The following is a 144179-nucleotide window of genomic DNA, read 5'->3' as shown; positions in this document are numbered from 1 at the left end:
TGTTCACCACAATAACACAGCACAATACCTGGAATGTAGTAGGCATTCTGTACATATTTGTTTAATTCAACATGTTAAGACAGCCCTTGTACGTCCTCATAAGTTTTTACAGTCTATAAGTATGATAAAAAAAAGGTAGACCCAATGCAGAATCAGTTTATACATGTACACAGCAATACAGCTGACATTACTTTTAGTTCAACTTACTTGTCTCATTATACGGTTTTTTTCCAGTGACAAAAAACACAACTATTTTTTAGGTTACTACTTTCTATTCCCTTTTCCCTCCCCTGCCACCAATGCCAAGTATAGTTAATTATAGGGACTACTTTCGATGTGACGATATTATTCCCAGGAAAATTTGCAAATATCAAGGAACCCAGAAGTAAAGCAGCATAGGGTAATGATAAACTTAGTTCCGCCAGCAAATCACTATAGGAACATAATTATTTAATACATGTTCACTGTAGAAAACTGGAGGTGAAGGCGGGACGGGGGGAGGAGGAAGCATATATAAAATAATGACCCTTGATTTCTTCCAGTCTTTTTTCTAGGTATAGTTTTATTTTTTTTAAACTATGTTACTTTATATTATACATACTATTTCCTGCCTCTTAAATTTAACAACCTATGTGATTTTTGTCATTAAATTTTCTACTAAAATGCAAATATTTATATGACTGCCAAATGTCCTATGGATATACCAAAATCTCTATTATTCACCCCTTATTGTTGGATGTAAGAATTTTTACTCTTAGAAAATAATATGTTAAAAAACCTGCTTTTTCAAATTTCTGTGCTCTGCTCCTGATCTAATGCAATGATCCCACTCCACCACCCCCCCTTTCTTATTTTCTTTTTAAACAAATACTAATCCCAGTTCATCTTACAAAATTTGGTACATTAGTAAACTTTCTAGGAGATCCCACTGGGCACAAATCCCACATTCTCAAGCAAATGGCTGTACTCATCAACAATGTATGCAACTGATACTCAATAATGTAGTTTTGACTACCGATTTTATTTTTTAACTCATATTTTTACTAATGATTGTATTCTGTCTAAAATGCAAAATAAGTCTAAGAGGCTTATAATAACTCTACTGTCCCCTGCCCTTCCTCTCTCTATAGACAACCAGTTTCAATTCTCTCAAGAGTGTCTTCCAAAATTTATCTTCATAGTTCACTATAGCACGCTTACATTGATACTTTCGGTTTTATTATTCTCTGACATCTTTCCTCTTTGAGATATTGGTCCTACAGCCCTCTGTTCTGCTCCAATCTGTGGATACTCTCTCGTCCTACTTACAGATTAAATTCAATTCATGAAGACAAGCGGACCCATCTTCCTAGACACTAATACTCCCCACTTCTCTCCGCACCACCCCCACCCCAGAGATCAGTGCCTGCCAGAATCTAGCCAAGCGTCCTCCACAGCTTTAGGAATTTATCCAACGTGTAGAAAGACGATCCTCTCCTTACTCACATCCCCACTAGTAAAAGACGTTTATTTACCCTTAGAGAGGTACATAAAATGCATTTTCTTCGACAGGCCAACATCTAAAACCTCTGTGAGGGGCGTTGTTTCCACCCAACCGCAGCGCACAGAGAAGCACCTGACTTGACTTTGAGGCCGGTCGGAGCCTAGAGCTGCAGGAAGAGGTGATAGCCAGAGTCCCGCAGATATGACTGTGGGGTAAACTCCCAGGCAGAAGGTCCGAAACCACAAATACCTGAAGTGGAGGTCGAGGCCGACAGCTAGGGGAGCCCAGTCCCCAGCCAGCGTGCCAAAGACTCGGTCAGGCCGGGGGCCTAGGAAGCCGTTCCCCGAGGACCAACCCTGGTGCACTCGAAGCGCTTGCGCCTGTCCTTGCCCCGCCCCCAACCCGGGGCGGCAAGGGGCGGGGCATCTAGGGAGCGAATCCAGGATCCCGGACTGCCGCCTCCGGAGAGACAGGAACTTTCAGGCACCTGGGCTGCGAGGAGTGGTGGCCGGGAACGGTGGGACCGAAAGTGTGCGGGGACTAAAGGCGCGGGCGCACATAGGCTTCTGTGCCAGTCACTAACTCCTTGGCAGCGCGCTCTGGGAGCAGCGCGAAGCTTATGCAGGCTCCTCCGTCCGCATTTCATCCAGGCGCGCTCGTCTCCGGCGCACGTTCTTCGGCATTCTGGCTGCCCAGGCCGTGGTCGTCCGAGTGGTGGCCTGGCTGCTCCTCTGGGAGTCGGCCTGGCTCACCTGCACAGCAGCTACTGCCGACCCGGGTAAATGGGGGGGCGTGGCTGCGGGTATGGGGGCGGGACTTGAGAGCAAAGCGGGTGGGCAGCAGCCGGACTTCCGGGTCCTCTTCCCTTAAGTGCTTTGCGGAGGTACTTCACTATAACTCGGCGGGCGACCCTAGAACTGTGTGGTGAGCTGTAAGAGGTTAAAAACAAAGTCCAAGTACTTCCATTTTCCTCTTTCTCCACCTGTCCTCCGCACAGCTATGTGGACTCTGGAGAGTCGGGCTCTGTTGTTCCGAGGCAGGACTGGCCACTCTTACTGAAATATTCTAAAGGAAGTGCTCGAAGCGTCTTGGGATGCTGGAAGCTTCTTATCAACAAGGGGCCAGCAAGGCCCCCGTGCCCTGTGAGGTGTGAGGATACCAATCCAGAATACAGACTCTAGGGACGTGGGAAGAAGAGGACGACTAGTTTTGTTTTACAAACATTTAAAAATATTTTTTTCTTCACTCATCCCAGGTGTTTATTATTTATTTTTAAAAATATTTCATTGATTATAGTATAACACGTCCCAATTTTTCCCCTTTTGTCCCCCTCCACCAAGAACCCCTCACTCCCTCAGGCAGTCCCCACGCCATTGTCCGTTTCCACAGGTTGGCTACTCCATTTCCTGTACTGTACTTTTGGGCTGGAGTTTCTGTATCAGTTTGGTCTAGGCATGTGAGTTAATTGATTTCTTTGGGCCCCAGTCCGTGGGCTGGAGTGCTGTACTAGTTGTGAATTCGAGCCCTGAACTAAAAACACAGCCCCAACCCTCGTTGAGATTTCGTTGTGGTGGGCGAGACGAATGCCTGCAAGTGGTAATTAGATAAATTACCACTTTGATAGGGAAAGGAAAGTCCAAAAAAAAAAAAAAAAAAACCACGTGAGTTTCTCCATCTGGAAAATAATAGACTAGTGTCTGTCGATCAATGCAGTTCTGCTTTTGTGTGTTTACATATTATGTTTCCAAATTTATGTGAAGAAAAGATTATGAGGCCAAAAAGATACTTTAAACCGTTGGACTTGGTAATATCTTTCTAGACTCTTCCCACACTGGCATTTTATGTTTAAAAAGGGGTCAGTTTCCAGAGTGAGTACAGACCAACCACAATAACCAAATAAAGTAATAACTTAAGAAAAAAAATATTGAAGGTCAGTTCAGATGCAAAAAAATTGTTTTTAAAATGGTGCTTTTGCATTAAAAATCACAAACTGTCTAGTATTTACTATACTGTTTATAAATAGCCTTTCTACCATCCCCAGATGAATGTGATTTTGTACTCTCTGGTGTATATTCCAACAGAATTTAAACCTTTAATCTGACCTTTTTTTCTAATTTAATATATTGGTATTTAAAAATTCTTATTCCCCATCACACCCCCATTAAAATTAAGCATGATGAAAAAAACATCTGGATATGTACAAGAGTTATTTGTAGCAAAGAAGGGTTTAAAAAGCTCGGAGAGTGGAAATATCTGAGGCTTTAAAAGTCAGGCAAATCTGGCTTTTAATCTGTTACTTATTTGTAAGACCCAGAGCCAGTTAGTAACTGTTTATAAGCCTCCTTTGTACAAATGGCAATAATTTTGCCTGCCTGTTTTTCTAGATTGTGAAAGTTAAAACTGATGTGAAAGCCCCAAGTAGAGGATCTGTCATATAAGTATTATTTAATAAATGTTATTTTTCCATACTTTTTCCCTTCCGTCCCTTGTATATTTCAGATTTTTTTCATCTCCATGTTATTTTTTTCCATGTGTATTTTCAGGAGTATATCTAATGGACCTAGCAACATAAAATACAATATGGTTTTTAGTGTGTTTGTTTTAATGTTCTTCCTGTACACTGCCAGCTTTTGAAAATGGAGTAAAATTATCTAGTACGATGCCACGCTGAGTTGGTGATCTGATCATCAGTAATTGAATTTTTAATTGTATGATGCTGACATTAAGTAATAGTTTTAATGTTTGAGTTCTGCATGAAGTCTGTATAGTGAGATTTCTGGTTACTCTAAGTTTATAGAGGAACTCTTTGAAAAGACTCCAGTTTTTGTTTTTTGAAATCCTCTCAACATCTTCACAAGGCATAATGTACTGTCTTTTCAGTTTTATAGGTGTAGATGGTAGAATACGGAAGTTGCTATTACGAATCTGAAACACAGTTTCAGTGAGCCGGGATTAAAACTGAGATTTTCTGGCTCCTTTTTAGCCATTCTGTTCTTTTTGGTGTCCTGGGATCACCTGAACAAAGTAATATTAATAACAAATACTTACACATAGCACTATGTGGTCAGACCTGTTCTAAGTTCTTCTTCATATATTAAGTTCTCATGACAACTAGCAGAGCAATAAACCATCTTGCCCAAAGTCACACAGCTATTAAATGACAGACTGGGACTTGAAGATAGGCAATAACTCCAAAGTCAGTCTTCTTAACCCCCATGCTATATCAGAAATAAATTAAATATAACTCAATTTAAGTTTTAAAGGTTTTTGTTTTATTTTGAGATTGGTTTTATTTTTCCAGTGTAGTAAGGCTTATTAAAACAATTATTGTCTAATTATTTAAGTATTCTTTCATTGAGTGCTTGTTTTATTTTTTAAAAACTTTTTTTTTTTGTTTCTTATAGGCGTAAAGGCCACTTGCTCTGACATCATTTTGCGGCAAGAAGTTTTGAAAGATGGTTTCCACAGGTAAATTGCCTGCTGACTTCTACTTGCATCATAGTACTGTTTCATATAATTTAGAGCAAAACCAAATGAGTAGTTGAAAAATGGATGAACTGAAAAAATCGCGTTCTTCCAGTTATGTGACAGATTTATTATACATGGTTACAGTTTGAAATAATGATTAAAATAACAGTGGAAAAGAAAACATGTTTATTATTTACCATATACTTAGAAGTTATATATATGATATCCTATTTAATCTTCACAATGGTTGTGAGGCAGATGATATTTTTCTTGTTTTTCAGATGAAGTAACTAGGGCTCAGAGAATTTAAATAACTTGGTAGTGGGTAGGGTGGTATAGCCAGTTCTGGCTCCAGTTTAGGTCTACCATGCTCCAAAGCTATGTTCTCAAGTAGTTCTAAGATATTATACCACCTTAAATCACTATTTGTGATTTTCAAGACTTGGTCCCAAATGACCGAGCTGTTTCCAAAATATAAATTATCCTCAAAAATGGATATCTGCCAGTATTGAAGATATTTTTAAAAAGACTGGTAAAAAGTTGTAGGAACTGCTCCGTAAGAAAATTTCCCAAACTTTAAAGCTTCTCAAGGTAATTACTTTGAAATGATTCTCAGGTATTTGATTTAAAAATTCTGATACATTTATTTACTTATTTGCTTGCTTATTAATCCTCACCCAAGGATATGTTTATTGATTTTAGAGAGAGAGGATGGGAAAGAGAGAGGGAAGCATCAGCGTGAGAGAGGAACATCAATTGGTTGCCTCCTGTTTCCAGGACTGAACCTGCAACCTCCATGTGCCCTGACCAGGGATTGAACCTGCAACCTTTTGGTATAGGGGACGATGCTCTAACCAACTGAGCCACCCAGTCAGGGCCTGATAATATGTATTTTTAAAATCATTTCATTTTATGTCAATTTAAAATCTCTCTCTCTTCTCTTCAAAGCTGGCCTACATGTGAATGAGTAGGTAGGCAGTATCGTAGAAAGAACTTGGGTGGTTTTGTTTTTTGTTGTTGTTTTTTTTTTAAAACTCAGATTTGGGCTCAAAATGTAGCTCTATTATTTAGTATCTGTGTGGTGTTAATCAAGTTACTTAAATCTTTACTACCTCATCAGTATCACTGGATTATGATAATAGTTCCTCATTAGGTTTATAAGAACTAAAACAGAATATATGGAAAGCCCTTTAATGTAGTGCTTGTCACATAGTATATACCTTGGAAATGTTAGCTATTGTTAATACTGAGATAGGTGATCAAGCAGGGCAATACAGTTTCAGTCAAAGAGATGTGACTAAAAAGTAATAAAACTAACTTTGGGAGGGAAGTTGCTTCTGAAAGGAGTTTTTTACAGGATTCCTGGTATATTTTTGCAATGCCAAGGTAATTGTGCCAAGTATATAGATTTTCTCTTTAAAGTAATTGGGATATATTCTCAAGGAGGATTGGGAGATAATAAGTAATGTAAAGATGACAGTGTAATCATAAATGATTTCTAACAAGGAAGAAAGAAGTGCCTGGAGAGGCTATTGTAAGGGCAAAAGTAGCTGCCCGGTAATAAGTATTGCAGATGAAAAACAGGACAGAAAACCAAATATGAAGAGAGATAGAACCCACAAGAATAGCTTCAGAAAATAGAAATCTGTTATTTGAGACTTTCAGAATATACCAGTAATCATTGTTTTAAAAAAGGCTTTTTAGTTACGGGAAGAACAGGTGTGGTTTTGCTGCTAGGATGGTTGAGGAAACATTAACAGATTAAAGAAAGTAAAATTTGATACCTCTTCTTATTTCTGTCTTCTTGGTCAAGAAGAATTACTTCCACTTTGGAAATGGTCAAGCAGGTGTTGGTAGTAGGAAACTGAAGTGCAGAATGTGTAAGGGAAGTATACAAAAGGGCCTTACTACTCTAAATGAGTGTAGAGTCTCCCCTCTCTGATGAACTCTATCTCATTGCAATAGGAGAATTTGCTTAAATGATTGCCGAACTTCTATTTGTAATCTCTGGATAATCTGAGCGCTAGCTGATGAAGATTCTGGGCAAAATTCTAGACCAGATTATTAAAAGGATGGTTTGTGCAGTGGAGGTCTCTGGGAATTAGCACAATTTATTACAAATTTATTTTCTTTATAGAGCTATTAGATAGGTAGATCAGAGAAATGCTGTAGCATTTCCATATAACTTTTGGAATCAACTTGTAGATTTCATAAAAAAAGTTTCATGGTATTTCATTTGGGATTCTGTTGAAACTCTAGATCAATTTGTAGAGAACTGATATGTGAACATTGAATGTTCTAATGCATGAATATGTGCATTTTCATTTATTTAGGTTTTATCGGTTTAATCTTAACAATATGTAACTTTATATTTTGTTAAATTTATCCCTAAATATTCCATGTTTTTTGATGTAAAATTTTCATTTCTACTTATTGATGGCTAATAATAGAAATACAGTTGATTTTGGGGGGAAGGCAGAGACAAATGTATTTGAAAAAATAATTAATAAAGAAGCTAAAAGTTAAAAAAAAAAAGAAATACAATTGATTTTTATATGGTGTTATGGTACCCTGATTCTTTGTGAAATCACTTATCAATGCCTACAGCTTTTTTGTAGACTCCTTATCTGTTCAACATAGATGATCATGGGTTTGCAAATAAAGACAATCTGTACAGTTTTTATATCTTTTTATTCCCTGTTTGACCTGGCTAGGATCCCTAATGTAACATTGAATTAGAATGTTATTTTATCCAGTCTATCAATCTCTACATTCTAATTGGAATGATTAGACCATTTACTTTTAGTAAATACTGGTTTGGTTGGGTTGGCTTAAATTTATCCATCTAGCTACTTTTTTTTTTTCCTATTTGGCCCATCTAGCCTTTTCTCTGTTTTTTTTGCCTTATTTTGGATAAAATGAGTATTTTTTAAGCATCTCATCTTATCTCCATTTTTGGCCTAGTAACTATATTTTCTTTTTAATTGGTTGTTTTAGGGCTTACAGTGTGCAATTTTAAGTTATCATAGTCTACTTTCAAATGGTATTATTTTACACCATGAATGAGGCTCATGACTCTTATATCAGAATAGTTCATTTCCTTCTCCTTTCCTTTATGCTATTGTTGTCATACATTTATTAATTTTACATTTTACTTATGTTGTAAACCCCACAATATATTGTTATTATTTTTGTTTTGAAAAGTCTTATTACATTATTATTTATTTTAATTTTGGTAAATACCCATTATATAAAGTATACCATCTTAAACTTTTTAAATTGTATACTTTAGTGGAATTAAAAACATTTACAACTGTTGTGTTACCATCACCACCATCCATCTGCAGAGCTCTTCACCTTGCAAAACTGAAACCCTGTACCTCTTAAAACATCAACTCTCTATTCTCCCCTTCTCCCAGCCTCTGGCAACCACCATTCTACTTTCTATCTCTATGAATTTGACTATTCTAGGTACCTCATATAAGTGGAATTATACACTACTTCTGACTGAATTATTTCACGTAACATAATGTCTTCAAGTTTCACTTATATTTTTTGTGGAACTGTCATATTGTTTTCAGTAGTGACAGCACCATTTCACATTCCCATCAACAATGCACAGGGGTTCCAGTTTCTCTATCAGTCGTATTTTAAAGCAATTAAAAAATGAGAAAAATGCTTTATTTTTGTTTTTTTCCTAGGGGTGGGGCAGGTGGGTGCCAAGAAAAATATTTTTATATTCACCCACACATTACCATTTGCTCTTCTGTCTTTCTTGTAGGTTCAAGTTTCCATCTGATTTTCTTTTTTCTGCCTGAAGAACTTCCTTTACTATTTATTGCAGTAACAAATTCTGTTAGTTTGTGTTTGTTTTAATCTTTATTTTTGAAGGATTCCTCCTGGATATATAATTCTAAATTGATAGCTTTTTTTCTTTTAATACTTTACATACATTATTCCATTGTCCTCTGGTGTGTTCTTATCTTTGTTACTCTCTACGTAATTTTCCTTTTTCCTCCGATTGCTTAAAAAAATTTTTTTTTCCTTTGACTAGATGGTAATATGTCTTGGTATGGGGTAGTGTGTATGTGTGTGTGTGTGTGTGTGTGTGTGTGTGTGTGTGATTTCTGCTTGGTATTTGTTGAGCTTCTTGGATTTACTACCTTACAGTTTTCATGAAAATCAGAAAATTTTCAGCCATTATATCATCCTCAAATTTTCTTTCTGTTACATTCTCTCTCTCTCTCTCAATATTCTCCACTTGAGTTGAAACGTCTCTGAAACTGTTTCTCCTCCCACCCCAATTCTTATTTCCTTAGCATGCTTCAGTTTGTAGTTCCTGTTGCTGTATCTCCAAGACACTTAATCTTTTCTTCTGCAGTGTCTAATTGCTTTTAATTATATCTGGATAGTTTTTACTTCAGAAAGCGTCTTTTTCATTTCTTGAAGTTGCATTCAGCTCTCTCTATATTTCTTCACTTTCCTTCATAATGTTCATGTTTTTCTTCAAATCCTTGAACGTGTTAGGTATATTTATAATGATATAATGTCCTTTGCTAATTTTGTCACCTTGTCATCTCTACTTGTTTTTTTGAATGATTTTTTTCTTCATTATTAGTCACATTTCCCTGCTTCTTCGTACATTTAGTAACTTTTGATTGGATACTGAATATTGTGAATGTTGCGAATATAAATGTTTTTGAGTGGTCAATTTTTTCTTCTTTTAAAGGAGTTAGCAGTTTCATTAGCAGTTTTTCTTTTAAAGCTTCTATTCACTTTTCTCCAGAGCATTTTATCTTGCTGACTTTTTAGGAGTTGTTTTAAATTTTTTATTTATTTATTTTTAGAGGGGGGAAGGGAGGGAGAAAGAGAGGGAGAGAAACATCGATGTGAGAGAGAAACATAGATCAGTTGCTTCTCGTACACATCCTGACTGGGGACTGAATCCACAACACAGGCATGTGCCCCAACCAGGAATCAAACGAGCAACCCTTTGCTTTGTGGGACAATGCCCAACCAATTCAGCCACACCTGTCAGGGCTGTTAGCAGGTTTTGGTTACTTGTTTATACACTTCATCTTTTCAACTTTTTTTTGTATAGGTTGAAAATTACAAGTGTCTATTAATTACTTCAGGGCTTTACTGTATGGGATTTGAAGTGAAAGCTTTGGTTGGGGTTCCCGTTGGGATTTCTATGCTTTGGTTGGTTGGAAAGGAAATGTCTCCCTACCTTGTATGAAATTTTAGAATTTCTCATATTTTGGTTCCCTGGTCATATTTTGCCCATCTTGTGGAGTTACACCTTGCTCATGCATATCTTAATATTCAACAAAAACTCAGGGGGACTCCCCAGTTCAGATTTCTAGAGCTTTTCCTACATAGTTCCTCCTCTCTGGAACTTAGCATTGTGACTTCCAGCCACTTCAGATTTCCTTAACTGTCATATCTGTTTTCTTACCTAAGCAAAACTGTCATGGTGTGTTTTGGATCTCATTTCCTGCATTTGGTCCAAAACATGCCTCCAGACAGAAAGATAGGACAATTATATGTCTAGGTTTATAGTTTATTTCAAATTGATTTTTGTATGTGGTATGAGGTGGAGGTCAAGGTTTATTTTTTTCTGTATAGATATCCAGTTGTTTCCATGTTGTTTTTTGAAAAGACTATCCATTCTCCATCAAATTATATTGGACCTTTATTGAAAATGTGTGTGTCTAGCCCTGACTGGTGTGGCTCAGTTGATTGGACATCATCCCATGAAGCAAAATGTCGCTGGTTCGATTCCCAGTCAGAACACATGCGTGGGTTGCCGGTTTGGTCCCCCATCAGGGCACATTTGAGAGGCAGCCAACCAGTGTTCCTCCCTCACATCAATGTTTCTCTCCCTCTCTTTCTCCTTTCCCTCCTCTCTCTCCAAAAATACATAAATAAAATATTTTTTTTAAACAAGAAAGAAAATATGTGTGTGACTGTTTTTGGACTCTGTCACTTTCTGTTGACCTGATTTCACACTGATACAGTGATTTTCAACCTTTTTCATCTCGTGGCACATATAAACTAATTACTAAAATTCTGCGGCACACCAAAAAATAGGTATAATTTTGATTTATTCAAACTGGATAGCTACTGTTGTGTTGGCCATTTTTTAATTTGAATTGTCAAGGGAAAAGAGGTCAGTGTTCCTGACTAAAAAAATGTCAGGTATTGCATGTTTTAAAAATTCTTTCAGCACAGCAGGGTGACTCTTGTGACATACCGGTTAAAAATCATTGCAATAATATAAAACTGTAGCTTATGACATGAATATATGAAAGATCTAATGGGTGGTTCTGACATAATATAAATATTTCATTTGACTTTATAATCTTATTTATAATATTTGAAATATAGTGTTTGTACTCATTTGAATGTAGTGTTATGCTATCTCATTAACAGTTGAAGAGATTTACTGTAAACATATTTGCCTTACAGAGACCTTTTAATAAAAGTGAAATTTGGAGAAAGCCTTGAGGACTTACAGACCTGCCGACTCTTAATTAAACAGTACATCCCGACAGGACTTTTTGTGGATCCATATGAGTTGGCTTCATTACGAGAGAGAAACATAACAGAGGTACAACTATTAGAGGATTTTTTTTTAGAGGGTTTTTTTGTTTTGTTTTGTTTTTTTAAGAAAGCTATAATTTAGGTTAAGGCAAACTAGTGTGCAAGAAAACATTGTAGTTTTTTTTATTCATTTTGTAAAAGTGTAAAAAGTAACATCTTTTAGTTGGTATAGGAGTTTCTTTAACAAGCGAGTGATACTTGTACTTGTCAATAGTAAACCTACTAAACTGAGCTAGTAAATGCTTTTTGGCAGGATGGTTCCTAGTTTAGTGATTAGAAAAAGTATATATGTGTTTAAGAAGATTAACAATTAATCCTGCTTCAACAGCAACTTTGCTAAATTAGAGACACACTCAAATATCTGTGTAATTTGAGTATGAAGAGAAAGGAGATTCATATTTATTGGATTTCTATATGCCAGATATCTTCTTTTTAAAGAAGAAAGGTGAAATTAAGCATTAAAGAAAAATTATTCCATACCCTTTACATAATTAGTCTTTATAACACCCCTGGAAGTATTATCTCCATTTTATAGGTAAGAATAATGAAACATTAAGAGACCAAGCTTATTCCGGATCACATAGGTAAATGAAAGAAGAGCCATGGAATGAATCCAGGTTAATCTAATTGCACTGTTGTTGCTCTTTCCAGAAACAAACCTTACTCCTTTGTTAAGGGGTTTCTCTAATAAGAATCACCTGGGGGTACTTTTTCTTCAGTTTATTGTTTTCCTGGGAAATCTTAATTCAGTAGGTCTAGATTAGACACCAAAATCTACTTTTAATGACTCAGGTCATTCCTGTTAAGAAAGTTTGGGAAACATTGTCTTAGTTCATAAGATTATAATTTATATATGAATTAGTTATTTATTTATTTTAGATTTTATTTATTTATTTTTAGAGAGAGGGGAAGGGAGGGAGAAAGAGAGGGAAAGAAACATCAATATGTGGTTGCCTCTAGCACGCCCCCACTGGGGGCCCAGGCTGCAACCCAGGCACGTGCCCCAGACCAGGAATCGAACTGGTGACCCTTTGGTTCACAGGTCGGTGCTCAATCCACTGAGTCACACCAGCCAGGGCATATATATGAATTTTTAAAAAACAAAATATGAATACACTTGGAGTCATTCATGATAGCAACTTATTTCTAGTTCTGCTTTAGGCCAATTTCTTCACCCACTTGCTTGCTTGCTTGCTTTCTTCCTTCCTTCCTTCCTTCCTTTATTTCAATTTCTTTTTGAATAGGTAATTACATTCTCATGGGTCAAAATTCAGGAGGTATAAAAAGGTACACAATGATAAGCTTCCACCTCTCTTAATTCCCACTCATCAAGGTTTTTCCTGTGTTCTGTTTTGTGTATATATGGCAGTGTTGATATACATGTTCACATATATACCAGTTTAGATACATATGTGCATGTGGAAAGACTCCATGGCTTTTTTTCTCATTTGTTTCTTCACTGAGTCATGAATTCTGAATGAGACTTCTGAAATTTCAAATAATAGACTTTAAATTTAAATGCAGCTTTTGACTTGTAATGACATGTGTTGGAATTATATTTAAATGTACCTAATAAAATTGTCTACCATGGTTTAAGAAAATGGATTTTTTTTTTTTTTTTTTTTTGGCATAGAAGTACCCAGAAAGAAGTCACCTGCCCACACCTTTGGTTGGGATGAGATTGGGGTGTGTGCTGGCTGACTATAACAAGATAATGGAGTGGGTAAAGGGTGCCACCATAGATTGATAACTCTTTTTCTTAATTGTTTTTTTTTTTTGCTTCCTAATCTTCTAATCCCAAATTTTAAGGCATTTAAGTGAATTTACTTTTTATTTTTGCAATTTTTATAAAAATAGGTGTCTTATTTATGACATATAGATCATTAGAAATTGATTTCTTGATCTTTTAGATGCTATTTCCTTCTGCCTAGTTGAGTTAAGACTGTGGCTCAATTCTTTGTGTAGAGAAACTTTGTCGTGAGAGGTAGTATTATATGATGACTTAACTGGAAAGAAGAGAATTTATATGTAGATTGGTGCTTATATATTTAGCTTGGGATCTTGACTCTATTCCATGATATAAAATTTTGGTTGCAGCAAATAGAACAGTGGGTCTAAATCAAGTGGGTGATGTGACAACAAAATGTTTTATGAAGAACTTGTGATGGTTTGTGAGCAACCTCATTTCATTTTTAGGTAGATCTATTAGACAGATATAATTAGTCAAAATCTCTCCTGTTCTTTGAAAACAGTATTATTTTAGATTGAAACATATGAAATTGCTGTTTTGTGGTCAAAATGGAAATGTGTGTTTTTGAATTTGTAAGTTTTACTCAATCAAAACATGTAGTATTAGGATTTCTGCTATGCCAACTTGGAGAACAGGGACCAGATATACTCTCCCACTTGAAATTAACATCCAAGAATTAATATACCAGTCTCAAAAAATATTATATATTTTATTTTTATAAAGTTTTACATTTTTAGATGATATATATAAGTTGTTCAAAGGCATCAGCTACTATGCTTTAATTGGGGTTTTTTTTTAGAGCTCTAGTCCATGAGAGAAAGATTTCGCAAATATTGTAAATGTAGCAACTTTGTAGCTTAATTCATTTAACTTTGCTATGGTCAGTTTGTGACACATATAGTTGAATGTTGTCATGAAAATGTATAGGTCCATGTCTGTTAACCAATGCGTGTGCTTTAGGATTAATTTTTAATGCATAATTTCAATTTCTTGGTAACATGTTATTGCTGTTGTTTTATCTGTGGTGAAAGTGGAATAAGGAATTATAATTTTTATAGATCAGCCTATAGTCACTGTACTTTTGGGAATTGCATTGATGGTTTCTCACATGTTTGGGAGATATTCCAGCATCCAGTGATTGTCCAAATCACTTTTGATTGTCAGGTTATGATTTCCAAAAATGTTTTTCTGTTGTTTTAAATCTAAAGTGATATCTATACCTCCACTGTCTGAATTTTTTATCACACTTGAATTTTTTTGTGTACCAATTTCTATAATTTTTTCTTTTTCACTGTTTTAACTAGGTTTCAAAGAAAGTCATATGTGAAATGCCTAAGTCTGCTCCAAGACTTCAAATTGTTGTCTGTGGATTAGCTCCTAATTGATCTTGGTTTAAAATGGATTTGAGTCTCTATTAAAGTTCATTTAAAAAAATTAACCTTATTTAAAAAATTTAGACATAATTCACAGAACATAAAACTCACTCTTCTGAAATGTACAATTTAGTAGTTTTTAATATATTCATAAAGTTGTGCAGCTGTTAACATTATCTAATTCTAGAATATTTTCATCACCTGAAAAGAAACACCTTATAAGGATGATTTTTTAAAGTAAGATACCTGGAATAAATTTTGTTTTGAACCATCACCAAATAATCCTTGAGCACCAGAGCCCTCTCTCAAGGCCAGATTGCTATTTCTACCTGCCTCATTTTTTTTATATCTCAGCTTAAATTCATATTTTAAAAAATTCTCAATTTGGGGGTAGTTACCGTATTTTTATTTCTATGAAAAAAATAAAAAAATTAAAACCAAGTATTAGAGAAATTAAAGATCATAGTACCATCATAAATTCTAAATAGCACAATCATAATAATAACTTTATATCAGTTCTTATTATGCTTAATTTTCAACTAGTCAAGCATTGCCTATTTTATGTTGTTTAACCTAATTGAATAGGGGGGTCCTTTTGACCTGATTTTGAATTTTGGTTCTTCTACTTACTAGCAATATTGTTTATCCACTCTGATAACTTTGTCCATTTATATAATGGGCTAAATCAGGTCTGCATTTGAACATCGAGAAGATAGAAGTCATGAATACAGAAGAAATATACAACTTTAAAATAAACAGTGAAGCCATTGCAATTGTTAAAGTTTCACTTACGTTGATTCCGTCATGAATTCAAATACAATCTGCACTCAAGAAATGAAAAGAAATTCAGACCCAAAATGACAGAGGAAGTGGAAGCTACATTAACCTCCTCCCAGGACCAGTCTGGAATTACAACTAAATTGTAGAGAAATCATCCAGAATAACCAACTGAACACTAGCTGGAGAGAAGCTTTATAACCAAGGACAGAAAGAAGAAACCACTTCACACAACCAGATAGGTAGGCAGTGCAGAGGAGGCATGAAAGGGCTGGCTGTGCTCTCACAGGCAGCAGCTAAAGTTCCAGAAGGATGTTTCAGCAACCAGGGGGTTCCCCTGAGAAATTTAGGATCTGAACCCCGAGCTGGGCTCCCTAGCCTACAGCACCAGAGCTGGAAAGGAACCTAGATAACATCCAGCTGTGAAAAGCAGCAGGGTTTATGTCTGTCAGGGAGAGATGGCTGGAGACGCAGATAGCCTCTTTAAAGGGCCAATGCACAAAATTTCTTTTGCAGCCACTTACCCTGGGCTCTGGCAGAAGGAAGGTAGATTGGAACTAGAGATGCTTGAGGAGAGTCTGGGGTTGGTGGCTCTCGGGAGAGAACTAAAGAAACAGCCATCAGGCTCCCTATGCTGAGTCATTCCCCATACTACAGAAACCATCTTTCTCAGGCAGAGCGCTGTTTTCCAAGTGGTATAAGCCTCAGGGGAAGTAATAGTGCTGTCCACAGGAATTACTTTGCCCTGCCCTGTGGTGCTTAAGTTAGGCTGCTGATTTCAGCTTGATTAGATCAACAACTGATTGGTTTAATAGCTGATTAGTCTAGCAGCTAAGGCAGAAAATACAAAGAAGAAGCCAAAATGGGAAGGCAAACAAACAGACCCCAAATGAAAGAATGAGAGAATTCTTCAGAAGAACTAGGTGAAATGGAGGCAAGGAATTGATCAGATATAAAGTTTACAGTAATGAGTATAATACTCAACAGCATGAGAAGAGACATAGAAACTATAAAAAAGGACCAGTAAGAAATAAAGAATGCAATATTTGAAGTAAATAATGCACAGGAAGGATTAAATAGTAGGCTAGGTGAAGCAAAGGGCCAAATCAATGTTTTGGAAGACAAGGTAGGAAAAAAAAACAAAACACCCAGGCAGAGCAGCAAAAAGAAAAAATAATTTAAAAAAATGGGGAGAGCTTAAAAAACATTTTGGACAACGTGGAGCATAACATCATCTGCATCATTGCAATACCAGAAAGAGAAGAGTGTGAGCAAGGGATAAAGAACCTATTTGAAGAAATAAGGACTGAACTCTTCCTTAATCTGGTGAAGGAAAAAGTCACATATGTCTAGGAAGTCCAGAGAGTCCCAAGCAAGTTGGACCCAAAGAAACCTATACAGAGACACATTGTGATTAAAATGACAAGGCTTAAAGACAAGGAGAGAATTATAAAAGCCACATGAAGAAACCAGGTAGTTACATGCAGAGGAGCAGCAAGTAGACTGTCATCTGATTTCTCAACAGAAACATTTCAGCCAGAAGGGAGTGGTGTGAAATATTCGAGGTGATGAAAAGCAAGGACCTACAATCATGGCTACTTTACCCAGCAAGGCTATATTTAAAATTGAAGGAGTAATAAGGAGTTTCCTAGGCAAGAAAAGGCTAAAGGAGTGTGTTAACACCAAACCAGTACTGCAGCAAATGTTAAAGGGCTTTCTCTGAGAAGAAGGAGGAGGAGAAGGGGGAGGGGGCAGAGCAGGAGAAGGAGATTAAGGGGGGGAAAAAAAAGAGGAAAACAGTCTAACAATAAAATGGCACTAAATATGTATCTATCAATAATCATCTTAAATGTAAATGGCTTAAGTGCTCCAACCAAAAGATAGAGGGGAGCTGAATGGATAAGAAAACAAGACCCATATTTATGCAGCCTCCAAGAGACCCATCTCAGATTGAAAGATACACACAGACTATAAGCAAAGGGATGGAAAAAGATATTTCATGCAAATGGAAAAAAAACTCCGCTGGTGTAGCAGTACTTATACCTGACAAAATAGACTTTAAAACCAAGGCTATAGTAAGCGACAAAGAAGGACACTACCTAATGATAATGGGAAGAATCCAACAAGAAGATATAACCCTAGAAAATATTTACACATCCAACATTGGAGCACCTAAATATGTAGAGCAAATCTTGATGGACATAAAGGGAGAGAGCGACAGAAATACAGTCATAGTTGGGGATTTTAACACCCCATTGATTTCAGTGGATAGATCTTCCAGTCAGAAAATCAACAAGGAGACAGTGGTCTTAAACAATACACTAAATCAAATGGATTTAATCAGTATCTTCAGAACATTTCAGTCCAAAGCAGTAAAATATACATACTTTTCAAGGGCACATGGAATATTTTCTAGGAGAGGCCACATGTTAGGACACAAAACAAGTCTCAATAAATTTAAGAAGATTGAAATCAAGAGAGGGTTAAGATGGCGGAGGAGTGAATGGGAGTCACGCTGACCTCCTCCCAAGACCAAACTGGAATTGCGAATAAATAGTGGAGTAATCACCTGGAAAACAATGGAACGATAGTGGGAGAGGAGCCTTGGAGCCGCGGACAGTGGATTCAACTCTCACACATCCCAACGGGTGAGAAGTGCGGTGAAGGCTCGAGAGGGTAGGCTGGGTGCCCACGGGCACTAGCACCAGAGGGACATTGAAATTACCAGTTAGCTTCCCCCGAGAAGAATGGGGTCTGAATCATAAACAGGGACCCCTAAACTACAGCAGCTAAAACCAAGAAAATACAGACAAAATGCAACCCCGAAAAGCTTAGGGGCGCTCTCTACCAGAGACAGGTGGCTGGGGATGCAAAGAGACATTTAAAGGGCCAACGCAAAAATTGCAGTGGCAGCCACCCTCCTTGATCTCTGGGTAGAGGCGGCATCAGGGTGGGCTGGTGCCTGGGAAAAGACTGGTGAGGAAAACTTTGTGAAGAAAACTGACACGGCGGCCAGTGGAGCCCTGGTGATAACGCACCTCCCACTGTGCAGCTAGCATCTCGCTCAGGCATAAGGGAATCAATTAACCTGCCTTTTGTGCGCTCCACACACAGCTTGTGCATGTGAGCCGGGGGCCTGAGTGCAGACTGGCTGGGAGAGCCTTGAGGAGAGACTGGAGACAGAGGCATTGCGGAAAGAACGGGAGGAGGAACGGGAGAGTCCCGACTCCCTCCCCGTTCTATAGTCTCCATTGTGGGCTGGAAAGGCGTGCCCCCAAAGAGGCAGAAGAGGGGCGCGCATGAACCAGACTGCCGGCGGTTGAAACGCAGTCCGCACAGGTAGTGGGTCCTTGGCCGAAGGAGTCACAAAACTGCCCAGAGACCCCTGAGGAGAGACTGGAAACTGAGGTGTTGGGGAAAGAACGGGAGGCGGAACTGGGAGTCCCGACTCCTTCTCCTTGCCGTAGTCTCCATTGTGTGGGAAGAGGCCACACTCCCAAAGAGCCAAAAGCCAAAAAGCACACATAGATAGCCCAAAACTACCCACTGCAGGCGCGCACACTTGTGCCGAGTCGCCGACAAGGGTTGGCGAGCGTGTGTGTGACCCGCGCGAGCTGGTGAATGCTTGCACCGACCGGCAAGGCCTCCTACAGATTGGCACTGATACGGCCTGCGAGGGAGAGCACAGAGCGGCAAGGGCAGGTGTAAATTGACCTGCACGGCCCGCGATTGTGGAGCGGCTCACAGGATTACTAGATCCCGAGCGGAAGGGGTCACAGAGCTGCCCAGAGTCCTTGGAGGAGAGACCGGAGACAGGATTAACCGGAGAGTCCTGGAGCTGACTTCCTCCCATTTCCGTAGTCTCCATTTGGCGAGGGCAAGCAATGCACCCAAAGAGCCAAAAGCGGGGAAAACACACAATAGAAGACCCTAAACTGACCAGTGCCAGGGAGCTCGCCGGCCAGGGGGGCTAGAAGAGTACACGAGGTTGCGAATAAGCCCCCAGGTCTGGGGCACGCATGAGCCCAGGCAGGCAGGGGATCCTGCCCCGCCGGGAAGCGAGCTCAAGGAGCCGGTGTGAGAGTGTAGAGCGATCCCAAAAAAGAGTCCATCCTTGACCTAAGGGGTCACAGAGCTGCCCCAAGCAGGAGTCAGACACAGACAGTAGACTCCTGGAAGGCTCAAACAACCCAAGGTCATATAGGGTCAACAACTGACATCATCAGAGGCAGGCCAAGAAAGAAAAGTAAAGGGAAAAATAAATAAATAAAAAGACCCACCTACAACCATAGAAGTTTAATCCACAAAGTCAGGAAATCTAGACAGCCCAATTGAAGCAGAAGCAAAAATAAATAAATAAGTAAATTACTTAAAAGACTCTCACAAAAATGGGAAGAAAAAGAAGTTGGCCCCAAAAGAGTGGAAAAGGGTACTCCCCACAGAGAGAGCTAAATGAAATAGAGGCAAGGGAACTATCAGATATTCAAAACAATGGTTCTAAGGAAACTCAATGAGCTCAGCCACCTCAAAGATAACAATGAGAAACTGCAGAGAAACTATCAGAATCTTACAACAAATTATATCAACCTGGAAAAGGACATAGAAACTATTAAGAAGACACAAGAGGATTTGAAGAATACAACTTCTGATTGAAGAACACAGTAGAAGGAATCCAAAGCAGGCTGGATGAAGCCGAGGATCGAATCAGTGAGATGGAGGATAAGGTAGAAAAAAGCTCCCAGAAAGAACAAGAAATGCAAAAAAGACTCAAAAAGAATGAAGAGGCATTTAGGGAAATGCAGGACAACCTGAAACACAATAATATCCATATAATAGGGATACCAGAAGGAGAAGAAGAGGAGCAAGGGATAGAGAACCTCCTCGAAAAAGTAATGATGGAAAATTTCCCTAATTTGAGGAGAGAAAGGCTCTCATGGATCCAGGAGGCACAGAGGACCCCACTCAAGAGGGACTCAAAGAGGTCCACTCCAAGACACATCATCATTAAAATGGCAAATGTCAAAGACAAAGAGAGAATCCTCAAGGCAGCAAGGGAGAAGGAGAAAGTAACATACAAGGGGGCCCCGATACGCCTAGGAGCTGACTTCTCAACAGAAACACTACAAGCCAGAAGGGACTGGCAACAAATATTCCAAGCCATGAAAAGCAAGGGCCTACAGCCAAGGCTGCTCTACCCAGCTAGGCTCTCCATTAAAATAGAAGGGGAAATACGGAGTTTCCCAGACAAGAGAAGGCTAAAAGAATACATCTCCACCAGACCAGCACTCCAAGATATGCTAAGGGGACTGTTTTAAGAAGATGAAGGAAACGAATGAGCGAGAGAGGAACACAGGTACAAAGAGAAAAGATGAGTTTCTATCAGTAATATCTCTCAATGTGAATGGACTAAATGCCCCAATCAAAAGACACAGGGTAGCTGACTGGATAAGAAAACATGACCCACACATATGCTGCCTACAAGAGACCCACCTCAGAGCAAAAGACCTACACAGATTGAAAGTAAAGGGATGGAAAAAAATATTCCAAGCAAATGGGCAAGAGAAAAAGGCCGGGGTTGCCATAGTTGTATCAGACAAAGTAGATTTCAAAACAAAGGCCATAAAAAGAGACCCAGAGAGGCACTTTGTAATACTTAAAGGAAGAATCTATCAAGAAGACATAAACTTATATGCTCCCAATATAGGAGCCCCCAAGTTTATAAGGAAATTGTTGGATGACTTCAAAAAAGATATAGACAGGAGCACACTGATAGTAGGGGATTTCAACATCCCACTGTCAAAAATGGACAGATCTTCCAAACAAAACATTAATAAACATATTGTGGCGCTGAATGACACACTGAATCAAAGAGACTTAACTGACATATATAGAACCTTACATCCCAAAGAAGAAAAATACACATTCTTTTCAAATGCTTATGGCAGTTTTTCAAAGCTAGACCACATGATAGGACACAAAGCAAACCTCAGCAAATTCAGGAAAATTGAAATAATAGCAAACTTTTTCTCGGACCACAAGGGCTTGAAACTGGAAATCAACCTCAAAGAGAAACCTCAAAAACTTGCAAACTCGTGGAGACTGAACAGTAGACTATTAAACAATGAATGGGTCAATAATGAGATAAGAGAAGAAATCAAAAAAATTTCTGGAAACAAATGAAAATGAACAGACAACATTCCAAAACCTATGGGACACAGCAAAGGCGGTCCTGAGAGGGAAGTTCATAGCAATACAGGCTTACCTAAAAAAGAGAGAAACATTTTAAATAAAAGACCTAACACTACAACTTCAAGAACTGGAGAAACAACAACAAATAAGCCCCAGAGAAAGTAGAAGGAAGTAAATAGTCAAGATGAGAGCAGAACTGAATGACATAGAGACGAAAAGAACAATTCAGAGGATCAACCAATCTAGAAGCTGGTTCTTTGAAAAGATAAATAAAATTGACAAGCCTTTAAGCAGACTCATCAAGAAAAAAAAGGGAGAGGACCCAAATTAATAATATCAGAAATGAAAGAGGAGAAATAACAACGGATACCACAGAAATACAAAGGATCGTCAGAAACTACTATGAACAATTATATGCCAAGAAATTTGAAAATCTTGATGAAATGGACAAATTTTTAGAAAAGTATAATCTTCCAAAACTGAAGGAGGAAGAAACAGAAAGCTTGAACAGACCGATAACAGCTGGGGAAATTGAAGCAGTAATCAAGAAGCTCCCTGCACACAAAAGCCCAGGGCCAGATGGTTTCACAGGAGAATTTTACAAAACATTTAAGGAAGAGCTAACCCCTGTCCTCAGACTATTCCAGAAAATCCAAGAGGAGGGAAGACTCCCAGACTCTTTCTATGAGGCCAGCATCACCCTGATCCCAAAACCAGATAAAGACCCTACAAAGAAAGAAAACTACAGGCCAATTTCGTTGATGAACATAGATGCTAAAATCCTCAACAAAATATTGGCAAACTGCATCCAGCAATACATTAAAAAGACTATCCACCACGATCAAGTGGGATTCATCCCAAGGATGCAGGGATGGTTCAATATACGCAAATCAGTAAACGTGCTACATCACATAAATAAAAGAAAAGACAAAAACCACATGATCATCTCGATAGATGCAGAAAAAGCATTTGATAAGGTACAGCACCCATTTATGATCAAAACACTTAGCAAAATGGGAATAAATGGGGCATTCCTCAACGTAATAAAGGCCATATATGAAAAACTACAGCCAATATGATACTCAACGGGCAAAAACTGAAAGCTTTCCCACTAAGATCGGGAACATGACAAGGATGTCTGCTCTCACTGCTTCTTTTCAACATCGTATTGGAAGTCCTAGGCACAGCGGTCAGACAAGAGAAAGAGATAAAAGTCATCCAAATAGGAAAGGAGGAAGTAAAGCTATCATTGTTTGCAGATGACATGATAGTGTACATAGAGAACCCTGTAGACTCTACCAAAAAACTCTTCAACCTAATAAGTGAATTTGGCAAAACAGCAGGATACAAAGTCAACATTCAGAAATCAAAGGTATTTTTGTACACCAGCAATGAAATAGAAGAAGAAGAAATCAGAAAAAAAATACCATTCGATATAGCAAGAAGAAGAATAAAGTACCTAGGCATAAATTTAACCAAAGAGGTAAAAGACCTGTACTCAGAAAACTATACAACATTGAAGAAAGAAATTAAGGAAGACACAAATAAATGGAAGTGTATACCATGCTCATGGATTGGAAGAATTAATATCATCAAAATGTCCATACTACCCAAAGCAATTTATAGATTCAATGCAATCCCTATTAAGATACCAATGACGTATTTCACAGAAATAGAACAGACATTTCAAAAATTTATATGGAACCATAAATGACCCTGAATAGCTGCAGCAATTTTGAGAAAGAAAAACAAAGTAGGAGGGATCACAATACCGGACATCAAACTATATTACAAAGCCACTATACTCAAAACAATCTGGTACTGGCACAAGAACAGATCCATAGACCAGTGGAACAGAATAGAAAGCCCAGAAATAAGCCCAGGTCTCTATGGGCATCTAATATTTGACAAAGGGGGCAGAAGCATAAAATGGAGCTATAATAGCCTCTTCAACAAATGGTGTTGGGGGAGCTGGACGGTTACATGCAAAAAATTGAAATTGGATCATCAGCTGACACCATACACAAAAATAAACTCAAGATGGATAAAAGACTTAAATATAAGTCGCAACACCATCAAAGTCCTAGAGGAGAACATTGGCAGGAAACTCTCAGATATCCCACACAGCAATTTTTTCACTGATATGTCTCCTAAAGCAAGGGACATAAAGGAAAGAATAAACAAGTGGGACCTCATCAAAATAAGAAGCTTCTGCACGGCAAAAGAAAACATCAGCAAAATGAAAAGGGAGCCAACCGTATGGGAGAATATATTCGCTAATGATACATCAGATAGAGGTTTGATCTCCAAGATATATAAAGAACTCACTCGACTCCACTTCAAGAAGACAAACGATCCAATCAAAAAATGGGCAAAGGACCTGGGCAGATGCTTTTCCAGGGAGGAGATACAGAGGGCCCAGACACATTTGAAAGGATGCTCAGCATCACTATCCATCAGAGAAATGCAGATCAAAACCACCATGAGGTACCACCTCACTCCGGTCAGAATGGCCATCATAAACAGATCCACAAACAACAGGTGCTGGCGAGGCTGTGTAGAAAAGGGAACCCTAGTACACTGTTGGTGGGAATGCAGACTGGTGCAGCCAGTGTGGAAAGCAGTGTGGAATTTCCTCAAAAAGCTGAAAATGGAACTGCCTTTTGATCCAGTGATTCCCTGCTGGGACTGTACCCTAAGAATCCCAAAATGCCAATACAAAAGAACCTATGCACCCCAATGTTCATAGCAGCACAATTTACAATAGCCAAGTGTTGGAAGCAGCCTAAATTCCCATCAGTAGATGATTGGATCAAAAAATAATGGTACATATACACAATGGAATACTACGCAGCAGAAAGAAGAAAAGAACTACTAAACTTCGCGACAGCATGGATGGAACTGGAGAGCATTATGCTAAGCGAAATAAGCCAGGGGGCGAAAGACAAATACCATATGATCTCACCTATAAGTGGAACCTAACCAACAATACAAAGATGCAAGGAAAATAAGACCAGCAACACTAAAAGGAAAAGAAAGCAACAGAGACAAGAGGGAAGGAGCGGGGGGGCAGGGAAAAGGAAAGGAAGGGGAAAGTCAAGGAACATATAGCAAGGACTCATGGACAAAACCAAAGGGGAAGAGCTGAGGGAGGGAAGGAGGGAAGGGGCAAGGGAAAGTGGTGGGGCGTAGGCAGAGACAAATGTATTTGAAAAAATAAATAAAAAAATTATATTAAACTTTAAAAAATAAAACGAAATGCCACCTATTTCTGAATGTTAATTTTGTATCCTTCTGCTTTGGCCAAATTCATGTATAGCTCTAGTAGTTTTTTGGTAGTCTTTAGAGTTTTTTATGTACAATATCATGTCATCTCCAAATAATAACAGTTTTATTTCCTCATTTCCAATTTGGATGCCTTTATCTCTTCTTCTTGTCTGATTACTGTGGCTAGGACCTCCAGTACTATTTTGAATAAAAGTGGTGAAAATGGAAAAAAAAAATTGAAATCATATCAAGCATCCTCTCTGACCACAATGCTATAAAACTAAAATCAATCACTGAAAAACAGATAAAGACATGGAAGGTATAACATGTTAATGGGTCAACAACAAGATCAGGGAAGAAATCCAAAGATACCTTGAAAGAAATGAAAATGAGGACACAACAATCCAAAATCTGTGGACACTGGGAAAGCATCCCTAAGAGGGAAATTCATAGCACTACAGGCCTGTCTCAAAAAAATCAAGAAAAGGCTTAAATAAACAATATAACTTCACACTTAAAGGAATTTGAAAAAGAACAACAAAGCCCAAAGCGAGTAGAGGGAAGAAAATAATAAAGATCAGAACAGAAATAAATGAAATAGAGCCTAAAAAAATGATACAAAAGAATCCAAGAGCTGGTTCTTTGAAAAGATAAATAAGATTGACAAACCTTTAACCAGACTCTTCAAAAAAAAAAGAGAAGGATCCAAATACATAAAATCAGAAATGGAAAAGGAGAAATAACAACTGACACCAAAGAAATACAAAGGATTGTAAGAAAATATTATGAACAATTATATGCCAGCAAATGGGACAAACTGGACAAAATGGATAAATTCCTAGAAACATACAATCTTCCAAAAATAAATCAGGAAGAATCAGAGAATCTGAATAGATAGATTACCTAATGCAATTGAAGCAGTAATCAAAAAACTCCTGACAAACAAAAGCCCTGGACCAGATGGCTTCACAGGTGAATTTTACCAAACATTCTGAGGATTAACACCTCTCCCTCTCAAACTATTTCATGAAATTCAAGAGGAGGGAAGGGTCCCAAACTCATTTTATGAAGCCAGCCTTATCGTAATTCCAAAACAAGAAAAAGACACTACAAAGAAAGAAAATTATAGGCCAAGACCGTGGAGGAATGTAGATGTGAAAATCCTCAAAAAAATATTAGCAAACAACCAAATACATCAATACATCAAAAAGATCATACACCATGAGCAAGTGGGATTTATTCTGGGACTGCAAAGTTGGTACAAAATTCGCAAGTCAATAAATGTGATTCACCACATAAACAGAATGAAGGATAAAAGTCACATGATCATGTTCATAGATGCAGAAAAATCTTTTGATAAAATCCAGCACCCATTAACAATAAAAACTCTCAGCAAAATGTGATTTAAGGGAACATACCTAAACATAATAAAGGACATATGTGAAAGCTGACTGCCAGCATCATACTCAATGGGCAAAATGGCCTTCCTCTTAAGATCGGGAACAAGACAGGGATCCCTGCTTTCACCCCTCTTATTCACATAGTACTGGAAATCCTAGCCACAGCAATCAGACAAGAAGAAGAAATAAAAGACATCCAAATTGGAAGGGGAAACTGTCTTTATTTGAAGATGATATCATACTGTACACAGAGAACCCCAAAGATTCCATGAGGAAATTACTAGAATTTATAAATGAATTCAGCAAAGTAGCGGGATATAAAATTAACATCCAGAAATCAGTCACATTTTTATATGCCAATAACAAACTAACAGAAAAGGAAATTAAGAAAAATAATCCCATTCACAATTGCTTCAAAAAGAATAAAACAGCTAGGAATAAACCTAACCAAGGATGTAAAAGACCTGTACTCAGAAAATTAGAAGACACTGAAGAAAGAAATTGAACAAGATACAAATAAGTGGGAGCACATACTGTGTTCATGGATAGGAAGAATTAACGTCATTAAAATGCCCATACTATCCAAAGTAATCTATAGATTCAACCCAATTCCTATCAATATTGCAACGCTGTATTTCACAGAACTAGAACAAATACTTCAAAAATTTATATGGAACCACAAAAGTTCCCTCATCACAACACTAATTCTGAGAAAGAAGAACAAAATTGAGGAAATCGCACTACCTAATATCAAACTATACAACAAGGCTATAGTAATCAAAACAGCATGGTAATGGCATAAAAACAGGCATATAGATCAATGGAACAGAATAGAGAGCCCAGAAATAAATCCATACCTTTATAGTCAATTGATATTCAACAGAGGAAGCAAGCACATACAATGGGCTAAAGACAGTTTATTCAATATGTGGTGTTGGAAAAATTGGACAGATACATGCAGAAAAATAAAACTAGACCACCTTCTTACACCACACACAAGAATAAATTCAAAATGAATCAAAAGCTTAATTGTTAGACCTGAAAACATAAAAATTGTAGAAGAAAACATAGCCAGCAAAATCTTGGACATTGCTCTTGACAATTTTTTTTTTAATTGGCTATATCTCCCTATGCAAGAAAAAACAAGAAAAAAAAAATGGGACCACATCAAACTAAAAAATTTTAGCACAGCAAAGGAAATCATCAACAAAAAGACATCCCACAGAATGGGAGAACATATTTTCTGATACCTCTTGTAAGGAGTTAGTATCCAAAATTTACAAAGTATATACAAAACTCAACACCCAGAAAACAACCCAGTTAAAAAATGGGCAAAGGACCCAAATAGACATTTCTCGAAAGAGGACATACAGATGGCCAACAGACATATGAGAAGATGCTCAACATCACTATCCATCAGAGAAATGCAAATTGAAACCACAGTGAGATGCCATCTCACACCTGCCAGAATGGTTATCAATAAATCAACAAACAACAAGTGCAGGCGAGGATATGGAGAAAAGGGAACCTTTTTGTACTGTTGTTTGGAATTCAGACTGGTGCAGCCACTGTGGAAGGCAGTATGACAGTAACTCAAAAAATTAAAGTTGGATCTGCCTTTTTGACCCAGAGATTCCATTCCTGGGAATATATCTGAAGGAACCCAAAACACTATTTTGAAAGAACATAAGTACCCCTATGTTCATTGCAGCATTATCCACAATCGCCAAGATATGGAAGCAGTCCAAGTGTCCATCCATAGAGGAGTGGACAAAACAACTATGGGACATTTACACAATGGAATACTACGCGACCATTTAAAAAAATAAAGCTTTACCTTTTGCTACAGCTTGGGTGAACCTGGCTAAGTGAAATAAGCCGGTAAGAGAAAGACAAATACCATATGATTTCACTCATGTGAAATCTAATGAACAAACTGCACTAACAAGCAAAACAGGGACAGACTCATAGATGGAGATTAGATGAGTTGGGGAGGGGGGCAGTGTTGAGATTAGGGGGTAGAGGAATTGAACAAAAAGGACTCATGGACGTGGACAACAGTGTAGTGATTACCAGGGGGAGGGAAGTATAAGGGACTAAATGGTAATGGAAAACATATAATAAAGATTAAATCAAGAAAATAAAGAGAAATCAAAAGAAGCCCTGGATGGTGTGGCTCAGTTGGTTGGAGCATCATCCAGTTAACCCAAAGGTTGTGAAATCGATTCCTGTTCGGGGCACATTATCTAGGTTGCGAGTTCCGTCCCCTGTCAGGTTGAATACAAGAAGCAACTAATTGATGTCTCTCTGTCACATTGATGTTCCTCTCCTTTCTTCTTCTCTCTAAAATCAGTAAGCCTGTCTCCTGTGAGATTAAACAAAAAAAAAAAGAGAGAAAGAAATCAAGAAAAGTCTTGGTGGCAATGGAAGAATTAGGAAAGATCACCAAGAGCAAAGATACATTATTAGAGACCATGGCTAAGATCATCCATACCCTTGTATTCCCAATTACTATGTACAGATGCAAAAAATTGGACAATGACAAAGACTGATAGGAAAAAAAGTGATTTATTTGAGATATATAGCGTTGGAGGAGAACTCTACAGATACCCTGGACTGCCAGAAAGATAAAACAAGTGGGTCTATTGCAAATTAAGCCTGAATCATTGCTGGAGGCAAAAATGACAAAACTGAGACTGCCCTACTTTGGGCACATTATGAGAAGAGAAGACAGAGTTCTTTGGTAAAGGCAGTAATACTGGGGAGAGTAGAAGGCAGCAGGAAAAGAGAAAGGGTAAATATCAAATGGATTGACTCCATAACAGAAGCCATATGCATGACTGTACAGGAGCTGAGCAGGGCTGTTGAGGACAGGACATTGTGAAAATCACTCACTTAGACGGTCAGCAGGAGTTGAAGCCAATTCAACAGCATGTAACACACAAAAAATGGAGTTAATCATTTCTACCTGATAAAATTCTTGTGAAAGTTAAAGGAAATAATGTATTTAAACCACTTTGTGAAATACTGGGCAATAGTAAGTACTCAAAGAAAGGGACCTTTATTAATATCAGCTCATATATATGTCTTTGTTGACAAGATAGAAAAATTTGGGTTGTGTTATTTTGATTTGTGTCTTGTCGTACCCAAAAGAGTTCATTAAAAAATTTCTAGCAGAGGGTCTCTAGTAATACTCCTTAAGAATTTGCTCTTGGCCTTCCTTGGTCAACATTTTTATCCTTAAGTAAAAATACAGAAGACATAGTTACCAAATTCATAAATGTTAGATAAATGTTGATTAACATATTGGGATTTCAGTTAAGTCTCAACAGTCTAGAAAAAAATGGACTGTCGTCAAAAAGAAAATTTAATAGAGATAAATATAAAGCCCTGCATTTAGTTAATTAAAAGTTAATTACTTGAAAAAGCAGGGTAGAACTTAACTAATGTTTCCTGCAAAAAGTTCAAATAAAAAATATAGGGATGATTAGGTGGAGCATAGGGTCACTGAAACTATTTTGTATGATACTGTAATGGTGGATATGTGTCATTTTATATTTGTCAAAATCCATAGACTATACAAAATAAAGAGTGAACCCTAACTTTAAAACTATGGACTTTAGTTAGTTAATAATTATATATCAATATTGGCTTATCAGTTGTAACAAGTGTACTACACCACCAGTGGCACTCAAAAACTAATTAGTAAAGTTCTGCGGCACACCAAAGAATATATTAAATTTTTTGCCAGTCTGACAAAAAATAGGTATAATTTTGATTCATTGACACAGGACAGCTCTTGTTGTGTTGGCTGTTGTGTTTTTTTTTATTTGACAATCTAAGGGAAAAGAGGCCAGTGCCCCTGACTAAATAGTCAGGTATTGCATGTTTTAGGAATTCTTCTGGCACATGAGTTGCAAATTGCTATCCTACACTCATTGTGTGAAAATTGCATGACTGTGTGTGGAGGGTGAGTAGGATATATGTGGATTCTGTATTTTCTGCTCATTTTTTCTGTAAGCCTAAAACTGCTCTTAAAATATAAGGATAAATAAAATAAAGTCTACTTTTTAAGAATATCTATAGCTAGCTAGCTAGATACCACACTGAAATAGGGCTGCTACAAAGCTAATGTGATTTTTGGCTGCAGAAGGTAATACTGTATTGTCCCTGAGTATTTCCAAAGTCAACCAATATGATGAATGGTTTGGAAGCCTTGTCATTAGAAGTAGAGAGAACTGAGTATGTCTTTGAGTAGGAAAAAACATAGTGGAAGCAGCGTGATTGAGGACTTTTGATGTTTGAGGACCCTTAGTGAAATGAGGAATAGATTTATTGCAGCTATTATAAGCAATGACAATTGGTGAATGTTACAGGCCAGAGCATCAAGTTTCTACTCATCAGAAAAAGAATAACATTTTAACAATAGATAAGATGAAATGACTCATCATTAAAAGTAATCAAGCAGTGGCTGGATACTTGAAAAATGTCCTTATTGGGACAGAGGTTTAATTTAATCACCTCTGAGTTTCCTTATGACTCATCAGATTATATAATCCCTTGACCTTTTCCACTGAGTTCAATGTGCGAAAAAAATATAGCAGTTGGTGTCATTGTCAACCAGGAGAATTAGCATTCTTGCTGTGATAGGAAGAAGTTAATGCTGCTTTTTTTCTCTGAGATATGTTAGGGCTTTGCATAGAGAACCTATAGAGAAGTTGTATGTGTGAATACATCCAAACACAAACACACACACAGATATTGTGTATATAATGCCTATATACTTGTATATATGTGTTTTTAATATATCAATATGTGTGCACATATGGATACATACAAATACACAAACATGTGCATATTATAATATAGGACTAATTTCTGCCACATGTGCATTTTTACTTTTGCTGTAGAATACTTATTTTAAAATGGTTTTTACCTTTTTTTAGAAATTATTACCATTTTTTTCCATTACCTTTTTATACCCAGTATAGAAAGAGTGCTGACCTTTGCTTTGACTTCTGACCACAGTGCTTTATCTCACTACGATCTTACCTGCTTCCCTGAAGAACTGGAAATTATTAGAATGATACCAATCATTTTAACCTAATACTGGGTTAACTTTTTTTTATAATAGTCTTCATACTTATCCAATTATGCTATATTTAGTCACAAAAATTTTCTTAGTAGCTACTTTATTGCCTAAACAAAGATTGAATAGGAAATTACATAGAAATAATTTTTTTTAGGGAAAAATTTTGCATCTCAGTATAATTTCCTCAGTTTACTTTTAGTGAGCAAACTTTTATTAAACACAGATCATTATGTCTTGTGTTTTCTTAAAGTTGAAGATGGAAAGGCAATGGAATTGTTTATAAGGGGGATGAAGTTGACATTTCTGTTCACCTGTATAGCAGTCTTCTGGTTTTAATTTTTGTTTTTTAAATCTTCCTTATTCATTTTTTTCCCTTGGATTAATATTTATATTCTTTTCGACAGGCAGTGATGGTTTCAGAAAATTTTAATATAGAAGCTCCCAACTATTTATCTGAAGAATCTGAAGTTCTCATTTATGCCAGACAAGATTCACAGTGCATTGATTGTTTCCAAGCTCTTTTGCCTGTGCACTACCGCTATCATCGGCCACATACTAAAGATGGAGAAACCTTTATTGTAGTCAATAACCCTGATTTATTGATGTATTGTGACCAAGGTGAGGGTTGCACATCTATTCTGAGAGTTGAAAATAAAAATAAAGTTATGTTGGCAAGTCTGAAGTCAAGGGATAACAAAGCATGTTTTTAACTTTTTGATTATAAAATAAAGCACAGTATAAAAAAACTTCACAAATATATAGTTTAGTGAATTATAATAAGACAAATATCCTTTAATTACCACCCAGGTCAAGAAACAGAACTTTGCAAGCCCCCTTAGCAACAGCTCCATGTATCCTGTCTCCATCGCAGCCTCTTCCTTTCTTTTAAGACTAAACCCACTATCCTGACATTTAATCACTTCCTTATATTCTTTTTACTTTTATCACCCAAAAGGGCATTGTTAGACACTAATTAAGTCTTGCCCATTTAAAAAGCTTTCTCTGGGGGGAAGGCAGAGACAAATGTATTTGAAAAAATAAATAAATTTTAAAAAAATAAAAAGTTTTCTCAGAGTTTGGGTTTTGGTGACAGTACTCATGTAGTTCATGTAACCTCTATTTCCTGGAAATTAGCATCTGGTTCCAGAAGTGTGATCAGATTCAGGTTTACTTCTTTTGGCAAGACTATGGGTAGTGCTGTGTTCTTTTATGAGTCGATATATAATGTCTGGTGTGTTTCTGTTTTCAGACATTGATCTTCATTGCCCCTTGGCTGCTTTCTGTTTATTTGTACTGGTATTACTGGACTTGTAGCTGTTGTTGGTGTTTGAGAGGGTATTTTATCACTTAGTTTTGCTATAAATGTAGTCCAGGAGTTTTTGGTTCTGTGTATAATTGTTTTGTGTGTGTCTAGATTTGAGTAAATTAAAAAAACAACAACTATGCTTTCACCATTTTTAGTTTTCTTAGAATTAAGACTTTAAGAAACTCCTTTTAGATTTTGGTTCTTTGTGTCTTCAAATCTCGGCTGATTAGAATGTTTGCATAAGTCACTAGCATGATTAATAAAGACTGGCAGATAGGAAGTTTTTAATCCATACATTTGCTGCCATCATATATTTCATGATGAGAAAATAAAAAAGTGTTCAACTATGTTAGCTTTGTTCCTTCTACCTAGTATTCTGTTTTTATAAGTGGTACCTTTATAAAAAAAATTATTGATTGATTTTAGAGAGAGAGAGAAGAAGGCTGAGAGAGAGAGAGAGAAAAACTTCGATTTGTTGTTCCACTTATTTATGTGTTTATTGGCTGCTGTTTGTATGCACCCTGACCGGAGATCAAACCCACAACCATAGTTTATCAGGAAGATGCTCTAACCAACTGAGCTACCTGGCCAGGATAAGTACCTTTGACTTATCCTAAGTAAAGTTTGAAAAAATGTCCCCTCCTGAGAGAGCATTTGGGGTTCTGGTATTGTTTTGTTTTTTTGGCCTGAGTGCTTTTTATATGGGTATGTTTACTCTTGGAAATTTATTGGCTCGTATGCTTAGGTTCTGTGCACTGTTCTAAATATATGCTATACTTACTTCAAAAAATAGTTTAAATTAAAAAGATTTAAAGTGGCCCCTAGTTTCATGGGCCATGTTAAGAAGTCAGGCACTGCCTTTGTAATTTTATAATTTCTTAGGCATTCACTTAGAACAGGCTATTAAAATAAAACAGCATGTAATAGATGGATCCAAATTGTGTACACTGTGTAGTAAAATATTTGAATACTAATTTACCAGCATGACAGATTGGCTTGGCCTAGCCTCTAGTCTAGATACAGGTTTTCTGATATCATCTTCTACCACTTTTCTCAGAGTTTCCAATTTTGAAATGCTGGTCTCAGTCAAAAGTGACAGCTCCTTGTGCTTTGAAGAATAAGGATATTTGCCAATGGGACAATATGAAATATAAATCAGTAAGTTAATATTTTATGTTTTTAGATCATGTTGCCTCATCTAAAATTCTTTCTATAATCTGCCACATTTAAGGGATTAGAATTTTATGTTCTACCACAGAAAGCTGGAGTTTTTTTTTTTGTTTGTTGTTAATGTTGTTTCTTTGCTACTGATGGCAACAGTGGTTTATCCTTTATATAGAGTCATTGGATCATTTACTTTGAGGGCTGGTAATTTAGTGTTAATCCCATGCCTCATTGGTCCAGATCTTAAGTAGAGCTGATAGGCTTTTTAAAGGTGTGGAATGGCTAAGAAAAATAGTGGTATTCCTCTGGTTAAAACTTCAGTTTATTTATAACTTTTTATTAATTTTTTGAACAGCAAAATAAATTAGTTAATTTCATTGTATTACACAGACCAAGTGAAAAAAGGAGAATAAAACTTAAAGTATAATAATTTCAACCATGATAATTTTTAGACGGCTGTATTACTATTATATATCTATTTTATTTTATTTTTTTCAGAGAGGGGAAGGGAGGGAGATAGAGAGGGAGAGAAACACTGATTGGTTGCCCTCCTTACATTCCCCAACTGGGGACTGAACTGGAAACCTAGGCATGTGCCCTAACCAGTGACTCTTCTGTTTGCGGGATGATGGGCAACCAACTGAGCCACACTGGCTAGGGTGCTATTCTATATGTATATCTAGGCTGTCTCAGGCCATTTTTATATTTTTGACCTCCCAACTTGTTTTTGGTTATTAAATTATGTAAGTATTAATACTTCATTGACACTGGTTTTGTCTAAGAAGTCTATAGTTTTCTTTTTACCTTCTTTAGTTAATGTAGTCTACTTCTTTCCTCTCTTCAAAGTGATTGTCTTCACAACACCTACAGCCCCTCTCCTTTTCCTGGTGGTCAGGGGGTGGGACTGGGAGTTCCAACTCCCTTATCACACGGTTGGCCCCATTGGCAACCAGCCCTCATCCTTAGGTGTTTTCCAAAAGTTACATCATCATCACAAAAGACACCATGGTCGCTCTCAGCACTTAGAAAATTCCAACAGTGTGGGGAGCTTTGAGCAAGAAAGGGGAATGGAAACCAAATGTGTATATCTTCTATAAATCACAATATCAAGTTACCTGAATTTTTTCAAATTCTAAAATACATCTGGAGAATTGCATTAGATTTTCTTATGTGAATGAAGAGTATGTTAGTGTTTATTTATGATTTATTGATTTTAAAAATTGGTGATGGGCATTGCTATAAAATAAGTAATTACCCTGTTAAAACATTTTAAATTCAATTCCCTTTAAAACCATGTAACTTGAAATAAGAAGTCATAATCAAGCAGTTTGATTTTTTTAGCCCTGACCTGTGTGGCTTGGTGGGCATCGTCCTGCAAAGTGAAAGGTCACTGGTTCAATCCCTAGGTAGGGCGCATGCCTGGATTGCAGGTTTGGTTCACATCTGAGAAGCAACCGATTGATATTTCTCTCCCTCTTTTTCTCCCTCCCTTACCCTCTCTCTAAAAACAAATAAAGTCATTTTTAAAAAGCAGTTTGGTTTTTTAAATTTACTTTGTGTTACATTTCTTGTTTATATATCGCAGAAAATAGGCGACCATTACTAAGGTGGTAATCTAGATCAAGGCTTGTTTAAGATGCCACCTTTTGAAAGATAATTTTGAAATAGCACTTTGTTACCAATCGTGTTGGTAACATAATCTTTTTTGGATGTGAAATTATAATCCAGGTATTTATAAAAAGAAGCCAAAAATAAAAATATTTCCAAATTACCTAATTTTGATGTTTTTAAAATGCCTTTTTAAACCATAAAATTTCCCAAAGTTTCCAACTGAACCTTTTATATTTGAAACCAAATAGAAATTAAATTTGACATAGGAGCACTTTTGCATTGCTAGTCGTTATCACAGCTAATTTGATACTGTGTTAACAGTAAAGGACACATTCAATTGTATAATTTTTAAACAGCAAACTTTTATAAGCTATTTAGGGAGAGAAACAGCAAAACAAAAATGAATGAATATTTAGTTTTATTGTTTTAATATTTTTCCTTTAAGGCTTCAACTTAGAATTCTGTAATTTAATATAAAACAAATTACATAGATCACAGAGGTGACCTTGGGATGTAGCTTGCATTTTTAAAAAAAGGATATACTCAATTCTATGTAAAAGATAGAAAAAGTCAAAACTAATGAGAGTTTAAGAATTATTGTGGGAAATGAGTCTGTTTTTATTACATTAAATAAAATGTTCAAAAAAATCATTCAAACAATAATGTTACATATAGTGTAGCATTGGCTGATATTTTTTAAAAATATTAAAAACAAAGAAATAGTGATCTCACTTATAGCATGCATTTTAAATGCCTCTAACTTCTCTCTTCATCTCTCTCTATAGGTATATAAGAATATGACTCTACAGGTTCCAGTGGGACTGACTATACATACCCCTTTGGTATGTTCTGTGACTCTGCTTATTACCATCCTTTGTTCTACTTTGATCCTTGTGGCTGTTTTCAAATATGGCCATTTTCCCCTATAAGTTTTATGCAATTAAATGCTTTCCATAAATGTAAATAAGACCTAGTCATTTGTGAGTAGAAGTGTTCCAAAATTGTCATTACTTTTGTCTTCATTTTTGGCTAAAATTATATTTACTACTAGAAATTTTGGATCATTCTCAATTAATTACAAAATTTAGTGCTCTATTGTGTAGATCTTTGATAATCAAGCATCTAGTGCCAATAGAGGAAAGTTAATTCTGTTAAGTTATTATTTATTTTGTGAGAAGTGACTTTATCTTCATTTGAGTTACAAAAATGAGTACTTTATGTATTAGAGACAAATTATTCTCATTTTGTGAACAGAAACATTTCAATTTAAGCTAATAATTGAGAAAGTCATTACAAATAAGCATAAAATAATCTGGCTGAATGAGTTTATTTAAATGTTAATTTCATGAGAATATTGAAGTCAGGAGAGATCTGGCCATGATGGAGGTGTAGGCAGAGACCCTTTAGCTCCTTGCACAACCAAAAGTAGGATAACAACCAATTTAAAAACAAAAATCAACCAGAACTGCCCAAAATCAAACTGCATGGAAGTCCAACAACCGAGGAGTTAGAGAAACAGTCACCCAGACTGGGTAGGTAAAATGGAGACAGGGGCAGAAAAGGATGCCAGACAAGGCAGCGGCTGGAGAACTGGGGCGGGCAATCCCACATTTGCTTATGGATAAACGGGGAAGAACAATGGGGGAGCGAGAGGGACCTCAAAACCCGGGGTTTCAGTGCAGAAAACTAAAGACAAAATCCCTGGCTGTAAAAATCTGTGGCAGTTGTGTCAGCGGGAGAAACTCCCAGTCTCACAGGAGAGTCCATTGGAGAGTCCCATGAGGTCCTAGAAAGTACACAAACACACCTACCTGGGAATCAGCACCTGAAAGGGCACAATACACTGGTGGGAAGTGACAGAAAGTGGGCAAAAGCCAAGCAAGAGGCATTGTTCCATCTGACTCCTCCCCCACAGAGAGCACAACAACACAGCCAAGAGGGTTGCCCAGCCCTGGGGAATACCTAAGGCTATGCCCCTTACAATGTAACAGCTGCCCAGAGGCAAAGAAATACAGCCCAAATGAAAGAACAGATCAAAACTCTAGAAAAAGAACTGAGCAAGGGGAGATAGCCAACCTATCAGATGTAGGTAAGGTTCAAAACACTGGTAATCAGGGTGCTCACAGAATTGATTGAGCTCAGTCACAGAATGAAGGAAGAAATGAAGGCTGTACAAAGTTAAATAAAGGAAAATACATAGGAAACCAACAGTGAAGGGAAGAAAACCAGGGCTCAAATCAACGATTTGGAAGAAAGGGAAGAAATGAACATTCAACTAGAAGAGAATAAAGAAACAAGAATTCAGAAAAAATGAAGGGAGGTTTAGGAACCTCTGGAACAACTTTAAACGTACCAATATCTGAATGATAGGGGTGCCAGAAGGAGAAGGGGAAGAGCAAGAAATTGAAAATTCATTTGAAAAAATAATGAAGGAAAATTTCTCCAATCTGGCAAAGGAAAAAGACTTCCAGGAAGTCCAGGAAGCTCAGAAAGTCCCTAAGAAATTGGACCCAGGGAGGAACACACCAAGACACATCATAATTAAGTTACCCAAAATTAAAGATGAGAGAATCTTAAAAGCAGCCAGAGAAAAGGAGACAGTTACCTACAAAGGAGTTCCAATAAGACTCTCAGGTGATTTCTCTAAAGAAACCTTGCAGACAAGAAGGGGCTGGAAGAAGTATTCAAAGTCTTGAAAGGCAAGGACCTACATCCAAGATTACTCTATACAGCAAAGCTATCATTTAGGATGGAAGGGCAGATAAAGTGCTTCACAGGTAAGGAAAAGTTAAAGGAGTTCATCATCACCAAGCCCTTATTATATGAAATGTTAAAGAGACTTATCTAAGAAATAGGAGAAGATCAAAACTATAAACAGTAAAATGACAACAAACTCACAACTATCAACAATTGAACCTAAAAATCAAAAACAAAAAGTAAGCACACAACTAGAACAGGAATAGAATCATAAAAATGGAGATCACATGGAGGGTTATCAGTGGAGAAAGTGAGAGGGAGAATGGGGATACAAAATAGACAGGGGGAGGTTAAGAGTAGTATAGGAAATGGAGTAGCCAAGAAACTTATATGTACAACCCATGGACGTGAACTAAGGGTCAGGGGGGATACAGGGAGGAGGGGTATAAAGGGGAGAAAAAAATTGGGACAACTGTAATAGCATAATCAATAAAATACACAAAAAATATTGAAGTCATTTATCTACAGTTTCAAAGAAAATTATTAAAGTGCAATAGAACAGCCAAGAAAATATTAATATCAAAACTGGTTATTCCTTAAAGCATTTCCATTCTCCTTTTATATTTTATATTACTTTTCAATATATGAATTGTCAAAGGGCTTGGTGAATCTAAGTACTAAGATTTAGTTGTGATTTAGTGCTGAGTTTGTCAGGAAGACAATTCACAAAGTAAATTTACAAAAAGTCTTTTTTGTATCTTTAGGTGTCTTTTTTTAAAAAAAGAAAGTCTTGATTTAGAACCAAAGACATGTATTAATAAACACAACTATACTAAAAAGTTTATAAAGTATTACTGTATATTGTTAGGTACATAAAGTTTGTTGATACAATCTTGGCATTCTGTACATACATGTGTTACATTTCTACATTTTCAATATTCCTCATATCAGCCTCTTAAGTTTAATTGTGACAAATTTGTGCTGTTCTTAGTATATACAGGACGCTTGACTTTACTGTTTTGTACATAAAAAAGTGCAATATGGAGATGCTGGATTGGCTAAAAAGTTCACTTGGTTTTTTTCCATAAAATGGCTCTAGTAGCGCTTAGTTATCTTTAACTTCATTCATAACAATTTTGTTACATTGTATTATGACAGCTGTCATGTAAGCATGCATTCTAAAAAAACATCAAAATTGGGGAATTTTTGTGTAGCCATTTTTATATTGAAGATGGAAGAAAATACGCAACATTTTCAACATGTTATGTTTTATTATTTCAAGAAAGGTAAAAATACAACTGAAACACAAAAAAAGGATTTGTGCAGTGTATGGAGAAGGTGCTGTGACTAATTGAATGTGTCAAAACTGTTTTGCAAAGTTTCATGTTAGAGATTTCTCACTGGATGGTACTGTGTGGTCAGGTACACTAGTTGAAGTTGATAGCAATTAAACTGAGACATTGAGAACAATCAGTGTTCTACCACATGAGAGGTAGCTGACATACTTAAAATATCCAAATCAATAAAGTTATTGGTGAAATGAAAAATGTGTCTTTTATTATACGGAAAAAACTAAGTGGACTTTATGGCAAACCCAATATACACAGTCTTTGCTATGTTAAGTTTATGATTTGTTATAAAAGGTTCATCCTTTTGCCAAAGTGATGGAGTATGTAATTGATAAATCATAAATCCTGTGGTGAATAATGGTGTGGTTTAAAACTTTCACAATGTTATATTTTCTTTTGAGACATTAATTTAGTGATTTTATATGGGGAAAATAAAGGTTTTTAATTTTATTTAACTAGAATTTCTGCCCTGCTGTAATTAAATAGTACATACCACATCTGTATTAAAAATAATACTGCTGATTTTTTTAAAAACGTCTTGACTTATTGTTTTTCTTTGGAAAAAGATTAGAAAATAAAGTAAGTGCCTTAAGCTAATTAAAACATAAAAATTTGGGGCAAGCACTTTCCAAAATAGAGGCCAATGAACCAGGGTATGTTGCCATTGTTTGTTTTAAATAGTGTAATAGGAAGTGATATATGTTTTTATATGCTATAACAGCTTAATTTCTTAAAATATTCTGGTGTTTTATGGGGATAAATTTTTTATAATTTGATGTGTGGCTTCACTAGTCCTAACACTTCTTTTTGAAGTTGTGTTTGAGAACTTAAATATTGAAAAAGGCAACCCAATGCCATAAGAACAGATATATTAGAAATCTTTAAAATGACTAAAATTTCAACCCAGTCTAGTTTTATATTTGTTTAGTGTTTTCTTATGAGAAAGAATTCCATGTTTTACAAGCATTTCTTTCACAATGGAATTAATATACTGGCGAGAGACCCTGCAATAGAACAATCCATTGAAATGGATTATGTGTTAGTTAAAATTCAGTAACATCAATAGACAGCACTTTAGAAAATGGTTAGATAGGTAGGGTTAACAGGGTACTGTTTAACCTCTTAAGAGTATGTGCATGTGTGTGTGTATCCTTACATTCTTTTGCACATCAGAACCAAGTTTCATCAGTATTTAAACAGGTGTTCAAGGCAATACTTGAGATTATGGTTTGGAACCTGATTTAGACATTTCCAATTTATACAGGTATTCAGAAGCATAAAAAAATTGTGAAGGTGAGTGAAAAATACTTTGATATGACCATTCTTGCCTAATAAGTAATTGCAGATAACATTATTTTTGAGGAGACTTCCAGTCAAGATTGAGGTGTAGTTAGACACATTTTGCCTCCTCGTACAACCACAAGAAGAATCACAAGTAACCTTGAAACAAAAACACCCAAAACTGCCAGAAAATCGAACTGTATGGAAGTCCGCCAACCAAGGATTTAAAGAAGCCACACTCATCTTAAAGAAGTCACACTCATCTAGATGGGTAAGAAGGGTGGAGACAGGGAGCCGGGGCAGAGAGGACGTGGTTGGGCATGGAGAGGGGGCAGAACAGGTGGTCTCACATTCATGTATGGTAGATAAAAATCGGGAGGGATATCCCGCGGAATGAACAATCCCAGGCTCAGGCCAGACCATGTGGCCCAGGGTTCCAATGCTGGGAAGATAAAGCCTCACAACTTCTGGCTGAAAAAAACCAGTGGGACTTGGGGTGGTGGAAGAAACAGCCAATTTCTAAAGGAAGTCCTCTTAAAGGATCTGCTTGGTCCTAGAAGGTATGCAAACCCACCCACTCGGAACCATCACCAAGGCAGCAGCTAGAAGGGCACTAGTTGCATACAGGAAGTGGGAGAAGTGACTGGAAATGGAGAAAGTGCTGGAAAAGCCTCCAGAAGCCAGGCAGGGGCATTGTCCCCTCTCCAACTCCTCGCCCTCCACACAGCACCACAAAGCGGTGAAGCAGGTTGCCCCACTCTGTTGAATACCCAAGGCTCTGGCCCTTCCATCTTAACTGATGTGCTAAAGAAGTAAAAGCAGCTCTCCCTAATATACAGAAAAAAGCACAGGGAGGCTGTCAAGTTGGGGAAACAAAGAATATGGCCCAAATGAAAGAACAGTACAAAACCCCAGAAAAAGAACTAAGTGAAATGGACATAGCTAACCTATCAGATGCAGAGTTCAAAACACTGGTGATAAGGATGCTCAGAGAAATGATTGAGAATGGCAAAAACATAAGGGAAGAAATGAAGGCTACACTAAATGAAATAAAAATCTACAGGGAACCAACAGTAAAGGGAAGGAAGCCGATATTCAAATCAATTTGGAACATAAGGAAGAAATAAACATTCAACCAGAACAGAATGAAGAAACAATTTTAAAAAGTGAGGCGGATATAAGAAGACTCTGGGACATCTCTAAAAGTATCAACTTCCAAATCATAGGGATGCCAGAACTGGAAGAGCAAGAAATTGAAAACTTATTTGAAAAAATAATCAAAGAAAACTCCCCTAATTTGGCAAAAGAAATAGAAATACAAGTCCAGGAAGCACAGAGTCCCAAATAAGTTGGGCCCAAAGAGGGCCACACCAAAATGCATCATAATTAATATGCCAAAGGTGAAAGATAAAGAGAGAATCTTAAAAGCAGCAAGAGAAAAGGAGTGAGTTACCTACAAAGGAGTTCCCATAAGACTATAAGCTGATTTCTGAAAAGAAACCTTGCAGGCAAGAAGGAGCTGGACGGAAGTGTTCAAAGTCATGAAAGGCAAGGACATACATCTAAGATGACTCTAAACAGCAAAGCTATTATTTAGAATAGAAGGGCAGACAAAGTGCTTCACAGATAAGGAAAAGTTAAAGGAGTTCATCATCACCAAGCCCTTGTTATATGAAATGTTAAAGGGACTTATCTAAGGAAAAGAAGAAGGTCTAAAACTATAAACAGTAAAGTGACAAACTCAGAGCTATCAACAACTGAATCTTAAAAACAAAAACTATGCATACAACTAGAACAGGAACAGAATCAATGACATGGAAATCATTTGGAGAGTTATCAGCTGGGAAGGGGAAGGGGGAGAAGAAGGGAAAAGGTACAGGAATTAAGCCTAAATGGTAGGTACAAAATAGACAAGGAGATGTTAAGAATAGTATAGGAAATTGAGAAGCCAAAGAACTTACATGCATGACCCATGGTCATGAACTAAGTGGGGAGGTCTTCCTAGAGGAAGGGGGGTACCAGGAAGAGGGGACAAAGGGAAAAATTGGGACGACTGTAATTGTATAATCAATAAAATATATTTAAAAACATTACTTTTGCTAACATTTCTGCTTCTGTACTCTATATTTTTGGCCATTTTAAATATGAATAAGCACTTTATTAAAATTAGTTTTGTATTTCTGTACATGGTCTTTTTGTTTTAAGGCCAAGAAAATGGGTACTGTTCTCTTGGTTTTTATGTTTCAGTATTTAATTTTTGTGGCTTATTTATTTATTTAGAGAGGGGAAGGAGGGGGAAAGAGAGGGAGAGAAAAATCAATGTGGGGTTGCCTCTTGCACAGCCCCTCCCGGGGACCTGGCTTGCAACCCAGGCATGTGCCCTGACTGGGAATCAAACCAGCAACCTTTCAGTTCACAGACCAGCACTCAGTCCACCGAGCCACTAAAGCATTGTATTATTATGTTCTTTTGGGTGAAAATAACAGACAGGATACCGCAACAAAAGGTTGAAGAGCATGGGGGGGTGGGGCGCGCGTGTGTGTGTGTGTGTGTGTGTGTGTGTGTGTGTGTTTCAGCCATTCTACCAGGGGCTTAGCTATTTCAGCCATTTCTCATGGATGTTGGTACATACATGGCTTGGGAACTAGAAAGATCTATTGCAGCACTAATTATTTCAGAATATAATGAGTTTAAAGATTATTCTAGTCAGAAATGTTATCCTTTTCAAGCTGCTCATCTACATTTTGATAATTGATTCTGATTGATACGGAGATCAAGAAATTGGAGTGAGGTAACCAACACCTAACTCACAAAACGTACTCTTCTCAGGTTATTGAATATAGAAGAGTTTGGTAGGCCAGGAGACAATGAAATAATATGGACTAAGTATGCCCTTCAGCACTGTCCTAATCAGTGATAGGATGGTAGGCTTAGCTATTAACCTGGCGTTTTGCATCTCAGACCTTTCTTCTGGAATCAGTTACCTCCCAAAGTATGTTTTTAAGGAGTTCCTTTAGTAGGTCTCCGTTGTTGATAACATATCTGTTTTTGTTTGATGAAACCTTTATTTTCCCTTCACTCATATGTCTGATATTTTAGCTGGGTGTACATTTCTAAATTTGGTTACCTTCTCTTGATACTTTAAAGATATTGTTTCATTGTCAACTGACAGCATTGCAGTTGAGAAATTTGCAGTGGATTTAATAGTTGTTGTTGTTTTTTTTTATAAAGTATGTCTTTTCTTTCTGGTGGCATTCCCTTTGGTATCCTGCAGTTTCACTTTGGTATGCTTGAGAGGGTTCCTTTTATTTAGCCTGGTTGGGATTCACTTTGCTTCCTGAATCTGAGGGCTCTTGTCTTTCATCAATTCTGGAAAGTTCTTAGCTATTATTCTATCATATGCTGCCTTTTTTGTTTTCTTTCTTCTTTCTAATGGAATTCTCATTAGGCTTATGGTAATCACAATATCCCCATGTCTCTTCATCTTTTTTTCATATTTTCTCTGTCTCTAGGCTGCTCTCAGTAATTTCTTTAGTTATGTCTTCCTCTTTACTAATATTCTCTTTAATTGTGTATGATCTGTGACTTAAACATTGGCTTTGCTTTCAAATTATTATATTCTTGTTTTTAACTATCTTATTGATTTTTAGAGAGAGAGAGAAGAGATTGATGTGTTGTTCCACTTATTTATGTACTCACTGCTTGATTCCTGTATGTACCCTGATTGGTCCAACTAACTGAGCCACCCAGCAAGGGCCTCAAGTACTCTAGTCTTTATTTCTTGAAGTTCTACTCAGTTCCTTTTCAAATCCACTTGATCAGCTTTAAAAAGTAGATTCTAGCTTCCATTCAAGATGGTGATGTAGGGAGACATGGCTCACCTCTTTGCACAACCACATCAAAATCACAACCACAATATAGAACAAACCATCACTCAGAAACATCAGAAATTGAGTTGAATGGAAGTCTGACAACTATGGAATTGAAGAAACCACGTCTATCCAGACTAGTAGGAGGGGTGCGGACATGAAACAGGTTGGCCCCTCACCCATGTGGATAAAAATTTAGGATATCTCAGCAGTGAGGAGACCCAGACCAGGCACCCAAGCCCATGATCCCAGTGCCAGGAAGGTAAGTCCCCACAACTTCTGTCTGCAAAAACCAGCAGAGATTGAGTTGGTGGAGGAGGATGCTAGAGCCTTAAACAGTTCCTCTCGAGGAACCCACACATGGACTCACCTACTTAGACTCACTCCCTCTGTGCTCTAGCACTGGGGTGGCAGCTTGAAGGGCATCAGTGGTGTACAGAGAGAGACTGAAATGTCTGGCATCAGGCGAGCAGAGGCCATTGTTCCTCTGCCGAATCCTATCCCCAAAGAGCCGGTAGGCTGGTGCCATATCTGAGCCTCCATCAACCTGGCTAACACTGTGTGACCCACCTTGGAGATCTACAGAGGCTCTACCCTACCCAACTTACGGACCCACCCAAGCTGTTTTCCCATAAGAATGGCTGGTCTTGGCTCCTAAATCCTATCAAACAAGCAACAGCTGGCTTCAGTGAGCCCTAGTGGCCGGATTAGAGTCACAGCTTGGCTCCACTTGTGAATCTCCAGCCCAGCACAAGTAACAGCCATCTCAGATTGCTTTACAACTCAGGCAGGGTGCCCCGGGAAGAACATAGGTCAGGGCTGACCTTGGCCTGCATCACCTGGGAAACCCCAGGGCCAACACACCCAGTGGACAGCTATAAACCTCGCTGGAGCACCACCACCTTGCCCCTGCACAGCTGATCCTCCACGGAGGGCGGAGGTTTGTAGTCAGAGGTCAGACAGTCCTCAGTCCTTGCAGCTGACTGGCCTGGGTAAATACCTGATGTTGGGGACACTGTGTGTGGTATCGGAAATTGTAGTCCCAAGCGAGCTAGGCCCCCTGCCTGTAAGCCTCGACTGGAAAGCTGTGAATGCTGGGAGTTGCATAGACCAATACTAACACTGAGGGTCCCCTAGGAAACCTGGCCTAAAAAATGCAACACAGTTACTGAGGCTTGCTCTGCTTCCACTGCCCTAATAAGGAAAAAACAAAAAACAAAACAGGTGTTTTACTTCACCACAAGGAGATAATTTCTGAGCCATGAAAACTGTGCCTTAATGAGCAACCTGTCTGACAGACCTTGATTTAGGACAAATCTCTGTATTTCTTCGATTTATTATCTATAGCCTTTTGATGTAGATTGACAGGCTTTGTATGCATGCTGTATACCCCTGTGCATATTGTTCTCAATAAAAGCCACTTCAAGGGAAGGGCCCAGGGCAATTCTCCACTAGAGGGAATCACCAACCCCTTCTCCTGACAGGCAAATTGTGTCTGATACAGTTTATTTCCTCATCCGCAGTGACCCAGAGAGGCTCTGCAGGACAGAGCCCTCCCTCAACCTCCCATTGATCTGCCAACAGAAATCAAGGATCAACTACAAATGGAGGGTATACTGAGCCTACACAATGTGTGCACCTTGAGTACCCAGCTTGGGTGATAAGGGAGGCTGTGCCACTGGACCCTCCAGGACACCTCCCACTACATTAGGACATGGAGTCAAAGCAGCTCCACTTAATACATAGAAACAAACACAGGGAGTCTACCAAAACAAGAAGACAAACATAGCTCAAATGAAAGAACAGATCAAAACTCCAGAAAAAGAGCTAAATGAAATCGGAGCTAAGCAATCTATTAGATAGAGTTCAAAACAGTGTTTATAAGGATGCTGAGGGAACTTAGTTTGGATCTCAGCAGCTTAAAAAAGGCCCAGTGAGAAACAAAGGATACACTAGTTGAAATAAAGAACAATTTACAGGGAAACAACAGTAGGATGGATGAAACCAAGAATCAAATCAATAATTTGGAGCATAAGAAAGCAAGAAACAACCACACAGAACAACAAGAAGAATTAAAAAAAAATTAGGATAGTATAAACAGACTCTGGGACAACTGTAGAAGGTCCAACAGTCATCTTATAGGGGTGCCAGAAGAAGAAAAAGAGCAAGAAATTAGAACTCTATCTGAGGAAAGTAGTGAAAGAAAACTTCCCTAATTAGGTAAAGGAAATAGACGTGCAAGTCCAGGAAGAACAGAGAGTCCCAATTATGATGAATGCAAAGAGGTCCATTCTAGGATACATCATTATTAAAAGGCCAAAGGTTAAAGAGAGACTCTTAAAAAAGAAAAGAAGTTAGTTACTGAAGGTTGCCAGATGGGAAGGGGCGGCGGAGAATGGGTGAAGAGGTCAAGGGGTTATGAAGTACAAATAGGTAGTTACAGAAATAGCCATGGGGATGTAAAGTACAGTATAGGAATGGAGTAGCCAAATAACTTATACGTATGACCCATGGACATCAACAGTGGTGGGGATTACCTGCGGAAGTAAGGGGTGCTAAGTGGAGGGGGGCAAAAGGGGAAAACCCAGGACAACTGGAATAGCATAATCAATAAAATATAATTTAAAAGACTTGTTTCATGTTCATGTCTTATTTTGTTTAATCATTTTATTAAACTTATTTTATCCTATACACAATAATTCTAATATCTAAAGTTCATGGGTGTCCTGGCTGTGTGGCTCAGTGGATTGAGCATGGCCTGCAAATGCAAGCCATGCCAAATGCAAGCCAAATGCAAGCCAAAAAGCAAGCCAAAAGGTCACTGGTTTGATTCCCAGTCAGGGCACATCCCTGCATTGCAGGCCAGATCCCCAGTTTGGGGCATGCAGTAGGCAACCAATCAATGTTTCTCTCATGCATCAATGTTTCTCTCCTTCTCTGTGTCCCTCCCTTCCCCTCTCTCTATAAATAAATAAAATATTTTAAAAATGTACACAAAATTCACATACATACATAGTATATGTATATATTCAAAGAATTAAAAAAATTAACTTCATGGGCTTCATTATTCTGTGTGTGGTTTCTATTTACTCATGGTGGCTTATTTTTCTTAGGAATATTGTAATTATAATTTTGGTTTGATATCCTTTTTACGTGTGGAAAGTCTTTCAGACTGGGTTAAGTGAACCTGTGCAGTAAGGATTTGTATTTGTTTCTTCCAGGCCTCCAAGTACTACCAGCCTGGGACCACTTTCTTGGCTTGAGGTTTCATGTATAATGTAGGAACTATAAATTTGAACTTTCAAACCCATGTTAAGGAAAGTTTGTGGTTATGAATTCTAAAGAGAAAATTTTTACCCCTGCCTTGCCAAATCCAAGCTAAAACAGAGAAATGTTTGCTTGTCTCCCTGGACTGGTATAACAATTTTTCCCCCAGTCTGCTTTTGGAGAGTGTGAGTTTCACTGGATCATAGTCCTAACTTCTTGTACATGCCCAAAGCCTTGTCCTTGGTGTCCTGTCTCCATTGCAGTTAGTAAAACCATAGAGATTTCTAAGATAAGTAGATACCCTTTACATCACCAACGCTTCACTGCCCTGATTACTATTCTGGTTTCTTGATTCCTCTTTGGGCTGAGTGTGCAGTTTGGAAGACTGTTAGAGATATTCCTCTTTCTTTCTTGAAGGCTTAGTTTTACATTCGAAAGGATGTTCTAGTTTATCTAGCATTTTTGTGTTTTTAATAATTAGATTGTTTTGAAGGTTATTTAATAATGTGCTATATTGCTCTGATTCCTTTCTCTTCTGTTCTTCATATCAGTTGAGTTTTTTGCCCTACGCTACAAATAGGCACAATCTGTCTACTTTTCTCCATTCCCACTGCTATTTCCCTTGTATCAGTCATGATTACTGTCTCCCTAGTTCATTTCCCTTCTATTCTTGCATCTCTGTACTCTATTCTTCACATAGCAATCTAGTGACCTTAAAGTGTAATCCAGATAATATTGCCTCCCTGCTTAAATAATTTCTTGGTCTAAAGTCCAGACTCCTTACCATGACATTCAAAGATCCTCCCTGACTTGAATCTTGTTTACTCTAGTGTTTTCATACTACATTACCCTTCTTGCCCTAAGCTTCAGCTACACAGGCCTCCTTAACTGACCTTAGCAAGCCCTTTTCTTCTTCTTTCTGCTTGGAATGCTTTCTCCTTGGTGCTTCTTACAGTGCTCTCTGTTCTCAGATTAAATGTCATCTCCTTGAAGATGCATTCTCTGGCCCTAGTGGGGTTGCTCAGTTGGTTGGAGCATCCTCCTGTGCACAAAAATGTTTCCGATTCCATTCCTGGTAAGGGCACATACTTAGTTTGTGGGTTTGATCCCTGGTCCTGCATATGCAGGAGGCAACCATTGTTTCTTTCTCACATTGATTTTTTCTCTCTCTCGGTTCTCCTCTTCTCTCTGAAATCAATAAACATACCCTGGGGTGAGGATTGGGGGGGGGGAATTCTTTCTCCAGTCAAGGTATCCAAAGTAATCTCCCCAGTTTCTCCTCATACAAGATATCACTGTTACTATTATTATTATTTTTAAGGTTATATTTATTTATTTTTAGAGAGAGGGGAAGGGAAGGAAAAAGAGAAGGAGGGAAGCATCAATGCGTGGTTGGCTCTTGTGGGCCCCCTGCTGGGGACCTGGGCCACAACCCAGGCATGTGCCCTGACTGGGAATCAAACCAGCGACCCTTTGGTTCGCAGGCTGGCACTCAGTCAGTCCACTGAGCCACACCAGCCAGGGCATATTTTTACTATTGTTTTTTCATACTTGTAAACTACAAAAGCAGTGACTTATGTTCACCAGTATATCCCTGAGGCCTTATCAGACTCTGGTACATATTAGACAAATATTTGTAGCGTTGGGATACATTGATAACTCCTCCGAGGATAAAACATGGAGGCCTTAATTTGCTAGGAGGTGGACTTAATTTAGCAGCAAAATAAAGAGTTTGTAGGTAAAAAGCAAAATGGATAATGGATAAATTCCCACAAACAAAATGTCCTAGATCAGATTCATGTGACAGCCATCACCTATCAGCATATTTGGTTGGTCCGGAACTGACCAGAGACAACGTTGAATTAGATGAGGGACTGACATACTCCACCCCACCCCCACCCCTGAAAAAAGAAAGTTGTACACATTTCCAACTACAACTCCCAGCAGCCCCCACGCGCGCCTGCCCATTGGGAGGCAGGGCCCGTCTCTGCCCCTTGGTGTTCCAGGCTTCGGCCGCGAAGGGGTGTCGTGGCTCCGCCCCGCCCCGCTCCCTGCCGTATCCCTCCCCTAGGGTTGTGGCCACGCGCTGCGGCGGCGGTTGTTCCGCTTCCCCTCCAGCGCGGGCCGTCGCCATTGCCGAAGTCTTCCTGCCCTCCCCTCCCGGCGTTCGTGGGGCTGGGCTGCCGTTCGGCCTAGCGGTAGCGGCGGCTGCGCTATAGCGCGGCGCCTCTTCCCGTCCCGCTCCCCCTTTCGTTCCTACCCCGCCCCGCGCAGCGCGCTTGCCCGGGCGGCGCTGCGGCTCGCTGGGATCTCGGACGGAGGCACCTCGCTGGGCGGGGACCTTTCCTCGCCGGGGTAAGTGTGCAGACTGGCCGGGATGCGGGGCCGTCGCTCTTCTTCCTTCTTCCTTCTCCGCGGCCTGGCAGGCGCTGGCGGCCCGGGGCAGCCGACCTGCTCTTCTCAAGGGCCGGGGCCGCCGCCGCCACCTGCGTGCCTGGGGCGGTGGCTCATTGTCTGCTCCCTAAGGCTCTTGTTTTCTCTGCTTTTGCCCGAAGTGGGAAGGTTGCTAGGCCGGTAAGGTCTTAACTCTTCCTGGACCCAGCCCTGCCCAGACCCGTGTCGCGCCGCGGGCCCCGTTCTCTCGGTCTTCCTTCCCCCGAGTTTCAACCTCCTCCTTTTCTCCCTTTACTTCAGTGTTCGGCCAGCCTTCTCGGTTTTTATTCTTGGATTTTTCCTGTTCTGCTGAGTCCCGACCCCTCCTTACCAGCCCCCTCTGTTCATCCCAGTTTTATTGCTCAGGCATATTGTCTCGAGTCCTATTTCTAAACTAAAATCTAATCTCTGCCACATTTCGCATACGTAAAAACTGTATGGTTTTCCAAGTGTTTGAGGGCCTGCCCTTAAGAACAGAACTTTCGGACCTCCCCGTGATTTTTGTCTCATCTTCAGCCAGGAGGTGACTATTTGTTCCTTCAGGTAGTTTAGGTGTAGACTGACTTTTAGCCATGTTTGGTTTTCGTCAAAACAACACGCGCGCGCTCGTACACACAGTGTTCCCACAAATTTCTCGGTGGACTTAACCTTTTGACTAATTCTTTAAAGATAAAGATCATCCAAGAACTAAAGTGTTAAAAGTAATGCCATTGTCAGTTGCTGCAGGGTTGTACTCTTTCTTGTATCTTAAATGAGAGTACTCTGTATTGAGCGTGGTATGTTTCCTCCTTCATAAGTAATGCCAACTCCCATTGACATAAGTATTTCAGTTCTACTTTACAAGTGATCTATAGTTTTCTTTTTTAACTTCTGTAAAAAGACAATCAAAATGGTTAGGCCTAAAATTAGACTACGAGGCGAGCTGTGTTTTGGATCAAGGTTGTGCACGTCACGTTTTTTCCCCTGCTCTGTTCGACTCTTCCGCTCTTATAAGTAGGCAGGATATTGAAACGTACAAGCATTTGCTCTGGGGTTTTCTTTTTGGAGGGTTATCCAAAAGAATAACATTAAATGAAGTTAGATCAGGATGAAGGCAATTAATAATAATTTTTAAAGCAGATTAGAACTTGTCAACTTTGCCAGATGTTCTGTGGCATTTGTAAAACATTCATAATCACTTGTGTATTTATGTTTATGTGAAAAATATATATAAATGAAAAACTTTGTTCATGGTCTCCTATTTAGGGTATTGATTTACAGCAGTTCTTTCATCCTTGGCTTTTAAATCTCATTTACAGAGAACACTGATTTACATTGTGAAAAGTGAACCTCAAAATATTTTTGACCTGTAATACATGTTAACCCACTTTCAGGGTTTGGTGAATAACAATCTAAAATCGGTGAATTTTGTGTTTTCACTAAACAGTCCATTGTTATCTTAGACTTAGTACTGAGCTTCAATACTGTCATCATTTGGTAGTGTCAGTTGTCCTCAACTTAATGAGAGGTCTTGTTGGCATAAGGGGTTAAGGTATAGAATGTTGGAGTGTAAAATTTGGTCTGTGATGTCACCTTCTCTGCCAGTTCTTCCTATAAGCAGATACTTTTACTAAGGAAGAGCACCTATGTATGGTGTTTCCCTTACGGCCTTAATTCCTGGTTTACCAGTTATTGAAAGAGAGAGTTATTCTTCTGAATTTTGTGACATTTAATATCAAATTCATAAAGTTACAGTGAGCTTGTAGTTGGAGTATATTTACTAAACAAATGAATAGGGGTTCCTGTGTTTCTCTGATGTTTGTAATAGGCCAGTTTCCAAGGAGACATGGTTAACAGGGTGTATATTTCTTTTTCAATTTTACTTTTTTAAAGAGAAAACTTAGAATTTCTTAGAAAAGAAAGAGAAAGCTAAGGATAAGTTTTCAATTATACTTTTTAAAGTAGAGAACTTGTTCAAATAGCTAAGGATAAAGTAAGTGGGTACTGTTAAATCCTTCCTATGCTTAATCTGTTAGAATTGATTATGCTAATATTCAAGTATAACATTTCTTCTGGCTTTCCAAATTTTATACTTTTTATGAATATTTGAAACTGGGCCTTGTTTAATGCTTCAGCCTTCCGATCAATTTGTTTTCAAAGGCCTACTTCCAGACTAATCAGAAGGTGGTGTTTTACATCCCAGTCGTCCCTTGTATCTTTCTTGTACCTTGGTAGAAGCAGAAAGAGAAAGAAAAAATAACTCCTATTTTCTTGAAGGAATAATGATTGTTTTCTTCTGTAATTAGAATTGAGTTTCCGCTAGTACTTCATTTCAGGATCACTAACCTCATTAACAGGAGTCAATCTGGACACTCATGCAGCACTTGAGTTTTAGCTTGTTATCTCTGAGGTTCATTAGTATTTGCATGTTCCTTGTATCCCAGGTGGTTAGGAGCTGGAGACCTGGATTTAAATCCTGGTTCTTCCTACATGATCTTGGCCAAGATACACATTCTTTTCAAGACCTGATTTATTTTTTCATTTGTAAAAATAAGAAGAATAATAACAATATAATATAGATTTCTTAGGGCTGTGTAGAACAGTGAGATAATGCAGGTGTAAAGTACTTAGTAAATGCAGCGATTAATAAATGTTAGTTGATATTCCATTCTAAAATTAGTTTTATATTTAATTGCTTCTACAGCAAATGTTCTCCTTCCAAACTTAGATTTAAGACTGCTTTCTGAAACAGGTTGGAATCTCAGGACCAAGTTTCTGAGACCGTAACTGTTAAATTATTTTTCAGAAAAAATTTCAGTTTCACCACTGAAATAAAATACAGGTTTTTTGAATACAGGCTACTCGTATTTTAAAAATATGCATATTTCCCATAGAAAATTTGTAAAGTAATGAAAATTATTAAGGAACAGGACACAAATCACTTTATTTTCCGCCCTCAAGGATAACTATCATAACGGACTAGTGTTTTTCCCTTATTTTAAAGTTAAATTCCAAAAGAGGAACGTGCTTATTATAAAAGGTTCAAGCATATCACTTATTTAGAGTAAAAAGTGAATATTATTAGTCTTTCCTCACTTTCTAGTCCTTAGAGGTACTTACCCACTGTTAGTAATTTTGTTTTATTTATGCAATTAGAAGTCCCGTGTGTGTAGTTTTGACCTTTTCTTAAATTAAAAATTGATTAATTTGCATTCTTTTTCATATCGATGCATACAGTTGTATCTCATCTTTCAATGGTCATGAGATATTCCATTGTATAGTTGTGCCTTAATTACTCGTGGTCATTTATGTTAGTTTCGGTTTTGAAGCCTTAATGAACTTCTTATATCTTTGTGCAGATGCATATGTATGCAAGTATTCCCATTAAAAAAAAAGTCTTAAGTGTACATTTCAAGTTTCAGTAGATGCCAAATTGCCTTCCTAAATGGCTGTTTAACCCTGGTTACTGTGATTCAGTGGGTTGAGCGTTCAACCGGCGAACCCAATGGGTGGCTGGTTTAATCCCAGGTCATAGCATGTGCCTGGTTTGCAGACATTCCTGGTTGGGCACGTGCAGGCAGCAGCCAATTGATGTTTGCCTTGCACGTTGATGTTTCTCTCCCTCTCTTTCTTCCTCTTTCCCCCCTCTCTAAGAAATAATTAAAATCTTATTTCTAAAAAAGACTATCTATACTTCCTTAATGAATTGTAGATGATCTTTGTACATAGTACATATTAATCCTTTGCCTTCTGTTTTAGGTCTTTCTCATTTCCCCTTTATCAAAAAACCATTATTATGTATTGTCTTGAACTTTTAATAATTGTTGTATTTTAATCTTAGTCCTTCTGGACTTTCTTTTGTTCTTGGATGGGGCAAGTAAGAGTTTAAAATTTTTTTTCTTAATCCTCACCTGAGGACTTTTTTTTTTAAAGTGTTTCCCAAAGGATTTTTCTAAAAGTATATTTTATTGATTATGTTATCACAGTTGTCTCATTTTTTTCTCCCCTTTCTCCCCTTCCACCCTGAACCCCTCTCCCACCAGCATTTCCCTCCCTGCTTAGTTCATGCCTATGGGTTGTACATACAGGTTTTTTGGCTTCTCCATTTCCTATACTATTCTTAACCTCCCTTTGTCTATTTTGTACCTACAAGTTATGCTTTTTATTCCCTGTACCTTTTTCTCCACTCTCCCCTCTCCCCCTCCACACTGATGTGATCTCCATGTGATCCCCTCCATGTGATCTCCATTTCTGTGATTCTGTTCCTGTTCTAGTTGTATGCGTAGTTTGTTTTGTTTTTGTTTTTTAGGTTCAGTTGCTGATAGTTGTGAGTTTGTTGTCATTTTACTGTTCATAGTTTTGATCTTTTTCTCAGATAAGTCTCTTTAGCATTTCATGTAATAAGGGCTTGATGATGATGAACTTCTTTAACTTGACCTTATCTGGGAAGCACTTTATCTGCCCTTCCATTCTAAATTATAGCTTAGCCGGAGAGAGTAATCTTGGATGTAGGTCCTTGCCTTTCATGGCTTTGAATACTTCTTTCCAGCCCCTTCTTGCCTGCAAGGTTTCTTTTGAGAAATCAGCTGATAGTCTAATATGGGAACTCCTTTGTAGGTAACTCTCTCCTTTCCTCTTGCTGCTTTTAAGATTCTCTCCTTATCCTTAATCCTGAAGACACGTCTTTGTTTTTTTTAATTGATTTTAGAGAGAGAGGGAGGGAGAAAGAGAGCAGCAGTTTGGATGGGTTACCTCCCATACACACCCTGATAGGGGATGGAACCTGCAACCTAGGTATGTACCCTGATTGGAAGCAAACGCGCAAGCCCTCTGATGTACACAAAGGCACTCCAACTAACTGAGACACATGGCCAAGGCAGAGTGTTTTAAAAATAGTTTGGCTACTGAAATAAAACAGATATAAAAGTGGTTTTAGGAGTTTGAGGTTGGTTGTGAAAATTAGTCTCGTTATAAGGATTCAGCAAGTAATATTGTAATGGTTTTACTGTAAGCATCACATCTGAAAAGGAAAAAAGAAATACTCCTTTTGACCCATCTCTTCTCACCTACTTAATTTATCCTCATCCTTCAAATCTCAGCCTTTTAATGCAGCTTTCTTTGGGAGTCTTTCCTGATCTCCACTATGATTTTGATATTCTTGACCTTGGCTGGGTAGCTCTATTGGTTAGGGCATCTTCCAGATACACCAAAGTCATGGGTTGGATCTCCTGTCAGGGCACATACTAATAGCAACCAGTGAATGCACGAGTAAGTGGAACAGCAAATCAGTCTTTATTCCTCCTCCTCCCTCTGTTCCTTCCTCCCTCTCTCTAAAATAAGCTTTTAAAAAAAGATATTCTTAATCTTTTATTTTTCTTAACATGTTGATCTATAACCTTTATTTGTATTGTGCTGAAAATACGACATATTCTTCTGGAAATGAGTTTCTTAACTTTTGCCAGTTGAAACTAATATAAGAGGGAGGTGCAAGAAGAATTCAGTAGTGTTGGTTAAAAGTTTGTCCGCATGCCCTGGCTGATGTGGCTCAGTGGATTGAGCATCATTCTGCAAACTGAGAGGTTGCCAGTTCGATTCCTGGTCAGGGCACATGTCTGGGTTGCAGGTGAGGTCCCCAGCTGAGGGTGTGCTAGAGGCAACCAGTCAATGTATCTCTCTCATATCAATGTTTCTCTCCATCTCGATGTTTCTCTCGCTCCCTTTCTGTCTCTTTCCCTCTTTCTAAAAATTAAAAAAAAAAAAAAGTCATTCACATATAAACATATCTATACAGGGCACTTTTAACCTGCATTAATATTTTTCTGGTCAAGCTATTACATTGGTAATTTTTTTTATGTAAATGTTTAATAGGTTCTGGAAAGATAGGTTTTATTTTGCATTTATTTCATAAGAACAAGGTGTATTTTCAGATAGAATCTTGGCTTTTAAAAATTCCTTTTCCTTTTAATTTTATGATTACTTAGTGATTTACAGGCTTGTGAGTGAAACAGAATTATTATATAATAAACACATGAGCACTAAGAGATGGGGTAAAGCATTTAGACAAAAATTTCAGGTGCTCTAAGAGCAAATTATTAGTAAGAAGTTATATTGGCAGATACAATAGTAGAAGTATAACCAGATGGTTGATAGAGTGTCTCTGTTGTAAATTTTTCCTAAACTTTTTTTTAAAATGCTCATTTCATTACCTGTGGATAACTACTGTTGATATTTTGGTATGTTACCTGCTAGTACTTTTTCTTCTTTATATATGTGTGTGTGTACATAGTTTACTTTTATAAAATTGGAATCATATTTTGTGTGATGTGTGATTTTGCTTTTTACTTAACATCAAATTTTGAAAGTTTTCCTGGTATTCTTAAAAATTCCTTTTTAAAATGATTTTTAAATGTTTAAGCATACCATTGTAAGACTGTGCTTTAGTTTTACTGTTTTCCTGTTGTGAGTGTGTAACTTACTTTGTTTTTAAGATTTTATTTATTTATTTGTTTGTTTATAGAGAGAGGAGAAGGGAAGGAGAAACAAAGAAAGAGAAACATTGTTGGGCAAGGAAACATCAGTCAGTCCCCTCTCGCATGCCCACAACCAGGGGCCTGGCTCTCAAGTCAGCAAGTGCCCAGTCTGGAAATCGAACCAGTGACCTTTCGGTTTGTGGGACGATGCCTTACCCACTGAGTTAACACCAGTCAGGGCTGTTACAAATATTTTATATAAACAATGCTGTGGTGAATATCTTTCTATTCCTGATTACTACTTTAGAACATTTTCGGAGACGTGGAATTACTGATTAAGCCCTGGCCAGTGTGGCTCAGTGGATTGAGCGCCAGCCTGCGAACCAAAGGGTCCCTGGTTCGATTCTCAGTGTAGGGCACATGCCTGGGTTGCAGGCCACGTCCTCATAGGAGGCGTGTGAGATGCAACCACACATTGATGTTTCTCTCCCTCTCTTCCTTCCCCTCTCTAAATAAATACAATCTTTAAAAAAAAAAGAATTGAAAGTGTAGAGAATCTCTTAGAAATTTGGTTTAATAAGAGTATACAGGACTTCTGTAGTTACTTCTGTAGTCTTTTGAGAATCTCATTCATGAGTTAGTTTTGATAATTTCCTCCAAAAATAACATTGTTTTAAGATTTTCAAATTTATTATATAGATGTATATTATGTGTTCTTATAATTAAAATCTGGTATTTCCATCTTTTATTAGTGATTTTGTTATTTTTCTTGATTTAATTTGCCAAATGTCTGTCTACTTAGTGGGTTTTTTTACAACCAGCTTTGAGATTTTATTGGTTTCCTTGATTTCCGTTCATCTCTTTATTTTTCTCTTCCTGCTTTTTTCATTACTTTTGTTATACTTTTTTTAAAACTCAAATTCTTAGTTCCTTTTTTTAAAATAATCAAGCCATTTAGTGCTCTTAATTTACTTTTGAATGCAGCTTTGGCTACATTCTATATAATTTACAAGAATGATTCTCTTATAGTCACTAACAAGTAGTAGTTCTAGGTTGATTTTCTCGTGGACTCAAGAAGTGTTTAGGCTCTGACCAGTGTAACTTGGTTGGGCATTGTCCTGCAAAGTAAAGGGTCGCTGGTTTGATTCCTGATCAGGGCACATGCCTGGGTTGCGGGTTCCATTCGTGGCTGGAGCGCCTGCGAAAGGTAACCAATAGATGTTACTCTCGCACATTGATGTTTCTCTCCCTCTCTTTCTCCATCCCTGCCCCCTCTCTAAAAAATAAATCAATAAAATATTTTAAAGATTAACTAAAAATGTGTGCTAGCTGACATACATGATGAATCAATTTAAAAATTAAGATTGAGAAAAATGGCAATGAGCACTGAATCCATCTCAGTAACGTTTAAATAATTTTTTTTGAGTTTATTTGAGACAAACTGATGACAATTACTAGGAAGCAAGATCTCAAGTGCTTTTCAATAATTTGTGTTAACACACTGAATGTAATTACCAGGGTAAGTCCTGAAAGAAGATGAAGTTAAAACATGACGTGTACCAAAACTACACTAACAATACTCTGAGGTCCCAAGGTCACCATGGGGGAAAGGGGGATAAATTGAGGATGGGTTAAGTGAAAAAGAAAAACTAGTCTTCAGATATTTAGGGAGTCCAAGTAAAATTATCTTTTTCAGTCTGAGAAATCAGAAAAGTTTACTTTTAAAAAATTTAGATATATACTTGAATTCATTTGAACTGTAAATTAATGGACTTTAAAAACAGGATGATACATTTTCAAATATCTGCGATAAAGGCAAGCCAAATAATTTATAAAAAAAAAAAAACATGAACAGATAACTGGATGAACAAAATGTTGCCTATACATACAGTGGAATATTATTCAGTCTTAAAAAGGAACGAGATAGTAATAATACATGCTACAACATGGAAAAACAAGGGGCTGCGGTGTGGAAGAATGGGGAGTTAGTGCTTAATGAGTATAGATGTTAACTAGGAAAAGATGAAAAAGTCCTGGACATGATTGGTGGCAATGGTTGTACAACATGTAAATGTACTGAATGCAAAAAGAACTGTATACTTAAAAATGGTAAGATGGTAACTTTTTGTTATGTATATTTTACATCAGTTAAGTAGTGATTAGTCATTAAAGAACAGTAAGCATTAAATGAGAGAAACACCCAACAGAATTTGTCGTAGAAATCCAGATAAATGTTTCAGCATTCATTTTGGATTAAAACAAAAATAAACCACACATAATTTAAAAGAGACACAACTAAAAATGGCATGGAAGGACAAAGTTGGATAGTAAGTAAGTGAATAAAGAATGAATAGAGAGAAATTTACAATAAGTACAAAGTTAAACAATTAAGTATGACAGTGATTTTTATTGAGATGGGATCATAATGAAAATTTTTAGTTGTATAGAACTTACACTTGCACCAAATAATACTGTATGAAAACACATGATAAAAGTCATCGGAGTCAAGAAAACAAGACACAAACCACAGGTGGGGAGAAAATATTTTCAGAAAAAATATCTGATTTTATAAGAATGGTTATTCTAAATATACAAAGAGCTCTCGAAACTTAATAGGAAAATGGACAACCCAATTAAAAATGGGCAAAAGATCTAAAGAGATAACTCACCAAAGATGATATATACTGCAGCTGGCAAAGAAACATTCAAAAAGAGTCTTAACATCATACGTCAGTAGGGAATTAAAAAGTAAAGCAATGAGATACCACTACACACTTAATTGGCTAAAATCGAAAACACTTGACAAGTCAAATGCTGGTGAGGAACTGTCACTGTTGCTGAGAAAGCAAAGTTGATACTTTGCCACTTTGAAATACAATCTAGCGGTTTCTTACAAAACTAAATAATACTCTTACCATACAATCCAGCAATCACACAAAACCTAAACACAAATGTTGATAGCAGCTTAATTTATAACTGCCAGATGTGGAAGCAACCATGATATCCTTTGGGAGGTGAATGAATAAACTGTGGTACACTCGGACAATGGAATATTATTCAGTGCTAAAAAGGAATGAGCTATCAAGCCATGAAATGATACAGAGGAAACTTAAATGCATATTGCTAAATGAAAGAAGTCAATTTGAGAAAGTTATATACTATATGATTCTAACTATATGACATTCTGGAAAAGGCAAAACTGTGGAGACAGTAAAATCATCAGTGGTTCTCGGGAGTTCTAGGGAGGGGGAAAGGATAAATAGGTTGAGCACAGGGGATTTTTAGGGTCGTAAAACTATTCTAAATGATAGTGTAATGGTGGATACTTGCCATGTTACCTGTAGAATATAAAACACCAAAAGTGAACCCTAATGTAAACCACAGACTTTGGTTAATAATGATGTGTCAGTATTGGTTCATCAATTATAACAAATGTTATAATTTGTTATAACACATTGCAGGATGATGATGGGGGGGGAAGGGGAGAGCTCAAAGTATGTGGGCACTCTATTTTTGCTCAAATTTGCCGTGAAATTAAAATTGCTGTATAAAAGTTATTTTAAATTAAATCACTAGAAATAAAAGAAATTGACACTCTTACTCAGCCAACACGTTTACTGTATACCTACTTGTTGTAGGCTCTGAATAGAATAATAACAAAAAAATAAACAAGTAAATGAAAAAAACCTTCATATGGAAGTGCCGTAAAGAAAAACATGTGTATACTCAATAAAATATAATTAGACTGAAAAAAGACATATAGAAGGGCAAGAAATTAGTGGTATAGGTCGAGGCCATTTCAGATGTCTGATCAGGAAAGTCCTCTTCAAAACCATTACATAGGAAAGGAAGATAGTATTCAGACAGAAAAAAAAAAATTCCCGATGTGAGAACAGGCTTCTTGGAAACAGTGCTACCACTTAGTCTTTGACGGATTAAGAAATTAATAAGGATGAAGTAATAATAACTATTAATAAGAAATAATATAGCAAACAAGATAATTTGAATAAAGTTTAATTAACAAATACATAGCACTGTATCCTGCAAACAGAAAATATTCTTTTTGAGTTTCCAAAGAACACTTGCCAGATAGGATTATGAAACTCAATAAATTTAAAAGATGTTTTAAAAGACTGTCGTCACTGACGACAAGGGAAAAAAGTGATTAGAACTGTCCTAAGCACCCCTTTTTTTAAAAAAAAGATTTTTTATTTTTAGAGAGGGAGAAGGAAGAAAGAAAGAACGATGTAGGGGAATATCGATGTGAGAGAGAAGCATCAGTGGGTTGTCTCTCGCACACGTCCCAGCCAGGGATTTGGCCCGCAAACCCAGGCCCGTCCCTGGATGGGGAGTCCAACCGGCTGCCTTTCAGTTGGCAGGACGATGCTCAACCCACTGAGCCACACCAGTCAGGGCTTAGCTGATTCGTAGTAGGAGTAACTGGAAGACATACTTAATTATTAGACCACAAATGCTCTTAGAAATTCCGTAGATAATATTCTCTGTTATCTTGTATTAATCAGTTTGTTTCATAGCTTCATGTGCCTGATCATGGTAGGAATTTTCCTTTTTATTGAAAGATTTTGACAGATCATGTCTTATACATGTTCGTTGCTGTTGCTTGGTAAATTAGCTCCTTACAGTCTTCAGATTTGGTGGGTTTTTTTCCATTTCCAGAAATATTCATGGTTGTTTTGCTTTGGTTCTGTTTCATTCCCTGAAAACACTTGTAATGATCAGTCTGGCTCATAATTTCTGCCCTTTGTGTAAACTTCTCATATGGTTGTTCTCATCACTTACTTGATTTTACTTTATTACGTCTAGTTGGGTTTTATTTTTGCTATTGAAATTTTAGTTTCTTTATCTCCTTAAAAAATTTACCCTGGTCCCTTTTCTTTTTAAATCACTCTTATTTCATCTTGGTCTTTTCTCTCCATATTTGCCTGTTTCAGTAGTTTGCCAGGGTTTGGAAGTTAGTTCTCTGTCCTGAAGTAATGTACCTTCTAAGTCAGGCTCTGTTCCTTGTGCTGCATTATTTTTGGTGTTGGGATCAGTGTTGGGTTTCTTTCTTTTTTTTTTTTTTTTCCTACTTATTCATCTTTGAATAACTGTTACCTGATGTGCATTTGTCAGACAATTTTGTGGGTTGTCCTTGCTTCAGCAGTTGACTGGGATTCTGGTTGAAACCTCCTCTTCAGCGTATTGCTGAAGGATAAAGACACAGCCTGAGTTACAGTGATTAAAAGACATTCACTTGATAAGATAGTTCTGGGCTAGAATGGTGGGATCTTAACCTAGCCTGGTTTCTAGTGTGTGCTACTGTTGGGCACTTGCTGTTTCTGGCTTTGTAGTTACTTGCCTTGTACAGTAGGACCCTCCAGGAAGCTGTGTGCAGTCCAGATTTTTGTGCTTATATAGAGCTCCATCTTTACCTTACATACACACAGGCACATGGACAGACATTTCCTTGCTTTTCTGGAGCTTATATGGAAGTCTCCTAAACGTATGTAGAAAGATCAGAGAAGGTCAGGAACCCTGGCTGCCACAAAACCCATGTCTGCGTGGCAAGAAAGGGCTGGCTAGCTTTAGCAAGGTTGATTAGTTTCTTTAAGGATAAATTTGGGTCTGTAAATAAAAGAATGGCTAACTGAGAGGGTCAAGGTATCATGAGTCTTTTCTCAGTTAAGATTGAGTGATCTTACAGTTAGTGGAAATCCTTCAAAGATCAAATGTGTGTGTGTGTGTGTGTGTGTGTGTGTGTGTGTGTGTGTGTGTGTGTGTTCATGGAACTTAGGAGCAGACTACATGGGTGACCTCTAATTTGATACCATTTTTTACTATAAGCCAGTTCATTGGGGTTTTTTGTTTTGTTTTGTTTTGTTTTAACTTAGGTAACCATTTAAGTAATCAGATAATAAATGTGCTGTTATTGATAAATTATCACTTTGATAGGAAGATGGTATCATGTTTTAATTTGCATCTCTGATGTCTACTGAGTTGAACACTTAATGTATTTACTACCCCTTGATTTTGAATTGCCTTTTGGAGAAATATACTTTTTACTGTGTGAACTCATTTTTTCTTACTACATTTTATTATTTGTTTGTTTCCTTATTTATTGTAATCTTTGTCTTTTTGTTGTTCCTGCTTCCTGGTTCCTTACCTGCCAGACAGTTTTGAAGCATTTGCTAAGTCTCCGGTTTGGTCATTGTTTCGTTTTTATTTATTTGTTTGTTTGTTTGTTTGTTTGTTTTATTGTACTGATTGGGTGGAGGCCAAGATGGGGGAAGAAGGAAAAGAAGGATCACATTTAGATTACAAAGTTTCTTTACACAGTTTCCTTTCTACATAGAGACCTTCCTCTAGCTGATTCCTTTGCATCCTTTAAAAGCCTATTCTGATTTCTCTGCCTAATTGCTCTCATATAAATAGAAGCTCAGGGCCCTCTTCCATTGCATTCCACTCACTCATCCCTGTTGGCTCATCTCAATTGTAGAGTGATCTTGTGTTACTATTTTCCCACTCATGGTGTGGTGTGCTTAAATGGAGAGTAAACCTTAGTTAGCATCTTTCATCTCCAGTATGTGACACATTGTGAACACTAAATAAATATTTGAATTAGAAGAAACTTACTAAGAGGTTTTTTTAAAAAATTTCATTTCTGCTTCTAGTGTGAAAATATGAAAGTATGAAAAAGCAGGTTCCTCTGGGAAATGGAATTATGGATTTTTTTGGTTTATATTTTATTCCGGTTTGACAGTGTTTTGTTTTGTCTTTTGTAATGCTCATGTACTACCTTTTCGTGTGTGTTTTTTTCATTACCATTTATTTCCCCCTCTACCTTCTTCCACCTCTCCCCACCCCATCTCCCTTCATGTGCTACATTTATTATGAGAATTTAAAAAAAAAAACAACAACAAAACACAACTTCAAACCTCTCAGATTTCCAGGTTCTCCATATTGCCTGGCATCTGTGTCTTTCTGACCACACTCGACAGTCTTATTTCCCACTACTTGCTACCATATGCCCTCCTATTTCCTTGCTAGCCTATGAGCTAGGTCTTATTGTTCCTATTGCCTAGAATCCCATCTTCTGGGTAGGAATATGACCTGTTATAAATTGAGGAATACTTGTAACAGAGATTGATGAGTGAGAATTTAAACTTTTAATGTCCTGCTGGTCTTATCTTGAATATATGATGGATAAATGGAGCATTTAATTGTCTTAGCCTTCTAAAATAGAAACCTTAAAGAAAACAGAATAATGGGTGCATCTTCGAATTTTCCTGGGTCTCCCCTAGCCGAAAGATTCCATCACAGATAAACCTTTTCATTGATTCATTTATTCACTCAACATATAATTACTCATCTCATAGACACATGGACTAGACATAGTGATAGGTGCTAGTGATATAATCTTAGTGGTGTAATGTCAACATAATACTCATTTGGTCCATGCTTGTGGAATTTATAACATAGAAGACATTTAAAAGGCGCATCCAGTATGTTGAATTCTAAGGCAAAGGGAATAAACTAGTGTGCATGGGTTGCGAGTGAGGAGGTGTCAGAGAAGGTTTCCTGAGAAAGTGGTATTTGGGCCTATACTTGAAGTGTTAGACAGGTGGAGGTGGTGGGCAGAAAGGGTGACCAATTCAATCCATGTTTCCCAGGAAAAACCCCTCAGTCCCAGGTAAATGGAATCATTGGTCACTCAACAGAAACCACTCCAGGAAGGTCATGTGTGAAGACCCGAGATGGCTATTTACAGAAAATAAAATGGAAAAGTTAAAGCCTGTGGAGGGAAAGACTATAAAGAGATGAGTCTGAAAAGTTAGGATTAATAGCTTTATCTTAAGACCTGAAGTGATGAAGTTTAATATGTTTAAGCTTGGTCCCTGCAGTAGGAAGAATATACTCTGAGGGACTAAATGGATTTGGGGATAATAAGCAATGATGATTAAATCACGGGCAGCAGGTGACTTAGAAGTTTTGGAGCTGTTTTGGGAGGCATGGGTAGTTTTGGGAATCGGATATTATGATAGAGGTGAGAAATACAGAAACATGAGTTTTAAAGTTTGTTTTTCTTCAAGAACATTAATTTCTTTAAAATGTAAAAAGAACACATTGTTTACTCCCATATTTTTCTGTTACCAGATAGAAACTTTTCTAGCAGAATAAATAATCCAAACAGGGGGGTTTTGTTTTGTTTTGTATTTTAAGTGATAATTGTCAACCTTTTTCAGATAGGAACAACAGCATAAAATGGAAGCAGTATGGCTGTGAAGTCATGCAAGTGATTGTTTTCCTGAACACAACAAAACCTATTAATAGTTTTGTCACCTTTAGAGTAGCCCTGTTCAAAAGGCCATGTGATTATTGTGGTGATGCTTCCATTCTTCGAGTCATTTTTTAGCATTCTTCTCTTTCAATTACCCTGAGAGACTGCAGCATATTCTTTTGTGCCTGTCTTCTTCACTAGAGGCAAACTCTTCATCCTTGCTTCTGCTTCTGTCAGTACTTCTTTTTCTTTTCTTTTCTTTTCTTTTTTTTTTTTTAAGATTTTATTCTTAGAGAAAAGGGAAGGGAGGAAGAAAGAGAAGGAGAAAAACATCGATGTGTGAAAGAAACATTGATCAGTTGCCTCTTGCACACTCCCCATTGGGAGACCTGGCCCACAACCTAGGCATGTGCCTAGGAATCGAACCGGCAACCCTTTGCTTTGTGAGATGATGCCCAACCAACTGAGCCATACAGGGCAGGGCTCCATCAGTCCTTCTTGCTCTCTGTGTCTGCCTATGCCCCACCATGGTTTGATTCTTTCACTTAAATTGTTTTTAAAAAAAGAGCTGTAGTACATATGTGATAAAATTTACCCTTAAAAGGTTTTTAAGTGTTATTTTAACCATATATATGAGGTTGTACAGCCATCAGCACTGTCTAGTTTCAGAATATTTGCATTACCCCAAAAAGAACTCTTATACCCAGTAGCAGTCATTTGATCCCAGACTGTGTCCCCCTGTCCCCGTTTACCACCAATTTCTTTTTTGTCTCTATAAATTTATCTGGTTTTGGACATCTGAGTGGATTCATATAATAGATGGTCTTTTGTGACTGGTTTTTTCACTTAGCACAGTGTTTTCAAGGTTCATCCATATTGTAGCATGTGTGAGTGATTCATTTCTTTTTATGGCCAAATAATACTCTGTTGTATGGATATACCAGATTTTATTTGTCCATTCGTCAGTTAATGGAAATTTGGGGGTTGCTTTCTTTTTTGTTTTGGGGTGTGTGGGAGGATTTTTATGAGTTTATTTGAGCCAAACTGAAGATACATGCCAGGGAACAAGATCTCAAATGCTTCCTTTTATTTTTTTGTTATGAATAGTGCTTCTGTGAACATTTGTGTATAGGTTTCTGTGTGGGTTTCCTTTCTTTTCTTTTGGGTTATATGCATAGGAGTGGAATTGCTGAGTTGTATGATAACTCCATGTTTAACCTTTTGAGCAGGAGCTAAGAGATTGAATTCCAAATCTACTGTACCATTTTGCAGTCCCACCAACAGTATATAAGAATTCTGATTTCTCCACATCCTTGCTAAACTTATTTTCTGTCTTTTTGATTATATAATAGTTATCCTAGTAGATGTGAAATGGAATCCCATCTTGTTGAATGTCTTTTCATGTATTTATTGGCTATTTATATGTATCTTTGCAGAAGTGTATATTCAGATCCTTTAGTGAAGCATTAGCTGCTTTTAGGTCAGTGCCTCAGAAACTTTCTGTAATGGACTAATCACTTTTGTAAAATACTGTAAAATGGAAATGAAAGAAAAAGAAGACATACAAAATGCAAGCCCCATTTGTTAGAATCAACAGCAAATTATTCTGTCAGATTGCAGTTTCTAAATGCTTTTCTCAATTTTTGTATTTCATTGAGTACTGGTGATAAGTACTGCACATACCTAACTCTTTCAGTGGTTCTGCTTAGATTACTAAAAGGCATTTGAAAATAGTGCAACTTTTTCCATGTTTTGAATTTAGAGCAATTGCTTGATTCTTGCATTTTCTGCACTTTTCAGGTATAGCTCGCAGTCCTAATTTACTATTGAAATAATTTCACAGAGGGGTGGTTTTGAAGCTTGATGAAAACAAGTACTGCTTTATACAGATTTTAAACAAGCTCGTTACATTTTATTGGGATAGGCTGGAGTGGTACCCTTTGAGTAAAAGGTAACAGTGCAAATTGGGCTTGAAGCCAATGAGGATAGCCTTTTGAACCTCTTCCAATTTTCCTCATAGGAGAAGAGCTGAGTGTTGATACTGTGCTTGGTGAAGGGGGCTTTCTGCTAAGTTTTTAGAAGCACAGAGCAGAGACTTATCTTAAAGCCTCTTATACTTTCAGCCACGTCGCCCTGAAATTTCATCATAATTGTAAATACATAATTTGTTACCTGGCTGTAACTTCATTGTTTTGAGCATAATTTCTTACCTCATTGTTCACAGTTAGGCAAAAATAAGCATCATTCATGCCCAGCCCCATTATGACCCTGCAGCCTGAACAGTCTGTGAGCACGAGCTCATTATCTCTTGTCTTACAAGGTCTTACAAGGTCTGTGACGTGTAAGCATGCAGGTTGTTCTGATTTGGAAATCTTACAGTCTAGGGACACTGAGGAGTGCATTCTTATATTAATTATTTATGCTTTTGGTCATAAAACTTTGAAATGAAGTGGGTTATTAGAAAAATGTGTTGTTTATAGTGGCCTTAAACTAATAAAGGTATATAAGGTATGAATCTTTTGAACTGTGTGTTTAAACATTTGTTGGTGCCTCTGTGTTAACAGCGTTAGGTGATTAGGTCAATGTCAGATAGTTAGAGAAGCATGAAAAGTGTCCCTTTCTAGAAGGAGAAATAAAGTTAGAATTCAGCTGACTAAAGTTCAAGGAAGTATGTGTCAATAATGGATGGGACCTTATCACTCTGGGTCCAATCAGGAAAGAAACCACATAGTAATTTGAACATGGAAAGAATTATTGACTCTAATAGGAGAATGAAATAATTAGGAATTAGCTAGTAAGAAGTAAATATGACTCAAAAGAACATAGGAATGGCAGAAATAGAAGCCGCTGCTATCTCCAGGGCTGAGATAGAGCACAGGAGGAGGAGCCGTTCTTTTCCCAGGAGCTGAGATCCAGACCTTGTTGGAGAGTGCAGGACTGGGGATCCCTTCATGGCAGAGAAGTCATCGTGATGCTGTGTTGGCAGACCTGTGCTGGACATCTGCTTTCTAGGGTGCCAAGGAAAGCTGTTCACAAAACTGTGCTACAAAATCTCCCTGGAGGAGAGTGGGAAGCCCCTGTCTGCTGGCCACCTTGCCCTGTAGAAGCTTGGGAGGAGGAGCCTAGTGAGCAAGCGCTTTAGAACAAGGAAATAAAACTTCTTTTGCAGTGTCTCTCCTGCGCCCTCTACTGATAAAGTTTAACATTGTGCCAGCTGGCAAAGGGAAAATACCTTAAAGGTCCTAGATCTATTTTCAGCGTAGGCAAAAAGGATGAATTTGGCATTGAGAAACACTGAATTAATAACCTGCATGGGAATGGTATTTAGTGCTGTAGGAGCTCTGAGAAGGAGTAGAGATTATATTAGATTATAACAGTTAAGGAAGAAGTGGTTGCCCTCGCTGCGTTGGGCATCATTCTGCAAACCAAAGGGTCACATGTTCCCAGTCAGGACACATGGCCCTGATTGGTCCCTGATTGGGAGTGTGTATGGGGCCACCGACCCATGTTTTTCTCTCACGTCAGTGTTTCCCTCTCTTTGTTCCTTCCTTTCCCTCTAAAAAATAAATAAAATCTTCTTTTAAAAAGGAAGAAATGGTATTTTACAGAGCTCTTGTAAGGTGAGTAGGGTTCTTTATGATTGAAGATGACTTAATTGCCTTTCTTCCTTACAAAAACCGTACATACTCATTAAAATTAGAATATAAATATTTTTGTCTATTGTTTATGTTCTAGAAACAAGGGAAAACCACTCAACTTTATTATCCATAAAGACAATCAATGTCAGTTGCTTGACAAAATATTGCTAGGTTGTGGATATAGTAAGGAGGGTAAGTTTTTCATGATGGTGCTTGCTCCTGCTTTTGTATCTTTGTTTACAGGGGAAAAAATGGCTTTGAGATGTTACAGTGCTAAACCATATAAGTAGCATTGTGAGTAACTGTATCTTTGGTGTTTATATGAGATTTATTTACATAGCTTCATGTGCATGTGCGTGCATGTGTGTGTTCTAACGTTGTTTTATTTCATAGCCCAAGGTGTGGAAGTAGAGGTCCAAAGAGAGGTTAAGGGGCCTAACAGTGTTATTTGCATAGCTTCTTTAAGTAGTATGTCAAATAGATAATCATTATTTTGGGGCTCTTACCATTAGGAAGGGATTTTCTGTTGTAATCACACTGATGGACTGTTGTATCTTAGAAGTCCAGCATGCTTTTCTCTCCTTTGCTCAAAGATTTTCATATGAATGCTCCTCTCAGAAACATGTTTCTAGCAGACTTCATTTGGAGAAATAAACTACAAGCTGAATTTTGCCCTTGTGGTATAGGGACTAATCTTTCCTCAGATATCAAAGACTACAGGATCCTCATGAAAGAGAAGGACTTTGTATAACCCTATCACTGTTTACTGGAGTTTACACTTTAAAATTGGACAGTAATTCTAGAGGATGCAAACAAAGTTCTTGGGTGTTAGCCAACAACTGGGTTCATATAAATGGTTAAGATATATAATGTTAGGCTATTTTTCAGACTAGTAGCAAGTTGGTACAGAAGTAGATTGTTTGCTCCTCTGTTTTTGACAAATTTAAGGAAAAACTAAAACTTCAGTATAAGTTTAGTTTTTAAACTTTTTATGTACAGTCTTTGACTTAGAAATAACAACCCTTCCTCTCTGTATGAGTAGCTGTTTAGAAAGGGTTAGAGCAGTGCTGTCCAGTGTGTTAGTACTTGAAATCTGTAACTGGTGTGACTAAGAAACTGAATTTTATTTTTATTTAATTTTAATTCATTTAAATTTAGGTAGCTGTGGGTGGCTAGCATGGCCACACAGAAAGGTTTGTTCATAAGCAAAAAACTGTAAAGAAGACACAATTTAAATATAACATTAGAAGCAAATTCTCATTCAGGGTTGACCTATCTGCATGATGGCACTCCCAAAATATCATAATTTGATACTGGAATTTTGTTTTCCCCCGCTTCGCTGATACAGTTACAAAAATTTGACAGACATAGATTTATTCTTTATCTTTTAAAAATGCATATTCTCCAGTGGTACCTGTCGCTATAACTTTACACACCTAGTCTCAGTTCAATTTAATTAGCATTTCTTGAGCACATATGGGTATCAAGGTCTGTACTGTGTGCTGGGGGGTGCAAAGATTAATAAAGTATAATTGCTGTTGTTAGCAGATCAGTACAGCTGGGATTAAGGGAGAGGGGTGGTGTGGGTAAAGGGAAACTTATGTTCACTTTTTTAAAAAACCTCTATCTGCAATTTGATACTGTTTAGGAATATTCTTTTTGAACTTTTCTCACTTAAAACATTTTTCCTAAGTGAAGATAGGTTTTTGGGTCCCCCCCCCCCCAGCCACCTCTCTGTCTCTGCCTGATTATTTTATTTCATACCCTCCCATAAGTGGAATGCAGCCTCTAAATTCTTCCCATCACAGCGTACAGGAAGATGAGGCAGCCAGCTACTCTGGATCACTCAGAGTACTTCTGTGAGGCGAAGTCTTCTTGCTGTTTGTGACTTATAGAAAGTACCTGGATTATCCTTCCCCTACATTTTATCCATGGAAACTGTACTTTATATCATTTATCAAGTCACAGCCATGCTCTTCGACAAGTCATTCTGAAGTGGTAGAAGTGATTTTTGACTCCTCTGTACTCATGCATTCATTTAATAGATATCTTTTTATTGCCCCCCCCCATGTGCCAGGGTCTGTTGAATTATGAGATGAAATGAGGCATGTCACCTGTGGGCTGAAACAGTCAAGAGCCACATACATCCTCAGTCCCTTCCATTTTGGTGGTGACTTATTAAGGTAGTAGAACTTTAAGATGGCAGCAGCCCCAGCTTTGGCAGGGGAGCTCAGTTGGTTAGAGCATCATCCCCAATAAGCCGTGGTTGCCGGTTTGATCTGTCAGGGCACGTACGAGAAGCAACCAATGAATGCATAAATAAGTGGAATGACAAGTCAGATGTTTCTCTCCCTTCCTCTCTTTCTAAAAATCGATAAATTAAAAAAAAATGGCAGCAGCCCCCATCCCTAAATTTCCTTAATGAGAATAGTTAACTTCCTTAAGTTTACTTACTACAAAGCTTTCTCAAGCCACTACAAAGGAAACCTTTGTTGTGTTAAACCATTGAGGTTTAGTTACACATTTGTTACCAAGGCATAGCATAGCCTAGCCTAGCCTAGCCTAGATTAGCCTAACCAAGTGACTGTTTTCAGTCATTTGCTTTTATGACAAGTACTACTATGCATATTATTATTTGCACATGTGCAAGACTTTCTTGGATTTATGTCCTGGAGTAAAATTGCTGAGTTGCAGAGTATACAGACAGATAATTGATTTTACAAGCTCATACCAAATTGTTTTCTGAAATAGTTGCAATAGCAACTTACTTTACTGCTGGCAATGTGTAAGAATCTCTTTGCTCTGTATCCTTGCTAACACTTGATTCTGGTTAGCCTTCTTAATTTTTGCCTATATAAAAGGTGTAAATGGTACCTGGTAATGGACTTAATTTACATTTTCACCTTTTCTTATGAGATTGGTCATGTTCTTAGATATTTATTCACTTAGTAATCTATGAAATGAATGTTTGTGTCATTTGGTCATTATTTTTGGATTGTGTGTCTTTTACATATTTCCTTGTAAGAATTCTTTATTCTGTGTACAGTTTTGTCAGTTACCTTTTGTTGCAGATAGCTCCTGGTTTGTGGCTTGTCTGTTCTATGGTGTAGAATGTAGTCACATTTATCAGTCTTTTCCTTGGAGTGCTGTCCCCCTCTGAGCTCAGGGGCATCACACTAATATCTTAAATTTTAGAGAGAAATAGTGATTCGCATCTGTTGGACACAGCGTGGACTTCTAGCTCTAAGAAATTCCACAGTTTCAACATTAGGTTTTGATACATTGGGTAATGTCTATCTTTGTGAAACAGTTGGCTGAGGAAAAAGTATGAAAATCAGTGTGGCACAGAAATAAGGCTGGGGAGGGTCCAGGGTTTCAGAGGTCATTCAAGTATCTTTTCATTATTAGGAATATACATTATTAGGAAATATTGCCCATCAGATGGATCTTTCCTGTTTATAAGTGATTAAGAAAGAATAAAAGTATTATTTTTTTCAGTGTATTGCTTTTTAAAATAGTTACTAAGTTTTTAGGACATGAATGAATACTAATGAAGTTGTTCAAACCTAACTACTAAATAAATGAAACTTAGGAATTTCTGTTGGCCTGGAGCACCATGAAATAATTACTGAGAGTAAAAGAAGTAAATTTGGGAACAACTTCTGTCCTACGAACTTCATATTTTTTAATGATATTAGTGGTCCTTCCCCCCTCCAATTTCATTTTCTATTTAGTATACAAAAATACAGTTTAATTTTGTATCTTCCTCTTTATTCTGCAAATTTGCTAAATTTGTGTTTATCCTAATAATTTATCATAGTTTTTTGTTTGTTTTTGAGAGTATCTTTATTAAAGCTGGGACCATGAAACAAGGCAGGGCCTAGACTAGAAGCAGAAACAGAAGAGAGCCTTGGTGGGCTGCTCTGGCCGCCAAGGAATGATAGGCAGAAGCAGCGGGCCAAGGCAACGCTGCTGTCACCTCACTGGAAAGTCAGCAAAAAGGGAGCATTGGAGACAGGTTCAGGGGGCTAGACCAGGACTGGCTGTAGCTGCCATGCTTGCAAGTCTTGTGGGGACCCTTAAGAGTTTAAGGAAAAGAAAATTCACTTGAAAAGGAGATTTGAGTGGGCGTGCGCCAAAGAGGGTTTATCATAGTTTTGTTTGCACTTTGTGTGCAATCTTACCAGTTGCAACTAATGACCCCTGTTTCTTCTAATATAGCAAAATAATGGGAAAATAATGACAATAAATTGAGATTAACATTTTTCAAGCACCTCTCATATCCTGTATTCTCCTATCCCCACTCATTATACAGTAGTCATTCAGATATTCCACTTTATAGGTGATTGAATCAAGGGACTGAAAAGATGAGTGATTCGGCTTTCAGTTTACAACTTGACTAGTGGTAGTAGTTTATTTGCCTCAACTGGCTAACATTTTTTATTTACAAAACACATATTGAATTTATGTAATGTATATAAACACTTTTATATACATTATAGGTGCTGTTTGGGAATAAAAAGATACAAAATTAGTACTTTCTCACAAAGTGGAGTTCAGTAGCGGACATAATGAGACATAACAGATGTAATAATAGAGGTAGGGTCATGATCTGGTTCATGAGTATTTGCCAAATATGTGATACATAGAATAATATAGAAAGTTTTTGTAGATGTCATAATCCCTAAAGATGTAAGAACAGAAGAAAATTTGAATTTTTAACCACTGCCAATTTACATGTAATACTGTTCGTTGTTTTTGGTCTTTGTTTAGTTTAATTGTAAAACTAAGGAAGATTCATGTGTTGTCTATAAAGTGAAAAATACAAGCATATATTTATAGGCAGTGGATTATTAGATTAAGTCTCTATGATATATTTATTATAAGCAGTATATTTATTTTACTTTTGCTGATGACTATGTAATTTACAGAGTTCCAAAACCAAATATACAAAGCAAGATATATTCACAGAAGTCTAGCTTTTAGCGCAGTCCTCTCTGTTTTGTTCCTTCTCGCCCCAAAGTAACCATTAAAAAAAATTAAGGTTTATCCTTCCATTAAAAAAAGTGTGTGTATTGAAACACTCCCCAACACCACCACCACCACCACCACCACCTCCCCTTAGATAAGTGGTAGCATACCATACAGATATTTTTCCCCATATTGCATTTTCATTAGTAAAATATCATGAGATCACTCCATGGCAGTATGTAGAATGATTTCCTCATTCATTTTTGTAACTTCCTGATACTTCAGTGTCTGATATACCATAATTAATTCAATAAGTCTCCTGTGTAAGGGCATTCAAGATGCTTCCAGTCTTTTGCTGTTTCAGATAATACTTTAGTAACAGTTTAGTGTATATGTCTGTTTGTATTTTTGCCAGTGTATCTTTGGAATAGATTCCTAGAAATGGGATATCTGGGTCTGTACTCTGAAACACTGTTATACTGCCTCCCTATGAAAGAAAAATAATAGACTATTTAACCTGTCCCCTTTTCTGGGGGAAAAAATCAATATAATACCCTCAACTCAATTCCCTAAATTAGTTTCCAGGGGTGAAATTAATGGAAAATAAAGGAAAACTATAATAAAGTATATTCAGCGTGCAGCATAAATAATGCCCATTTTTATTACAAAATCATAAGCATGTAATTCTGTAACATAACAGTATCACACTCAAGCAAGCCTTAACTTCTGCTGGACATCTATATTCCTGTTTGTAAATACGTGATCAGAACTACTGTAAAAGTCATTCTGAAGTGATCATGGGCCTATATGTGTGCATAGGCTTGGCCATGGTGCAGTCTCATACAGGGTATGCCTCCAGTGATGATTCAGCCAGCCTGCACACACTGCTTTCGGTGACATGATACTCCAAATGGTGAATAAACTTCTTGGTAAAACTGAGCAAAACAAAGTACAACCTCCTCTTGGTTACATAGGTGCATAACTGGGAAATTCAGTGTATTAAAACTGTGTAAAAATATCTTTTATAAATACCAGTGGAATCATTTTTCAGTACTATTTGTGTTTATTTTTGCTTTCTCTGTTTTTTGATAAATTTTGCTAGAGTAATTTTACTAGTTTTGTCTAAGACCCAACCTTACCATTACTGATCTTCTCTATTGTACAATATAATAGTCTTCTAGCCAGCAATTTCTGCTTTTATCTTAATTATTTTCTGTTTTCTTACTACTTTCTTTGGGATTATTTTGCTGTTTTCATTTTGCTGCTTAGATTGGATATTTAACTTAATTAATTTTAGTTCTTTTTTAAAGTAAAAATTTAGAACTAGTAAGTGACCGTAAGTGTTTTAATCATATCTTGCAAGTTTTGTGTGGTAAAATATACATAACATAAAATTTGCCATTTTGACACTTTTTAGGTGTACAAGTCATTGGCATTAAGTACATTCACGATGTTGTACAACCATTACCACTATCCATTTCCAAAACTTTTTCATCATCCCAAGTAGAAACTCTACCCATTAAACAGTAACTCTCCATTTTACCCCCATTCCCAGGCCACAGCGACCTCTATCCTACTTTGTTTCTCTGTGAATTCGACCACTGTAGATACTTCAAATAACTGAAATTATACAGTATTGTCTTTTTTCATTTGGCCTTTTTTTTTTTTAACTTAATGTTTTCAAAGTTCGTCCTTGTTAGAGCATGCATTAAAATCCATTCCTTTTTAAAGATGAATAACAGCCGTGACCGTGTGGCTCGCTTGGGTGGGTGTCATCCCACAAAGGAAAAGGTCACCAGTTTGATTCCCGGTCAGGGCACATGCCTGACTTGAGGGTTCTGTCCCTGGTTGAAGCACGTGCAAGAGGGAGCTGATTGATGTCTCTCTCACATCTGTGTTTGTCTCCCTCTATCTTCTTCCCTGCCCTTCTCTCTCAAAAAATAAAGCTGAATCATACTCTGCAATATGTGCATACCACGTTTTGTTTATTCAGTCCTACAAGTTTTGATACATAGTTTTTTAATTCTTATTCAGTTCTAAATATTTTCTGATTTCTATGATCTTTCCTTAACCATAAGTTTTTTAGAGGTCTCTCAAGTTTCCAAGTTTAGGGAGCTTTTTTCCTAGTTATCTTTTTGATACAATTTCCAACATAATTGATCTTGGTTAAAAGTATAGAAAAGTATAGAAAAGTACAATCTTTTTTCAAAAATTTTTTGTCTCAAAATGTTATTTCAACCTTATTTTTGAAAGCGTTTTGTTGAATCTGCAATTTATCTTGGCAACTGTCTCAATACACTGAGGATATTCCCATGTCTTCTTGCTTTCATTGTTGGTTTCAAGAAGTAAGCTGAAGATCCAGCTGCCACTTCTGTGAAGTTTGCCCTTTTTTCTCCTTTGATTTTAAGAACTCTTGATCTTTGATGTTCTTAATTTCACTATGATGTATCTTCACTTTGATAAGCATAAATTACTTTTTATCCTGCTTTTCATTTATTTGCTTTCTTCAGCTTATGAATCTGTATCTTTCATCAGTTTTAGGAATTTCTCAGCTACTGGATAATTTATCCACTGAACCACTTGCTGAGTCATTCTGTCATCTCCTCCTGGAACTCCAAATAGATGTTCCTTAGACCATTCAACCTGTTCCTCTTACTTCTTTTTTGTATTTTCTGTTTGTCTCTGTCCTGCATTCTAGGTACTTTCTTCAGATATATATCCCACTTCACTAATTCTCTCTTCTGCTGAGTCTCTGCTGCTTTTTAATTCAAATGTTGGGTTTTTATTTTCAGGTATTTTTTTTCTTACTGAAAGTTCTGTATCGTTTTTTATATTTGCTTTTTTCCTGCCTTCCCTTCTATCCTCCAAGCTTCTTAGACATACTACTATGTGTCGGATCATTGCGCATCTGTTTCACCTGCTCGTTTTGGTTAATTCTCCATCGTGGGGACCCTGTTTATCATCTCAGTTTTTACTTTCCTTAGAATTTTGTCTTTGGGTGGTATTTGAGGCTTGTGTTGAAGTTGTTCTCTCCGAGAGAGGCACTTTATATTTATATTTCATTATGCCATTCACCAGGGAGTGCTACCACATTCAGTTAAACCTATTTGGGATTATTTTGACCCTCATAGATGGAATGAATTCACATCATGCATGTGCATTTTGTTACAATTTCTCAGATTTTTTTTCCCCCTTTCTCATTATCAGTGGGCTTAAAATACTTAAGGTTTTCTTGTTCCCTTCTGCCCAGAGAGGTTTATTTCTGATTTATTGTTATATAGATTATAGCCTTTTAGGTCCTAGCCTATTAGATTTTTCAATTTAGGGTTGATTTTTAGGGGACTCAGTTGATTTTTCACCTGTCCCCTGTGAGAGCTATCAAAGCAGAAGTTTATGGTCCCCAGGGTTTGGTCAAAAATCCCTCAAGAACAACTGGATTAGTAAATTGCTTACTCTCTTGTTCCTGGTTTCACTTTGCTTTGGGAGCTCTATGGAAACATTCTTTCATTTTTATCTAGGTTATCCATGCGTTTTTGTCTTTTTTTAATTTGAATATCTGTGTATTTTTCCAAGATCAGACAAGATCGGGTGCATTCAAGGTGGTATGGCCATAGACAATATCTGTGCATTTTTAAAGATTCGATGTTTTCCAGTCCTTTGTTTACTTGACTGAATCACAGTTTCTTTTCTTTTCTTTATTTTTTACTAGTACCTCATTTGTGTTTTCTACATCTCTTCCCCACTTCTCATTTTTCTATTTTGGCTTTGCCATTAATAAGCCTGATGTTGTGGTCATTGCCATCAATTAAAAATACTTTTTTCATTCTAATTTGTGAGCTTTTTTTTTCTTTTAAAGTTTTATTCATTTAGTTTGAGAGAGATAGGCGAAGGGAGAGAGAAAGAGAAGGAAAGAAATATCAGTGTGTGGTTGCCTCTCAAGCACCCCTCACTGGGGACCTGGCCTGCAACCCAAGCATGTGCCCTGACTGGGAACTGAACCAGCAACCCTTTGTTTCACAGGCCAACACTTAATCCATTAAATCACACCAGCCAGGGCTGAACTTTTCCTTTTACAATGTGTGTTGTCTACTTAAGGTGATTTGGGGTATTTTTTTTCTTCGTGTTGATTTGGGATATGTTTATTGCTGCTTTTGCTCTTAAAGGCATTTGAAGCTTTTTGGGAAGGGAAGGAAAGGGAGGATAAAAGGCCAATGGTGTTGGAGCTCTCATAATTTATTGAAAGATTGTTAGATATTTTATCAATAGTGTTGCATTATTACATTCATAATGGTATTGAAAAGTAAGACCCATTTGTTTATATAAAATGTAAGTAAAAATAGAAAGCAAAACGGTGCTTTTAAGTCATGTTTTTTAGTAGTACATGGTTTGTACTAGGAGTACCATAGTTGATCTGAGTAGATTATAATAAATTTAGTAATTTATACAAGTTGGACTGACTGGTTCCAGACACCACTCCTTTTTGTATTTCTTTTGTATATTTAGCTTCCCCTAGTCTCCTTCAGTAGACAATCAAGGAATTGTTTGTCTTTGAGCCGTGTTGCAATTAAACAATGGGCCTGTTAGAAGAGTACAGTGTGTTTTGGGCATGCTTTTGTTTTGCCGACTTGTTTTTCACTGGAGAGTAGAAAAAGTAAAAAGTGTTGGAACAAATTTGGAGAGAGGCAGTACTTGAATCATTTGCTCTTATTTTATGAAACATTTTTGAGTAATGATAGAACAAAATATAGGTAAATCACTATTTTATCATGAATTGTTTTTGCATTCTTTATTGTTTCTAGCTAAATGTTCAAAACCGTATCACATACTCATCTGGCACTTTTCAGGCAGTTAACACCGTCACTAGAAACAATACACAAAAACACACTGCTTTATGGGAAAGGATTGAAGACTAAGGCCATGAATTGGTTGTTAGGGGAAAACTATAAATAATTCCTAGGATATTTTTTTAATATGTGGTAGTTGATATGTTGTCTTAGTGAAATGCTCTTTGATTAAAAAAACTAATAAATTCAGGAAGTGTAATACTTCATATGGTCACAGAGTGTGTACCATAAAAATCAGTAAAACTTACTGTCTAATACATGCATTGATCTACGTTAAAGATTATAGGAGGTAGTAAAATAGTATAGCAATAATGGCAGTAGTGATAGTAATAATAATATAGTAGTACTACAGCCCCTGCCTTTAAATTGCTTGAAGCCTTGGGTGGGAAGAATGCCTAAAGTTATAATTAATGATGCACAGTTAGAATTCATTGCCAAAGAATGGTCCAATATATTAACATAATTAAGAAAAAAGTATGTGATGAAGAATTGTTAGTAAACTTGAGTAAACTTGAATTCTAGTCTTAGTTTTGTTAGTAGTTAGATTTCGTGTAGCTTTAGGCAAACCACTTACTTTTTCGTGCATCAGTTCTTTTATATATAAAATAAGAAAGGTGGACCAGATAAGATAAATTCTAGTCCTTTTCCAACTTGAACACTCTCTGAATTTATTTTCCTGTATACCTCGCATTCAGAGGATGTGAGGAGTCATTTTAAGAAGGTATAGACAAACAGGAATGCCCTTGCATAGGAAATTATTTTAACTGAAATTGAAAGATTTGGTTAGATAAAGAAAAGGATGAGGAAAATTTGGGAATGAGGAAATATATTCACAAAGATGACCTAGGCCTGGAAAGGCTTTGGTGTATTTGGGGGACATGAAGTGTAGGATTTATGTGGTGCATTCAAATGAGATCAGATTGATTCTGTAGTAAATGTCCCTGAATGCCAGGGTTTACTCCTCAGTCTCATGGTTATGGGTAGCTGTGTGTTTAACCAATTCTGACTTCTTTCTCTAAACAAAGACTGAATGCATAGAAAATCTTCGGAAAGCCAGTTAGAGCTTCTTCTAACCTCTTCCTCTGGATAGCGGGTGAAGACATAGAAACTAGTAAGAGAAACCTGAGATGAAGTCATAAATGATAAAGCCTTAAGCTAAGCTGGTGGCTGAGTAGTCATCAACGGTGTATCAAGGATCATGCTTTTATGACTAAATTTTAATCATTTATGAGGCATATAACTCAGAATTGTTGCTAAAAAAAATGGAGCTTTCTTTTTTTTAAAAAAAAAAAAGCCATGTTCACTTGAGGCACTTGAAACAATGAAATTACTGATTTTTTTTTATATCTCTACTTTTGAGTTCACTTTTGAAGTATTTATGTAACAAAGTGGGAAGTACTCATAAGGCACTTACAAAGTAAGGGCTGTCTTGCAGAAAACAACATAAGTGATTGGATTAAACTACCCCTTTTTTATGGAATACCATTTTTATTTGAAAGAACAGCAGTCCTACAAACTCTGGTTGTTTCGGTATTTGGCAGACATTTTCTTGGAAATAAATGAAGTAATTTAAGCTTTCAAGTGAAAATTAGAATTTTAGAAAGTTTGTATCTACTTTCTTGAGTTTGGCAGTTTACCAATACTTAGACTTTTCTGGTGATATCAGAACTCAATTAATTAATGTGATTTTCTTTGTATTGTATAATGTGTAAACATGAAATGTCTTCGTAGTTCAGTGAACCAATATTTTTCAAATACTCGATTTCTCACTTTATAAAATTCGTGCCTGGATAGAGATTCATTCAAACTGCAAATAAAGTCAATGGGTTTAATGTAACAGTACAAAAAATTTTATTACTGTCGTTTCAGATTCCACAGTTAACTTTAAGGAAGGTTGAATTTGGGGTAATATTGAAGAGGAAAATTTACAATTATCTGACAGCTATTAATAGTACTTCCTTTTTTTTAGCTACTTATCTATGTAGACTAGATTTTCTTCATATATGTCAACTAAAACATAACACAATAAATTGAATGCAGAAGCAGATAATGAGAATTTAACTGTCTTCTACTAAGCCAGGCATTTAAAAGATTTGCAAAAATGTAAAATAATTCCACTCTCAAATTTATTTCATCTTCCTGTTTTTCATAAAAGTGTCATTTATATTTACATGTAATCGGTTTATTTTTTAATGAAATATTTGTTTTAATTCCACAGAAAGAAAAATTATTTGGTATTCTTTAATATTTTTAAGAATTCTAAAGGGTCTTGAGGCAAAAATGTTTGAGAACTGCTACTTTGGAGAAACAAAGTGTCTTTTAAAATGCATGTGTTGAAAACAGATTGACAAAGGGCATGCATGGTCTAACTTAAAATGAGTATATGTTGGTCTTTTCCACTCTTACATTATGAACTCTTAGAAAACTACGTCTTCTTTTATGTTCTCCAACTTCTAGGATAGGATATTACAAATAATAATAATCATGATAGTAGAAGCAGCAACATTCAATCTTTATTAACTCATTTGATCTTTATTTTATGCAGTATATATTAATTCCTTTTAAAATTGAGGCATAACTTACTTAGGTGAAATTTACCATTTTAAAATGCACAGTTCAGTGAGTGGTTTCAATATACTCACAAAGTTGTGTGGCCACTATCAATGTCTAATTCCAGAACATTTTCCTTCCCTCAAAAGAAACTCCCCACCCACCAGCAGTCACTTCCCAATCCCCTCGCCCCCTAGCAACCACCATTCTACTTTCTCTCTCTCTGGATTTATCGGTTCTAGATATTTCATATAAGTGGAATCATATAATATGTGGTCCTTTTTGTGCCTGGCTTTTCACTTATGTTTTCAAGATTCGTCATCTTGTAGCATGTATCAGCACTTCATTCCTTTTTTATGGCTGAATAATATTCCATTATGTGAATAATACCATGCTTTGTCTGTCTGTCTATCTATTGATGGATCTGTTGGTTGTTTCCATCTGTTGGCTGTTAAGAATAATGCTGCTATGAACAAGGGTGGTTGGGGGTTTTTTTTGTTTTTCGTTTTTGATTGATTTTTTAAAGAGGGAGAGAAACATTGATTTGTTTTTCTGCTTATTTATGCATTCATTCATTGGTTGATTCTTATATGGGCCCTGACCCAGGGATCAAACCCCCAGCCTTGGTGTATCAGGATGACACTCTAACCAACTGAGTTACCCTGCCAGGGCTTTATATGAGTTTGTGTGTGGACGTATGTTTTTAGTTCTCTTGGTGTGTGCTGGGAGTGGAATTGCTACGTCATATGGTAACTTTTTGAGGAACTTAGTAATTCTGTTTTTAATAGACTTTTTTGGGGGGGAAATAATTTTAGATTTACAGAGAAGTTGCAAAGTTAGTTTCTTTCCTGTATAGTTATCACCCATCTTCTCCTAATGTTAGCATTACATAAACCGTAAAATGAACGTCAAAGCAAAGAAGCCAGCGTTGGTACATTATTATTAACTAAATTCTAGGTTTTATTTGGATTTCACCAGTGTCATTTTCTGTTCCAGGATACCACATTGTCATGTCTCCTTAGACTTCTCTGCTCTGCAATAGTTTCTCAGTCTTAATTTGATTTTATTTTTCATGTCTGTTACAGTTTTGAGGAAACTGGTCAGGAACTTTGTAGGTTATCCCTCAGTTTGCGTTTGCTGATGTTTTCCCCATGATTAGACTGCGTTACAGTTTTGGGGGAAGACTACCACAGAGGTGAAGTGTGCTTCTTTCTCATCACATTGGATCAGGGGGCAAATGATACAAACATGACTTAATGTTAACCATATCATTTGGTTGATGCAATTGTGACAAAAAGGCAGATCTGAGGAAAAGCTCACAGGATGATCTAATCATAAATTCCTAACTGGGCAGGTCATGTTGGGTAGTCATATCCCAGGCATATAACTTTTTAGTAAGAGGCTTATCTTTCCTTAAGCAGGTTCTGGTTGTTTCTGTGCATCTAGGTTAATACACCTTTGAAATAAACCATAACTACCCCCTAGAGAGCACATATCTTAACTGTCCTGTAATCCCATCCCCAAAATGTTTCCTCCTAACTTTATGTAATCTTGATGTTTTCCTCCTTAATCTCAAATGGATAAACTGCACATTGTTGTTGCCTGCAGCATTTATCTCAGTCTGTTAAGAACTTGTTTCCAGGTATGTCTTCTTGTTGACTTAAATAAAGTTTTATAAACGTTCTCTACAGGTTTGGACATTTGTTACATCAACACAATGTTTGTCAGATTTTTCCACTTCGAAGTTATTTTTCCCTTTCCATATTCTTTGGAAATGAGTCACCAAGTCCAGCCTACACTCAAGTATGGAGGAAAGTTAAACTTTAACTCCTAGAGGGGGGGTACCTACATAAACTATTTGTAATTCTTTTGTAGGGAAGATTTGTTCTACCATCCCCAGTTTATTTTTTTCATTTATTTGTATTAATATAAATTATATATATATTTATACTTTGGGTTATAATTCAATATTGCTTTATTAATTTTATTGCTCATATATTTCCAGCATTGGCTTTTTGGAATTCTTTTCTGTGTGCTTTGGCATGCCCTTATCCTTTTTAAGTTACCTTCTGTAACTATAAGATGCTCTAGGCCAGTGATTTTCAGTTCGTGTGCTGCAAGAATTGCATGTAAAACATGCAATACCTGACTATTCAATCATTGTCAAATAAAAACATGACGACAGCCAACACAATAATAGCCATCCAGTGTGAATGAATCAAAATTATAGATGTATTTTTTTCGGTCAGATCAGCAAAATATATAATTTTTGGTGTGTTGCAGAGTTTTAGTAATTTATGAGTGCCATGAAATGAAAAAGGTTGAATATTGCTGCTCTTGGCTCATCTTTTATTTTTCCTGTCCAAGCCCATAATCATCTAGTTCTCCAAGGAGCTCTGAAGCCACTCGCAGTTAAGTAAATTGCCCAAGGTCACACGCTTAAGTTAATGGTAGAACCAGGATTACAAACAAAACAATCTGATTTCACAACTCAGGCTCTTAATTACAGTACGAGACAACATACAGCTGAAGGTACACTGGCAGTTTCTAGTCATATTTCGTGGATGAGCCAGCCTTAAGGATAGAATTTGTAGTCATTTTACACCAAATAATTACTGTACCTTGACAATTTTATACTGATTTTTTTAATCACAATTGTAAAAATTAGTTACCAGCCACTGATAACTGTTAGTATTTTGGTGCATTTCCTTCTGCATTTGCAGGCAAATGTATCTGGAAATTCTGTTATATTACTCTGATTTTTAAATTTAATATCCATTAATATAGGTGATATTTGGTCTTTGGTCAAAGTGTAACCAAAATCTGATCATGTCATTTCTAGTGTCACTGGTGATAAAGAAAGTGAGCTGCTTTAGGGTTAGTCTATTTTGCCTTAAGGTTATGGGCACCTAAGAGATAAAAACATCTGTCTTGATTTATCAGTTCATTCAAATAATCCTCAAAATATTGTTACTAGTAAGCCTTCTTTTTCTTCCATTTGTAGCAATAGATAAGTCCTGTCTGGTAATAAAACACCTAACAGCGCACACATAAGAAAAGCCAATAACACCTTGCTCTCATCCCACCCCCAAAACAAAACAAACCCCACATGATGTGACCTACTGGTTTGGAAGGATCGTTTGACTAGATGTCACCTGCACTACCTTCTGTGATCTCATCCCCATTTCTTCCATTGACCACCAGTATTTCATTTCACTTCAGGCAATCTTTCTCACACACAAATATAAATCTTTTTTTTTATTCCCTTTTCCCAGCCCTCCTGTAGTAGTCATTCCCAGAAATGTTTCTTTTCCCCCTTTGCCTTCTTTCATTCTCCTTCTTTTGTAGGCTGAAAAATAACTCATTATGGCAGATAAAATGCACAGTAGTTCTAGTGACATACCTCTATCAAAGAAAACAAAAGCTGTAAGATTTGGAGTTGAAGTAGATATAATAGTTTCTTCATTCCTCAGCTCTTCCCAAATTATACCTACTTTTCTTCAGGTACTAACATTCAAACTAAATTTTAAAAAATTATTTTATTTTTAACTTTGTGTAAATACAGTTGGCTTTCTTTGTCATTGTACATATGCGAAGTTTTGTTCACTTGCATGCGTTAGATAACTTTATAATAAATCAGGACCTAATTACTAATCAAAACCTTGTTTAGTGGAGAAGTGTGTTGTTTCCTAAAATATGTAGTTTTGTATCAGAGTTCATCTGTAAATTAGGCATTCCCTCCCTGTAACTGCTGACTTTAAATGTGTGTAATCCACTTTTTAAAGACATAAATATATATGTATATGTGGCAAGGTTAAAGTTTGCACTGAATTAGCCATGTGGATAGGAGAGGTTTGTTACTTGACTGCCTGGAAAGGGCATTACGGGGTGATAGAACCTTGGGATGTGGCCATTCTCTGGTTTTTAGCCAGGCTCTGGATTTACTTCTACTTTTGTCGGTGTTCAAGTGGATCAAGTTCTATGGCCCTGTCTGCCAATTTGCAAGGGACTAAAAACTAAGGTGTGTAATTGGAATGTCAAATTTTATGAGAAACCAAATGTTTCTCATCAGTGGCACATTTGCATCCTTTAGGAAAGTTTTTATGAACGAAAAGTTGTCATCACAAGGCTAGTGGTCGAGGAATCAGATTCCCGGGTAGGGGGGAATTGGTTGATATATTTAATAGCAAGTGTCCTTTCTCTCTGTCTGCTGTAGAAATGGAGACATAGCAGAAACATATCCTTTTGTTATGAGCAGTCTGGGGCCCATTCATGTGATGCCTTGGTGCATGACCCAACAATTAATGCTGGAAGGAGCAGGTCTTTATTTGCAGCATTCCATCCAACCTTGGGGGAGCTTAGAGCACCTCAGTTTGGAGCCGTTCTTTCCCATAGGACCCAGCACTTCCCATGCTGCCCACCAGGTTAAAAGCCAGAAGCCCAAAAAGTAGAAGTTCCCCATTTCCTTATCTTAACTCGGCTGCACAAACAGTTCTCTAGTCCCTCTGAAAGGTACCAGAGTCACCATTCTCACATAGCAGTTCTCTCCTTCAGGATCTGGGGTACGTTGTCATCAGCCTCCATTTATTAATACAGAAAAGCAGGTGCTGTGTTACTCTGGTTCACGATAAAACTCAAGAGAGACACAGATTTTAATAGTCCAGGTAAAATCCAGGTGGAGCAGGACAGGATCTTGCAAGGAAGTCCCTGGTGGCTCTAGAGTCACCTAGAGCAGGCACGATCACAGCAACAGCATCTCCTTTCTTATTAGCCCGGGCCTCATTGCCTCCTCCCTCACTATAAACTACACAGCTGCTGGCTTACTTCTCCCTTCTCACTGCTCTCTTTCAAACCACGCTGTCAAGCACAAGAATGGCTGCCACAATTGAGTTTAAATCTTCACCCTGCACCTCCATCGTAACCCCATTTCCTACTCCTCCCACGATTGGCCAGATCTGCTTGTTCCCCGTGTTCTCTGCTTTCCTCCAGCTGCCAATGTTAGGTCTGGCACATGTGGCCCTATGTCTCACCCCCTCACCCTCCGTCTGCATCCTGAGTCAAAGTCATGCCCATCTCCGTGGCAGCACAGCTATTCAACATAACTGTACCACTGGCCAGCTGTCACTGATATGCAAAGTACAATCTGTCCCTCTGCTTCCTCATCCCCCCCATCCATGGCTGTGGACATTTTGGGTTTTAGGTTTTTTTTCCCCCTCTGTTGTGGGGGAGGAGGGAGCTTCTCAGCCTACACCCCTGTTCCACACCCATTACATTTTGGCTGGTTAGGAAATAGCCTTCCTCTGTGGAATTCTCTCCTTTTTAAGACTTTATGTTGTCTGTCTTTTTATTAGAACATTTACTCTTACAGTCAATTGGTTAGGTGAATCTTTTGATCTGTTAGTGTTATCGTGTCCTCCAATCTGGACATGGCTTTTCAGATATTCCCTCAGCTAACCATTTACTAACTTCGTTAGGGGAGATTGCCTGTACTTACAGATGATCAGTTTCATCTCTTACTGAGTTTACAGATCTTGCACATTTCACTCTAAATGGATAAGATTTTCTATTTCAAAGTTGGGGAGGGGATTATTACTGTTTTGTGCTTGTCCCTACTATTTTTCACCTTGTTATTAACTGTAAGTTTTTTGCCTATCTGTTTCAGGCCATAATCGTAATTCTGAATCATGTCTGATAACGGAGAACTGGAAGACAAGCCTCCGGCTCCTCCTGTGAGAATGAGCAGTACCATTTTTAGCACTGGAGGCAAAGACCCTTTGTCAGCTAATCACAGTTTGAAACCTTTGCCCTCTGTTCCAGAGGAAAAAAAGCCCAGGAATAAAATCATCTCTATATTCTCAGGCACAGAGAAAGGTAAATAGCTGAAGTTGTTGCTCAGCTGACGTAATGTCCTCTCCTTCATTTTCAGACTTGGAATATAGTCGTGGCTTCCCAACATTAACAAAATTTGTGGTATTTCAGAAAGACCTACTGTTATAAGAATGGTGATACATAGTCTACAGTCTCCTGCCTAAAATCCCTGGAGCCAGCTGTGTGATGGAATGAAGAGGTTTTCTGGTTTTTTTAGAGTAGTACTGTCTTTCTATCATGTGTCCTATACTGCCCACAGAAGCATCTGAGACATCACTCAGCAGTCAATGTGTTAACATACATTAAGCAAATATGCTTCTAGTCCAGGGTTTCTCAACCTCAATATGATTGCACACAGTAAAAAGCTGTTTCAGAAACTGAGGTTTCAGTTATGTGTGTTGTACAGGAATGCTTTTTTTTTTTTTTTTTAATCCTCACCTGAGGATATGTTCATTGATTTTAGAGAGAGGAAGGGAAAGAGAGAAACATCTATCAGTTGCCTCTCACATGTGCCTGACCAGGAGTGGAACTCACAACCTTTTGGTGCATGGATCACGCTCCAGCCAACTGAACCACGCAGCCAGGGCCAGGCATACCTCTTTTTATTTTGCTTCCCAGATACTGCATTTTTTTTTCAGAAATTGAACGTTTGTGGCAACCCTGTATTAAGCAACTCTATCAGCACCGTTTTTCCAATAGCACTTGCTCATTTTGTATCTGTGTGTCACATTTTGATAATTGTCACAATATTTCAAACTTTTTCACTATTATATTTGTTATCGTGATCTGTTATCGGAGATCTTTGATGTTACTGACCTGATTGTTTTTGGGATGCTGCAAACCACGCCTATGTAAGATGATAAACTTAATAGAAGAATGTTTATGTATTCTGACTGGTCATTTCCTCATCTCTCCTCCTCTTCTTGGGCCTCCTTGTTTCCTAAGACACAATATTACTAAAATCAGGACAAGTAATATCTTCACAATGGTCTCTTAAGTGTTCAAATGAAAGGAAAAGTTGCATGTTTGTCAGTTTAAATCAAAGCTAAAAATGATTTAGCTTAGTGGGAAGGCCTGCCAAAACCTGAGAGAGGCCAAAACCTAGGCCTCTTGCACCCAACAGTTAACCAAGTGGTGAATGCAAAGAAAAAGTTCTTGAAGGAAATTTCAAGTGTTATTCCAGTAAATGTTTGAACGTTAAGAAAGTGAAACAGCCTCATTGCTTATGTGGAGAAAGATGTAGTAGTTTGGATAGAAGATCATGCCAGCCATAGCATTCCCTTAAGCCAAAGCCTAATCCAGAGCCAGGCCCGAACTCTCTTTATTTCTCTGAAGGCGGAGAGGGATGAGGAAGCTGCAGAAGAATTAGTTCATGAGTTTTAAGAAAGGTGTCTCCATAATATTAAAGTGCAAGGTGAAGCAGGAAGTACTGAGGTAAAAGCTGCAGCAAGTTCTTCAAAAGGTCTAGCTAAAATAATTAATGAAGGTGGTTACACTAAATAATAGATCTTTAATGTGAATGAAACAGCCTTATATGGGAAGAAGGTGCCATCTCTAGGAATTGCATAGTTAGAGGTCAGTGCCTAGCTTCAAAGGACAGGCTGACTCTCTTGTTAAACGCTAATGCAGCTGGTAATTTTAAGTTCAAACCAATGCTCATTTACCATTTTGCAGATCTAGGGCCCTTCAGATTTATGCTAAATCTACTCGGCCTGTGCTCTATAAATGGAAGAACAAAGCCTGGATGGACAGCACATCTGACAGCATGGTTTATTCAATATTTTAAGCCTGCTGTTGATACCTACTGCTTAAGGAAAAAAGATTCCTTTTAAAATGCCACTGCTCATTGACAGTGCATCTGGTCACTCCAGAGCTCTGATGGAGATGGACAATGAAATTAATATTGTTTTTATACCAGCTAACACAACATCCATTCTGCAGCCCATGGATTAATGAGTGATTTTGATTTTTAAGGCTTATGACTTAAGAAATACATTTTGTAAGTCTCTAGCTGCCATCGATAGTGAGTCCTCTGTGGATTTGGGCAAAGTAAATTGAAAACCCCATGGAAAGGAGTTGCCATTCCAGATGCCATTAAGAACATGTGTGATATGCCCTGGCACGATAGCTCAGCTGGATAGAGCATTGTCCCGATACTCCAAGGTTACAGGTTCAGTCCTTGGTCCAGGCACATACAGTAATCAACCAATGAATACGTAAATGAAGTGGAACAACAAATTGATGTTTCTCTCTCTCAAATCAGTAAACATATCCTTGGATGAGAATTAAAAAATAAAAATGACTCTAAGATTTTTGCCATCTCTAATATAAAGCCTGATCTAGAGATACTTATTCTACTCAAATTTATATCCCTTTATGCTGTTCTTGAAAACAGCTAATATTTTCATTTAAAATAAAAAGAATGACTTTGGAGTATCTTCAGTTATTTGTTACTGGTTTTAATCAGTGTCACTGGGTAAATTAAGAGAACTAGGAATTATGCCGTTTGTGGCAGCTTAATTGAACAAATCTTTTTCACATCCCTGCTAATAATGTATCATATGTACCCAGTGACTCATCAGAGATAGTGATAAACACAGCAGATGGTGTCCCTGCCTTCCTGACTCTAATCAAAAACTACAGCACATAATTACAAACTCAACTGTGATAACAGGGATAGTGTAAGATGTCTGTCCTAAAGTAGTGACATTTAAGGTGAAGGTTAAAGGATGATTAAGGGAAAATAGGACTATTTTGATAGTTAAAAGTGTGTTCCATGCCTAGAAAAGAATTTCAGTGGCCCAGACACAGGAGGGATTATCGTATTCATGGAGCCAAGTACAGTCCAGTGAGATTTGAAAGAAGAGAGGGAGAGAGAATTATATAGCATGAGTGTAGGAAACTATAGACAGCCAAAAGGGGTTGTAGAGGTGAGGTAGGCAGGAAGCAGGTCATAAAGGGCCTTGTATTCCATACTACAGAGCTCAGATTTTATTCTGTTTCCTGGGGAACCATTACAGAATTTTAAACAAGAAAGACGTCACATTTCTGTCTTGGTAACTGCATAGAAAACAGGTTTTTTTGGCGAAAATGGCAGTGATCTGTTATCTTGGCTTATTTTTAAAAGCTCTGGTTAGTTACTGTTGAGCGGTATAGTATTTATTAACTAAAACAATTTTCACATTTAATTATTCAGCCTATAGGCAAGAACCTTCACTTCTGGTTGGCTCTGAGGATGATAGACTCAAAACTGTAAATATCTCTTTTGTTCTAAAACTTATTCTAAGATTAATAATAGTAGCCCATACTCCTCTACCTATTTCCTAGAGAATAGCCTTCTGTGTGACGGAACAAAGTTTAGCTTCACCAGTTTGAAGCTGTTCAGGGTCAAAAGAACAAAGGGATAATCACTAGTTGTTTCAGATAAGAGACAGAAGAGTGTTCCTTTAAAGAGGTGGGTGTTTTGTTTTTTTAACATTAGACTCTAGCTCAAATGCAGCCTAAAATGTGGTGGCCTTAAAGGATGTGGCAGTGGCATACTTATGATTCTTTTAAGTACCTTTTCTGCAACATATGTCTTAGAAGCCCCACCCATTGGCTGAAGGTTGTTGCCTGTCTGCTTGTATTGTCATCTCATGAAGTTGGAAAATGATTCTAAGAATCTCTTGTTCTCCAAGTACACTAACATGCTGTGTATTTTATTAAAAGAAGTTTATTTCCCTGGTGCATTACTTCCCACTCTGAGATCCAGTTACCTGGTGGACATTCTGTGGATAAAATGCAGATTGTTGTTGTTGTTGTTGGTCCTTGTACTCCTTGGCTTCCAGAGTTATAAAGTAGTGATTCCATTTATGTAGTGGTATCCTTCTAGCACTTTGATTTGAGTCATGCTTCAGTATGTTTTTATTTAAAAAATTTTCACCTCCTACTAGGACTACTAAAATACGAGGGTATATGTGTGTGTTACAGAAAAAGAAATGGAATTAAATAGGTTTTTAGGATATTGTGTCCTTTTTTTTTAAGTGGACTAATGTATGTAAATGTTTCAAGTTCTGCTTAGCTATTTTCTACTTCTTTCTTTTAACTTTTTATTCTGTACTCCTAACGTATATGAAACTTCCTTAATCGATGTCTCTAAACTTAATATTCCTAAATTGAAAAATATGGCTGGGCCTTAGACACAACAAGAACCAGAATTGTCTTGGTATATGTCTTGTCTTCCCCTTTCTCTGTACCCGATTGTATTTCTTCCTTATTTCAGCCTGATTTTTCTCTGTGAGATAGGAAATAATAGCCTGCAGCAGTTACTGTGCTTTATTTCAAACTTTATTTACCTGTAAGAGACCGATTCTAACTCAGTTTACGTATTATCCCTGAACCAGTCTAACTAGCTGGAGTGTGTGGGGAACTAAAGCTAACCTGGCCTGAATTCGATGCCTCCCTTGGACCATTCATCTCTAATCAGGGTCATATAAGAAAATAGCTTCTTTCCCGACCATGTGCATATTAGAAATGGCATGCTAAGCAGATCTTTTTTAAAAAGAAGAAAACAGTCACTGGTATAGTACATGAAATGGTACAGTTTTTTTTTTAAGCCATTCAGTATTGCCTAAAAAGTAAACTAGTAGCTTATAGTTGGTTAATAAATATTTCCTCTTACTCAGGATACTGAGAAGTCAAGAGACATAAAGAGAATTAGAAGGCATCCTCAGATTACTCAAATTCCAGTGGGAAATGAGAGGTTATGATAGGTGTAATGATACATTTCAGTAAAGATAGCAAAATTGGACTAGGCTTAACAGTTGCATTTTCCTCTGCTTCTTTTTATGACCAATGTGCCTGTCCTTTTCTCATAGTTAGGTCTCTTGTAAATAAATATTATATGTGCCTACGAGACCCAGAGAAGAGATGGACATTTGAGCACATATCTGTCATCACTAGTCCAAAAGAATAGTATATTTCCTACTAATGGTTGGTCAGTAGTAATTTTGTAAACAAAGAATAGTGTACAGAACATTCTAACTTTATATGTACAAACCTATTGAGCAACTTGACTTTTAGTTCTTTTACATTAGGAGAATCATCTGCTTAAACATAGTAGGTTAACCACATGCTGTATTTACTCTCCCTCCCCAGACCCAATTAAAATGATAGGTTAAAAAAAAGGAAAAAATATTACATCACAAGGGCAAAGTGAATTGAAGAGGGAACAGTACTACACAAGAGATTTCAATACATGTTTGGAATATTGAAGTTGTGGAGAAGAGGGAACTAAGCAAAACAGAGGAAGGCATATCCTAAGCTTTTGCAGGAGGATAATGTCTGAGAAGTGAACCAGTTTTCCTTGTAAAAATCTCAGAGGCTCAGGGTTTAGAGGCACACAGTCATGTGTATCATGTGTATAGCAGGTTGGGAGGAGCATAACAAAACAGGTTGAAATAGGGGGGATTAGGTGAAAATCTATTTAGGAAGTGTGAGAGGGACCTTAGAAGCCCTCCTTATACCCCATACAGCCATGCAATTATAACTCCCATTCTCTGGGACAACAAAAGAACAAACTTATGTTTATATTTATTTGAGGAGACACTAAATCTGAGAGGCCCCTTCTTCTTGTCAGGGGAGTCAGGAAAAGGTAGCACCAGAATTAAAAAGGTGGATTCAATGGAAGTTAACACACTAAACCCCTTTCCTCTGCCCTGCTTTCAGAACACTTGTAGCTTGACTCAGAGTTCTCAGACAAAAGCTGAGAAGATTTTCTCTGGATTAACAGAATGTCCTGGAAAACAATACTTTAGGTTCCCCACATCCCACCCCTATCTCTAATGAAAAGGCTCACTTATCTCCCAGTTAACTTGTTAATACTTTTATACATGAATAGACAGTGAAGCATTCCCAAACATTTACAAAAAACCCTTACCATAATAGAGGCCAAAACAACGGGGGCCAAAAAAGGAATGTAGAAGAAATAGGCAATGTAGGGAGGAAAAACAGCCAACCTATGCGCACATATAAGCCATATGACAGAGCAGATAAATTGCATCCATGAAACAAAAGTATTCTCAGAGAAAGAATGATCAGAGAACCAATGAAAAATAATTCTTGGAAAATCAGCACTTAAGATAACCAAAACAAAAAGATGCCCATAGGTGAAGAGTGGGAGATTATTAATGAAATTCTCCCAGATCATTAAACAATAATGCCAAGATAAATAATATGAGAGAAGAGATAACAGTTGTAAAATCAGACTAAGATGAATTGATAAAACTAATAATGAACAAAGAAAATAGAAGGAAATTAAGAAATAATAGAAAGAAATTTCCAGATCTTAAGAATATGAGTTGCAAATGAAAGGGGCTCACTGAGTACTCAACACACTTCATGTGTTCTTCACTAATGTATGAAGAACACATCAAATCACATTCCAAAATTCTATAATACCACAGTTAAGATGGCAAAACCTTTTAATACTTCCAGTTAAGAGGAAGTGACAGACTAGATTTACTCCTATACCTGAAAGAACTAAAACACGGGGGGGGGGGGATATACAAAACAATGGTTTTTAAGGCATTGTACATTAGACAGTAAAGGAAAGTGATTCCTAAGAGATGGCTAACAAGTGAAGTGAGTGCTACAATTGATTCATCCTACTGCCTGCAGAGAGTTTTCAGGCTGCAGTACAGGAGGGGCCATTAGCTGTTCTCCTAGAGTTGAGAAATAGCTGAGAATTGGGGGATGCAAAAGCAGCTAGTTTGTAGTATAGTTACCAGAGACTAAAAAGCTGAATAGAGAGAGAGGTCTGCAGAGAGCCACTTTTGTCTTCAGTTATACATGTATTGAATATGTGACGAAACTATGGAAAGCTGGAGAAGGGGGCACTGGGAATAATTAGAAGGAACAGTCCTCAAAGCTTACACAGGGGCTAGAATATTTTCTGTTCTCACCATTCAAACAACAAAACATTCTATGATAGAGGTTTTGCTTCAGTAATGGGGCAGAATTAGCCCTAGGTTAAATGATGCTCCAGTTCTGCCTAAGAAAACCTTAAAAATAACTTCCTAAATTTGTTTCTATTCTCTATAAGGAAACAGCAAAGAATTACCTTTCTGTATCCCAAAGCTCACTAACGTGTAGGAATACAAAAACACCTAGCACCTAACAAGGATCCACATTTGATGTTTGTCATCCAGTCAGTATTTTTCAGACATGCAGAGACCCATAAGTGAGCAAAATTCAGCAGTTAGAATCAATCCAGAAATGGCACAAATGGTAGAATTAGTAGGTAAAGACATTAAATAACTGTGTCCCATATAAGGAAGAATCCAAAGGAAGAATTTAGAATATTAAGAAACAGCAATGGAAGATATAAAAAAGAGCAAATCAAAATTCTAGAGTAGGAAAATACAGTGAATGAAACAGTATTTTAGACTTTGCAAAAGAAAAAATTAATGAATTTGAAAACGTGGCAATAAAAATCATCCAAAATGAAACTCAGGGGGAAAACTGAAACAAAAGTGAACAGCTATGGGGCAGCCCAGGTCATACTAATATAAATGTAGTTGTCTCCAAAGAAGGGAAAAGGGAGACGTTAAAAAAATACTTTTTAAAAATGTCTGGAAATTTTCCACAGTTAATGGACCCTGTAAACTTACAGACTCAAGAGTTTAATATGTCAAGCACAGAAACAATGTGGGAGATGGGAGTAGAGATGGAAGAGGGTATGGGAAAAGTAACAATAAAAAATGAACTTTAAAAAATAGGAGAAAAAAAGAATGCCAACTCTTCCAGTTTTCAACCACTTTGCCATAAAATCTTAGTGAAAGTTATTTTGTAAATGGAAATTGATTGAAATTGGATTCCCAATTAAAAAGTACATGTATCAATCTATTTCACTGCTTATATCTTCAAATTATATATCTCCTACATCAAGACAACCTAAATTAAAATAGGTATTAATTAAATATGTATCAAGTTCCAAATATGTTCAAAGCATTATACTAAGGACTGTGTTAGATACAATATAAGATGTGGTGTCAGCCCTCAAGGAGACTAACATCTAGCAGAGAAACTTAAAGAAAAAAGAAAAAAGACTACCCCAAGACACGCAGCCAAATTCTCTTAAAACCAGAGATACAGAGAAAAATCTGTAAAACTTTCCAACTTTTGGTTCAGTTTTTTGTGAACCTGAAACTGCTCTAAAAATATAGTCTGTTTTTTGAAAAAAAAATACTGTTTTAAGCCAGCAAATGAAAATCTTCCAGGAAAAGAAAACATTGCATATAGAGGAACAACAACAACAAAAAAAGACAACAAACTTTATGTTAGTTAACAGTGCAAGCTGGGAGACAAGAAACAACATCTTTATGGAGGGGGAAAAATCTGTCAAATTAGAATCCTGTGAAAATCTTTCAAAAATGAAAAAGAAACAAAGACTTAAAAATGTATAAAAGCTGAAGGAATTTACTTTCAGTAGGCTTGCACTGCAAGAAACAAACCAAACCATTTAAACAAAAGGAAAATGGTGTCAGATTGAAATGTGCACCCGAATAAAGGGATGAAAAGCAGTGGAAACGGTGATTGTTTTTCCTTAACTAAATCTCTTTATTATGATAGGCTGCAGTGGGCCACAGAGAAAGGGAAGCACAAAGGTGTGGGTGAATCTCTTTAAAAGATCAGTTTGAGTCTTTAAGAAATGAAGCACTGAAACATGTTATTGTATGAATGAACCTTAAAGACTGAGTTAAAAAGGTCATTTACAAGAGATCACATGTTGTGTGATCCCATTTATATGAAATGGCCAGAACAGGCAAATATGTGGAGACAGAAAATAGTTCAGTGGTTCCCTAGAGTGTGACGTGGGGAAGAGGGAGCGGTGGGGAGTGATTGCTAATGGGCATCAGGTTTCTTTTAGGGACAGTGGAAATGTTCCAAAGTTAGGTTGTGGTGGAGGTAGCACAACTCTATACACTAAAACCCATTGAATTGTATAATTTAAACAAGTGAACTTTATGGTACGTAACCCTGCAGAGGTTGTGGTAAAAAAAATATTACAGCATAGGTCATGTGTATCTGAGAGAGACACTCATTACTAGTATGTGCTACAATGAGGGGGGAAAATTAAAAACACTGCAAATTTGCATTTATTTATATAATAAAACATGATTTTAAATTTTTAGTTACAATCTAGAAATTATTAAAGAAATGCAAAAACATAATGAATAAAAGGTTTTTTTTTTTCAAATAATGGGAACATGGATATTGCTAAAAAAAATACAACCAGAAAATGTCTTTAACATTAATTAATCAGAATCTCCAGTAGTTGGCTTTGCAAAACGTTTGTAACAGTTATCGCAAACAATACTGCTACACTCAAGGCATAAATACTCTTCACAACACTTGCAAAAGTATTTTGACAGGTGACTTATTTTGGATGCATAGCACCTAACATCATCTGCTTGCTGAGAAAGCTGTATCCATGCTGTCGTTAGAATTTCCTTCAATTTGTTTGAAATTGATGAAGTTTCGGATGTAAGGGCTTATGCACACCTGTAGAGGTTTCTGAATGCATTTTTATTTGTTCTGATATTGCATTATACAATTTCTAATAAATATTCTGAGACTTATTTTCACATTGCTATTCAGCATATGAATTAGTCTGTGCATTTACTCCTGCAGTACTCAAAATTGTGTAGACTATAACCATAGGCCATATTCTGGTGTTCCTGGCCACATCATATGTACCTATCATTTAGTTCACAGTGTCAGCTCCTGGCTTCTTTTGGTTGTGATGTTCTATTATATCCAGTTTTGCCAATCTAAATTTACAACATCTTCCTATTTAAAACTAAAATGTGTTTTTCCCTTTTGGGTATATGAGATATAAGTGTGAAATCTACACCAAAAGCAAATAAGTTGGATTTTTTTCAGGTCTGTTCTTAGAAGACACAAGTTCAGGGGGAAGTTGGGGGTTATTCTTATGAACAGTGCGTATATGAAAGTTGCTTCTTTTTTAAGTCAGAGGTGAGATTTCTATCAGTCAACCAGTTAACCTGCTGTAATACTGTATCATGATGAGTAAATTGGTTCTGCAAGTCTCCTGATCACATCTGGTTTATTTTACTAATCAAGCAAGGACTTTCGGGCTGGTTACCGACATACATATTTCAAGATTTACTGTGTAAAATACTTTTGAATCTACCATAGCAAAAAATTTTATACTGTATTTACTGGGCTTGGATGGGCTATATTGTCTAAACCCACATTTGCCTCTAGATCAAGGTAATAAATAGTTCTTCTATTGTTACATTCTGTCCCATAGAATAACATAATTTACAGTTTTCTATAAATGCTAAGAAAATGTCTCTCACAGCTGCTAGTTTGTCCACTATCAGGCATTAGGTGGGTAGGTTTGTCATCAAACCTGATACAGTTATGAATAAACCTAAATCTCCATAAATATATAGTAAATCTAAAAATTTCAATCCCACTATGACCTGTAGCCCATAAATCCTGCAAATTTAGCCAGTTGCTGTGATGTAAACCAGCTAGATATGAGACCTAAAAATGCTTTCAGTTCTGTTTTGTCTCATGATTTAGCATCTTTCTTGTGAAAATCAGCCTGAGATAGAGTCAGTGTTTTTATTTGTATATAATAAGATTAGATCTAAAATATCATTTGTGGTAAAGCAGTCCCAAGTTTCAAATTCTGTCTTGGCATTTTTTGCATTTGACCAAACTAATGGAAGGTGACACAAAATATTCTGCAACTGTTTCTAATTTTTCTTACTAGATTTTTCCTCCATTTTCATTCATTATCCTTTCCAAAAAAAAGACAAACCACTCTTCATTCATGTCTAATTCATCTTCACATTCTTCACTAGAAATATCTTGCTTGGCATCTGAATCATCTGAACGAATCTTCATAATCTTCTACATAATCTTCATCTTTTAAATCACTTTCATTTTCTCATTTGACTCTATCATTCTCATCATTGGACTCAAGTAGCCTTTGCTGAAGTTCTTCAACATCTATTGCATTATCAAATTGATGTATTTTTCCAGCCATTTCCAACAGTAAATTTAAAAAGAAAACAAAAACACAACACTGACTTTCAAGTTCACCAAAAAAAATAAATGTCCCCAACACTTACTTTGTGAGTTTGCAGTGTCTCTCAGATACAATTTACTACAAATATCACGCACCCTTAGGAAATACGTGTTATAACCAAACTGATGGCTTAAATGTTATGGTTTAAGATTAGTAACATACAAATGCACAGCTGGTCATGACCTTTAACCTATATACCCGATATATGTAACAATATTTAAGAGTTTGTATCTTTCAGATCACCCGTGACCTCCACAGGGTTAAGGAGTTACAGCTGATAAAACCAACAAAGGAGATAAAGGGAATTATTTTAAAAAGTTAATCCAAAAAAGGAAAATAGAAACAAAGACTAGATAGAGACCATTAGAAAGCAAATACAGGATGGTGAGTTTAAACCCAACTATATTAATAATCATAAGTAAATGTAATTGATCTAGATACCTCACTAACTTAAAAGGCAGAAATTATTAAGGTTGCTAAAGCAGACCGAATTACATGCTACAAGAAATTCACTTAAAAAATATAAAACGATAAGTAGGTTAAAATAAACGAATAAGAAAAGTATGCAAACATGAGAAGAAACCTGGACTGGCTATATTAATACTGGAAAAAATTGAAAATTCAGTGAATTCCCAGTCAAAATCCCAATAGGATTTTTTGTAAAATTGCTCATTCTAACATTTACACGAAAATGCAGAGGACCTAGCCAAGAAGCTTTGAAAAAAGAAAAAGTTACAGGCTTATACCATGTAGTTTCAATGCCTATTTTAAAACTTCAATAATCAAGGCAGTCCGGCATTGGCATAAAGATAAAGAGAACATTGCAATAAAAGTTAGACATCCAGAAATAGACCCAACAGTGGTTCAAAATGACATTTACCTTCATATGGCAACACTGGAAATCAAAAGAAATTTTGAGGTGGAAAAAACATTTTCAACCTAAATATATTTATAGCTAAAAATTACCAAGGAGTAAACCAAGAAGAGGAAAAACACAAGATCCAGAAAACAGATTCCAGCACAGGACAAAGGTGAGAGGAGAGCGCTAGGATAACAGCTGTGCCAGAAACCTAGGCGTAAATGACAGCCGATAAGAATGGGGGATCACAGTGAGGTGACTAGTGAAAAAACAAATTTACAGAAAATACTGATAGGTGTGTGGTGGAAATGTTGCAGGAATAATTGGTGGAACCACAGAAAAATGGAAACTTTCAAATGTAGCAGTTGCTGACCTCAATAAAAAGGAAGGGTTGGCCCTGACCTGTGTGGCTCAGTGGATTGGGTGTCATCCTGCAAAGTGAAAGGTCACCAGTTCCATTCTGATTAGGGCACATGCCTGGTTTGCAGGCCAGGGGCCCGGTTGGGGGTGTGCAAGAGGCAAAACAGATCTATATTTCTCTTGCTCGTCGATGTTCCTCTTTTTATCCCTCCTTCCCCTCTCTAAAAATAAGTAAATAAAATTAATATTTCCTTTAAAAAAAAGGAGGTTGAGTTGCACAAGAAAGTTGATGTGATCTTTGGAAACTACTTAACCTATAGAATGTATTTTATCTATATTGTCATAGTAATGTAAGTTGGTTTTTCTGAATGAATATAACCAAATGGAAATAGAATTTGATAAGATGTTTTCCAAATTGCTCAGCATATGAGATGCAGGACTTTACTAATGAGAGAATGAACCAGTGTTCTAAGGGGCTGTCTCTTCTGCTCTGTGCCTTTTTAATCAGGTTTAGTGCTGGGAATCTGTGTGCGTCTCAGATCTAGACTGGGAAATCTAATCTCGTTGTCCCCACCTCCACTTGATGACAGGATTGGTTACTCTACTTCATTTACCAGTTTTCTATCAATCCTTGTCTTTAGGAGAAATCTCTTTTCTAGAATAACTTTGTTCCTAATCTGTTTTAGAAAAAATGTAAACATGATTATTTTGTTTAAATAGGCTTATTCGTTCTTTTTTTATAATGACTCTTAGGAAGTAAGAAGAAAGAGAAGGAACGGCCAGAAATTTCTCCTCCATCTGATTTTGAGCACACCATTCATGTTGGCTTTGATGCTGTTACTGGAGAATTCACTGTAAGTTTACCTAATGGGACTCATTTTTGTATCATCACTCAAGCTTTTCCATTCTGTATTAAGTTTGAAGGTAACTTTCCTGTGTACATATTAACTGAATTCTTAGTGCTTTTCTCTTCTAAAAATGTTTGTGGATGGATATATTTTTTTCCTAGGAGGGTGGGGCCTATTAATTATAATTATGCAAAATAGATTTGGGTAAACAGACCTTTAGAAAAATAGGCCCTTTATTTTTAAGTTAAATTATATTTTATTGTTAATGCTGTTACAGTTGTCCCAATTTCCCCCCCTCCCATCCAGGCCCCCCTGCCCTCACTCCCTAAGGCAGTCACCACACCACTGTCCATATCCATGGTCCATGCGTATATATTTTTTGGCTACTATATTCTCTATGCTGTACTTTACATCCCCATGGCTATTCTGTAACAACCGGTTTGTACTTCTTAATCCTTTTTTGTCTACCCACCCTACTCCTTTTGCATCTGGCAACCATCAAAACATTCTCTGTATATATGATTCTCTTTCTCCTCTTCTTCCTTGTTTATTTTGTTTTTTAGGTTCAGTTATTGATAAATACATATTTATTTCCATTTTATTCATGTATTTGATCTTCTTAAAGAAGACCCTTTAACATTTCTACAGTAGTGGTTTGGTGATGATGAACTCCTTTAGCTTTTCTTGTCTGGGAAGCTCTTTATTTGTCCTTTGATTCTAAATGATAGCTTTGCTGGATAAAGTAATCTTTGATGTAGGTCCTTGCTTTTTATCACTTTGAATATTTCTTACCAGTCCCTTATAGCCTGCAAAGTTTTTTTTTTGGAAAATCAACTGACAGTCTTATGGGGGTTCCCTTGTAGGTAACAGCTCCTTTTGTCTTGCTGCTTTTAAGATTCTCTCTTTGTCTTTAACCTTTGGCATTTTAATTGTGATGTGTCTTGGTGTGGACTTCTTTGGGTTCATCTTGTTTGGGACTCTCTGTGCTTCCTGGACTTGTATCTCTATTTCTTTCACCAAGTTAGGGAAGTTTTCTGTCATTATTTTTTCAAATAGGTTTTCAGTTTCTTGCTTCTCTCTTGTCCCTCCGGCAACACCATGAGCCAGAATCAGTTTGGTTGAAGTTGTTTCAGAGGCGCCTTACGCAATCCTCATTTTTTTGGATTTTTTTTTCTTCTTGTTATTCTGATTGAGTGTATTTTGCTCCCTTATATTCTAAATTGCTGATTTGATTCTCAGCTTCATCCACTCTACTGTTGATTCCCTGTAAATTGTTATTCATTTCAGTTAGTGTATCGTTTTGACTTGTTCTTTTTTATGGTTTCCATGCCCCCCTTTTTTTAAAAAAATTTTTATCATTCAGATACATTTGTCTCCATTTTCCTCCATGCCTTTTTTTATGCTGCTAAAGTTCTAAGTTCACTGAGCAAGCACTCTTATAACCAGTGTTTTGAACTCTGCTCTAGTAGATTGTTTGTCTCCATTTTGTCTAGTTCTTTTTCTGGAATATTGTTCTGTTCTTTCATTTGACCCATGTTTTTTTGTCTCCTCATTTTGGCAGCCTCCTTGTGTTTGTTTCTGTGTATTAGGAGAGCTGCTATGACTCCTCTTGGAAGAGTGGCCTGTAGGGTCCAGTGGCATAGTGTCCCTATTACCCAAGCTGGGTACTCGAGGTGTGCCCACTGTGTGGGCTTTGTTCACCCCTCTGTTGTAGTTGACTTGTTATTGCTGTGGGCAGAGCAATGGGAGTGATTTATCTAGACCACTCAACTGTAAGGACTGAAGACTGGCTGTGACCACTGACCACCAACCTCTAACCACCCTGGAGGATCAGTTGTGCAGCGGCCCACTCCACAGAGCAGGGCTTCTCGTGCCCACTGAGTCCACCCCTTGACTGTGTCACAGGTGGAGGTGGTTGGGTGGTGGTGCTCTGACGTGGTCTGTAGCTGTCCACTGGGTGCTCAGGCTCTGGGGCCTCCCAGGAAGTGCAGGCTAAGATCAGCCACCACCTGTGTTCTGCCCTGGGCCACACAGCATAAGCTACAAAGCAGTCTGCCATTGCCTGCTACTTGTGCTGGGTTTGGAGGTGCCCAAGCAAGTCCAAACTGTGAACCAAGGCCAGCTGCTATTAGTGCTGGGCCTGGAGCCACTTAGCACACAGAGCATGTGTGCTAATTTAGGAAAATCTGAAGCATGACCCAAGGCAAGCCATTCATATGGAAAAGTCAGTGGAAACAGCTTGGGTGGGCTCAAAAGTTGGGTGTGATGGAGCTTGGGGGAATCAGCAGAGCGAAGCAAATGGTGTGAGCCAGATTGAAGTTTCATATATGGTAACCGCCAGCCAGCCTTATGGGGAGAGGGCTCAGAAAAGGAGCAGTGGCCTTTGTCAGCACTTCTGTCTAAGGGAAAGCTGCCCCCACCTCTCACCCAGATACCAGAAACTTCAGTTCCTCCCTGTATGTCTCTGGTGCCTTTGCATCTGTTGCCTCCATCTGTAGTTCAGAGGGAGTGAATCTGAGTAAGTCTGTGTGCGGGCCCTGCAAGAACTGCCTGGGTCTCCAGCAATTTGCCTACCACAGCCTCAATCCCTTCTGGTTTTTGCAACCAAAATTATGGGGACTTGTCTTCCTGGTACCGGAACCCTGGGCTGGGGTGCCTGTTGTGGGTCTGGCACCCCTCGGTCCTGAAATATCCCTCCTGATTTTTATCCACCGCACATGGGTGGGATGAGCCCTGGGTGTGGGACCAGCCTGTTCAGCATCTCCCTCCTTCCTATCAGTTTCGATGTGCTTTCTTCTTTAACTCTACTTATGGGACTTCATTCAGCTCTATTTCTGGCAGTTCTGAATAATGGTGGTTTGTAGTTTAGTTGTAATTTTGATGATGTTGTAGGAGGAGGCAAGTATGTTTAAGTATGCTGCCATCTTGAATGGAGGTCTTAAGATGATCAAAAACTAAGCCTTTTAGAATTAAGTCAAACCTATAGTTGTGCAGATTTATTTCTATTTTGTCATTTGCTTCTGGAAATTGATTTTATTACAGCAACTCAAAATAACTAATTTTTGACTGTCTTGTTGTTAGGGAATGCCAGAGCAGTGGGCTCGATTATTACAGACTTCCAATATCACCAAACTAGAGCAAAAGAAGAATCCTCAGGCTGTGTTGGATGTCTTAAAGTTCTATGACTCCAACACTGTGAAGCAGAAGTATCTGAGCTTTACTCCTCCAGGTAAGACATCAGTCAATTCTAGAAGGCTGATTCAAATGAGATTGTAGAGTTGTGACACTCTTCTAGATAAAAAGAGTGCTTCTTTAAAAAAAAATACTAAGCTATGGTTTTCGTCTCCACTTTTTCCCTTGCATAGAGAGCTACCTTTTATAAACTAATTGGAGCAGCTCTTATGCATAATTTGGAGTGTGGGGGTTATGTTATTCTCTTAGTTTTGACAAAAGTGGATGATTTGGCCTTTTGCTTATTTGTTTGTTTTTTCCCCTCTCACTGCTTTTGAATGAGTACCAGAAATAGAAGGGAAAGTTGCTGATTTACAGTTCATAATTAGAAATATATTGTTAGTGAGACAGGAAGAGGGTTGTTTTACCATAGAAATCACAAAATTTGAAGTAAAAACCTTTAAGTCCATGCAAAAATTGAACCTTACCAAATATATAAACAAAATAAGCATTAGATTAAAAGAATATATACCTCAAAATTGAAATACCAGGTAAGAACCAGAAAATAGTGGATTTTAAAAAATAGTTTATTTGTTTGACTCAGGATCGGAATAAAGTTTATACCTTACAGTTGATTGCTCTATCTCTTTAATATTTTTTGATATTTATGCTTCCCCTATCACATGCTGGTTCTCATGGTCTCTTTTCCTTGCATTTTATTTGTTAAAGAAACAAGATCATTTGTCTTGTTTCCCCTGCATGGATTTTACTAATTACATTGCATGTTATTTAATGTGTTCCTCTATCTCCTGAAGTCATACATACACAGTATTTTAAAGCAATGTGATTGAGCTAAAATCATTCATGTGGTTTCTATTGTACTCAAATTTGATTGCATCATTGCAGAAAAACCACTTGGCAAGTGATTTTGACCTTTTTTACTTTGTCTGGTATATCTTAGCAAAAAGTTGTACTTGTCCCTAGAATGTTTCTGTCAACTAGTAAGTTTGTAAATTAGTAATCTTTTTAAAAAGTCAATGCTGGACCAGAAAATTGTACATTTCATAAATTGTGTGTGTGTGTGTGTGTGTGTGTATAAAAATTTGTAAAAGTAAAACAAAACAAAACTTAGTCTTCTAAACTCCAGAATGAGTACTTTAACATTTAGTCTTCATTTATTGTTTTGCCTTCAGGGATTTGTTTTCATATTAATCACAATTTATGTCAAGAATTGTCCTTTGCGTCCTTGTCATTGTCTGTATGGTTGCTTTAAGCTCCTCAATCGGCAGTTTTCTGGAGAAAGTATTGTTGTGAATAAATTTTGTTTTGTTTAATAAATGCAGATTGACAGGTATAGTTTCAAATAAATTTTTAATAACTTCATTAAGGTATAATTTACATGCTATAAAATTCACCCATTTGAAGTGTACTTTCAATGATACTTTCTGTAAGTAAGCTTACAGAGTTCCATTAAGATTGAATATTTGTTGACTCAATCTTATATAAATTCTTGTTTGAATATTGATAATGTCATTTTTCTCAAGACTTAATTCAACTTGAAATCAGTCTAAGAACATTTTACTTAACTCTGCTTTTTATTATCTTTATTTTTTTTAGACATTTTATTTTTTGAAATATTAACTTAGCATTATTTTCTTTTTCATATTCAGAGAAAGATGGCTTTCCTTCTGGAACACCAGCAGTGAGTTAATGTTATATCTTATAGCTCTTGTTCTCATTTAAGTTACTGAAAACCAATTTCAGTTTTTATTTTGCTGTCTAAAATAAATTACAGCCATTAGAAATAAATAACTCCTTAATATATGTTTTAGCTAGCCACTTGATTAGTTGAGGCAGCCATATTAAACAAATTGAGTATCTTTAATATAATACTCAAAGTGACTAAAACTTATGATCTTAGCAACAAAGAACTTGCTAGTCTTTCCCTCTGTCACTGTTCTTCTCAATATAGAACACGAAGACATATTGAACAATAGAGAAGCCTGTCAGTCTTCAGAGTTGTCTGAAACTTTATCTAAGATACAGTGTAAGCACAGTTAGCTCCTGCAAAGTCACTTTCATTTTCAGTTCCTCAATTAGAAGGAAGCAGTCGCCTGGGGTTAGATGAAGATTAAATGGGATAACTTGTAAAATACCTACCTAGCACATACCTGACATATAGTAATCTCTATGTAAAGGTCAATGCCTTCCTCTTTTGCTTCATTAGCCACCTTTTTTTTTTTTTTTTTTTTTCTGGTGAATTTAGCTCTTTTGAATTCCTGAAAATGACTCCGACTTATACAAGCCTAAAGGATCTTTATTTTTGGTCTTAACAACTAAAGTGATTATTTACTTTCAAGGTTTGTTTAAGGGTATAAAATTCTCTATATAATTTTGAGCATAAATTCTCTCAAGAACACTTGATATTTCTCCTATACTTATTTCATAAACTTTTCTTTACTTAGAAAATTGCCTTCACTTTTTAAATGATTGTATTAGAGCCAGTGAGGATTTATCATTTTGAAATGAGCTGTTAAAATAAATACATTTTTTCAAATGTGTTAAAAGAGAGTCATATGTTAATGTACTGTTACATTTGACCTGTCTTCCTCAACTTCGCTCATTGATACATACAGCTGAATACCAAGGGGTCAGAAACATCAGCAACAGAGGAAGATGATGATGATGAAGAGGCTGCTCCTCCTGTTATTGCCCCACGACCAGATCATACAAAATCAGTGAGTATCCTGTTAGTGAATTGGGTTGTGTGTGTCTGTCTGTGCATGTGTGTTTTAAAAAGCCGTCTGCATTTGACTTCAGATGATCAGTTTTTAAAAGCCCTCATGCTTAAAATATTTTAGTATGGGGAAATTGGACTAGGAGATCTTTACCTAAAGACCACTTGTCAAAAAACTAGCTGTTTTGAAAATTAAGACTGAATGGCTTCTTTAAAATACTTCTCATTGCTTTTTTTTTTTTTTTTTTTGATTTTATTGGGGTGACATTGGTTAATAAAATTATATAGGTTTCAGGTGTATAATTCTGTAACACATCAGAAGTAAGTAACTACTTAATATATGTTTTAGCTAGCCGTTTGATGAGTTGAGGAAGCTGTGTTAAACAAATAGAATCCTTCCATCACCATTTATCCCCTGTTTTCCTCTTCTACCTCCTCTACCCCCCTTTTCTGTCTGGTAATCACCATACTATTGCTTGTATCTATGAGTGAATGAGTTTGTTTTTGTTTTTTGCTTAATCCCTTCACCTTTTCAACCAGCCCCACCAGCATCCCTCCCCACTTCTTACTGTTTTTTCTTTCTATGTTACACCTTTTCTTCCAGAGAATTCATCTGTCTCTGGCTTTCTCTGTTTATCCCAGTGCAGATAACTGCTATATCCAAAACTTAGATCTTCACACCCAAATTATATATTTTATCTTCGATTTTACATTTCTCTCAAAGCCTTGGTATCATATGAGTGACTGCGAAGAATAAATTCCAAACCAGATATAGGAGAATTTTAACAATAACAATCTTAGATAGAGACAGAGTCCTGTCCCTCTCCCTGTGCTAATATTTGCAAGTAAATTAGGGGAAAGTGCTGTGCAGTGGCTTGTGAGGGAGGGGCGGTGTGCTTGGCAGCTAAAGCTCTGAGGGCTGCCATTGCATCCTGATCTAATGATAGTGGGCTCTATTTTCTTTTTCTCCTAGAAATGACTGTTAGAAGTGAAATGGTAGAAATTGTATCTGTACAAAAATTTGGGGGGTGGAAAGTAATAGTTATTTTAATATCAACGTTTCTATTATTTTGCTCTTTATATTTCTCTTTTTTGGTAAAAACATGATTTTAAACTTTGTTTTGCTTCATTGCTTGCGTATCATTTTAGATTTGATTACACTGAAATGTCATTCACAGAACTGCTCTTTTGCTAGAAAGATTTAAGAGATAGGTATGGTGTGCCAAAGAAAAGTATTTCACATTTCTTCTTAGTTACAAGTCTTTTATAAGACAGGTCTGAAAATATTATTCTTATTCTTTAGAACACTGGAGACAGCTTAGTTCTGATGAAAAATCAAAGAACTGAATGGTGTGCCAGTAAGAATACATAAAAATGTTTTTTCTCAAATATCTGTAATTAACTCTCTGCAGATTTATACACGGTCTGTAATTGACCCCATTCCTCCACCACCTGGTGATTCTAATGTTGATGGTGGTGCCAAGTCTTCTGACAAACAGAAAAAGAAGACCAAAATGACAGATGAAGAGATCATGGAGAAATTAAGTATGTTTTCTACATTTTACATTATTCTGAAATTGTTAACGGCTCTTGTAACCTTTGGCCCAGATAGATTTTAATTTGTACCCTATATTTTGGCTTAAGACATAAAGAATAAATTGTTTTCTTCTAGGAACAATAGCTTCAATTAAAATTTGGTGAAGCCCCCCAAAATACTACTCTTTGCTTATTTATTATGTGTTGACTAGTGAGCGATGTCTCTGGAATAGTCAGTACTTTGGGAGCAGCTTTTTTCCCCAAAGGGCCAAATCTAAGGGTCAGAGCTGGAAACTTTTTCAAAGGAAGTTTGTATATATTTATGCATCCCTATATCTTTTCAGTATGAGAATACAAAATAACTAAGTAACTAAACAAAATGGCCTTCCTGAAGGTATGGATATATTTGTAGGAATAACATGTGTTTTGTTTTGTTTTATTTTTTTAAGCCATCAACTCATTGGCCTGAATCAAGCGTTCAAAATAATGTGCATAGTGCCAGGGAGAAGATAGCACTAATATGTGATTTACAAGTTTATATAGCAACTGTACTTATAAAGAACACCTACGTAGAGGCATCAAGGGAAGAAACTATAATTATAATGGCTGTAGACCTATGTAAAATTGGGTTAATGTCCATCAGCCTAGTTTTAAAACCAGTTTCTTAACTGTAACTTTGCACACTTTCCTAAAACAGATATGTGATTACTAATAAGCGGTTTTCCAAATGTACCGTAAGATCAAAGATATGTGGGAAGAGTCAGAAAAGCTACTTAGGGTATCCATTTGGGTATTATTTATATATTTAAGTTTCTTTAGTATTTTGTATTTGAACATACAGTATTTTTTAAACTTAATGTTATGTGTGAAACCACTGTTCTAAAATCAGTGGAGTTTATTAAAAGGAATAATGATATCAGAAATAATTTATAATTTTGAAATGCTTGACTGAGCTTATAACTTTTTATTGTTTTGTTTTAAACAGGAACTATTGTGAGCATAGGTGATCCTAAGAAAAAATACACAAGATACGAAAAAATTGGGCAAGGGTAAGTATTTGTGACTTGTATTACCACAATATTCAATACTTCCTAGGTGTACTGCATGATTACTTCTTTTGCCTGCTGACATTAAGCACTAACAGGATTCTATGAGTGATGTCCTTAGATTTGTGTAAATAAGGCATGCATTTATTTCTAGATGCTTCTAAAAAACTGTACTGCTTAGCCACGGTTGTTTCTTCTTTTTATTGCCCATTGGTGGTAAGAGATTAGAGGGGTGGAAAAATTGTTCATTAAAAATACTTAAAAGGCTTTTACTACTTAAGAACATTTACTACAAGAGTACTGGCAATAAAAACATGTATTTTAATCATGTCCATTAGGTATTGATCTTGAGTCTACTGATCTTGTGTTTTTGTCCTGTAATTTGTATTTTTAAACTATATTAACTAAACTTTTTTTCTGTTGCTTGGAAACAAATGAACATCTAGGATTTTTAATGTTACTAATATCTGGAAAATGTTCTGTGAATTTAGAAAGAGAGCTGAAGTCTTTTAAAGTTTCCTTATGAATTTCTTTTCAAAAACTAAATTCAGTTGTAGCACTGGTTTTAAAAACAAAAATTTGAGAATCATCTTAACATTCTTAAGCATAATAATGGGTAAATTGTAATATATTGGTTAATATGTGTAATAATAATGAATGATAATAATAATGAATGAACAAGAATGACATCTAACAGAAAGCAATCATAAAAACAAGAATAATACCTATTTCATATGAATGAGCATCCCAAATCTAATGTTGAATTTAAAAAAAAGATAGGAAAATACATAAAGTGAAATCATATGAAGTTTAAAAATTATGTTAAATATATTCTGTAGAGATACACGCCTATATCCTTTATAGATAAAGTATAGAGAAAGAGGTGGAACTGACGTACATCAAATACAAAATAAACACCAGATACACATTACTTTTGGGAAGAAGGAGGATGCCTTTGGAAAGGCCACATAAGAACCTTCAAGTTTATTTGTAGTTCTCTTGTTTTTTAAGCAGGGAGGCAGATTCATGAGTGTACGTTGCTTTTTTCCTTTCCTTCCTTTATCTTTTTCTTACATTTTTGTAGGTATGAAATTTGTGACAAATTTCTAACATAAGTTTTGACCACAAGGATTGCCTCTTTTTCTTTTTTTTTTTCCCCCCTTTTTTTGTTTTTACTGTTGTTAAAGATGTTAAGTCTTAAATGTTTAATCCTTTTTCAGTTCTAAGTATGAAGTCTTTGGATGTTATAAACAGTAGTGATTTAGAAACCTTAAATCTGGTGTGTCTTCTTTTTCCCCTAGGGCTTCTGGTACAGTTTTCACTGCTACCGATGTGGCATTGGGACAGGAGGTAGCTACTTTTTCATTGTTCTGGGTGTAATCATTAGCTTTTAGTCTAGGGGGAAACTAGATTAACCTGTGACTAATCGATAGAAATCTCTTTTTCAGTTGAATATGTTGAAAGAATTCTGTGTAATTTTATAACACTTTTCTTATTAAGGAAGAAAAGGAAGGACCTAATGTATTATTTCATAAATAAGGAAATATTTTAAAAATTATTTCCCCCGTTTGGAATGAAAAGAGAATTAATTCCAGGCACTGAGCTGTTCTTGGGTTGGTTAATCAGTTTCCAGAGAAATCTTAAAATATTTTGGCTTGCCCTGACTAGTGTAGCTCAGTTGTTTGGGTTTTGTCTCACAAAGCAAAAGGTCACCAGTTCAATTCCCAGTCAAGGCACATGCCTGGATTATGGGTCCAGTCACCACTGGTCAGGGCCTGTGCAAGAGGTGTAACTGATTGATGTTTTTCTCACACATCGTTGTTTCTCTCCCTTTCTTTCCCCCATCCCTTCCCCTGTCTCAAAAAATAAATAAATAAAATCTTTAAAAATACTTGGGCTCTATGAATTATAAATAAAGCATTGTACATAGGCAGTGCGGAAATAAAAATACTGCCAACTAGTAAATTATAATTTCATTATATAATATTTAGAATAAATTGAATTATTAACTGATTGGTATTTGTAATTTTTTAAGAAAATTGTTTTGATTTTTTTTTAATTCTGTTTCCGTCATAGGTTGCTATCAAGCAGATTAATTTACAGAAACAGCCAAAGAAAGAATTGATCATTAATGAGATTCTGGTGATGAAAGAATTAAAGAATCCCAACATAGTTAACTTCTTGGACAGGTAAATATGAATATTTCTCAAGCACTGGGACAAAAATGTGGAAGTTTTAAATTTCATGGTTTTAGGGCTAGCCACTTTAGTTAGACCACAGTAGAATGTTAATGCTGAAAAGTAAGCTTGAAGGAGAGGTAGAAGAAGCAGATTGCAGTTGAACAGTTCCTTTTCTACATAGGCATCATTTGGCAAGTGTGAGAAGGCAGTTAAATGAAGGACGTTGCTGCTGGTGCTCATAATAATTACAGATGTTACGAAGCAGAAACATTAAGGGAAGATGATTCCCATCATGACTAACAGAGGTGATGGGCCACACAGTTTTTAAACTTCCCGGTGAATTTTTACTTCACATGCTTTCATGGGTAAATACTGTGTCTATCAACACCTCATTTAATTTAGGAATTGATGTTAATAATAAGCATATCTTATGACCTAGCTGGGTGGCTCGGTTGGAGCATCATCCGATACACCAAAAAGGTTGTGGGATCAGTCCCCAGTTGGGGCACATATAAGAAGCAACTGATCGATGTTTCCCTTTGACATCAGTGTTTCTGTCTTTTTCCTTCCCCCTCTCTCTCTTTCTTCCTCTTTCTGTAAAATCAATAAACATCCTTGAGTGAGGATTTCTTTTTTTAAAAAAAGCATATTTTACAACTATGTGTGTTTTTTTAAAGCAATTACATGTATGTGAATGAAAGAAGAGTTACAGAAAATTATGAAAATTATAATAGTGATTGTGTTGGAGACAGATGATTATAGGTGATTTTCTTCCATATTTAAATTTGTCTTGAGTGGAGTAATGATAATCCATTTTTAGACTTTAGCCCTAGTAATTGGGACCATGCTCGTAGAAATAAACTTTCCAGGTACATTTTAAAAATAGTATTTTAAGTCAGTATATCATGGTGGTTAAGAAAAGCCAAAAGTTTTCCAGACATGGTGGAGTTTGAGGCACCATCATGGGAATCATCATCCACCACACCAAAGACTGAAAGTTTCAAGAGCTATGGCATCTCCCTAAGGCTGTTGGTCAAGCTATACAGGTTTCTGGCCAGAAGGATCAACTTTACCTTCAACCAAGTGGTGCTGAAGCGGTTGTTCATGAGTTGCACCAAGCGACCACCTCTGTCCCTTTTCGGGATGATCCCGGTAGGGAGGGCAAAACCACTGAGGTTGTAGGGACTATATAACCAATGACGTGCATGTCCAGGAGATGCCCAGACAGAAGGTTCGTGCACTTTGTGTGAGTAGCCACATCCTCAAGGCCAAGGGCAAGATCCTCCCCTTGGACCAGCTGGCTCTGGATTCCCCCAAGGGCTGTGGCACCATCTTGCTTTCTGATCCTTGAAAGGGCCAAGAGACGTACGGTCATTTTGGCAAGATCCCAGCAGCCCCTCACAGACACACCAAACCGTACCTACATTCCAGGGCTGGAAGTTCAAGCACACGAGGGGCCAGTGGGGCCACCATGGCTACAAAAACTAACCCCAGATACAACCTTACTACTTAAAAGATTTTGTTTGCCCCTGGCCAGTGTGACTCATTTGGTCAGAGCATCATTCAGTAGACTGAAGGGGATCATGGGTTTGATTCCAGGTCAGGACTCATACCCAGGTTGCAGGTTCAATCCCCAATTGGAGCACCTACAAGAAGGCAACCAATTGATGTTACTCACATCAATGTTTATCTCTCTGTCTCGACTTTCCTCTCTCTCTCTCTCTAAAAGCATGAAAAAATGTCCTTGGATGAGTATATTTAAAAAAAAAAAAAAAAAAAAGATTTTGGATGCTGGGCCACACTGGGTACATCAGTTGGTTAGACCATTACCCCGGTATGTCATGGTTGTGGGTTTGATCCCTTGTCTGGGTACATACAAGAAGCAACCAATGAATGCGTAAAGAAGTGGAACAACACATTGATGCTCCTCTCTTTCTCCCTCTCAAAAAAATCAATTTAAAAAAAGATTATGGATGCAGAAAGAAAAGCCATAAGCTTTGAAATCAGTTTATTACTTGGCTTCAGATTCTGTTTCTGTCATTTACTAGCTATGTAACCTTAACCTCTGCAGGCTTAACCATTCCAGACTTCTGTCTGTCCATCTATAAAACAGGATGAATAAATCTACCTCAAGTTACAGCTGTGGGCAAACTTTAAAGTGATTGAGGAAAATCATAATGACCCTCAGTTATTTTTCTGTGCTGCTACATAGCAGCTTTCCACTTGTCTTCCTTGCTCTCAAAGCTACCAGCTTTCTAGTTTTGTTATGAGAGTATCTAAACTTTGAAATCTTCTGCATAGAGTGCCATATGTTTAGAAAAAGTGAAAACATGAGTGTATTTTGTGTGTTCTTTTCTTTAGTTACCTAGTGGGAGATGAATTGTTCGTAGTAATGGAGTACCTTGCTGGGGGATCACTTACTGATGTTGTAACAGAAACCTGCATGGATGAAGCACAGATTGCTGCTGTATGCAGAGAGGTGAGTTTGCTCCCATTAATAAGGTGTGAGTAGCAGGAGATGAAAAAAGAGAAAGTTTTTCCACACAGGTTAATTTTATTGCGTGAGATATTTTCTCTGTATAAATTTTCCACAAATTTTCCCCATACCATTTCATCCTACCTGAGAATTTCAGCCCATTATATGTAAGACAATGTCAGAATGAAGCATGGACCTTTGAAATGTGGAACTCGAAGGTGAATTTCAGTGCTGTGATCATTATACTTCATTGTCCAAACAGGATGTTTAATACAACGCTCAACAGCGGAAACAAGGACTCTCAGGAAAAGCAGGACACGTACTAGCTTTAAGTGTTAGTACATCTACTGCTGGCGTTACAGATCTCATTGAAGGCGAAGAAGCTGTTTGCTTTTAAATCCTAAATTCTGCCAAATTGCCTATGTCTAAGCCCAAAAAGAAGCCTTCCTCCTTCAGCTAACATTTTCTACAGATGAGACTTAGGTTAATGATTTATTTACTGTCATTGAAACTGGGATACTACTTTTGAATATACTAGGAAGCATTGGCACAAAAGACAAAATTGTAAAGTTCTTAAGACTGTTAAGTTTTCTATGATTTGGCTTTCAGCATTTTTATAGTGATATTTAAGTGAATTGAAACTTTTGTTCAGGTAAGAACAATACATTATATTTGTACAAGTATTTTTCTGGGAATTTGTTCTTTTTTAGGAATCTGCTTAAATGCTTGGTAAATGTAGTGTAATAATAGACAGTTTATCTGGTTTTTTCCTTGAATAAATAGAATATTTTGAATGAGATTTTTACCTTTTTTTTCTTTTTCTTTTTCTTTTTTAAAGAGAGAGGGGAAGGGAGGGAGAAAGAGATGGAGAGAAACATCAGTGTGTGGTTGCTTCTCACATGCCCCCTACTGGGGACCTGGCCTGCAACCCAGGCATGTGCTCTGGCTGGGGGTCAAACTGTCTGCCCTTTGGTTTGCAGACCAGCACTGAATCCACTGAGCCACACCAGACAGGGCAGATTTTTACTTTTTGTAAATGATGTACGTAGACTTTTTTTGTTGTTCTACTCTGATGAAGGTAAGAAATAAAAACACAACTTTTTTCAAGTTGACAATTTATGCACACTTTATATTTAAAAATATAGAGACACACAGATTTTTAAAATCTAATCTCATTCTTGTACTTAAGGAAGAGGAGTTTTTCCTCACTTTGGACTCAGTGCTTTCTGGAACATTAGCATAAGAAGAAAGTTTTACCTTTATCATTAGTGTCTAGGTTGTGGATATAGCTTTATGTAAAATTCACCATATAAGAAATGGAAACATCTTATATCACATTGATGAACAACAAGATAGAACCAGATTGCCTAGAATCTTACCCACTTTTCATGGCACGTTGATTAAACTTGAGTATCTGAGAGTCATATGGGAATAATCACAAGTTTATCCTTTACTGTCGGTGATTTCTAACAAGCCTTGTGCATGTTTACCAAGTGCTATTTACCTTTAGGCATTTAAACCTGAAAAGGCCTAGAAATTATATAGACCCACCCATCATTTTATTAACGAAAATATTGAAAACTAAATGATAGGGCTAGATATCATTTAATAATTATCTCTGGGTAAGACCAGAGGGTGAAAGATGAGGGATCTAATTAAGGTATCTTATTTTTATAACTTTATACATGAAAGGATGATTTTTCTTTATAAATGAAAGTATTGGCGTGTCTTCTGCTGAATACTAGAAGGAATGCTCAGGCCATAAGTGTATTGTATGTGACCCTCCCTTAGAGTTTTCAGAGACTGCTTTATTGATTGGTTTTTTTGTTCTGTCCAGTGTTTACAGGCATTGGAGTTTTTACATGCTAATCAAGTGATCCACAGAGACATCAAAAGTGACAATGTGCTTTTGGGGATGGAAGGATCAGTTAAACTTAGTGAGTAACAAATAAACACATAACATATATTTGTTATTTATGATAATTTTCTGCCTTTTGTTAAAGCAAAAACCTCTTCTGCTATTTATATTCTTATGACTTAGTATATGGAGAAGGGGAGGGAGAATAGCGGTAAAGGTTATGGACTCTCACCTAGACAGCTTGTGTCTAAATAGCAAATCTGCTGTACTTGCTGAATAATTTTAGGTGAGTTACTTAATTTGTGTGTTCATTTTTTTAAATTCAAACATAAGGAAATTATAGTATCTATCTCAAAGAATTCTGCTGAGGATTAAAAATCCAAAACACCAAGCCCCAGCCCATGTGGCTCAGTTGGTTGGAGTGTCATCCCATACACCAGAAAGGATGTGAGTTTGATTCCCGGTCAGGGCACATACCTAGCATACCTAGGTTGTGGGTTCAGTCCCCAGTCAGGGCGCATATGGGAGGCAACCAGTCGATGGTTCTCTCTCTCTCTCTATTCCTTCTTCTCTCTCTAAAATGAATAAACATATTCTTTTACATTTATTTTAAATCTAAAACACTGGAACATTGCCTAGGACTGTCATTAATGTTGATGCTATCTTCTAAAGATAAACTTGAGTTTGTCTCTGTCTTTTAGGATAGATTTTTGTCAAGCTGTTCAGTTTTCATTGGACTTGACAGTGTGTCCTAATCCCATGAGGGCTGTGTGCCCCTGCCTTCGGAGATGACAAGGGGGAAAAAAGGCGTGGGGGGCAAGTCCAGGTTCTTTTTCCTCTGCTAGCTGTAATTTCTCAGTTCTGACCGTGCCCTCTATATGATTTAAGAACTTCTTTTTAAAAAGTTCTACCAAGGTTTCTCTAACTATGCAACACTCAAGGCATTTCTTGGATCAAGAAACCAAAAACTTTTCCATTTGTTTTGCTCTCGTTTTGCTCCTTTTTTAACATCTCTTTAAGATTGGCCAGGGATCAAACCCGCAACCACAAGAAAGGGGGTCTAGTTTCTATCAGATGGTCACAGTATAAAATTACTACTCTTAATCTCGTAGGCAAGTTAAAAATAGCCTCATATTTTTGGTGAATACACATGTAAACTGAATTAGCCTTCTTTGGATAATGTTTACTCCTGGTTCTTCCACTTTCTAGATGAATGATCTTGGGAAAGTTATCTAAAAATTTAAATGCCTCAGTCTCCCCATTTGTAAAATGGGAATGATAATGATGTACCTATCTAATACTGTTATCATGAAGATTAGATATATTAATTCTTGTAAGGTACTGGGAACAATATCTGGTTTTTTATAAGCTGTCATTTTAGCTATAAATAGTCTCATTTGACCTAACAATTGTTCTTTTATGATTCGTTTCTATAGAATTACTAAACATATGCACAAGTACAAAGACATTCCCTGCAGCATTGTGAAGAAAAACCAAAATATCTTAAATGTGTAGCAGTACAGGAATGGTAAAATAAGTTAGAGTATATTGTTTTTTAAGATTTTATTTATTCATTTTTTAGAGAGAGGGGAAGGGAGGGAGAAAGAGGGAGAGAAACATTGATGTGTGAGAGAAACATCCATCGGTTGCCTCTCACACACCCCCAACTGGAGACCGGGTGTGCAACCCAGGCATGTGCCCTGACTGGGAATTAAACTAGCGACCTTTTGGTTTACAGGCCAGCACTCAGTCCACTGAGCCACATCAGCCAGGGTAGATATAATAAAAGTTGTTTTTAAAAAACAGTTTCAAGCTATCTTAATTAGCTAGAAAGAAACAAGCAGTTTATAGATATTATTTGTATTGTGTAAATGCATAACAAAGTCTAAAGCTTACAAACATTAATGTTAACAGTAGTTACATATGGAACACAATGGGTTTAACAGTGGAAGGGAGGAAAACTAGATTCTCATCCTGACTTTGCCACAAAATTAAAAGTATTAGATACCAAACCAGGCATTCTACTCCTCAGTTATTATAAAATGAGGTGGTTGGAGTAATGCTGGTGAGCATCTTACAGGTACAGTTCCAGTTAAATGTGCTCTATTTCTAGACTCTAGTAAGTTGAATGTTTAGTAATTAGCTTCTGTTTATTTTCTTACAACATAGTTACTATTTTCTGATTTTTTGCCTGATTCACAGTGTTTAGTTTTGGTGTTCACCCTTGGTGACTTTCTCTCTTAGACCTTTTTCAATTTTATTAAAATCCGTAGGATAGAATTTCTTACTGAATTTACTGGAGTGACATTGATTAATAAAATTGTACAGGTTTCAGGGGTACAATTCTATAATACATCATCTGTATATTGTATTTTGTGTTCACTACCCCAAATCAAGTCTCCTTCCATCATCATTTATCTCCTCTTTATCTTCCCCTACCTCCCCCACCTCTCTTTCCCTCTGGTTGAAATTAATTGTTTAAAATACGTCCTGATAATTTGCTCTCTGCTTATGGGCTATAAAAGTGAAAAAGTGAGAGTGTGTAACATCATCAAAATACTTGTAAACCCATTCCGGTTAACTTTATTAATATGATCTTAGGAAACAAGTGGCTGAGTAGTCAAATGTAATTATAGTCATCTAAAGTGAAATCTAGATAAAATCATCCATGTACACCATTAACTCTAGATGTTTTGTTTTGTTTTATAGCTGACTTTGGTTTCTGTGCCCAGATCACCCCTGAGCAGAGCAAGCGAAGTACCATGGTTGGCACGCCCTACTGGATGGCACCAGAGGTGGTTACACGGAAAGCTTATGGCCCTAAAGTGGACATATGGTCTTTGGGTATCATGGCTATTGAGATGGTAGAAGGAGAGCCTCCGTACCTCAATGAAAATCCCTTGAGGGTAAGACAAACACCAGCCTTATTTTAAGAATACTTTTGTTTAAAGGCTTGTATTGGCCAAGAATTTAGGATGCAAAGTTGATAAAAAGCCTAGTCGTTTTCCTCACTCTGCAACTAAAAATCATTTGCTTCTGGGGTGAGTTGAATGTGTTAGGTAAAGAGTTTGTAGATTTTTTAGTAAGTTGAACACTTTCTAATTTTGCCCATGAAGTAAGAATTTTCTCACTTTTCTAGAGAATTAAGGGTCCCTGGATATACCCTTCAGGTTATCAATTTTGAACCTTGGCCCCCTGGTACTCTCAGGTACAGAGAAGAGGAAAGCAAGGTCACATGTGAAAGTTACGTGAATGTTAAAGCCCGTATTCAAACAAGACAGTGAGGGTCCTGAGATACAGGTGCAGTCAGTCGACTTTAAACAAATGAATAGTCAGCAGCTGAGGGTAGAGAGTTTCAGGGTTCCTCCCTTCCCTCCTTTCTCTCCTTCCTAACTTCCTGCCTCCTGCCTTTTGTTTCTTTTTCTTTTTTCCTTCTGTTTCTACTTTTAAATTACCACATATGGCTCAGTGTCATGCCACTTCACACCGACAAGAATGACTATAATCAAAAAGATAAACAATAATAAGTGCTGTGAGAATGTGGAGAAATTGGAACCCTTATGCATTGCTGTTGGAAAGGTAGAATGCTAAATGTAGTGCTTTGAAAAACAATTTGGCAGTGCCTCTAAAAGTTAACATTGAGTTAACATATAACTTACAAATTCCAGTGCTAGGTATATACCCAAGAAAATTAAAAGCATACATCCACACAAAAACTTGTACACAAATGTTTATAGCAGCATTATTTATAATAACCAAATGGTAGAAACAGCCCAAATGTCTTATCACCTGATGAATGAATAAACAGAAGAGGTATATCCATGCAATGGAATATTTTTTAGCCAAGATAAAAGGAATGAAGTATAGATACATATAACATTGAACTTTGAGAGCATTGTGCCAAGTGAAAGAAGTAAAACACTAAAGATCACATATTGTAAAATTCCATTTACATTTAATTCTTATTCATGGTAGTTTGGTTCTGTAAAGCAGCAAACACTGAATTAATGCTGAACCATTGCTTCTAGGGGAAATACAGGGTTAGGTTTTTGTACACACATTTTTGTCAACTGATCGATACACAGCCTTGCTTCATGTGTGTTTCTTTTTGAAGACATTCTACTTGACGTATATCGTTGACTGAGTAACATTGAACTCACAGCCAACAACACTATAAGTCGTGCTTGCATGAAGCTTATCAGACACACACATATTCTTCATAGGCACATCACAACCTCCTTGCACTTAGGAACAACAGACAGCACTTCAGCACTATGTTTTTCACCTCTGCACATATCCATGAATAACCACAAAAGCATTTGAGAGTATTGATTTTTGGAGCTACAAATACATTTTAGTGAGTAGGTGAGTTTGCATGTGTGGAATATGCACATAGTGAGGATTGACTGCCTATATTTCATAAGATTTCTGTAGCAACAAGAGATTAGTGGTTTCTGGGGCTGAGAAGAGGGAATGGGAAGTGACTAATAATTCACATGGATATTCTTTTTGGAGGGATAAAAGTGTTCTGAAATTAAACAGTGGTAATGGTTATACACCTTGTGAATATACTAAAGCACTGAATTGTATACAGTTTAAAGATTGTGTTTATTTATTTTTTAGAGAGGGGGGGAAAGGTGGGTAAAAGAGAGGGAGAGAAACATCGATTGGTTGCCTTCTCACACCCCTAACCAGGTACTTGGCCTGCAACCCAGGCATGTGCTCTGAACGAGACTGAACCTGCAACCTCTCGGTCCGCAAGCCAGCACTTAGTCCACTGAGCCACACCAGCCAGGGCTGAATTGTATACTTTAAAAGGGTGATTTTAAATTACTATATTTGACTACAAACTTATTGCCAGAAGTTTAAAAAAATTTCTTTTTCCAAGTAAGTTGGACATGCTATGAAATGGGCTCCCAAGGCCAAGGTAATGGTTATGTGAAGGAGATGCCTGTGGGTGGCATGGATTTTAATTGTTTTTTCTGAATGCTTTTTATCTCCTTGCAAAGATTCCAGTTCAAGTAAGCAATTAATATACTTTCATAGAGGTAATGAATTTTCGAACACTTATCAGAATAATTTTTAAAACCTTTGAATTTTTTTTTAAAGCTTGTATTTATTCATTTCAAGAGAGAGAATGGGAAGGAGAAAAAGAGGGAAAGAATCATCAGTTGGTTGCCTCTCGTATGCACTCTGACCAGGACCGAACCCACAATCCAGGCATGAGCCTTGTGGGATAACTCCCCAGCCAACTGAACATCATCAGTCAAGGCTGAAATCTTATAATTTTATTAATTAGTTCAGTAAATGTTGACTCAAGGATCTGCTCTGTTAGGCAGTGTTCAAGGCACTGTCTAAAAGAACCAACAAAATTTCTGCACTCATAATAGGAGGAGAGAAGCAATAAACAGTAAGAATCATATGCAATATATTAAATTATGATGGGCTCTTAAGTACTGGGACTGGTAGGCAGGAAGGCAGGAGGTGAGTTCCTCTTCAGGAAGAGTGCTGTGAGGAGAGCTTTACTGAGTTGACATTTTAACAGGAGAAGTAAGAGAGTGGTGATACTCAGTTACCTAAAGGAGGAACATTCTAATCAGAAGGAACAGCATATGCAAAGGCCCTAAAGCAGGAGCATTCTTGATCTATTCAAAAACCATTGAGGATTCCAGCAGTTAGCATTCAATGAACACATAGCAGGAGTAAAAAAGGTAGATAGTGAAGAAATGAGGCTAGACTGTGGTGTGCCTTATTAGGCCTCTAAGGATTCTGGCTTCTATACAGCTAAGATGGGGAAACCATTGAACAGTCTGGAGCAGAAAAGTGAATGGTCTTACATTTTAACAGGATCATCCTGGCTACTGTGTTTAAAAGACTCTCAAGGGAGGTAAAGGCTGTTGGGAGACTGTTGCTATAATCCAGGCAAGAAAAGATGGTAGCTTAGACTAGGATGGTGTCAGCGGAGGTGGGAAGAGGCATTCTGGATTCTGGATGTATTTGAAAAGGAGAGCCTACATGAGAGAGAGAGAGAGAGAGAGAGATGACCCCGAGGGTTAGGCCTAAGCAACTGAAAAGATGAATTCAGTTCACCTTAACTGAAAAGGGGAAGGGTACAGGGAGAGTAGGGGTTAGAGGGGTGGCGGGTGAGAGATCAGGAGATAACATGTTTTAGACTTGTTAAGTTGAGATGCCTATAAAGATATCCAAGAGGGTATGTTGAATAGGCTGTTGGGTATGCAAGTCTGGGATCCAGGCTAGAGATAGAAAATTGAGACTTAAAAGCTATGAGACTAGATAGGATCACCAGGTCCAGTAGACATAGACAGACCATAGAAAAGATTCAGCATACACCCTAAGGCATTCCATAACTAACAGTTATGTGTCAAACTAAAGGCATTCCATAACTAACTGTTATGTGTCAAACTAGGATACTGAGAAGGAATGGCCAGAGAGGTAGATAAAACCAAGTAAACATATGCCCTGGAATCTATATCCAGAAAGTGATGGCAATATCAGCCTGTCAGAAACTACAGTTAAGTAAGATGAGAACTGAGACTTGACCATTGGAGTTGGTATAATTGGTGAAAACTTTGCAAACAGGAACTTTTGCTTCCTGTCAAGATGGAATGACAGGGACCAGATTAACCCTTCTATGGAATGTATGAAACAATGGTTTTCAAGACCCTGGAGATCAGTCAAGAACAGTGATCTCTAAAGACAGGAAAGGCATGGGGTGATCCCTACAATTGCCCCAGTTTAATGTCTTGAGAGTTCCCAGGCTGTGCAAAGGGAAGGACAATCCAGGTGGGGCCTGGGGATTCCTTGAGTTGAGGCTGTGGAGATGAGAGTCTGTGGAGACTCTGTCAGCTGGAGTTCACAAGTCAGAGTACAGGAGTGGAGAAGCCATTACAGAGACAAGAGTCAGGATTTGTGGGAAATCCCCATTGACTGTTCAACAGAGATTGTCACACGTGTGTGAAGAATCTACCCAGGGCCAGGATATATCCATCTGCTAAGATTGGAGAGAATGGTGCCTGCTGCTCACACAGGGCTGGGAATCTGTTTCTGTCAGCCATAGTAGGAAACCTTATAATTGACAGGGTGTTGAGTAGAGGACTCAAGAGGCTTGCCTCAGTGATAGGAAATAATTACCCCCAGACTACATGCTGCTATATAGTCTAACAAATCTTAATCTAACAGATTTGTGAACTTACACACTGGGAACAGAATGGGGCCACTGCGCACAGTTCTGAGCTCACAGGAGTGTAGGGAGTGGGGGCACAAGCCAGTGTTATTTACGATTCCATTTTATCTTCTTAGCTGAGGTTTAGTAGGTATAACCCTTTCTGCCATTATTTTAATGCTCGTTTAAGGGTTTATATAGAATACACCTTTCAGTTATCACAGTCATCACATTATGCCATCTGACACAGTACAATCTTAAAATGCTCCCCCTCAGCCTTAAGCACTTGTCATTTTGCTATACAAGTTCTTTTTCCTCCCCAATATTATTTTTTTTTAAACTGTTTTATCTTCTCTTTTTGTTTTTTTGGTTTTTTTTTTTTAGTTATTAAAAAGGTTTTATCGCCCTGGCTGGTGTGGCTCAGTGGATTGAGTGTCAGCCTTAGAACCAAAAGGGTGCTGGTTTGATTCCCGGTCAGGGCACATGCCTGGGTTGTGGGCTGCTCCCTGGTTGGGAGTGTTCAGGAGGCAACTGCTCTCCCCCTCTCTAAAAGTAAATAAACAAAATCCTTCCTTAAAAAAAGTTTTATCTTTTAAAGATATTTATATAAAAAGAAAATCACATATATTTACCAATTTAGTTACTGTTTCTAGTGTCTTATATTTGTATGAAACCATATTACCATTTTCTTTATACTTGAGAAGCTTCCTTTAATATTTCTTGTGGATCTGCTGGTGATAAATTCTTTCAAAACTTGTATGTTTGAAAAAGGTTTTTATTTCACCTTAGTTTTTAAAAGATATTTGTTGGCTGTACAGTTCTTGGTGGACTGATTTCTTCTTTCAGAACTTCGTTACGGATGTGTTATAACACTTGGAGTTGTCTCACAGTTCACTGATGCTATTTCATTTTTTAAAAAATTTCATTTCTGTCCCTATGTTTCCTTTATAGTTCCTATCATTATGTCTATGATTATTATTAAATCATCAATCATTTTTTTGTAGTGTATAATTTGCCATTTATCCAATCTCACATTGTAGACTTAATTAAAAAAGAACCTTCCAAATGTTACTATATAACATCTGGAATGCAGTTATAAAAATTGTTTTCATGCCCTTGTGTGCCAGTTCTTTTATCTGCACCAGATATGAATGGGTAATAACAGAAAGTGGTATTGAAACAGTGGGAATAAGCAATTTTGCACAGGAAGCTTTGGGAGATACTGTTTACTGTAGTCTTCCTGAAACTGGGACAAAATTGAACCAAAAAATCGAGTTTGTCGCTTTGAAAAGTGTGAGAGCTGTTAGTGAACTCTATTCTTCTCAATCAGGAGAAGTAACAAATTAATGAAGCTTTTGTAGAAAATCCAGGACTTGCCAACAAATCTTGTTATGAAGATGGTGACTGATCAAGATGACAGTAACCCTTCAGAAATAGAGGAACTAATGTGTGAAGAAGCATATGAGAAATACATACAATTTACTGAGGAATAAAAATGGAGCCCCCACCACCACCCCAAATAAAGTAGGCTGAAACAACTTAATCTAGCGTAGCTGTCTTAAATTAATGGTGGATAGAAGACTTAAAATAGCAACTTTAAATAATATCAATGGAAGAAAACTACTGTAATGCTATTGAAAGAAAATGCCCCTTGACTTTCTAATGATTGTAAATAAACACAATATGCATCTTTTTCACAACACCCTATAATTTTTAGCCTAGGCTACAGTTATAATATTCAGAATTCCTGAAATTATTTGTGGTAAAAACTAGTTATGAAAATTATATAATTCAAGTATAACAGTTATCTTAAGCCTTATTACAATTTGCTTACATCTGTCTCTGGATTTCGGTCAAAATACTTAACTGATCTTTGCATTGGAACTAACTGGGAGTAAAGAAAGGCTTTTCTTAGTCATTACAGTGTCAGGTGATAAATAACGACTACTACCTTAATTTTGCAATATACTGCATTTGCTGGTGCTTTTTTTTTTTTTTTTTTTTTTTTTAAGAGTGAAGCAGCAGCCTTGCAGGGAAACAAGAAAGTTTAATAATAAAATATTCAACTTTTTATTAAAAAATAATAAGTAGATAACATTGAGTTAAAGAATAAAGCCCACCGATAAGAGAGGGGATGGATGTGAAAGCACAGGAGCCAAACTGAAGGAGCTCTAGGGGCCAGGGTGCAGTAGTTTTAACAACAAAGTAGTATTGGGATTATAACCCAAAGTATGATATTTATGAGTCCCTACTGCTATAAATAAAGTGATTTGAATAAATAAATGAGGCAGAAGCATCAGATCTCCTATGCAGAAAAATTCCAAATAGTTCTTGTAGATGTTCCACCCTGCAGGAGATGGAGCATATCTCCCACTCCATAAGCATAGGCTGCATATAGTGACTTCCTTCCAAAGAGCAAAGTATGAAAGGGGGAGAAAAAAGTAACTACAGTAGAGAAACCTGACAAACGCTATTTCAGCTGGGTGATGAGGTGCATACGAACAATTCTAACTATGTTGATAGGGTGTGCCTTTGATATGATGCAGTGAAAATGGCACTCTAACTCTGTGATCTTCCTCCCCAAAACCCATAATTTCTATCTAACCATGAGGAAAACACCAAATTCCAATAGAAGGGCATCCTATGATAACTGATCAGTACCCGTTCAAACTGTAGGGATCATCAAAAGGAAAGTCTGAGAAATTGTCACAGTCAAGAGGAGCCCACAGAAATGTGACAAGAACAGAAACAGGAGAGAGAGAGAGAGTGAATGAAATCTGGTATAAGTGTTGGAAACACTAAAGGGCATGAGGTTAGTGATGCCAGTCAGCAGGGACATGTTTTTCTCTTTCACCATGCTTAGCTGCACAGGTGTAAGCAGAGTTTCAACCACACTCAGCCACTGAATTCTGTGAAGTGCAAGAGGGTCCAAAGAAGGATTATGTGACAAGAATGACGGAACTGGAAGATGAGTAGGATTTATTCAGGTCCGGCGGAGTCAAAGTATCACTGGCATTAGGATATTAGAAGTGAAAAGATAAGAGATGGAGTGCAACTGAGATCTAAGAGATGCAGTTATTGGTACTGATAAGGTATAGGACTTGACCATGGATGTGTGTGGCTGAGGTAGGCTAAAGGACAAGAGCATCAAAGAAGAGGTCAGGAATTGTAACAAGCTCTTTTTAACTATTAAAATCACCATGAATTAGGAATAGTGTTAGGGATGATAAGGTGTTTGGTAGGTGTTTTAAGCAAAGAAAGGTGATAGGAGTTTGAAAGCCCAGGAGTTAAAAAAGGAGGGAAATAGAGACCTCAAAGAGGAGGTAGTAAGGGGCCAAAGAACACTGGTCTCCAGAGCCATGCGAAGGTACAGGAAAGGAAAAGCTACCACTACAGAGTGCTGTGGAAGAATTAGATTCTTCGAGGGAGAGCCAGGCCTCAGTAAATTAAGGAGAATGTTTGAAAAGGGGAGAGAGCAGGTATGAAAAAATTAAGGCTAGAAAGGAGAATGTACAGAGGTACATGGGCTTTAGAATGGAGAAGCTGAAGAAATGATTGGGAGTCATGGGTTGCTTATACTCACAAACATAAGATAGAGTGTAATCACATTTATCCCAAAGCAGAGAAAAGGTTAAGTTATTTGATTGAGTCCTTGTTTTTATGGAGTTCCCTATTAATCCCTTCTGATGGACGTGTTGAGGCTCACAATAGTTTTATGATCTTAACTTGAAATTAATTGCTACCTCAGGAATAATTTCTTAGAATGAAGATTTTGGGAGAAATGTAAAGTGGAATGAATTTTAACAGACAAGGAAATGGGACACTCGTGTACTGATGGTTCAGTGTCAGTATCCTTTTTTGATGGCAGATGCTTTTTAAAAAGATTTTATTTATTTATTTTTAGAGAGAACAAGGGAGAGAGAAGGAGAGGCAGCGAAACATCAATATGTGGTTGCCTCTCGCAGTCACCCCGACCTGGGACCAAACTCACAACCTGAACTTGTGCCCTGACTGCTGAGTTAAACCGGCAGCCTTTCACTTAGCAGAGTGATGCCATGCCAGTCTGGGCAAGGTGGCAGAAACTTCAGATAACTGAGTAGAAATTCCAGGTGAAGTTGGGTTTGATGATGTTTTTAGATAGAACATTGGAGTATGATCCATGAAAGAATAAATTTGTCTTTGTTAAAATTGGAATTATCCTCTCTGAGCAATAAAAGTCGCCAGTTTGAGTCGTCCCCGTCCCGCCCCCCCCCCCCCGGGCACATGGCTGGGTTGCGGGCCAGGTCCCCAGCTGGAGGGCATGCAGGAGGCCACTGATCAATGTTTCTCTTGCACATTGATGTTTCTCTCCCTCTCTTTCTCCCTCCCTTCCCCTCTCTGTACAAATAAAATATTTTAAAAAATAAAACAACAAGGAGATATACTGCACACCTATTTGAATGGCCTAAAATAAAAAAAGAAAATTGACGATACCAAATGTTAGTAAGGACTGGATGCTACAGGACTCTGATTGCCGGTGGGAAAGCAGATTGGTAGGGTCGCTTTGGAATACAGTTTGACAGCTTCCTAGAAGATTAAACGTGCTCTTAATATATGATCCAGAATCATGCCCCTTATTATTTACCCAAATGAGTTGAAAACTTAAATCCATACAAAAAAACTACCCACAAATGTTTATATCTTTATTCATAATTGCTCAAAACTGGAAGCAAGCAATTTGTGAAATGTATAAATACCGTGTGTAAAAAAATGAATATATAGACAGTGGTATATCCACACAATGGAATGTCATTCCATAACATTAAAAAGATAAAAATGAGCTATCAGAACATAAAAAGACTTAGGAAAACCTTACATGCATATTGCTTAGTCAAAGAATCCAGTTTCAAAACGCTACGTATACTCTATAGTTCCAATTATAAAGAATAAAAAAGATCAGTGGTTGCCGGGGGGCTTAAGGGTACGGGGATGATGAATAAGGGGAGCATGGGATTTTTAGGGCAATGAAATTATTCTGTATGATACTGAAATGGTGGGTACATGACAGTATGCATTTGTCAAAACCGTTAGAACTATACGGTACAAAGAGTGAACCGTAATACATGCTAATGTAAGCTACCGAGAGGGGTGAGGTAGAATAGGGAACTCTGTATTAATCTACTCAATTTTTTATAAATCTAAAACTTCTAAAAAATAGTTTATTAAATTTTTTTAAAATTCCACTTTTAGGAATTTAAAGAAAATTATCAGAAGAGTACATAAAGAATAAAGGATTTTCCAAAGGTGATTGACTAAATTATGAAACATTCATATAATTAAAGACACTAGTCAGTTCAACCACTGCAATAATTTTCTAGCTCTCATCAGTTGTTAGTAATGATGATGCTGGGGATGCTAGTTTTGTTTGGGGGCATTGTTTTGTTTTTTAAGACTTCTTTAAAAGGAGTTTTTAGTTCACAGCAAAACTGACAGGAAGGTACAGATTTCCTGTGTACCCTCTTCACCTACACATGCGTAGCCTCATTATCAGTATCCCTTACCAGAGCTTACATTACCTAACAGTCAGTGAACCTACATTGACTCATCATCATCACTCGGAGTCCATAGTTTACATTAGGGTTCCTGCTTGGGGTGGTGTGCATTCTGTGGGTTTGGACACATGTATAATGAATAACGTGTCCCTCGTTAGAGGATACAGTTACATACTCTGTCCTAAAAATCCTCTGTTCTCTGCCTCTTCATCGATAGCTACATAGATATAACTAGTTTGTGTTTTTTTAAGGTTTCAATAAATTACATTGTTTTGAAATGTGTGACTTGTAGAAAGCTTGATAAAGGTAAATGGGATACTATTACATATGTTAATGATGGGATTGTGGTCATTTTCTTTATACCTTTACATATTATGGTTCTTTTATCATTATGTATTGCATATACCCTCCACCCCCCACCACCAAAAAAAAATGATAATTTTTGAGAAAGAAGTTGGAAAAATGTAGTATCTAAAACAAATGGGAAATATCTAACCCAGGTGGGTATAAATAATACTAAACTCGCTTTAGTATTTTTGGCGTTTGTCTTTACAGAAGTAAAAGATCCATAAACTTCATAAAGTGCTTTCTTACTTTGTTGAGCTGCTACGTTAAGTATATAAAAGATGTTCTTTTTTAAAGGCTTTGTACCTGATAGCAACTAATGGAACTCCAGAACTTCAGAACCCAGAGAAACTTTCCCCAATATTTCGGGATTTCTTAAATCGATGTTTGGAGATGGATGTGGAGAAAAGGGGTTCAGCCAAAGAATTGTTACAGGTGAATTTAGAAATGATACTATTTTTGGAAAAAGTTGACTTTTTTGAGTAACCAACAGAAAGTTTACATAGGGTTATTAGTTACATTTCACTGCTCCTTTATCAACAGAAGCATGGCAGCTTCCACGATTTAAGATTTCATTTGCTGGGACTAAAATACCCTTCCTATTACAATAAGTATATGAGTTTTTCCATATTATCAGTTCTCAGACCAGTTCATTTTGGCATGGGTAGATGGTCATTGAACTGAAATTTTATTATAGAAGCAATATTTTGGTTATGCTGATTTTATACAAATATTGAAATACGTGTTTATTAAATAAATTATGGCCCATTAAAATCTTTGGGGCTTTAACTAAAAGGAAATATTTAGCTCCTATAAATTGGTGACATTTATACATTTGTTTTTCTTCCCTCTTTTTGGCAGCATCCTTTCCTGAAATTGGCCAAACCATTATCTAGCTTGACTCCACTGATCATGGCAGCTAAAGAAGCAATGAAGAGTAATCGTTAACACCATTGCCATGGCCTCGTGTTCTTTTTCCATTTTCTAAAAGAAGTATTTTAATATATGAAAATTATTACTCTCTCGGGTTTTAAGGAAATGGCCTGCACAACATGGAAGAAAAATGCAAACAACTACTTCCTGAAGACAACCAAGAGAAAATTGCAAAACAGAATGACAACCTTCTATTGAATCCCTTCTTTAGGGTCCAAAAGAAATTATGGAATGAATCACTAGCCTTCTTTCAGCAGACGGCCCATCAGGGCCACTTATCATGCTTGAGATTTGCATTATTTTGCTGACTTCATCGTAATAGATTCCATTCATTGTCCCTTTTGGGGTATTTTCAGTACTTGAATGGTAGATTCGAGTTTTGCAGAGTTATTTGTCTCATCTGCTGGTCTTTTCTTTTTGTAGCTTTCTTTTTCCTTGACTTGCTCCTTTTGAGTTGCTTTGAGAAGTTTTTCTTAGGCCTAAATTTGAGGCAAGTTTGATAGAAATTATGTAGCTTCTTATATTGGCAAAGGAGCTCAGTATGGTTTAACTTTGTATAGAAGTTAGAACCAGCTGTTGTACATGTAATATTTCAGTTCAGAATTTGAACTGGGGGAAGGGAAGAAAAGTATGTGATTTTTACCTTTTTTAACAAATGTGAAAGTCAATTTTAGAAATATCATGGTAGTGAAGTGTTTGGCATTTGTTACATGTATAAAGAGATGACTAATAATCTATATTTATAACTAAATCATTGAGACAGAACAGAAAAAGAATCCCATTGACTGTACATCTTTATAATTTTGTTCTCTTTTTGACCGTTTCCTCTTCAGATTTGGCTTCAGGATTTGTTCTTCCAACTTTTGTTAGTGCCGCTACTTTCCCCTTCCCCTTTTTTCCCCTCCATTTTGGAAATAAGTTTCTGTATATGTTGAATTTTTGTTTGTTTTTTAATAAACCCTCTCTCATCCTATCCCCTCCCCACAATAGTAAATGATACAATAACCATTGAATTTTCAGAATTCACTCTTTTTCCATTTAAAGGAGAAAATATTTGGAGCTAGTAGAGACAAAGTGAAAAGACTTGAACTTTGGTGAGCTCTAAAATAATTAGATGAGATTGTATTCATGAAAGAGAATTGTCAGTTACATAGAGATGCAGCTGCTGACCAATAAAACATAGAGTTTTGTTAAAAACATTGTACCCAACCCATTACCAGCATTTACTGTCTGAGAACTTGTGACAGTACTTCTTGATAAATTCATGGGTCATTTGAGATGTTAAGTTACTGTAGGTTTTTTTCAAATAAGTAAATAATGTTTAGGTCCAAAACTGGAGAAAGGAAGAAAAATGAAATGCCCTCGTTGATAGCAGTACTTCTTTATTTTAAGGATTTTAAAAGATCTGTCTCCTATAGCATTAATTATTAGAGTCTCCTTCCCCACCCACCACCCACCCCTGGTCCCTTCTTCCTCTCCTCTTCCTCTTCCCCTCTTTCTTTACTGTTTTGTATTTGGATGCAGTGCTGTCCCCTCTGGCATGCCAAGAGCCACGTAAAGAGAAAAATCTGTGGTTTGGTTTTGGAACATGGGAATGTTCCCGCCATTCTCCCAATTAACCCCATGCCTCCTTGCCATCCTCCTTGCCATCCTGTAATAGTACAAATCATGAATAAAAACAATTTTGATGTTTTGGAGTACATTAGGGGAGAACTGATATAGTTTTATTTCCTATCATTCCCATCATCTGTGTATAAGATACCGGTATAAGAATGGAAATGGCTGGTTTTTTCGTTGATAATGCAGAAAGGTTTTCACATAAATGAGTAAAATAGTTAATGAAACTTTGATCTGGAGCACTTAACGGTCTCTGTTTTCAATTAGATTCTTGATTGCATATTTTTCTGGATTATATTGGCCTCTATATTATTACTAAATTATAGGAAGAAGCTGGTTTATTTTTGGTGAAAAGCCACATTGCCTCTTTGAATTCCAGATTTGAACATCCTTTGTAAATAGTTGTCTGGATGAATTATGATGAAGAAGATGCTACCAATGAAAACCAACTAGATGCTAAAACTGAAGATCATGACCACTGTAGATGGCACTTCATGCATAAGTCATAAAGACCATATCCATTGAATACAGTGCCAATCCCCCATTTGTATTTCTGTGACTCAGCAAAGGTCTTTTCAGTGTAGAGAAGCAGTTGGGATTTGTATTTACAACTTTTGATGGTTACCTGCACGTCCATTGCTGGCAACGGACTTTGTCATTAAAACCTGACTCCTAGGTTAAGGGAGCTACACTGTGGTTTGTTCTTTACTTAAGTGGATAAACTAACTTGTAATAGAAACATACTTTCGTTCTGAAATGTGTCGTTTTTAAACAAAATAACCTTAAAAGCAATATGGAATTGTGATATATTAGTTAATTTTAAATTAAAATGTTTAGATCTTCTTAAAAGAAAAATTATATCTGATTCAAGATTCATGTTTTTTAAATAACTGCCTTTTGTACTCACCCTTTTTGTCATCACTTTAGAATGAAAATTTCCATTGAAATCTAAAAGTTACCTTAGTCCTCTTTCATTATTAGGACAGTATTACTATAGTACTTATTTATTATATTTTAGACTCTAGCAGTCTTAAATTTTCCTTCTCTTTTTGTTCCTTTTGCTGCTTTTAGGGACTTAAAACCGGGAAACCATGAAAATACTGAATATTTTATCCTTCCTAGAATAGTAAACCAGTGGAGTGTTTGTGATAGCATCAGAAACTAAGGCTAACACTCTCTCTCCATGTGTTGAGTGCCTGGCACATAATTCTCTTCCCTTTCACTTATAAATATTAAGCTGCTTATCTAGTTACCACCAGCCCTAAACGAACCTGTGCCTTTAATAAGCAATTTAAAACTACCTATGAGTATTTCTTTTAGGGCTCACATAAACACGTTTGTTTAAATATACTGTATTCTAGCCAGAATAAGTCTAGATCTGATCAAGCAGTAGCTATAGTTAGAAGGAGGGGAAAAAATGAGTACTTAAAGAATTTGCATCAGTTTTTTGATCTAAAATATTTTAAATATCCTGAGACCCATATCTAGTGAAATGTCAAAAAGTCAATTCTAAAATATAGCCAAAATCCAGATTAGTGCTCATTTTGGTTTGTTTTTATAGTGGAATTTCATAGTAATATAAAAAAAAAAGATTGTAGTCCTTATCTTTATTACTCCCACAAAAAATATTTAATCAAATTCCGTTTTTCCACAGTGCATGTATATGCGTGTGTATAAGAAAGGAAAAGCATACACAAATACACTTTTTTTCTCAGCACATTTGTTGACCACTTTGGCAAAGACACTGTGGTAGTTATTGTGGGAATGACAAAGGAGAATCCAACACTGGCCTGACCTTGAGAGAACTGAAGTCTTTCTCATTCAGCATTCTAGAATGTTGCCAAATGAGAGGGCGAAAGAAAATTTGTCAAGCAAATTTTCATTCTGTATTAAGAAAAGAAGAGAATTATATTTGGAATTGAACATTTTTAGTAGGAATGTGTTTTATTTTGGATTTGTTTTTCTTTTTTGTTGTTTTTTAATGTTGGTAGATAGAAATGTAATTAAGTGAAAGCAGCTTTTGTCTTCAAATTTTATATTGACTTATTTTTAATTTAATCCCTTTCAATTATTTAATTGTTACATTGACATTAACTGCTGTATTTGATGACTTTGTTCAATAACTTTGTTCTTTCAGGGCTAGCAATAAACTTTTTTTATGTTCATCTTTCCCTTTCCTAAACTTCTTTAAATTAGAATACCTTAAAAGAGCAAGTGTAATAAGTTTGCAAAGAACATTCTGGTATTTTTAAGGATAAATGCTTTTTAAACATGTCATGGCACCATTTTGAATGTATTGGAAAGCCCAAATTAGAAAGGTTTGCAGAAATTTAGGGGTAGTATGTATGAGCCTTCCCCACTTCTAAACCAGGTTCAGAGTAAACTTCTTAGGAATGTTTTGGCCGTCAGATCCAGGAAAACACTTCTAATTGATACCTCCAGTAACTTGGCCTGAAATTCTAATGCTTACCTGGTTGAAGTAATAAGCATCTTACTAGCACTTCTGTGTTAAATGCACAAGGAAAACTTTAAAAGTGCAACACTTTAAGGCATCAGTCACTTCATTATACACATTTAAGTTCAAATGTTGGATACCCTGACATGGAGAAGAGCTACAGTATAGAGAGTTCACTATCAAAAATCAAAATTATACTTTTTTTTTTCTTTTTTTAAAGCATGGAGTCAGAGGTAGAAGCAGTGACTACTTAAAATGTATTTGTTACATTGTGAAGCTATTTTGTGCTATTACATTTGTATTTAATTATAGCAAATACTTAAAACATTTGCCTAAGGCACAAAAATGCCTGTATGGTTGGTTTTGGAAAGCACTATTTGTATGAGCTTAATGCATGCTTTAATACTACTTTGATATTTGTGCATTATTTTATGCTAAATTAATTAACAAGTTATACGTCCTAAAGAGCAGGGGGAGTAGAGCAACAAAGGGAAAGGTCCTTTTAGGTCTAGTTATTTTAGGTTTTTAACCAAGTAATGTACATTGATTAAAAATTAATACTAATCTTAGTAATAAACAGTATGATATCCCAGCTTCAGACTTCCCCCACTGCCAAATCCTGCTCCATAGAAGCATCTATTTTTAATTCTGAGCTGTTTCTAGCATGCATTAATCTTCTCCCTTCTGAATTATGTACTTACACAGGTATTTTTTGGCCTTTCTAAATTTTACTTTAGCAACTTCCCATTATGATGGTTAAGAATTTGGGTGCTATCATTACCATCCCATTCTCCCATCTCTAGATCCCTATAATCGCCCAATTAAGAGAGATGGCAGTTTTTTAATTCAATTCATAGTTTTTACCTCATGACTGTGGGAGTGTTGTTCACTTGAGTCAAGTTATGGTTACATGTCATTTTTTCTTACAACTCTTTTCCTGTTGTCAATTTTCTTGTCTTTTTGTTTCCTTTGGAAATTTCTATGTTCCAATCACCGAGTTTTCCCCAAATCACCCCAAAATCCCAAAAGCCCTCTGAAAACGCCCTCTGAAAACGTATTGTCTGTACAGTCTCAGATAACGAACCACCTTCTTTCCTGGGACTTGACAGGGGCTGTGGTCCGGACTGTTGCTCCGCAGGTCTTCTGCCCCTCAACATCTCAAACTCCACTTTTCTCCTGAGTTAAGAGTCTTAGTTTGCTCAACACCACATCTCATTGATTGTTTTATTCCCTCATTTTGGAGAAGCATATCTTTGACTTGCTTTCTGAGAAAGGATGCATAGAGGTAAGATTTCTAAACACATGTCTGAAAATGGTTCATGTTTAACTGATAGAGCAGAATTTTAGGTTGGAAATTACTGTCCCTGAGAATTTTGAAGTCACTGCTTCATTGTCTTTTAACCTGTCATTTCTGATAACACCTTTGTATGTAACCATCTTTCTGCTTCAGGAGATTTTCTGATGAAATTTTGCCACGGAGTGCCTTGGTGAAGATGTGTATGTTTTAATTAGCTTTGGACAGTTGATAGACTGCCTGGTCAGAATAATTGCCTTCATTTCTGGGAAATTCTTATTTTATTCCTTTAATAATTGCCACATATTTTCCCTGGCTCTTCTTTCTGGAATTCCAGCATTTAGTTTTCTGTTTTTCTTTTTCTCTCTACTTTCCATCTCTTTGCCTTTTGTTCTTAACTTTCTGAGAGAATTTCTTTGATTTGACCTCTGACCCTTTTTTATCTGACTTATTTTTGAACATATGTCAAGCATCACATTTTTAATTTCCAAAAGCTCATTCTTGTTTTCTGATCTCCCTTTTTATAGCCTTTTGTCCTTATTTCACAAATTCAGTATATTTCCTGAGTTACTAATTGTGAATTTTTTCCCTGATCAGTTCAGGCCAAGTGGTTTAAAAGAAATTTACTTCTCACAGTTCTGGAGGCACAGAAGTCCTAGATCAAGATACTGACAAGCCTCAAGATTCTGAAGCCTCTTGGTGGCTGCCACCATCTTGCTGTGTGCTTGCAGGACTCCTTCTTTATATATGTGCGTAGGGAGAGAGCAATATCTCTGGTGTCTCATAAGGACACTAACCCATTGTGAGGCCTCACCTTCATGACCTCATCTAACCCTAATTATTGCCCAAAGGCCCCATCTTCAAATTCCAATAAGTGGAGGTTGGGACTTCAACCTATAACTTTGGAGAGATGCAAACATTCAAGCCATAATAGGTCTTTTTCTCAAGGTTTTGGTTTTTGAGGGGTTTTTTTCAGTCTCAAACTGTTTCTTCTGGGTCCATTTTTTTTTTAATTTGTTTTTAACTTTCACATAAAAACTTTTTTTTTTTACAGGCGTGTGGTGAATACCTACAGATTAATGCTGTTTCTGTAACAACACTAGTATAACACTGTCTGGTGCTGCACTAAAATGCTAACTCATTTACACATTAATTTTTCTCAAATCTCAGCTGGAGTCTTGGTGCTAATCACCAGTCATTCATTTTGCTCCTAGGACTTTTTCCCCTCTCCTTTTTCCTCCAGGCTCGCTCTGATGACTCCCAACTCCTTTCTTCCACCATCTCAACACTTTGTAATATCCTAGTGCCAGAATTTTCTGGGTTTCTTTCTTTGCCACCTTCCTTTCTGTCTTGGTGGAAGATGTTCTTCGCCTCAGCAGCTACCACCGCCAAAGATCTGTTCTCTTTCATCGTTCCCATGTCCTCAGGTCACTCACCCGGGCTCACCTGTCCCTCAGCAGAAGAAGCGTTTATCTATTTTCCTTTTAAAACTAACGTCCTTTGACTTAACTTCACTGGAGAGAGGAGACCAGAGTTACTGTTTTTTTCTTCATTAGCATGTTGTGCCTGTCCTCAACATCATCGAAATTCTACTTGTCAACACCACCAATGACTGCTAAATTTCCAGATTCTCAAACCATCAAAAAGGTGACCCTCAGCTGTTAGCCACTGGTGTTTTTGAGAATTCCTAAGATTCCTTGTGAAATAGAGGACATTTATTCCTAGTTTTTTTGTTTTGTTTCTTAATCCTCACCCAAGGATATGTTTATTGATACTAGAGTAAGGGGGAGAGAGACATCAATGTGAAAGAGAAACATTGATCGATTGCTTCCTGTATACGCTCCTACCAGGGACCAAACCCCAAATTCCCTGACCAGGAATCAAACCCACAATCGTGTGGTGTACGGATGACACCCGAAACCAACTGAGCGCGCCGGTGGGAGTATATTCCTGGCCTTTTTAAAATGCTATGACCAGGCACTTATTTTAAGCTAAGTTCCAGAATATAATATAGTGATGTAGGTATCAGTTTGGTAAGCTTTCAGTCCATTAGGATTCAGTTTTCACCATTGAATATACAATATGCAAGCAGCTCTTCATGAATTTAGCAATTGGAGGGGGAGAGTGATGACAAAAAAGGCAAATTTTTTTTATAAAGTTTCTAAATTTATAATTACATTGAATAACAGGTTTTCCTTCCTGATAATTCGTTTAGTCTCAAAAAGTATTTTTGATCCTTGAGCTTGTTAATGGGGCACCCAAAAGAGACAGGCTTGTCTAGGAACGTGCTAAAGTATCAGAGAAAGCCAACTCAGCCTTAGAATCTTGGTCAGAAATTAAGAGTTGTTGAGTGCCTGCGTCTTTATAAAAAGTTTTTATCACATCAGTAATCCTGATGATAACTGTTGTACCTGTGCATCTTTGTGTTAGGGAAAGAAACTAAAAATATTTAGAATGTATTTATAGAAAAATATATTCAGTAAATAAGTGGTATCTAAATATCACTATTTTATATCCTTTATATATACATTTGTAACCCAGGGGTTGATTATTTTTAAAGGAACAGTGCTCATGGATATATAGTTTCTGTTACACTTGCTATGAGGTACCCTATCACATTACCTTATATCAACCAATACCAGTACCATTTTGTGTTGTGTAGCAGGTGAAAACGTCTTACTCTCATTGCGTTGCCTTTTTTTTTTTTTTTTTTTTTTAAACAGGACGGGATAACTGTCCACATACCTTTCTTTCCTTATTAGATCTGTAGGTATACACAGCATCATGAAAGTATTGCCAAAAATGTTTTTCTTTATTTCTTAATGAATTACTTAACTTTGACTTCTCTTGTATTTAAAAACAGAAAGGCACCATTTTCAAAAGCTATTTGATCTGGCCCATAGGGTTAAGGAATGTTTTAGTTGTCCAATCTGATTCAGATTGCTTTTTTGTTATTAAAATCTTTAAGGAATTTTGTAGTTGATACTAGAAAACATCTTAATCACATTCAGGATATTTTTAAGTTTTGCTGCTAATAACTTCGTTGAAGAACTTTGTTTTGTTTTTTAATAAACAAAAAGAACACCTCACCCACAAGATGCTTCTACTACAAAGTGTTGTCACTATTTTGATCACACTCTTTCTTGGTGGTATAAAAAGTGTTTAAATGTTTATGTCTAGATCTTTTGGGCTATGTTCTGAGACTAAAGCACTATTGAAAATAAGTTTAGGCTGTGGACTGGGATATATTGTCAGCCAAGCAACTTCTCTACTTCCTTTCATCTATGCATATTTTACTACTGATATACTCCACTGTGTGCCCGCTGTGGCCTGTTTTACTTTGTTTCTTTTTTTAATGGCAAGGTACAGCTGACCTAAGATATTATCTCAAGTACTTTTTGCTGCAAATTTGTCCATCAGTAAGCACTGCAAAACCACTTTATTCAATTTTTTTTTCTTCCTTTTTGCTTTGTTTCATCATATAGTCAGTTTGAACCTGGGAGTTTCTTCTAAATAAAAATAGGGTATATAATTTAAAATTTTGCTGCCAGTGAGAGAGCCAGTTATGCTATTAGTAACTTTACTGTTCTAATAGAATGTGCACTTAAAAATTCTTTGTGAATAGGTTTTATGTTTTTTTTTAACAAGGGGTGATGATAAAAGAGCCTTCATCATAGGGTTTTAAAAGGGTCGGATTAATTTCACATAAAATGTTTAGAATGATGGTAGCACATAGTAAGCATTTGATAAATGTGATCTTTCATTACTTTTATTGTTTACCACATCCATTGGACAGTCCTTTATAATAATGCAGTAGCAGATGGGGAGCTGAGAATGTTGCACAGAGCTATTTGCCCTTTTCCCCACCTCTCATCTTTTAAAAAATGTATGCATAATGTATCTTACAGACTTACATTGCAAACACTATATAAAGAAGGCCCCAATAACATTGTTGCTTGGTAACGTGAAGTTGCATGTTTTACAGTATTGCATATCATGCATGACTTGAAATACGAGACACCGCATTTAATTTTAATTTTTAAGTAGTGGGACGCTTCACAAACCCATGTATCCTTGCACAGGGGTCGCGCTAATCTCTATATCGTCCCTACTTCAGTGTACGTATGCCGCCATTATAGTAGAGGTGGTCATTCTCCTGAAGGGAATTTAAAAAGAAATACATACTTCAGGTATTGGTTTAAGTTCGATTTTAAGTAACAGGTACCCAAGTTCGATTGTAAGTAACAGGTACCCAAAAACAGGGAATTTAAAAAGAAAAATATACTTCAGGTATTGGTTTAAGTTCGATTGTAAGTAACAGGTAAACAAAGTTACTGTAACCAAATGGGACTCTATTTAAGGCACACAAAAAGAAGTCCGGTGTAGTTAATCTTGGGTTGTCACGGGCTATGTATTTTCACTCTATCATTCTCAACATGTAGACCTATGTCTTCATGCATGTTGCCACAGAGATGCAAGATGGCTGCTCTACCTCCAGCCTCATGTCTGAGTGTCAGGCAAGAAGAGAGGGTGATTAAAAGGCAAGGAGGAGAGCAGGAAGGAGGAGTAATGCCTACATCAAGAAAATAGAAGTTTTCCCAGAAACCCTCAACTTCTGTCTTGTTGGTCAGAACTGCCATTTGGTGACCGGTGCCCTGAGATAAAACCAGACTTGTTAGTAAAGATGAGGAATAGGTGTAGTCTAACAGTGGTGACCGAAACTTGAATGTGAGAAGTGCACAGTCTCAAATTTGTTTATAGCTCTTCCCATGTCTTCATTCAGGCTGTTACACTACAGAATGCCATACACTGGGTGGCTTGTAAACAACAGAAGCTTATTTTCATAGGATTGAGGCCACAAAGGCCAACCAAGATCGAGAAGCTGTCAAGATTTGGTGTCTGGTGAGGACCTGCTCCTGGCTTGTAGACTGCTGCGTTCTCATACAGCAGAAGGGGCGAAGGAGGTATCCAGGCACCCCGTTGACCTAAACATCTCTCAAAGACTCCACTTGTTCATACTACCACATTGAGGGTTAGGCCTTGGCATTGGAATATTGGGGTTGAGGGGCACAGAAACATCTCCTTTGATACTGCATCTCTGATAGGGATTGGTGTGCTTATTTTTAGATGAGAGGAAAGGGGCCAGATAAGTAATTTGCTCAACATTACTCAGCCAGAATTTAAGCCTTTCTGTACTCATCAACTTGCCTAGTTGGAAACAACTTTTCAGCCCGCTAGGAACCTAGGTGAAATAAAAGGAATGTTAACATAGCTTATGAAAACAAATGCAATTATAGTTGCAGTGTTGCACTTAGTAATCCATGAGTAAGAAGAGACCACAGTACCTGCTGTATATAAATACTTGAAGGAGTGATTGCTTTTAACAGGGGAGATAGCCACACAGAGCAAGAACAGAAATGACCCATTGGCCCACAGCAAACGGCCTTTGGTGCCTTTTCCTTACCCCTGAGTTCCCCAGGGGGCGCTGCGGCCACTGACAGTCTCAAAGATCCTGGCGAATGTGAGAAAGATCCAATTCTTGCCACTACTCTGCTATCCTCAGGTTTACACCATCATTCTGGAAGAACTTAGATGAAACTTTCTGTTTAGAAATGACCCTGACTTCTTGAGTCAGACTTAGTATAGGCAAAGCCGTATTCTCATGAGGAGAAAACAAGGTTAGGTATCTTCCCCGCTTCCACGTGCTCCAGAAAGCCATCTTCCTGTAATCATTTTAGTGTACACAATTTTCAAGTACATAAGTAATACAAGAATGCATTCTCATTTTTTTTTTAAGTTTCAGCAATTCAGATAAAGGATCCTCATAGAGACAGACTCGGCAGGATGACAGCTAAGGCAGGGGGAGGGGAGAGACTGAGGAAAAAGAACTCGTGGACAGCGGTGTGGTGGTTGTAGGGAGCAGGGGGAAGTATAAGCGGACTAAATAGTAATGGAAAAAATACAATTAAAAAAGAAAAAAAAAGACTCAAGTCCCTTTCCTAAAGGAAAACTTGCCTTCCTCTATGCATTTATATCTAGATATTAACAGTTCTTGAAAGGTATGGGGAAGTAAGAAACATCCAAACCTATAGAGAATTTTATGAGTTTATTTGAGCCAAACTGACATGAGGGAGGCAGGACATCAAATGCTCCAGCGAATGAGTTTTGCAGTTCTTTTTGTACATTTGGAATTAGGTACGGAATGTAAGGAAGGTTACATGAAGGTGGGCAGAAGCAAGTTGGGGATTGGATTGCAAAACAGTTAAGATTATGTGCTCCCTTGAGAGAAGTTACACCTCCCCGGGGTCTGAAAAAAGGGTTACTCCTGAGATTTCAAAGGTGTGTTGGCCTAGATGCATGAGAACAATCACAAGGTTTGCTTCAGGCAAAAAGAAACATTGTATAGGCCTGGGGGTAATTACCCACCAGGAACTGCCTAGTCAGGAATTTATGATCAGGTCACCTGTAAAGTTACTTTTGGTCAGGTTTATTACAGAGCCCTTTTTCATTCACAGGTGCAAATAAATTTTTGTTTTCCTCTGTTCCAAACTATTTTATGGGACTAGTTCTTACATATTCCCTAGGTGAGATTTAAAGCAAAGCCCCACGCAGTTTTACTAGCAAGCTCTATAAATACTCAAGGAAAATAATTCCAATCCTGTACAAACTCTCAGAATGCAGAATACAGTCCCCAAATTCTATTGTGAGAATAGCATAACTGATACCAAAACAGTATGTGAAAAGGAAAATTATAGGGTGACAGCATTCATGAAAAATCACATTGAACAATGTATAAAAAAGATACACCAAGCAAGTAGGGTTATGCAAAATTTAAGATATCTATCAAATTAGTATATTGAGTGAACATCTCAATAGATGAAGCATTTAGTAAAATTCAATATCAACTCATAATTTCAGAAAATAAGGGTTGAACTTCGTTAATCTGATAAAGTGTGTATCAAAAACCTGCCGCAAGGAGGCATATTCAGCAGTGAAGCACTGGAAGCATTCTTATGAGGATCAGAACAAGACAAGGGTACCCATTTTATTGACTTTGATTTAAATTTGAAGTTCAGTATCCTAGTTAGTGCACTAAGAAAAAAATATATAAGAATTGGAAAGTAAGATACAAAAAAAAACTACTCACTTGCAGATAAGGTTGAGAACACAGGCTAAAGAATTGTTGATCAAAGGATAAAGAAGTAGTAGGAAAATCCTACTAGACTGCAACTCTAATCCAATTAGCCTTTTTTACAAATCCCTTGCCTACCTTTCTATCTAATTAACCTTTTTAAAAACACTTACTCACGATTTCTTCCCCTTATAAAAAGGTCATCTTGAAATTAAATGTTAAGACGGTTTGGGGGGTCCATAACCCACAATGTTTTCAGATCGCCAGCATCTGAATGAAGTGCCCGTAAAGATTCAGTCCTTGTTGGTACTTAACTGGTTCTGGCAGTGACTGGCAGCACAAACACCTAATTTTCCAGTTTCAGTGAGTTGTGTACTAATCTAACCCCTTTGGATTATAGTTTCCGTATGTGCCATTTAGCTGACAAGGAACATACCCATCCATTTTCTAGTCTAAGTTCTCTGGATGTCTGCAGAGCCACATCTCCTTGTTGGCTTCTAACCATCCTGCCAGTCAAGTAACAGTGTTAGCAGCCATCTCCATACTGCCATCGCTCTCTCACACCAGCACAGCCTCTAGCTCCCAAGCTCCAGCTGAAGTAGAAGCAGGATAAGTTAGAAGGCCTCTATACCATGGCTCCTACAAAGCAGACTGCCTGCAAATCGACCAATGCAAAGCATCTAGGAAGCAGCTGGCTTCCAAAACTGCTTGCAGACATGCACCCTCTACTGAAGAGGTAAAGAACCTCATAATATAGGCCTGGTACCCCGGCGTTCTGAAGTTAGGCATTTTCAGAAGTCCACTAAACTTCTGATTCGCAAACTTCCTTTCTGGCGCCTTGCACGAGGTGCTGCTCAGGACTTCAAAGCAGATCTGCCAGTCTGTAGTGTAGTTATTGTTTTACAGGAGGCAAGTGAGGCCTATCTAGTTGGCCTTTTTGAAGACACCAACCTATATGCGATCCATGCCAAACGTGTAACAACTATGCCAAAAGTCATCATGCCACATACATGGAAAATGTGCTTATGAATCCAGTATAATGAGAAAGATTTTATTATTTTGAAAAAAGTCTCTTCTTCCTGTTACTGGTAATTCTATACGTTAGATTTTTTTTTCCCCCATGGAATTAAAAGGTACCTGAGTATATGATTGCAGGTGAAAAATAGGGGATGGAAATCAGGTATTGCCAGTTTTTCCATTCTCATTTGTGTGTGACTTTTTAAAATATAAATGTGGGGACATAAAGCATTAATGCAAGTGAAAATGTTTCAGTGAACAAGTTTCAGCAGATGAAATTTATAATAATTATAAATAAACCTGTTAAATTTTCTTGGACAATACCAGCACTTGGATTTTTAAAAAACAAGTAAATTCCTTTATTTATTTTTTTAAGATTTTATTTTTAGAAGGGAAAAGGGGAGGGAGAAAGAGAGGGAGAGAAACATCAATGTGTGGTTGTCTCTCATGGTCCCCCTACTGGTGATCTGGCCCACAACCCAGGCATGTGCCCTGACCGGGAATCAAACCGGTGACCCTTTGGTTTACAGGCCAGCACTCAATCCACTGAGTCACACCAGCCAGGGCAGAGCTCCTTTTCATCCACAATTCCCAAAAGTGTTAAGGGTCTGTTCCAACATTCTAGTGAATATTGTATTAGTCTTGGTCTGTGGGTAGGGAGATAGTGCAAAAACCAATTCTGAAAACCTGTTCAGTATTGCAGAATATTGTGGGCTTGCATAATGAGGAACGTTCATGACTGAGTAGATACTGGACTTTTGGAGGAGAAGGGGTAGAAAGGGATAAAGAAAACCTTGATTTGTAGATTGTTGCAAGTTGACCTAAGTCAATTTGTTCATGTCCTACTCAGGTTCTTTCAGTAAAGCTAGCTCTAGCTACCCAAGAAGTTTAAAGTGTTAACTAACATCTGACAATCTTGTCAAATTATAAGCACCTCAGATCAAAGTCTGCCACACATTGAGAAGTTAATTAAGCAAACAATTATTAGCAAAAACATTCATTCACCCTGTTCCCAGCTTACTGTACTAAGTGTTCTCTGTCCATAACTTTATTTGAGGCAGACAAGGAACCATGCCAGGGGCCAGGATTCTGTTACCTTTAAAGATGACATCACGGAACCAGACATCCTCCTGACCGGTGTTCATTTAGGGATGGAGCCTTGAGGGCCATCCTTCAAGGGGTCATGTTGCAGGCCTCACCGATTGTTATACCTCATCCATGCAAGGCTGCAGTGTCTCAATTACTTAAGCCAATGCAAATATCTCGAATACCTTTACCTTCACTGATAAGAGCCTATTCCTAACTAACAAGTAAATAATTTTATATACATCTATTTCTGATCTCTTGCTTGTTAGCAGAGCCTGAAGTGTTGGCTGGGCTATGGATGACAAAGGCTTGTAGTAACTGCCTAAAATATGAACTTTCAGAGTAGGACCTGGTCACTCCTATGTGTGAATTTTCTATTAGAACAACACACACTGTCTTTTCTAAAAGACTTTAAATTACAGATGCTATAA

At 37.1% G+C, this 144179-nt stretch overlaps 3 protein-coding genes and 1 pseudogene across 4 annotated transcripts in view; 3 read left to right on the top strand and 1 right to left on the bottom strand.

Annotated features, from left to right (window-relative positions):
• The window catches only part of CEP19 (centrosomal protein 19), a 4500-nt gene extending 2656 nt beyond the window's left edge, over positions 1 to 1844 (bottom strand). The window contains exons 1-2 of one of the 2 annotated variants that reach the window (XM_054575134.1): positions 1733 to 1844; positions 1515 to 1649 (exon numbers count right to left, since the gene is read on the bottom strand). The gene's annotated coding sequence lies outside the window, so the exon portion shown is untranslated. The remainder of the gene's footprint in view (positions 1 to 1514; positions 1650 to 1732) is intronic. The other variant, XM_054575133.1, reaches the window with a different exon arrangement.
• On the top strand, positions 1685 to 36453 carry PIGX (phosphatidylinositol glycan anchor biosynthesis class X). The gene is made up of 7 exons (XM_054574926.1): positions 1685 to 1695; positions 2077 to 2261; positions 4888 to 4951; positions 11423 to 11564; positions 31810 to 32023; positions 33769 to 33869; positions 36272 to 36453. Exons 1-7 carry the CDS (start codon positions 1685 to 1687, stop codon positions 36413 to 36415), a joined length of 861 nt encoding a protein of 286 aa, XP_054430901.1. The 3' UTR covers positions 36416 to 36453.
• A 13573-nt stretch (positions 36454 to 50026) lies between these two features.
• PAK2 (p21 (RAC1) activated kinase 2) lies at positions 50027 to 130095 on the top strand. Its single transcript, XM_054575132.1, has 15 exons — positions 50027 to 50304; positions 86775 to 86983; positions 100057 to 100157; positions 103233 to 103380; positions 104993 to 105024; positions 105959 to 106060; positions 107472 to 107604; positions 108581 to 108644; positions 109943 to 109991; positions 110718 to 110830; positions 113183 to 113300; positions 115135 to 115234; positions 117865 to 118061; positions 128512 to 128649; positions 129076 to 130095. The coding sequence occupies exons 2-15, from the start codon at positions 86797 to 86799 to the stop codon at positions 129160 to 129162; spliced, it is 1569 nt and encodes a 522-aa protein (XP_054431107.1). The 5' UTR covers positions 50027 to 50304; positions 86775 to 86796; the 3' UTR covers positions 129163 to 130095.
• LOC129071610 (60S ribosomal protein L18-like) lies at positions 111761 to 112309 on the top strand (annotated as a pseudogene).
• Positions 130096 to 144179: the final 14084 nt, after the last annotated feature.

Source organism: Pteronotus mesoamericanus, unplaced genomic scaffold, assembly GCF_021234165.1.
Source record: "Pteronotus mesoamericanus isolate MK-2021 breed Mesoamerican mustached bat unplaced genomic scaffold, CSHL_Meso_final contig_27, whole genome shotgun sequence".
Taxonomy (NCBI): domain Eukaryota; kingdom Metazoa; phylum Chordata; class Mammalia; order Chiroptera; family Mormoopidae; genus Pteronotus; species Pteronotus mesoamericanus.
The sequence above is the reverse complement of the archived record's forward strand: the minus strand, read 5'-3'. Positions and strand labels throughout refer to the sequence as shown.

What these genes read in the sequence shown, in the direction of transcription:
- PIGX (XM_054574926.1), top strand. An exon ending in AGCAGCTACTGCCGACCCGG is followed by an intron (nt 2,262 to 4,887) that starts GTAAATGGGGGG and finishes TGTTTCTTATAG; the next exon opens with GCGTAAAGGCCACTTGCTCT. An exon ending in GAGAGAGAAACATAACAGAG is followed by an intron (nt 11,565 to 31,809) that starts GTACAACTATTA and finishes TCTTTTCGACAG; the next exon opens with GCAGTGATGGTTTCAGAAAA.
- PAK2 (XM_054575132.1), top strand. Translation starts at nt 86,797, where the DNA reads ATGTCTGATAACGGAGAACTGGAAGACAAGCCTCCGGCTCCTCCTGTG. An exon ending in TCTGAGCTTTACTCCTCCAG is followed by an intron (nt 103,381 to 104,992) that starts GTAAGACATCAG and finishes TTTCATATTCAG; the next exon opens with AGAAAGATGGCTTTCCTTCT. An exon ending in ATGTGGCATTGGGACAGGAG is followed by an intron (nt 109,992 to 110,717) that starts GTAGCTACTTTT and finishes TTTCCGTCATAG; the next exon opens with GTTGCTATCAAGCAGATTAA.